This window comes from Pristis pectinata, chromosome 9, assembly GCF_009764475.1.
Source record: "Pristis pectinata isolate sPriPec2 chromosome 9, sPriPec2.1.pri, whole genome shotgun sequence".
Lineage (NCBI taxonomy): Eukaryota > Metazoa > Chordata > Chondrichthyes > Rhinopristiformes > Pristidae > Pristis > Pristis pectinata.
Window position 1 is genome coordinate 57162929 of NC_067413.1, and position 144179 is coordinate 57307107.

General features: G+C 40.8%; 1 protein-coding gene across 2 annotated transcripts; it reads left to right on the top strand.

Annotated features, from left to right (window-relative positions):
• The first annotated feature begins 36590 nt into the window (after positions 1-36590).
• triqk (triple QxxK/R motif containing) lies at positions 36591-115143 on the top strand. 2 transcript variants are annotated; one of them, XM_052023898.1, is made up of 4 exons: positions 36591-36918; positions 60764-60846; positions 95665-95750; positions 113802-115143. In XM_052023898.1, the coding sequence occupies exons 1-4, from the start codon at positions 36692-36694 to the stop codon at positions 113913-113915; spliced, it is 510 nt and encodes a 169-aa protein (XP_051879858.1). In that variant the 5' UTR covers positions 36591-36691; the 3' UTR covers positions 113916-115143. The 2 variants fall into 2 exon arrangements, with proteins under 2 accessions (XP_051879858.1, XP_051879859.1); XM_052023899.1 differs by having other exon boundaries at positions 36840-36914.
• Positions 115144-144179: the final 29036 nt, after the last annotated feature.

Consider the following 144179-nt stretch of genomic DNA (forward strand, 5'->3'; position numbering starts at 1 on the left):
TCAGCAGCAAATGGGCTAGGAGATGGAAATATTTGGTCTTAGTGTAAATGTAGGTGCCTGGTTAGAAGCAGAGCTCAGGATCAAATATTTGTAAACAATCTGGTTCTTGTTTGGACTTTATCTTGCAATAAATAGTCAGTTCTGGTTCAGATGTTCTTTGCCCACTTGGACTAACCCCTCATTTGTTTTGCCTTTAGGCCAGACAGAAACAATCCAAATCTTAAGTAATGTAAATGACACAGGCCTGCAGACAATAAGAAAAGTTGCTGTTTGGTTGTTATCTAAAGCAAGTTCATTTGCTCAAAACAACATTAAGACCTTCCACAGACACAACCCCAACACTTTTCAACAATTTTGTTTTTCTAACTAAATGTCAGCACAATAAACAAAATTGTTGTAGCAACATAGGCCACTACCGAAGAAAGAAAGATAACGGATCATTTTAACAATGTGCTTTCCATTATCCTTGTTAAATCTGTGTCCAAATAAATACTATTTCCAGCTTTCAGGAACATTTTGGCAAAAAGTAACAGAAGTAAATCAAGTGTGATTGCTACCACATGTGTATTCCTATCAGGTGGTTGCTCAGTGCCCTGTTAACAAAATCCAAGAACCATATGTATATCAAAAGAAGATGGAAAGACAAAAATGGTGGACCAGCTCCATAAAGACACTGTGGGCTGCATAGTGACACAGCTAGTAGAGCTGCTTCTTTATAGCTCCAGTAACCCACCTTCACTCAGGAACTCTGATGCTGTCTGTGTGGAGTTTGCACATTCTCCCTGTGACTGCATGGATTTCCTATGGGCGCTCTGATTTCCTCTCACATCTCCCATATCCCAAAGATGTGCAGGTTGGTCGTTTAATTGGCCACTGTAAATTAACTCAATGAGTGAATTGTTGAATATGGGGGTGGTTGATGGAAACGTGCGAAGAATAAAAAGGAGTATGTGTGTAAGTGGGTACTTGATGGTTGGTGTGGAGTTGGTGGGGTGATGTGCCTGGTTCAATGCTGCATGACTCTGTGATAGCTTTTTGGGCTAATATATGCAAAGGAAGACAATTCCCTAGAAGTCTACCCAGTGGAGTATTGACCTTTTGTTCTACTCACCCTTTGAAGTTCTGGAGCTGCATTTCAAAAGCAGAATACAAAGCAATGTCAGTATTCCATAAGCACACTTTGTGCTATTGACTAGGATAAATTACTTTCACTGAAAATGTGTTTGGTGAGCTAAATACATCTTCAATCAAAATTGAGCAAATCACCAAAAGAGTGACATCAAAGGGATATTGACAGGCTGGGTAAATGGAAGAGAAGGTGGCAGATGCAATACCAGATGCATTTAATTACTAATTTAATTAGTTCAGCACAACATCATGGGCTGAAGGGCCTGTTCCTTTTTTTATACTGTTCTATGTACACAGCAGGTCAGGTAGCATCTGTGAAGAAGCAAACAGAGTCAATATTTCAGGTCAACCACAATGAAAATGTTGAAAGGGTCTAGAGCTGCCAACATTAACGCTGTTTTTCTCTGTCGAGAGATCCTGTCATTCTGCTGACTATTTGCAGCACTTTCTGTTTTCTTTTCAGATTTCCAGCATCTGCAGTTTTTTTATTCTTACAACTTCTGTTGGAAATCAGTGGGTTAAGCAGAATCTGTGGAGGCAAAGGGATAGTTGAGGTTTCATATCATGACCCTGCATCAGAATTGTACAGTATCATAGTAGTTTTAATAGCTACGATATCATAATAGTTATAGAAGCATAGTTTTAGCTTCACCTTTCAAAGAGACATGTGCCATGATCTTGTTAGTGCATTGTTAATTCTGCAAATAACAGGCATCCTTCTCTTTTCTATGTATTTCACACCAATTACTTTATTTCTGATTCTTATTTCCTTTTTCATTCTTTTGTGTGGTTCTGAACCTCAAACACTGGGGAACCTATGAGGTAATCCTGAAATGCTGTGAGAACTTTCTTATGGTCCTTCCAAGTGGAGAAATATAGAGGTAGTATCAAGCCCATTTCTTACAATCCACTAAAACCCTGCCGTGTGGAACATCCCCAGAACATGTCTTCAGCATGTTGGTTATGTTGTCATATTGGCAGCAAATTGTTCTCGCATAAGGTTCCACTTCACATTTCTTTCAATGCACACTGGTGTTCTTCACAATGCAGCAGCTGCTGGTCATTAATAACAAAAATCAGAAGCTCCCAAATGTGCTACTGTACTTCATACTTTACAAAACAGCTTAATTCACACTGCAAGAGCCAAGTAGTAAACATGTCTCATCATTTGCAATACATTTTAAGTTTCTATCAATATAAGTAAAATTTGCATAGTTTCTTGAATTATAATGCTTTACAATAGTATAATAGTAGGGTGGCATGGTAGTGTCGTGGTTAGCGTAACACTATCACAGAGCCAGCGATCAGGGTTCAGTTCCTGCTGCAGTCTGTAAGGAGTCTGTACGTTCTCACCGTGACTGCCTTGAGTTTCCTCCAGGTGCTTCAGTTTCCTCCCACATTCCAAAGACGTATGGGTTAGTAGGTTACCATGGGTGTAATTGGGCAGCGCGATCTCATTGGGCCAAAAGGGCCTGTTACCATGCTATATAAATAAAGTTTTTTTAAGTTTTATAACAAAACTAAGTTTCACAGATTATTCATAGCCTAACCACTTTGGTAATCCAGGCTACAAAGCCTGGCAACAAAGCTCTTATTTTTTGGTTGTGATGGGTTGTGGGACAGGAGGTGGGTGTGGTAATGGTTAGAACTGAATCTCATGGGCCTGAAAATTCTTGGATGACTGTTTTAACAAATTAACCACAAATAAAATAGTGCAAATGCTGGAGATCTGCAACAAAACCCCTGGAAATGTTCAGCGGGCCAGCCAGCTGAATTGTGAATAGTGTGCAGACCAAGGTTGCCTGGGTGACACAAGTGCTTTTGGTATCATCACAGAAAAGGATCTATTTGGAAGAATGAAAACAGTTAGAGAAAAAAACAATTATGCTGGAACTGAGATGTAGAACACACATGAAGCTGCTGGAAATCTGAAATAAATAAAGAGTGCTGGAAATACTTAACAGATGAAATAGCATCTATGGAGAGCATAAAAAGTAGTGTTACAGGTGAATAATCTTACATCAGAACTGGCCAGCTTTTCTGTTCCCAGACTTACTGCCTGACCTGCTGAGTATCTCCAGTATTTTCTGTTTTTGCTTCAGATTTCCAACATCTGCACTTTTTTTTGCCTTTCAAGAAATTTTACAATATAGTCCATTAGGCATTTTTGAATTGTAGTCAATGCTGTTATGCGATAAATGCTAGAGCCAATTTGCAAACAGTGAGGTCCTGTAAAAAGCAATTGATTGGTCAAGTTGAGGAGTAGACATTAAGATAGTGCCTTACGTTCACCTGAGATGGCAAAAGAGTATTTTAGCATCTCTTCTGAAAAATGATGGGCTGAATCTCACGGACCAACAGCTGCCATCCCACCATTGAGTCCAGTGGTGGAGCAGTGAGTCCCTGATGAATGGGTCTGGATGCATTTCCATCTGACCCTAAGGTTTATGCGAGGGAAGACTGGTAAAAAGGCAGCAGCCTCGTATGTTTGATCCATTCAATGAGTTGGCCAACTCTGGAAATAGATAAGTCCTTTATTTATTTTACTCTGTTGTAATGTTTTCAAGTATTCATCAATGGATTATAATTAATTAATTCAATTGTTTTACATTTTATTTTTTAATTATCTCACTTCCAAAAATGTTTCTGGCTATCAGAGACAATTAAAACTTGTTAAAAAAAAACCTTTTGCAGCCTTAGAAAGCAATGAACTGCCACGCTCTGTGAGGATACAGCTTTAGGATAGAGGACCTGACATTCTCTACATTGCAGCATCGGCCCAGCACCAGAATGGATGTCAGTGATGGATTTTGTGCTTTGATCTCTGGAATGGGGCTTGATTCCATAAACTCAGGGGTGAAAGCACTGCAAAGCAAAGCCACATCTGACATCTTAGATTAGAACACCAACATAAGTTGTTAAATACAGCACATGATAGACAGAAATTATTTGGAACAATGATTAAAGCTTTGGGCATGGCCTTCGCATCTTCTTGGGAGGAACTCAAGGAGTTGGGAGGAGAACTTGGTGTTGAATGTACAGATTACAATCATGCTGCATACATTGAGGGTTTTAGAATTTTGGATTGTGAGAATGCTCAGCAACGATGGCAGGGAAAATTGTTCATAGGTCAAACATGGAACACTGGAAAAGTATGTAAAAGTTGCATTGTGATTAGTTTCTGGAACTCCTGGGGAGCTTTATAACACTAAAATTTGCAGGTACACTGAATTCCCAGCTTAATATCTGGATCAGTTGTCTGTCTCCTCATGAGGAGAAATGTGCAATGAACACTCAGATCTTTGAATTGACTTGATGCTTAATCTAACGAGTATCCAATCTACGGGCAAAATTGAGCCCACAGAACCGCTGGCCATCAGCCCTTTGTGGCTCAGCTCACCTTGGGTTCCTGAGCTCAGCCAAGTGTGGAAGTCTGAGATAAAGTTGGGATCAGATGCAATTTCACCTAACTTCCCAGTCCACTGAACTCATCAGTGTGTTTAAACGGCATTCTTGACCCTGTGGAGAAAGGTAAGTGTTTGAATTAGTTTATTTGAATACTCTTTGTTAGTGGTACCAAAGGTGCTTCGACATTGGTGTGGCTGCTTTGAGTTAGGCTTGATAAACAGGATGGGGCCAGTTCAAGGAACGAAATGGCAGGTGCACATACTTCTGGAACTACAAAGCACAAGCAAAACACTTCATAGGATTGATTTCACCATCAAAAATGATTTTGTCTGGCACCTTAACCACTCCCTGTGGGGTGAACAATGCCTCAAGAATCTCCAGCTCACTCTAATATGGAACCAGCATGTTATAGTCATCAGGGCATTCACATTGACTCTGGGAGCAGTGGCAGCAATGGGTACAGCTAGCAGAGCTTGAGCTCACAACTCCAGCTCCAGCGTCCAGGGTTTAATCCTGACCTCTGGTGCTGTCGGTGTCGAGTTTGCACATTCTACCAGTTTCCCAGTTTCTTCCCACGTTCCAATATTGTTCAAGTTGTTAAGCTAATTGGTCACTGTAAAGTGCCTCCAATGTGTAGATGAGCAGTAGAATTTGGGTGGAGGGGGGATTTGATGGCAATGTGGTGAGGATAAATGGGTTAGGGTAGGATTAGTGTAAAAATGAGTGCTTGATGATCAGCATGGTTGCTGACTGTTGGCTGAAGAGTCTATTTCCATGCTGTATCTCTCTCGTCGTCGTGGCTATCCCTCGAGGTCGAGGATGATGGACTTGGTTCCGTTGATCTATTTATGGGCTCTCAAGTGGCTTATGAGTCCAATCTTGGCTAGAATTAGCCCACAGAGCGAAGATGCCTGTGCGTGTATTTGTTTAACATGTACTTGATGTTGCACTACAAAAAGCACATGATACTTCACAAATCAACCAACTGATTCCAATGGCATGGAAACCACGACGATTGGAGCTGATGGATTTGTTATCGCCTTCACCCACCTTCACAGCCGTTGAGTTCGAAGTAACTTCGTCCACCTGTTCCACTGTTGAGGTCTTGGTTGGATTGTTCTTTGTCAGGGACCTCATCATCGACCTTACCGCCATGGGCGACCCTACAAGGAGCATAGCTCCAGACGGCCTCACTCTCGGGATCTCAGGACCACACAAGCTTCTCCACCACGACAAGGTGACAAGGTGTATCTCTCTATGACTCTATGGATGAGGTCAAAGAAGATGTCTACTACAACCATGACAACTACAACATCAAGCCTGAGCCCCAAATGGAGTCAAAGGGAATCTCCTTGATTTTTCAATATTAAAGTTAGAAAGTACACAGACCTCTGGAAAGATAAGTATGAAATAAGTAACTCTAATGGAGTTCTTCTTCCTGACAAAATGTTTTGAACATGGCATAGAAACTTTATCAAATCAGGCGCTAGCACTTATTGGGCTACATCATTGTCCAAGAGAGATACCACATGGTTGTCCACATCACCTATGTCATAAATGGAGCTAATATCTGTTAGACAGACCACTACCTAATCTGCATTCTCCTTTAACTTGACCCCAAAACAATGATGGCAACAGCAATGTTGCTGCAAAAAAGTCAATGCGGCAGGACCCAAAAACCCAATTCAATCAACACATCACAGATAACTTGTGGATTCCCATTCAATGAGAGCCACATAGTGTCCCTAATGCCTGGTTTGCCAATAGTCCACTGTAATTACCACCCCTGAAGAGACTCTTGGTTTCTCTCCTAGAAAGCATCAGGACTGAAAATGAACATGAGATCCAGGAACTAATAAATCATAAACACAAGATGTTCTACGGGCTCAATTACAACTCAGAGCGGGGAGGAATACAAGTCAAAATCCTGGTAGTCAAAATCCAACCAAAAATTTTGTGATCTAAAGAATCGATGGTGTGGGAAAAACTGCAAGCGGTCCATTTGATCACCAGTAATTGCAATATGGCTTCTTCAGTACTGTCAAGTCCCCCTATGACACAAAGACCCAAGCACTCACTCACTTGCGACCCAAGACTGGATCAGACCTCATCAAAGATTGTGGGACTGTCTGTGTCTACTAGAAGGAGAAGTTTGAAGAACTCCTCTTTTTGATGTAAGTGTCTTTGGCTCTGTACCACAGCATTCTACGCACTACAATCTCATGCTATTCCATTGCAACTGTTGAAAAACAACTCAGCCCCTTGAGCAGATGAAATCATTGCTGATTAAGACATGGCAGGAAGTCCTTCTGGTGTGGTCATCGCATCATGTGGGGATAGGAAAGTACTTACTGGGTCTCAGAGACACGTTAATCATGAGTGTTTGAAATGTTTAAAGTTTATTTCTAAATTTAACCGAATTATGTGATTGTTAAATGTCAAACAGGCAGTTATAGGTCTTCGGCAGTACACTACCTGATGCTTACTTACATCTCAGAATTGCTTCATCTCGTGGGTCCCTCTTGGGTGCAGGATAAGGGAAAATAAGTGTGGGTAGCATGGGCAGCCAATTCAAGAACTGGACTAGGGTTGATACACAGTCCAGCCCTATGTTAATAAAGCCTGGCTAGAACCAAACATGTACAATTAATCACACAGCAACTTGGGATCCAGTCATATTTTATGTTTATTTTCAAAGAATTCTACTGCATTTTCTCTTCTCTTGTAGAATGATTTATGGTACATTTGCATGGGTTAGGCATTTGTATTATCAACCTCGTTCTAATTCATGTTAATCGCCAAGAAATGAGAGAGGTGTTGGGAAAATATCTGACATTAAGAGGAGCATATCTCTGTAGAGTTTGAAACAATAACAGACAACAAAAGTGTAATGGGTTCCAAGTGACAATGGACAGCTTGACTGAAGGCAAGATTATACATTCAATTAAGTTGATATTGACTGTTCAGCATCACCATTCATATTAAAGATATTCAGATGTACAATGGAAATGGTTAAACAAGAGCATAAGCTTTATTTCCAAGTTCAGCAGCCTTAGGCCAATTTGGCTTTTGCAATTTGTTGAGTTCTGACCAATTTGGACCTTGTCCATCTCTGCCTGAATTTAGCTATTTTGTTAGTTTGGAGCCTACTTCATTTTTCTCCTGAGCTAATGAATTTTACTTAAATTCTTTTATAGTAAACTCATTTCAGTAATGAAACTGCATAAAGCTGTGTTCCAATTTAATGGGGAAATGACATAAAGTCTTGAATTCACTTCTGTGTTAAAACTAAAAACAATTCAACCACAGTCCTCATATTACCTTCGAGCTTTCACTGACCAGAGTGCAAATGACAACAATAATTATAAAAGCCTGTGCCAAAATCAACATTCCAACCATGACAAATCAATGCAAGCCCTCAACTAATAATCCTAGTGCAATTCCTTTGTACCAAAATTACAACTATCTGCATGTCCTAGACCCAGCAACTCAATTGGGTTCATAAACATGGAAGTGTAACTGGCTGTTGCTTCCATGCTGGGAAGCATAAGCCCCAAACTCTGTGCATAGCTGTGTGCAAATCTGAAGTTGGATCATACCATGCTCCTTGACACCACAGATGCCTTCTGCCTACCCATCAGTTTTGTCTGCACATTGCCTCATCAAAGTCCCCACTTACTCCTCCGCAGCAGAATCATGTAAAACCTCAATCTCTGGGATTTTAGCTGCTAGCTAGCCTTCCCCCAGGCTATAAACCACTTATGTCCAATGCCTCATCACATACAGATGCCACCATAAGCTAGTATCTGCAGTATGTTGTGTTTCCATCTGAATAGGCAGCTGTGTCTGATCGAGTGACCATTACCTTCATCATCACTCTCTTGGTGCTGAGATGCCACTGCCTGACTATAGAACATAGATCATAGAAACAGCAAAGCACAGAAACAGGACCATTGTCCCATGATGTCTGTGCAGAGCATGATGCCTATTAAACTAATCCCTACCATTTGCACATGCTCCATATCCCTCTATTCCCTGCACATTCATGCGCCTATCTAATAGCTTCGAGATACTATAGTATCTGCTTGCACTATCACCCCAGGCAGCGCATTCCAGACACCTACTACTCTCTGTGTAAAAGACCCACCACGCACATCCCCTTTGAACTTTCCCCCTCTCACCTTAAAGCTATGCCCTTCAGTTTTCAACATTTCTACCCTGGGTAAAAGACTCTGACTATCTATCCTATCTATGCCTCTCATAATCTTATAAATTTCTATCAGGTCTCCCTCAGCCTCGAATGCTCCAGAGAAAACAACTCATGTTTTTTTTTATCAAAATAAACTTTATTCATAATAAAAGAAACTATATACAATAATAAAACAGTTCAAACCTTTACATTCATGTACAGTTCCATTCTTAGTGTTACCTTTTTATATATAAAAAACACAGCACCGATGCCACATGCGTGGCTCCCTGGCGTGATACCCCAATCCCATATTTACAACATTTGAGGGGCTTCCTCGCCTGACCCCACCCCTCCTTCTCGTGTGGCAGAAGAACCCTAAATTGTTGTCCTTCCCCACCGAGCCCTTGCGCTGGCTGCACCCAGCTTCAGTGCGTCCCTCTGCACGTACCCCTGCAGCCTGGAATGTGCCAGTCAGCAGCATTCCCCTACGGACATCTCGCAGTGCTGGGAGACCAACAATTTTCGGGCAGACCAAGTCTTTCACCGAGTTGATGACCTTCCAGCAGCAGTTGATGTCCCTCTCTGCGTCTGTCACCAGGGACAGCCCGTAGATCAGAGAATCCTCTGATACACAGCTGCCGGCGATGAAACATGACAAGGACCCCTGCATCTTTCGCCACACCCTCCTCGCAAACCCACCGCCCGCAAAGAGGTGGGCAACCATCTCGTCCCCAGCGCAGCCTTCCCGGGGGCAGCGCGTGCTGGGGATGATGCCCCAACTATGAAGGACGGATCTGACTGGGAGGGCCCCTCTCACCACCAGCCAGCCGAGGTCTTGGTGCTTGTTGGTGAGTTCTGGCGATGAGGCATTCTGCCAGATGGTCTGGACAGTCTGCTCAGGGAACCACCCCATGGTGTCCATCGAGTCCTTCTCCTGCAGTGTCTGCAGGATGTTCCGTGCTGACCACTTCCTGATGGACTTATGGTCCAAGGGATTGGTCCGGAAGAACTTTTCCATGAAGGACAGGTAGTGCAGCAAGGTCCAGCTGACTGGGACGCCATGTGGCCACGGGGCCAGGCCCATCTTTCACAACAGCCGTGACAGGTAGAACCTCGGTATGTAGTGACACTTGGTGCCCACGTACTTGGGTTCCACGCACAGCCTGATGCAGCCACAGATGAAGGTGGTCATCAGGATGAGGGCGACAATGGAGACACCTTTACCCTCATTGTCCAGGGACTTGTGCATGGTGACCCGTCGGACCAGCTCCATCTTGGATTCCCAGATGAACCGGAAAACAGCATGGGTGATTTACAAGCCGGAGGAGCGAGGAACAGGCCACATCTGCGCCAAGTACAGCAGCTCTGAGAGCACGTCACACCTGATGACCAGGTTCTTCCCAGTTATCGATAGGGACAACCGTTCCCACAGTCCCAGTTTCTGCTTCACCTTCCCAATCCGCTCCCACCAATTTTTGTTGCATGCCCCAGCCCCTCCGAACCAGATCCCCAGCACCTTCAGATAGTCAGGCCTGACGGTGAAGGGGACGTTGGATTGGTCGGGCCACTTGCCAAAGAGCATGGCCTCGCTCTTCGCGCGGTTGACTCTGGCCCCTGATGCCAACTCAAACTGGTCACAGATGCTGATCAATCTGCGAACTGACCTCGGGTCTGAGCAGAAGACGGCGATGTCGTCCATGTACAGGGAGGTTTTCACCTGGGTGCCCTCACTGCCTGGCAACATCACCCCTCTGATGCTCTTGTCCTTCCTGATGGATTCGGCAAAGGGTTCTATACAGCACACGAACATGACAGGGGAGAGACAGCAGCCCTGCCTGACTCCAGACTTGACGGGGAAGCTGCCTGTTTCCCACCCATTGACTTGGACTGCGCTACAGATGTCTGTGTAGAGCAGTTGGATCCAATTCCTGATACCCTCCCCAAAGCCCATTTTGGAGAGCACGTCCAACATGTACGTGTGTGATTTATCCTTATAGCTAATACCCTCTCATCCAGGCAGCATCCTGTTAAACCTCTTCTGAATCCTCTCCAAAGTCTCAACATCCTTTCTGTAGTGGGGTGACCACAACTGCATATGATGACTGAAGGGAGAAAAACATACAGATAGTGTTATTGTAAGGGTAAAATAAGAGGTGCAGGTTTACAGCATCTATGGATTGTAATCAGAAGGCATTGGAGAATGTAGGGAGAAGACTGATGTTAATGAGAGGATTAAATATGAGCTGTCTGTGACCTTCATTGTTCTTTGCTTCACCACTGGCCATAGAATGGTTTAGACTACAACCCCCACCCTCATATATCTGCACTTGTGAATTTTATGTATAAGAGAGTAACTGGCTTATTGCTTTAAAGTTTCCATAGAAAATAATGGAAGAGTTTGTGCCTTACCAAGCATTGATATTTATTTCAGAAATAAATTTAAGAGACCTTAACTGTTCCTAGTGACTCCCCTAGGGCCTTATGTTCACAGTAATTTTCCATCAATATAGACAAATGGAGGAGGGGCTGACGTTTAGCAATCACAAGCCTTCTTCTGCCCATTGAATGGGCAAGGATTGCTGTCATTTTGATTTTGTGTGATGGTGTAAAGCAAGTAATATTGATTTATCCGCCCTGTAGACAGCTCCCCTGATTTTTATTTTCCTTGACGCTTGACTGAATTGATGTCAGTCATTATATACTGTCACACAAAGTCAAAATTATCTCCAACAAAAATGGAAATTTGGGACTTTTTAAAAAAATATAACTCACTTATTCTAGTTATATCACAACTAGCAGAGTAATACAGAAGGAAAAATATAACATCCAGTAAGCTCCATTTGCTCAGGTACACGTCAAACTGTGATGCAAGAATTCAGTTTGGCTCAATTTTAACCGAGCTTAACTTTTGTATACACCCAGTGATTGATGTGGCAGTCTGAGGTGGGGGGGTGGGGTTAGGTGGAGGGTGTGGGAGCGGGTTGGTTGGGAGGTGAAAAAGTGAAGTGTCAGTGGTATTACCATGTTTGAAAGCCAGAAATTTCTTCACCATTTAGTGGCCAACTGGCATGGTGCTCAGTGGGACCTCGTACTGAGCTTTCCAACTGGATGCCCATTTAAAAGATGATATAAAAGGTGAGTGTAAACTTGGTCCACATAAGGCTTTTCTTAATATTTTGTCCACAACTCTCTGTGTCTAATGATATTTTTTTGACCTTGTCTTCCTTTGGATAATTGTGGAAATGGCTACAGTTCCTTCAGAACATTTCAGAGTTTTGAGTTTACTGAGTTTATTTTCATTGTCATGTGCACAAGTCCAGGAGCAATGAAAAACTTATTTGCAGCAGCATCACAGGCACATAGCATCATATAAGCAGCATCACAAGAAAAGCAAAAATTGAATGTAAATTATGTGCAATTTTACACAATGCTACAATGTTCTCTGGGAAAGAAGCAATGAAGTAGCATGGAACACAAGAACTACAAGCAAGAGTAGGCCCAGCCCATTCTGCCTGCTCTACCATTCAATAAGATCATGGCTGAACTTTTACCTCACTGCCACTTTCCTGCACTTACTCCATATCCCTTGATTCCCTAAATATCTAAAAATCTATTGATGTCGGAAAGATCTTTCAAAGCATTTTATTTATAGTTGCCTGACCTCAGAAAACATGTTTTGGGGTTCAGTTCTAGAATGCTGAACTTGTATGCAAACAAGACTTCCCTTTTCCTTTCCCTTTAGCTTTTACCCTCCATAACTTAATAACTGGCAGCTTTGGTTGATATTCTATTTAAAGCGTTCCAAACATTTTCTGAACATTGGTCCAGCTGTAGTGGGACTTTACTGTCGACACAAGAGACTGCAAATCCTGGCATCTGGAGCAACACACAATCTGCTGGAGGAAGTCAATGGGTCGAGCAACATCTGTGGGGAGAAAGGAATTGTCGATGTTTCAAATCGAAACCCTGCATCAAATCCTGAACACATAAAAACATACTGCTTTTACCTAGGATTTCTACAGCAAGATTTGAGCTTGCTATAGAAGTTGCCCATGTGAAAGTTATTCACACCAGCTTCCACTAGATAATTGAGGATGATTTGCATTTGATTGTTTCATTCAAAACCATTTAGAACTGATTTGAAGATGAAAATCAGCTCCAAATAGTGTGCATTAAACTCAAAATAGTACGTTATTAAAATTGGAAGTACTCAGCTGAATTGTTCAGGCAGATTTATCTCATTCCTAAGCCTAACTATTTTTTGCAGTGAACCCCTATGCTCATGAATCAAAGATCATCAACAATGGAATGTTAGTTTTAAGGTATTAGCATTCAGAACTTTCAAGGCAGATATCGTATGGATCAATTTCATTAAGGGTCCCTCTGCTGTATCCCACATCCATCTTAGCTACCACAAACTCCAAGGAACCTTGCCAAGATATTTCATTTACTATGCCAGTCATTCTTAGAATTTCTGAATTTTGTGAATGGCATTGAAGCTGCCCAAACTGATTTGATTCAAGACTTTTCCATCCAAAACAGAATAGGAAAGCTTTCATCCTGTCTATCAGGATTGGTGGACAGGATTTGAGTATACATTCCAGAAGTGACAGAGATAGAGCATTGGACATATCTTATGGCCTTTGTCTGTAATTGGTATATACAAATTAAAATTAATCCCTATTCCATTTGGAACAAGATCAGTGAAAGAAGCATTCCATAATATGTTGATCATACCCCATACCTTCAAGGTTAGTTGGTATCATAATTATGCCTTTCTATGAAAGGTACAAGAAAATGAGAAGCATATACTCATTAGCATTATGAAAATTAAAATAAAGAAGGTTTTCTGCACTAAAAAAAAGCCAAGAAATTCTGCTACAGATTAAGCAAGAATAACATTGTCAAAGCTGTATTCATGATCACTTTGCACGTTGCAATATTTTACAAAACACTTCATATATAAGTGCTAAATTTGTTAATTTAAATTAGGTTTTTGGCCTTCTGGGACAAGAGTCCTGGTGCACATTCCAGTGGGACTGACTGGAATTTTCATTTCTATATCTGGAAGTATTGTATGATCAATCTCTCCCTTGTGAGAGGAGTCATCCTGACTGTGTACATAAATACAGCTTACATAGATGTAACTAGAGCTCATTTTTTGTGGTATAAAGCTATCTTGCCAACATAAACATAGCACAGATGTGTTTAGTGAATATGAGCTTTTCTCTGAAAATGCCTACACCTGTGTAAACAAAAAAAAATGGATATCCAAGCAATACAATTGCAGCTGCAATGGCTGCCTCACAGAGTGCTGAGGAAAGAAATTCTTAACACTGAGCTTTTAGGAGTCATTGTGCTTCTCTCTTAAACTCTAGCAGACAATGAAAATAAATCACCAAACATAGTCTGAGGCATTCACAGCCTTGCTGATATAAGTGCACGTGGTTTTAAAATTAATAGCCACTGGTAAAGCAGTACATTTGTGAACATTTTATTGACACATTTTCATCTGCACGTCTCGTCACAGGTGTCAGTGCCATTTAGCTGCTGTGCCCGGGAGGCTTCATTGCACAGAATCTTATTAGACTTCAATTAAAGAACACAATTCTGCCAGAGAGATAGGAGAGCATTTATTTCTTGATGACTATTAAGTTATGCCATAGGCCTTACAGCAACAGAATTATTTTCTCAGTTGATTGTTAAGATTCTCCAAACATTTTATGGAATATTAGAAATTTAAAAAATATATAGTTTTCTTATTTGTTCTACGGGCAATTCTATCTGCTTCAAAGAATGTGTTGCAGACAACAAATCTGAACACACGTGTTCTTTGCCCATAAAATATATTAAAGCTGCTGTATTATTGATCAATATGCCAAATGTATCCTCGACTGTAATTATAACAGCTTGAAGGTACGAGGAATGTCCCTGAAGATTATCCTACACGTGCAAACAATAATAATGAACTATCCACTATTCTTTGGTGTAAAGCTTGTTCTCAATTTTAATAAAAAATTCATGTTCTTTTTCTACTATCTTTTTCTCCCTATGGTTTAGAAATTCCTTGACTTTGAGTAGTCTTGTCAAATGCTCCTGTGCAGTAACATGGTGAAACAGAGCTGTGCCTTTGGAAGGGAATGTCAGAACCTCAGTGTCTAAGATCCCGAGATCCCAGAAGAGTTAGTGATATTGAAGGCTGTATGCTGAAGACATATAGGGATCATTCTTTTGTTACATACTATATTCATTGCTATTTTACAGGCAAAGTAGATATCTACATAATAATAACAACTTATTTAACTATATTGAATAAGAATGCAGCATTAGATTTAACATTTTAATCAATCTAAAATGGGATTGCTGGTACTAAACAAGCAGAGTCCATCATTAATATTTGATGACATTTTCTACTGTTCTTTGATCTCCTGCTTTTGTTTTTTTCTGCACCTATGCAGCTTTGAGAAAGCCCCAGGCCCAAACAGTAGCAGAGGACTCACTGCTAGCAGTGGTAGAATATGAGAAGATGGTTGACCAAAGCTCATCACCTGCTGAAGCATGTCATGAGGATACTGTCAATCCCCCGATGTGAGCTGGAAAACAGAAGACTCTGCACTTAAATGTGAAAGAAGCAGGAAAGGCTGGTGAGTGATGGATGTGACCTAACATTAACTCCCTCATTTTTTTTTAGCAGATACTTACTTTGGAAAAAAAGGCACAAGCACTACTGTTCAATCATTGATTTAACATTGATATTTATTTCTCAGTTGGAGCATCTTTAACTTTCAACCAGATTTGCAAAATCATCCAGATTCATAACTAATTGGAAACTTCTCCTGATATTAGTCCTTAAAAGTCAACAATGGAAATATCACAAATGTAGTCAGGAAATATCATAGCAGGATGCTTGAAAATGCAAATCTGTTGTTGCTTTCTTCTTTTTAACTCTTTTGTATAATAGAGAATGCTACCTGTTATTGTTTACTTATTTATTTTGCTTGCGAAATATGGTCAGTATAAAACAATACCAATTTATTCCTAAAGTATGGATTCTGTAGTCTGAATTCCTGAGGATCAGAGACAATCCCTTCCAAAGATGTAGCTCTGTTACACCATATTTCTACAAGGGAAAGTTTGCCCTTCAGGTAGTGCAATACCAGAAGAAGAGAACATCAAATGACTTTAAAACAATTGGGAGTAAAATTTAGCTTTTGACTTCTTCGTAGGAAAGATTTCATAATTTCCAGCAGCTGAGTGTAGACCACCCGATGATAAAGGGACAGTCTACCAGAAAAATAACAAAGGTTCACTTGTAATGAAATGACGCAACCACGTTTTGCTTTTGAAAAGACATTTGACAATCTTGGTCTTCAGTTCAATTATAGTTCATCATATGGGAAATTAACATGTTGTAGACACAGATGAATAATTTCAAAGCACTTGTACAAACAAAGGGAAAACACATTTGACCAGAGTAAAAAGCTGAAATAAAATTTTAACTGCAGCAACAAAATCTTACATAGTATCCTTAACATATAAAAATGTACTAAATGATTTCATGGTAAGGTAATGAGGCAAATTTGACACCAAGCCAAAGAAAGGGACATTAGTGCAGTAGACCAAAATATTTACCTGATCAGCCAAAAATTAAGCAGCATCTTTAAAACAAGATGATGAAATACAAGTAAGTGGAGAGACATGCCAGGTCCAGAGGTTTGCACCTGGACTGCTGAACGCATCACCACCATTGAAGAGGTAAACAAAGTGGGCCTGCAGAAGAGACCACAGACCTTGGAGCCTGGACTTTACTGAAGGCTGGACTATGGAAGGATTTGAAGGCAAGGATGAGAATTTTAAATTTGAGGTGTAATGGTGCAAGGTGCCAGTGCAAATAAGAGAGCAAAGAGGGTAATCAGTGAATGGGATTTGTTGCAGTCTAGAATATAGGCAGCAGAATGTTGGATGAGCTGAAGGTTTTGCAGGGATGCCAGGCAGGACAGGTTTGGAATGGTTGAGGCTGGAAGGAATAAAATCACAAATTAGGGTTTCAGCAGCAGGCAGCCTGAGACAGGACTGGTGATGGGGGTGAAAATAGGCACTCTTCATGATGGAGAGAAAAGAAAAATACATTTGAAGTGCCTGATATGTGCAAAAAATTTCCCTTTCTGGTCCATTCTTCCATCCCCGCAAAGAGTCCCATTACCATGTAGTTTCCCATGCAAACACAACGGACCTTTCACCTCTTCCCTTCCCACCTATCCAGGAATACAAACAGTCTTTCCAGGTGAGGCAATGATTCACTTCTCCTCCTTTACTCTCATGGACAATGTGGTCTCCTCTACACTGGAGAAACCAAAAACAGATTGGGTGATTGATCGCTTCATGGAGCAGGAGACACTTCAGGTTCCTGTTGATTATCACATTAATTCTCTATCCCAGTGCCATTCTGATCTGTCTGTGACATCCATAAAGGTGAGAATGATGCCCAACACAAGCCTGAGGAACAGCACCTCATCCTCCATCTGGGCACATTGCAGACTTCCAACTTAATATGCGCTTTCTCTGTCTCTACCAGAACTGGTCATGTTTCTCTAACTCATCCATCTGTGATATTGGTTTACTTTCCTTTTCCTTCCCCCTCTCTTTTAACAGACCCTGACTAGTGATTTGCAATACATTATATTCCTTTGTCACCCTCTCAATGGCCCATTAACAACTAACTTCCTTCCAAACATTTGCAAAACTCACAGCACCTTGCCATCCCTATTAAAGTAGATAAAGTATTAGTAGATGTCTCCAGTTTCTTATAAGTGTGTAAGCAATACCCCTCAGAGATATTTTCTCATAGTATCTATTTTTCATTCATTTATGGGATGGGAGTGTCACCGGCAAGGTTAGTGTTTATTAACCATTCCTAATTGCCTGTAAGAAAATGGTGGCGAGCCACAGTCTTGAGCCACTGCGGTTCATGTGATTAAGGTACTCCCACAGTGATGAAGGAACTGCATTTCCATCTCAAAAGAGGTTTAACAGTAAAGGTGTCTTCAGTTTGCATTAGTAATTTAAAATAGCAAAGAGCAACCCCTGTCAATAGCTGTCTTTATTTAATAATAAAAATAATCATCATGTGTCTGCCTCTAAGTTATTTGAATGCCTTTTGGACATTCAATGATGAGATCAAGCCCACATTTATAACTGCCCATATAGCCTCAGTTAAATATATTACTTCCTAATAGTTTAAAAGTCTTGCAAAGAATAAATTCATTAAGTGATTTGGAAACTGCAATATATTTCTTGACAGCACAATATCTCATGCTGAATTATAAGTGCCTTGGAATTAGATGACCATTTTAAATTTTATCAATTTATTCCAATTGCTTGTTAATATGACCTAGTGTTTGGGATGCAATTGAATGTAATTTGATTTTGTCTTCTGAATTTACTGACATTAATGTCTGCCTCATTAATCATGGCATTCTCATTGAGCTTTCATAGCCAGCGCAAAGTTCATTTCTACTGAAATGAAATCTGTCAAGAAAAACAATGTACACTTCACAAGTGGAACATCTGGCTCCAACTGGAAATCCCAGACCTGGCTTGGAGTACAAAGTGAAAACTACTGATTGCGTTTATAATTGTCCCATGAGGTCAACGATGTCGCAACTAACATGGAGCAACAGAACCTTCCTAATATGATGTATGTGCTTGCATATATGTATTCTTTATCTTATGATGTTTATCCAATACTAAACATTTCCTGAATTTAGGAAATGTGTCACTTTGGGTCTTTTTAGAAAACCATTGATTGAGACTGTAAATATGTTATACATTATGTGCACTCTGCAAATACTCCAATTGGACAGTCTAATGACTATGTAGTTACAAAGCTGTTCCTTTTGTCACTTTGCTCCTGGTAAGTCCATATCTTAATTTCACTAGCTTTAGCAGTGTATGAGAATTGTCTTGGAATCTGGCAGAATGAGTAAATATGTGTCAAAGAGAGTTTTTGGGTCATGGAATTTTTGAGAATATGTTAACCATAGAAGCCTCACCAATGAGGCCCATTAATAAAAATTCAAATCCACCCTTAATGAGGCCAGCAATAGGAAAAATACTCTTCTAGGGCTCATAAGCAAATTCAGGACCACTGCTGCCTTAAGCTTCATACTCACTCTCGAACACTTTCCTCCCGATGTTGGTGTTATGCTTCCAATCCATCAGATCTTTATTCCTTAACCAGGAAACTGGCACTTTACCTCTAAAACTGATTATCAGCTAACCACTACAATGGTTGATTGGGGTTCCTACTCTCTCTCTCACTTGGAAAACTAATTCAACACCACTTTCTACCATCCCTCAAATAACGTAGCTAAGTTTTTAGGTTCTATGAATGGCAAAATGTGTAAAATGATGAGAATTTACAGGCGTTGATTTTCCACACAGTAGTAGAAATGTGAATTTCTCTGCCTCCAATAATGTGTTTATGCTGGCCGGTTGGAATTCAATAGGTTTTTGTTGGGTTTGATTATCAAAGGGTATGAAGCAAATGTAAGCTTGTGGGGTTTAGGACAAGAAATTATTGAAGCGTAGCAGGCATGAGGAGATAAACAGTTGTCTCCTCTTCCAGAGTGTTTAGTCACTTCACAAGGCTGTGTTTTATTGTGCCAGTATGATTCATATTGGGGCACTTTTCATGTATCCATTCATGCAAAAAATTGTTTGATTGTATGGTGTTCCTTGAGTGTAGATATGGTTTCTTGCAAGGGATCTATTAAAGTAAAAATAAAAATTCTGGTGGCACGTTATCATCATTGCAAAACCAAATCAGGATAGGGTATCTTTCTATTAATGATGCATCAACCCATCAGAAGTAATTTACAGCTTGTTTATATGTTTAAAGCTGAGTAAAAAGCTCAGTATCTATTTTTCAGTGAGCTGGTAGCAATTACATCAATGCGTTATAAGGAGATTACATCTACTAGTTGCTGCTGTGCATTAAAACTAAATCTGCAGAAAATCTACAGGAAGGTTGAAAATCATTTGAAACTTCAATAAGCTTAGATCAGAAGCAACTAACTCTTTATAGTCCATATACTGCCCCAAGGCACCAGTCCAACAGGAAGTGATTACCTAAACTGAATACAATGGACTACTTTCCATTGTTAATCATTTCTAAATTGTCTAAATGCATTTTATTTTATCTCATTTCTTAGCGGTTTAAGCACACAATGTATTTTCCATTAATTCTGATAAATGCATTTTCAAAATAACTGTCTTCCAAATTTATAGAGAGTTCCAAAACTGATACAATCCACAAGCATTTCAAATGTTTTAAAAACGCACTCTTCTCATTAGACAGATATTAAAAAGGTCTGGGAATCTTGAGAGATCTCTTAATCAAAATCACTTCTTCAAGGAACTGCACTCCAACCTGAAGGTCTTGAGAGAGAGAGAGAATAAGAATATTGCCAGGTCATAAACTGATGTTAAAATAACTTATTTTTCCCTTAATGAAATAGCTTATGTTCTTTCTGATATGATTATCAAAAATTCTGACTAGCCAATAAATATATTTGAAACTATTCATAGATTTGTGTTTGTATGAATTCATCAAACCTTGTAATAAATATGGTCACTTCTCCTGCACCTTTTGCTATCAAATATTTACTTTCTTTCCTATTTGAAGAACAAGATTCATATAATTTGCCATAGAAACCAGGAATAAAAATGCACTATGCACAACACAAAGCATTGTACCATTACAATTTAGTAGTGGCTGCCATTGAATACAACAGAATGCCATTTTTCATGGAATTCACTACTTTCTCAACACATCTTGACTAGGGAATTCCTATTGATCAGTAGCGAATCAATTGATATTATAGTGGTTAGACTCTCTATTTATACAGGGCTACTTTCCAAGAAGTATTGGACGCACACACACATACATACAGGCGCAGATACCTTCTTGGATATCCCAAATACTTTACTGACACAAGGATATCCAAAGCGCAGTCACTGTTGTATTCTAATTGAATTAAACATGTTACTAAATTTTTTGATGCATTTTTGTATCTGTCAAGAGGTGGCAGCCAGTGCTCCAATCAAATGCTTTTTGAGGTAAATATGTGGCCACATACAAGGTTCAAGCTCCCTCTGCCTTGCCTTGAACAACAGAAGCGCATTTCTTATTGTTGATAAATTCAGCAGCAAGAAACAGCTTGAGCACAAACATTTTGTTATGATGGCTTTTAATTGGTATAAATACTGAAAGGAAAATAATTAGCTCCAAAGTATTTTGAACTGAAATTTAATTTCAGAGCAATAGCCCAATTGAGACAGTTATTGTTGAATTACATTCATTCCCACTTTAAAATTACTCTTGCAGCTGGCAGAGATGGGAGACTTTTATCCGATCAGTGGTTTAATTTCTGGTCCAGTTGTTGCTAGAATGCACAAGGGCAGCTCCAGTCCTCCAAGCAGTAGACTCTGCTGTCACACCATTATAATAATGTTATCCCTGCATGAATTAGGTGCAGTGCAAGGAATGTACTTGCTGCAGACTGGGTATATCCAAAGAAGGGGTCACAACACTTTTTCACTGATTGGAAATCTTAGTACCAAACACACTGTGAACTTAAAGAGGGCTGAAAGAAATTGTGATGGTCAAGACAGTATGAAGATTGTCTTCTCACCTTTTTAGTAACAGTGCTCTGGAGATGATGCAGATTGGGATGCAGCAAAGACAGAAAAAACAGAAAAAGGTGATGGAGCAATTGATTACAGTTGTCTTTCAAACAGGGTATATACATAAATTTAAAAAAGAGTCATTTTTCACACTCAGAAAATTTATTAAGATAGAGGTACATTTTTTTCAGCTGTAAATGTAATGATATAACATGCCTGCAATTATCTACATATATTCAAATGCATGTTTCTCATCTAAGAATTTTATAACGTTTTCTAAATTACCATAAGTTAAAGTTGATTGATTCATATCAAAACTTCCAGCTACAAAGCAAAACTTTTCATTTATGATACACTTATCAGAAAATTTAGGACTTTACATTGTGACCAAAAAGCAACATATGGCCTTCATGCTCATTGATGAACATACTTTTGGAGGCCAGTCACTCAGTCTCTGAAGTTCACCGTTTTGTTTATGGTTACAAAAATTAGAAAGATACAAAATGAGAAAGAGTTAAACAGTATATCCCGTCCAAAACTCCAAATATGATTAGAATAAATTATTCCTGAAAAATGACATTAGCAATTGTACAGAATCAGATAAGACAGTGCTCTTTAATGCTGTTTACTCAACTTTTTACGAACCTTTCATGCACTTTGATCTCTTACTCCCAAATTTAGCATGAAGTAATAACTGGATTGTTGAAGATACTATTGTTATACTTAATCAAGTTTATTTTTGCAGTAGTTGACCCTGAAAACCAACAGATACGCAAGGCGCAGACTGAGATGTTTTTGATTCTGCATTTGCCTGCATGTTCCTTTTCTTTTGTGCAGGCCTATGTTTTTTTTTATTTATCTGGGGTTTCGGATTATTTAGGGAGGGACAATTGTCTTCCATGTTGGTAACTGGGACAGATGATAATGGGGAGACATGATAATCTCAAAATGAGATGCTGCTTTTTAGCTTGCTCTGCCAGCATCCTGAAGCACTCTTTGTTTTGTCATCATGCTGTCTGTCATGTGGGTGCAGCAAGAGAAAGAAAAGGAGGAGAAGGATGGTGTCAGAGAGGTGACGAAGAGAGGCTCTTCTCAAACATGCAATCAAGGCACACTATGTGGTCCCAAGATTCCCTTTAGAACCCCACTTCCTTAATACGATCTCTGGCGGTGAGAGGAGGTCCATGCCACAATGTCGGAAGACATTTAAACTATTTAGAAATAGAATTGCTGTTAGCAGTCTTCAATTTTGAAAAATTTTCTCCTGAGAGGGAAGCATATTAGTTAAATTCAATGCTTGTGTATGAATTGGCTGCTATGATTGAATAGCTGTAAGTGTATGTAAGATGTGAGATGTGATTAAAAGTGTTGGAGCTCTATTAAGTGTGTGAGTGCAGTAGTGACTAAATTGGAAGATGGGATTTGTGGTGGTCTCCACTGACCTTGATCAACAAGTGAGATTGTTAAACTTATGATATTGCAATAAAGAAGGGGAATTACTCCAGGTGTTGATCTTGCTGGCCACCACTTACCAATGTTAACTCAAGCCATCTTGGAACCTTCTTGGAACCACTAGCATACAGGACCTCAAAATGTGCGTTGTCATTCAACTGTGTAGTAGTTTCCAAACATTTGGAACATTGACTTCCAGCATTTTATCCAAAGATTCATCTGCCCTTAAATAGTTAGAAATATGAAGTTAGCTGATTTAGGGGGATTTGTGATACTCATGAAATGGCATGCATTTAATGCAGGCTCAAGAGAGGAAATGAATGTGAATGAATGTACCTCCAGAGCACATAGATTCCTGCATCAAAGCCTTGCATCAACAGCTCAGGAATAAACTCAAATGGCGGGGTAGGCTCGACGGGCCAGATGGCCTACTTCTGATCCTATTTCTTATGTTCTAAATGTTTCTATGGGTGATATACTTTTTAACCCAATAGCATATAGAACTTAGTGGTTGGGCATCTTACTTACTCTTTGTCGGAGAATTTGAATGGTGATTTCCTACTTAGCTATTCAGGAATAGGCAGCAAGAACAAACATATCCACACTCGATGTTCACATGCACATTAGACTTATTGAATAGGGAACAGAAAAGGAAAAATGCAAATTTTTTCCCTTTCTGGCACACATAACGTAATTAACATAACCTGCTATTTTCACCTGCTACAAATTTGCAAACATTTTTCTTTGTGAGTAAAATACCTTTGCATATATCTTTATCAAGTATAACTTTCTTCTTTACTTGTGTACTATATTTCCATTTCCATGAATATTCCTGGCTTATGTTTAGGATCTTTTTTAAATGTCACACAACTTCTCCTACCTCCTGCTATTGAGTATACATTCTAGGGACCTGATTAGTTCCCTGATCAGTATTTAAGAAACATTATGACATTTGTATTGCAATTGGTTGTTTTAGTTTTACTCCTGCTAATGAAATGAAACTGAATAAAATTCTATGTAACTTTCTGTCTATGAAAAAAAAGAAATCTGGGTTCCTCATAAGATTTGTTTGTCACTGTAAAGTTTGCTGTGTTCCCCTGCATTGCATTGTCTGAACCAACCACAACTACAGAATATGAAAAATGTACTCCAGTTGTTGCTTGTGCTCTTTCAGATTAGCTGCTGTACAATTAAACCATAAACTGAGTAATATAAAATTCTATAAGGAACATTGAGGTGGCACTTATGAACCAATGCACATATGCTATTACAAATAAACAGTTTTAACAGCTGCATAGAAACTGGTTAGGATAAATAATTACTCCTTACGTCAATGAAAATAATTTTTCCCTTTCCTTTCCTCCTTAAACTTTGAACTTTTAGCTAGGGTGCAGCTTCATATAATATAAACAGAAAACGTGGGAAATATTCTATCAAACAGGTCTAGCAGGCTGAAGCATTAATTTCTCTCTCCACAGATTGCTGAGTGACCTGCTGAGTATATGCAGCAAATTTTATTTTTTATTAGAATTTTCCAGCATTTGCAGTATTTTGCTTTGGGAGTACAATCTCAATTAAATTGATTTTTTTTCACAATATTGCATTCAGTACCAATATAAGAACTTTGGCAGTGAGCACTGGAGGCTATTCAATCACAGAGGTCTTCCCAGCCAATCCACATTCTGTCACCATCTAATACTCACACATACATTTTCAGCAAGGGTGAGTGATAGTGAGCAGAAGCAGCAACTCTGCCTGATTACCTTCCCTCTCACCTGCAGTGCAGAGGGCAATTACATTCCCTTTATTGCCATTTCAGCTGGTACTAACCAGCACAACACAGATCGGCAATCAACCTGAGAAATTCTTGGATTATATGGCTTTGTTAATGTGTAAAGTCTCTGACCCACAAGAGGAACTAGCTGCATATTTTAGTAAAATAAATAAGTAAATGTATTTTGTACATTTTGTTGCCATTTTAAGAGTTTTTTCCTTGAAGATATTATAGGAGAAGAAAGTAAATAACCAAGCCCACAATGAAAGTCCTTTATTGCCACAAACTGAAATAGGGTATAATTGCTGGCTTGTTCACAGGAATGGATAAAACTGTTTAATGGATCTGTATATACTTGGGACAATTCAATTAAACACAGGTTTCCATAAGTGATCTGAAATGGAACTATAAATTTTATACAGTATGTCTGAAATGGTGCAGTATAACATAATGCAAGAGATATTAGAAGGTTGCTTATTACAGAGCCCCTGGACGGATGCAGTTCCCGGGTAATAAAAAGCAGAAAAAGTTATTTTCTCATGGAGTAGATTTGGTTGCTGTTTTTAAACCAGTTTATTGCTCTTAATAATTTCTTATTTGAAAGTCAATTAAGAAGATCCCTCTTATGGGTACTTTCCAAAGAAAATCTATATCACATCTCTTAGAAATGTTTCAAAGTGCTTCCTAATGAGTTACTTTAACATATAATTGCTGTCACTATATAGATAAATGGTGGGTAGATGCACTAAGGGAACTGGTACTAAAAGGGGTAGTAAACTGGGGACAGAACAGATTGCAGCAATAGCAAGCAACTGAAGTAATGTCCCAGTTTCCTTTACTAACTTTTCTGACATTATTTCAACACCTGCTGCTCAATAATATCCAGTAAAGAGTTATTGATGACAGTCAATACTAACTAGGGCCATATTCTATTGAGTGCAATAAAATACCTGATGGCACCTGGTCTTCCCAAGTGGGATTGCAGTTATTGTACTTCTGGGACACACCATTATGTTGCAATATCAGCTGTCTTACGCCATTGCAAAAATTTATATCTTTATTAGTCACATGTTAATCGAATCAATAGGAATTTCATATATGCCATTCCTCTGCACTTTAAATGCAGACCATGAAGTAAGTAGTTTCCACGAACAGAAAGGAAGTTCATTGCCAGACTAATGTGGCCCACGATAAGACAGAAGGGAAATGCTGTGAGTGCTCAGTCAGGTCAGGTGGAAAGAGAAAATGAAAAAATACTTATTTATCTCTCACACATTTCTGATAAAGGGTCTTTGACATGAATTATTAATTCTGCCTCTCTTTCTGAGATGCTACCTGACCTGCTGAGTGTTTCCTGCATTTTCTGATTCTATTTCAGATTTCCAGCATCTGCAGTTTTTGTGACTTCCAATGACTGCATTACTGATCTGCATTGTCCTAGGGCGATACTCAGACTGCTCTGTTTCCCCCAAGACTATCTAGGTAACAGCTACAATTTTTTTACATTAATGGTAGCTCTTAAGTCACAAAATATTCAACACGGTGATGATGGGCACGTTGGTGCTCAAAACTGTACAACAAATAATTGCAAAGCTAAAATACTGCAATTGCTGAAAACCTGAAATAGAAACAGGGAAATACACAGCAAGTCAGGCAGTATCTGAGAAACAGCTAACATCTCATCTTTCATCAGAGCAAGTATTTTGAGGTGCTCCCAAACCAAATTTGTTAAGAGCTATATCTACATTCCTGTGGATACCTTTTAATTTCCTAAGGCTCAGAAAGGTAAATCGAACCAACTACCATTCTGTAATTTTATGATGTAAAAAGACAGGAAGTTGTTCCATTTCTATTGATATAAATGCATCAGGGCTGCTATCAATTTGGTAAGAAGAATGAGATGAGCCAATATAAAAATGGTCACAAATCTAAAAGTGGTTCAAGAATTAAGAAATCATTTAACATGACAGGCAAGTTGAGAAAATGCTTTGTATTACATGTACACATATTGATGTTATATATTAATCTGTATTAATTTGAAAACTAATAAAAAGATTGAAAAAGAAAAAGAGAAAATGGTTAAATAAAAACATATGGGATCTTATAAATAGAATATGAGAGTAAGGAAGTCATGATGAATCTTTATAAAAACATTGGTTTGCCACACCTAGAGTATTGTGTTGCTTTCTAAGTGTAATTAAGATGTAAAGTGTTTAGAGTAGGTGTAGAAACAATTTTCTAAAATAATTACAGGGATGAAGGTCTTAATTTATGTGGATAGATTGAAGAAGCTGGGATTGGTCTCTTTGCAACAGATGAGGTTGTGAAGGTATCTGAAAGAGGTATTTAAAATCATGAAGGGCATTAGCCAAGTAGCTAGAGAGAGGATGTTCCTATTGTTAGAAGGGTATAGGAAATGAGGATAATTGGCAAAATAATCAAAATTGTCATGAGGAAAAGCTTTTTTCTGCAGTGAGTGTTTAGGGTCTGGAATGCAGTGAAAGGGGTAATAGTGGAAGTAATCATAAGGGAACTGGACAAGAATCTGCAAGTAAGTAACTTTCAGGTCTTTGGCAAAAGGGCAGGGGAATGGTATTATCTGTATTACTTTTATGTAGAGCTGTTACAGACTTGATGGTCTGGATGGCTCCCTTCTATGCTGTAACCATTCACTCACTCTGTGAGTTGGCAAAGAGCTGGAGAGATTGAAAAATATAAGTAGTAGTGTTTACTGCTGAAAGAGTGGATAGAGGCTAGTGAGGATAGGATAAATCCAGAGGAGGTGAAAATAGAGGAATATGAATTAAATCTGACATGAAGAGAAGGAAAAAATGAGTACTGGAAATATAAGAAATAAGGGGGGAATGGCCAATTATCTGAAAGTGTTGAGTCTGTGAGGTAGTCAATATCATTCTGACAAAGGGTCTTGTAACTGAAATGTTATCTCTTCCTCTTTCTACTGATGTCGATTGACTTGCTGAGAATTTCTAGCATTTTCTGTATTTTATTTAAAGTAGTCAATACTAACTGGTGCTATTCCAACGAAGCTTACACTTAGCTTTGTTGGACAGTGAGGTCTGAGTGGAAGTGGGATGGAGAATTAATGTGCTTCAAATGTGAGAATACCTGGACAATGGAGCTATGTTGCAACAAATTTATAACCTCACAAGATAGGTAAAGGTGAGCTGCAAAATTATTGCAGATGCATACACTGTTATCTAGTCCTTTGGAGATGAGGATAACTTATTTCCACTTCAGTTCTGCAGACTCCAGGTGGCCAATGATGTCTTATAATCAGTGCAACTGGAATTTAATTACTTTGACTTAATTTTGTTGGACCAAAGCTCACTTTGTTCTTTCTTTGAAAATAAGTATAACTATTCTTACAACATATATTGAAGTTTCTGGTTAGCTTTATTGTCTACTCTGATTTATTCTTCCTTATTAAACTCTGAGTTATTCTTCAATTCTCACAGATCATCTTAAATGTCTGACACTGCATGACAATTGACCAATCCCCTAAATTAATCTGCCAGTTTACTTTGGTTTCATAATTGCTATTACTTAAATTAAAAATGGACCTACTCTCTTCTGCAAAATGAATGTGAAATTCAATCTGCTACCTAGTTGTACCTTTGCTACTTAGTGGCACTTTCACAATGAATACATTAATTAATTCCGCTCCTTGAGTTGTTCCAGATCTAGTGTAAGTCTTTTCTCTGATGGCTCTGGAATATGTTGTTCTGAGAAACAATGCTGAAAACACTATGAGGTCCTTAATCAGGCAACCTTTGCCCATTTGATTTTTCCAGTCTTTATGTAGACTAAAATTCCCCGCGATTATCATTGTACCTTTCTGATGAATTCCCTTTGATTTTTTCCTTTGGACTCTATCCTACCCTGTGTTACCACTAGGGAGCACGTACTCTATTCTCTAAGTGACTTTTGGCTGTTATTATTTCTTATCTCCATCCTAATCACTTCTATATTCTGATTTCCTCAACTTAGACCATCTCTCTCTCTATTATGTTAATACCCTTCCTAATTAAGGGAGCCAATCCTCTACCCTTTCCTGACTTCTTGTCCTTCCTAATATCAAGTACCCTTCAATATTAAAGTCCCAATCTACATCACCCTGCAGCTATGCCAATGTAACATTCAGATGATTCTTATTTATTTCCATTTGTGCTCTTGGGTCATGTTGGTGGTAATGACTGACATATGGAGAGGGTCACTGTCTGCACAGATAACTAGGATTTTGCAGACTCCTCAAAGAAAGCATCTCTCTATCATGGATTTCACTGCTGCCCTTGCTGGGTGGGAATACCTCTCTACTGCACTAAACTGGGAGATGAGGCACATATACCACACCCCTCCCCCACTCAGGTCCCTCTGCAACTGCACCCCTTTTAGAACAGTATCATTTATTCTATATTGTCTCTGTACGATATAGAGACAATATCGTACTCCAAAATTGTTAGTGCAACCATGCTTCCCACTCCCATTATACATGGCACTATTCCTATAAACTCAATTTTCAAAGGAAAGATACCTGAAGTAGAAGCCCTCTTCTGACATCACCCTCACTCATAGTACCACACAAGGAAACCTTCATAGACGAATATTAGGTTTATGAATATAACACAATGATGTGTTAAAAGACACTGGTTTCTGCCATGCACCCTCATCAATCTTCTTAAAGAAAAAAACTTGCCTTTGAGAACTTTTCACAGTAACTGTTTTCACAGCCAGTGAATTACTTTTGAAATATACTACAGTTGTGATGCACAGAACATGGCAACCAATTTGTTCAAATGAAAGGTATTTAATAATAAAGACATTACAATTTAAGAATATTGTTAATATGTTGGTTATTTATTTGTTATATTAAATGTTGTAAATATCAAATAATATCATAGTTTAGAAATGCAGATTTTGTACTTCAATTGGAATGTAAAATTTGAAGAACATTCCAGTTTAATTTATTATGTGTTTGTATTTTTTATTAAGTAAGTTACTCTACAGAGATTTACCTGGCATTATTTCATGCATCTTCGCTATCAGGAAACATTATTTTGTTTTGACTGAGTAACTTAGTATAGACTTATTAGACTTAATATCTGTTGTTCCTTTTGCTTTACTTGTGATTTTTTTTTGTTCCCTTCTGGATTTTCTGTTACAAAATGATAGACATTTGTCTATGCTTTGATGTTACTATTAAACTGCCAGTAGAATTTTGATTACTGCTTCTAAATGAGAATTTTTTCTTTAAACTTTGTAAAAAATATTAATTGGATAGTATTTTAGTCAGCCCATATTTATTCTCTCCATGGTTCATTAGGTAAAAGTTACATTTAACTAATATAATTTGCCTCAGAATTAACAATGCAAAGTTCCATGATATAAGTGTTATATTTTACATGGTGACACTAGCTTGCATAGATTAATTAACAAATTCTAGTTTATTTCCATTATGTTTCTTGCTTTGTACAGTGGAAACTCAAGCACTCTAGAGTATAGAAAAGCCTTTGCATAGAAGCAAAAAACTTAAAGGTTTAAATTACTTTAAAAATCATTGAATCTTTTAAAAAATTTTGTTTTTAGTGGTATTTTACTACTTTGGAAGAGAGGAGGGGTTCTTCTAACATAAATTTCCGTTGAAGTTCACAGCATACCAAGGTGATTGTTTGAGGATGATGCTTCATGGTAATATAATGAATTTAGTCTTTTTTTATTTTGGTAAAAATATTTCTATATTCCCTTACCAACCATAAAGAACCAGGCTTGTTCAACATATTCCCTTTTTTTTGTTCTTTAGATTCCCTGCATTGATTCTGTACCAGCTATCCATCAAAACATAGCAGTTGCCTTGTTTACTTCTGTTTTTCACATTTCTGGTTGCATTGGTGAGTATTCTAGCAATTATACATTTTGTCTGGGAACTACAGACTTCCCAGCCCTTTGGAAAACAAAACCTTCAGAATTCACCATTTCTAACAATCATTGTGCATTACTATTTTAATCTGAAGATAAGACAGTATTTAGATTGTTTTCAAGGCAGATTGATTTTTAGCAACTCTTGAAAGATTTTCCCAAGTGGCAAATTCTCACAATTTTATTGACATTCAAATGATTGTTAAAAATATATTAAAATACATAAATAATTTATAAAATCTAAACATGTCAATAATTTCCTTTTTTATACATGAATGTGGTACTCTGTGTTATTTCTGCAATATAAAACGTCTTGTAAAATACTCGAAGTACGTATATTAGAATGTCATCAGTGTCCGCAGAGACTCTTTAATGCACCATTGTGCAGCTGTTAACAATGTTTCAGCTGTAGGCCTAAAATCTAGTAGCACCAGAGGCCCAAGGCCTTGGTTGCAGGAAAGCATATACGTTCAGAGCTGAGGATTATGGGGTAGAGAAGTCTGGATGTTGGGAGAAGGTGGATGAGAGCCAGAAGTGGAGTTAGGAGTTGCCATTGGTGGTGAGGAGGAGCTATGGTCATTGATCAGTAGGTGGGATAGTCATGGCTTTTGGGGGAAGGTTGATAAGTTTGGGAGGACTGGTTGCTGAATCAGATAGTGACCTGTGGATTGGCACCAGTGGAATGGTCCTTACAATGAGGCCCAGATTCCAGTGATGTGAGCCTTGGAGTTGGAAGATCAGGGTCTGAGAATGGACTCATCAGCATCTTCAAATCAAATGCTTCAAATGCTCAGAGACTGGTGGACATGAATTCAGGGTCTGAAGGGATCAAGTGATCTGAACCCAGGGAGACTGGGGCATGGGGTATTGAGAGATTGGTGGATGGGAAGTTGGGGAAAGGTTGAGTTTTTAGGAGTATTGGTGTTGCTATCCTGCTGGAGGGAATGTTGATGGGGGTCTCAGAAGAACAAGGGTAAATAAAATAATCAAATATTAGTTACCTAAATTGTGAGCCTGATGTGTGTCTCAGGAAGACCTCCTTTAAATCAAACAGTGAAATGAAAATCTGGAGCAACAAACAATCTGCTGGAGGAACTCAGCAGTTTGAACAGCAACGGTGGGGGGCGGGGGGAGGAATTATCGAAATTTCGGGTTGAAACCCTGCATCACAATTCCTTTCCCTCCAGAGCTGCTGCCCGCCTGCTGAGTTCCTCTAGCAGATTGTTTGTTTGTTGCTCCAGATTCCATCATCTGCAGTCTCTTGTGCCTACAAAGAAAACCTGGTTGGGCTGAGATTGCCCAACAGCTAGAGCATTGGACCAACTTCTCCCAGCAAAATTCTAAGTTTGTATTGCATGGAGAATGTTTTCTTAACTCAAAAAAGCATCATTCACATGAATGCAATTTATGACGGGAAGTACCTGGTCAATTTCTCAAATAGCATGATTTGACCTAGATTTTTATGTCCTTGCACTGTACTGTTGCCACAAAACAACAAATTTCATGTCATACATCGGTGATAATAATTAGAACATAGAAGAACATAGAATATAGAAAAACTACAGCACAATTCAGGCCCTTTGGCCCACAAAGCTGTGCCGAACATGTCCCTACCCTAGAAATTACTAGGCTTACCCATAGCCCTCTATTTTACTCAGCTCCATGTACCTATCCAACAGTCTCTAAAAGGACCCTATCGTATCTGCCTCCACCACTGTTGCCAGCAACCCATTCCACACACTCACCACTGTCTGAGTAAAAAACTTACCCCTGATGTCTCCTCTATATCTACTCCCCAGCACCTTAAACCTATGTCCTCTTGTGGCCACCAATTCAGCCCTGGGGAGAAGCCTCTGACTATTTACTCTATCAATACCTCTCATCATCTTATGCACCTCTATCAGGTCCCCCCTCATCCTCCGTCTCTCCAAGGAGAAAAGGCTGAGTTCCCTCAACCTGCTTTCATAAGGCATGCTCTGCATTCCAGGCAGCATCCTTGTAAATCTCCTCTGCACCCTCTCTATGGCTTCCACATCTTTCCTGTAGTGAGGCAACCAGAACTGAGCACAATACTCCAAGTGGGGTCTGACCAGGGACCTATATAGCTGCAACAATACCTCATGGCTCCTAAATTCAATTCCCCAATTGATGAAGGACAATGCACCATATGCCTTCTTAACCACAGTCAACCTGCGCAGCTGCTTTGAGTGTCCTATGGACTCGGACACCAAGATCTCTCTGATCTTCCACACTGCCAAGAGTCCTAACATTAATACTATATTCCGCCAACATATTTGACCTTCTAAAATGAACCACTTCACACTTATCTGGGTTGAACTGAATCTGCCACTTCTCAGCCCAACTCTGCATCCTATCTATGTCCCTCTGTAACCTCTGACAGCCCTCCAAACTATCCACAACACCCCCAACCTTCATGTCATCCACAAACCTACTAACCCACCCCTCCACTTCCTCATCCAGGTTGTTTATAAAAATCACAAATAGTAAGGGTCCCAGTACAGATCCCTGAGGTACACCACTGGTCACAGATCTCCACTCAGAATACGACCCTTCAACAACCACTCTTTGCCTTCTGTGGGCCAGCCAGTTCTGGATCCACACTGCAATGTCCCCTTGGATCCCATGTCTCCTCACCTTCTCCATAAGCCTTGCATGGGGTACCTTATCTAATGCCTTGCTGAAATCCATATACACTACATCTACTGCTCTTCCTTCATCGATGTGCTTAGTCATATCCTCAAAAAATTCAATCGGGCTCGTAAGACAGGACCTGCCCTTGACAAAGCCATGCTGACTATTCCTAATCATATTATACCTCTCCAAATATTCATAAATCCTGCCTCTCAGGATCTTCTCCATCAGTTTACCAACCACTGAGGTAAGGTTCCCTGGGCTATCCCTACTCCTTCTTGAATAAGGGAACAACATCTGCAACCCTCCAATCTTCCGGAACCTCTCCCGTCTCCATCGATGACACAAAGATCATCGTCAGAGGCTCCGCAATCTCCTCCCTTGCCTCCCACAGCAACCTGGGGTACATCTCATCCAGTCCCGGCGACTTATCTAACTTGATGCTTTCCAAAAGTTTCAGCACCACCTCTTTTCTAATATCTACATGCTCAAGCTTTTCAGGCCACTGCAAGTCCCCACTACAATCCCCCAGATCTTTTTCCGTGGTGAATACTGACGTAAAGTATTCATTAAGTACCTCCGCTATTTCTTCCGGATCCATACACACTTTCCCACTGCTGCACTTGATAGGCCCTATCCTTTCGCATCTCATCCTCTTACTCTTCACATACTTGTAGAACGCCTTGGGGTTTTCCTTAATCCTGCCTACCAAGGCCTTCTCATGTCCCCTTCTGGCTCTCCTAATCTCTTTCTTAAGTTCCTTCCTTTTAGCCTTGTACTCCTCCAGATCTCTAACATTACCTAGCTCTCTGTACCTTTTGTATGCTTTTCTTTTCCTTTTGACTAGATTTATTATAGTCTTCGTACACCATGGTTCCTGTATCCTATCATGACTCCCCTGTCTCATCAGAACATGTCTATGAAGAGCTCCACACAAATACCCCCTGAATATTTGCCACATATCTTCTGTACTTTTCCCAGAGAACATCTGTTCCCAATTTAATCTTCCAATTTCCTGCCTGAAGGCCTCATAATTCCCTTTACTCCAAGTAAACACCTTTCTAGCCTGTCTGTTCCTATCTCTCTCCAGTGCTAACGTAAAGGAGATAGAATTATGATCACTATCACCAAAATGTTCACCCACTGAGAGATCTGACACCTGACCAGCTTCATTTCCCAATATCAAATCAAGCACAGCCTCTCCTCTTGTAGGTCCATCTACATACTGTGTCAAGAACCTGATTCTGAAAAAATTGTAATCACATTGCACTCTAGAAACAATAATTAAATTTTCTTGTGAGTAGAGCTGAAAAGAAGCAATGCGACAAGATCGAATTTCTGGACATTAGTAGCTTACACAAACATTCAGTTTCCCACTGCTCCCTTGGGATTAAGATCACTAAAATTCATCTCGGGGGTCATCATTTGATTCTGAATTTTATCCACATTATTCTCAAATGGAGAGCTTACATTGTGTAGTGGTGGGCAGAAGGAATGAGGTAATAAGGAGCTTTTGTTTTGAGTTTATCTCCAACTATTCTTACTTCTGATGAAAATCATTGACCTGAAATATAAATGCTGTTTCTCCATCCCACAGATGCTGCTTGGCTTTGCTGTGTTTTCAGCATTTTCTGTTCCTGCCTGAGGAGATTCAAGGAATTGATTCAGACACTGGCTTTGGATCTTTGATATTCAATATCAACAACTACATCTAAAATTACAAAATGCATCCTATTTAGTTGGCTTTTTTTTCCTTTTTAAGAAAAGTGCAATGATCTCTAGGTCATCTGTAAATGATGATAAATCAACTTAATTTCCATTTTGTGTTACTGATGAGTCTACATGAGAAACTCTTAGAAGCAGAGATGATGGTGGTGTTTAAGAGCCTTTTGGATAGATACATGAATGTATAGGAAATGGAGGGATGTGGATCATGCACAGGCAGAAGAGATTTCGTTTAATTTGGCATTGTGTTTGGCACAAACATAGTGGGCCGAAAGGCTTGTTCCTGTGCTGTAGTGTTCTGTTCTACATTCTATCTGTATCTCGATCTCAGCTGTGTGTGTTCTTGATTAATCCATAATACAATAGGACCTTCGAATAGTAAAACAATAGCTTCACAAAGTTTGACTCCTCACACACAAAAAGATAGAAGGCCAATGAGTCAAAGATAACTATTTTAATGAGCATCTTAAAGGAGTGATGAAAATTAGAGAGAGGTTTCGGATGCAATTCCAGAGCACAGAACTTGACACATACAAAGACATTTTCAATTAAATTCAGGTTTGAGCAAGTGGCCAGAATTGGAGGAACCTAGATACTTGGAGTTATAAAGGTGAAGGAGATTGCAGAGATAGGGAGGGATGAAGCCATGGAGCATTACGAAAATGAGGATGATATTGTTTCATAATGAGCTAAGGTTGGTCAGCAAGACTTAAATGACACACTTGTTGTGGAAGGAGGGATCAGGACTTTGCCACAACTTATTTCAGGAATGAAGGACAGACCAAGCTGGCACTGATGTGCAAATGATGTATGGGGGAGAGATTGCAGACCAGCAGATTGACAGGTGAGGAGTAGGTGGATCTCGGGGTTGGGGGAAGGGAACACTGATTTCAGCACTGACCCACTCTCCTGGAGATTAGGTAAATGCAGCGAATATGTTTAAACATGAGGGTGCCAGGAATTATACAAGTACTTCTCTTATCTATGGGTCTCCCAGGTTGGCACTGTACAAGAATGGTCATGGTGTGTCTAAGGTATGCAACAAGGGGCTCAACTGGGATAATGCATTTCAAATTCCTCTGCAATGCTCTGTAAGACCTTGTCACACAAATTGTGTCACTCTCACAAGGATATCTAAAGGAACCCAAAAGACCCAGGGACGGTTATTGTGCTTCACTCATGTAAAATTCAATTTTTAATTACGCATCACTGAACACAACCGAATTTCAAGGCATGCAGCTTCTCTTTTAGGTAAATGTAAAAGATCCCCTCATCTTATTGCAAAGAGTAGGGGAGATAATCCTTTTGCCCTGGTTAATATTCATCTCCCACTCACTATCACTGATTACATGATTACTATGTTGCTGTTAATGAGAGTTGCAATTGGCTGCAACTTTTGCCTCAATAATGACCAAGCTTTAAAAATCCTAAAACACTTAGAAATGACTCAAGGCTGTGAAAGGGATTATATAAAGACATCGTTTCCCCCTTTTCATTTGTAAGAGAAAGGGATGAAGGAAGTGCTGGGAATGTAGCCGATACATATTTTTGGTGTCTCCATACTGACTTGGGAGGAAATTTCTGCATTCCCAGCACTGCTCGACAGGCAAGAAGGGCAGCAACGTTGGCTCAATTTTCCTCTCCACGGAAGTTACCTGACCTACTGAATATTTGCTGCATGTTCCGTTTTAATTCCGGATTTCCGACATTTTGCTTTTGTAGCAACGTTAAACTGCTTATCCATGAGCAGGGATCATATACTGTCTTTAATAGCTGATCGTGCATGTTGTAAAGCAACAGTAAAACATTCAAAGATATCTGCAGCTGTGACATCCCCACCCGCACGGATCTCCCGCGTTTCACGCGCACGGCGCGGAGCGGAAGTGCGAGCGCGCGGAGACGAGGCTGTCTGGGCGAAGGTCCCGGGGCGCCGGGACGGAGGACAGGCGGGCGGCGTCTGCGGCAGTGGGTACTGTTTGACTTCAGTTACTTATTCAGCATGTAATGGGCATACAGATCGCAGGCACTCCACCGCCATCCCGTTCAATACACCCCTCCCGTTCAATAGTTGCTTCTGGGATTTAGTTTAACAAACCCTCGGTCGAAAAGGGGGCGGCCGCTCGGGCCTGCTTGCAGTTGGTTGGACGTTCCCAGCATATGTTCCTTTCCCATTGGATGGCTGTAATGTCAATAGAACTGGTTGATCGGAAGCAACGTTGACAGATTTCTGTTGCAGTTTCTAAACTAGAGAGGTTCACCAAGTTTTATTATTGATTTGCGATGAGAAGCATTTAATTGTTAAGTGTTTTATGGCGGTGTTACAACATCCAAGTATTCTTGAACAAATAATGTGCCTTCAAAAACTTGCTTAGAACTAACACTGCTTATTTCATACCAAGTTTGTCAACATAGAAAGGAAAGGACTTTCATTTAGATAGTATCGTCTTATAACTATCAACAGTTTCAAAGTATTGTGCAGAATACTTTCAGGGCTGGGCACCAGGGTTGGCAAGTCTGGCACAATGTTTTCACGCGGGTTTGATCTGTTTCTGACAAAGTAATTTGACTGCAGATGAAGACATTCCATCATGGAATAAAAAAAGTGTTGGCCAATAATCTGAAACCTGAATATGGGCAACACCTTGAAAATCTGTCAGATAATCAGGGTGGTATATGATAGGAACTGAGATTCTCGTACTCAGGACCCAGCTACAGAGGCAGAAATACTTTTGACACCAGCAATGCACAAGATATCAATTGCCACTCTAGCAAAGTGCCAGCTAGTCCTGAAGGGTCAGAAAACCTTAAATAACTTCCATTTGCATTCATTTTATATCTGACAGCACCCCAAATCCATGATCTCTACCAGAAGGAATGACAAAGAAAACAGGTGTATAGGGACTCCACCACCCAGTGAATCCCCACCAAGTCACATATCATATGTTGCCTTTTCTTCATTCTCAATGGGTCTAAATTTGGGAAGTCCCCACTGTACAGCATTCTGGGAGTACCCTTACCAGAAGGACTGCATCTTTCAAGGAGGTGGCTCACAATCACCTTGTCAAGGACAGTTGGGGACAGGCAATGAATGTTGGCCTTGCCAGCCACACTTGTGTCACAAAAATGAATTTAGTTTATGAAAAATAAGTGATAATCAGATTGAAAGCAAGAAAAGTAGATGACTGGGCCAGAGGCTTAGCTACCCACTGACAGTGCACAAAGCTGATTCCTTACATCATATTGCTATTGCCTGCTCAAATTATTGCCATTCTGTTTACAAAATTTTGAGCTCTGTGCTCCATTTCAGTTCCTATATCACCATTGTAAATTTCGTCATCAATGGATCAGAGTTGTTTCTAAGCGGTGAACAGATGAGAAAAGGCAGCAGAGATTTAGATATTCAAATCCACGAATCACTAAAAATTACTGGACAAAAACAATTGCAAAGCATATTATAATGTTTTTTCTTTAATTCTAGGGGTAGATGCTATGTTACAGCTATATAAACCCCTGTTAAGAGAATAGTGTTCTGGTCTAGGCACTGCACCACAAAGGGCATGTTAACCTTGGATGCGTTGCAGTGCAGAGTCACCAGACTTGTACTGGAACTAAAGGCTAAATTAGGAGGAAAGCTTGCATGTGAGTTGTATATTCCCTACAGCATTGACTTAATTGACTTTATCTAACAGAGGTGTTTAAAATGATAGGAGGACTTGTTGGGGTAGTTAGAAACCACCTCCTCATACAGTGTAAGGGGAGGGGAACATCCTGAACACAGAAGCAAAATCTTAAAACAAAATACTAAAATTAGAATCAAAACATAAGGGGCAATATCAAAAAGGATAGTGGAAATCTGAAACACTGTTCTCTCAAAAATCCATAAATGACAGGTCAATTGAAGATTTAAGAAATTGTGTGGGAAGGTACTCGAAGGTTGTTGACAAAGATCACTACGAAGTCCCATGGAAACCAACAATTGCCTTGTGTCAGAACTGTATATTTTTATATTATAGTATTATGTGAGGATATACATTCCAGCCATGTGACACATGGATTTATTTTATATAGTTGATTATCAGATTCTGCTAAATTTCAGACAACCCAATAAACTTCAATAAATAGAAATCATCCTCTTGAAATGGGACTTGAACAGCTTGAGCAATTAAATGTACTGTTTGGCAAAGAGTATTAATTAAAAAAATATTTTTGGACTTGGATGTGGCCCTAATGGCTGTTCCTATTTAGAAGATAATAGCCTTCTTTTAGAACCACTGGTATCCACGTGGTGAAAGCACTTATGGTATTCCCACAGAGATGTTAAAAAAGCATTTCTTGGATTTAAGTAAGTTGAAAGGTCAGAAATGTATGTCCAAAGCAGACACTGTGCTAACATGCTCAGAAAAGGCTTAATTTGATACCAGAGTGATGGTCAATTAAGTCATTCCCCCACCACCCCCACCCCCCCATCCCTATACATTGTGACTTCTTTTAGATCTCTTGAAATGGTCAGCACTGGTTTTCACGGATGGAATGTGACTGCAAAGACCAATTCTTCCTAGACTAGGGCCAAATAGGTGTGATAATTTTTACCCTAATAGCACATTGAGATTTTCTGCCCAAGGAAAAAGAAGCAATGAGAACCAGCGAGGATAGGGTCAACGTAAAACAAACACAGAGGATCTAAATTCTGGTATGAACTGGTGGGAGAATATAATATGAATTGTGGAGGGTGGAGTGTAAGAGAGTGGAGTCCGATTAAATTGAAAAGGGAGAAGAGTGCTGTGAACTTGGGAGACGTCTTGAAGGCCAACATGGTGAGAGCCAAAGATACTTTAAAAACTTATAGCAATAATTTGTGGCTCAAAAAATGAAAGGAAGATTCAGAATTACAGCATGGAAGAAGTCCATTCAGCTCATCAAGTCCATACTAGCAAATGCTATCCAGCTGGTTCCACCGTCCATGCCTTCTCCACATAGGCTTGCATTTTCTTTTTCCTTTCAAGTATTTATCCAGTTCCCTTTTGAAGGTTGCATTTGAATCTGCCTCCCACTGCTCCCTTAGCAGTGCAATCCAGACTCCAAACATATACTGCAAAGAAAGTTTTTCCTTATTTCAGTTTTGATCTTTTGCTAATTATCTGGTTCTGGAGCATTCTAGAAATGGGAACAGTTTCTCTCTTTTAATTCTGTCTAGATCCTTTGTGGTTTTAATCAGATCTTTGCTCAAGCTCTTCTATTTTAAGGAGAACAACCCCAGCCTCTCCCATCTACCTATCTGACTAAACTGCTTCAAGCCTGGAATCATGCTAGTCAATTGCCACGGCCTTAATAGTTTCGTGAAGTGCAGTGCTCAGAATGGGATACATTATCTCATTTGTGCTGAACCAATGTTTTGTAAAGGTTCATTCTGTCTTTCTGGCATATTCTATGCCACTGTTTGTTTTGTTTGCTTTCCAATCAATTTCTGAACCTGTTTTACCATTTTCAATCATATGTGCCCACGTAACCCTGGATCTCCTGTTTCTTCACTTTTGTTACAATTGTGTCCTCTTTGTTTATGAGCTTCTCCTTGTTTTTCCTACCTAATGTAGGGAGGAAGTATATTTTTTGTGTTAACTTTCATCTACCATATGCCTCCCATCACACAGCCTATCATAATTTAAAAAAAACGAATTCTGGAAATACTCAGCAGGTCAGGCAGCATCTGTGGAGAGAGCAGCAGGGTTAAAATTTCAGATTAATGACCATTCATCAGAATCTGGTTTGTGTGTGCCTTCCTGAGGTTTATTGTTAACTTCAATTCAGTTCACTATGCTTTCAAGTTTTGTGTCCTGTGCAAATTTGAAAATTGTGTCCAATGCATCCATGTCCAGATTGGTAATTTCTGCTGAAACAAGTTGTCACCCCTGATGAAATACCGTTGTATACTTCATCCCATTCTGAAGAATTATTATACACCACCACTGAAAATCAAAAATAAAACTGTAGATGCTGAATATCTTTAAAAAAATCAGAAAATGCTGGAAATATCAGTGGGTTAGGTAGTTGGGGCGGCACAGTAGCGTAGTGGTTAGTGCGACACTATTACGGCACCAGTGATCGGGGTTTGATTCCCGTCGCTGTCTGTAAGGAGTTTGTCTCCCGTGTCTGCGTGGGTTTCCTCCGGGTGCTCCGGTTTCCTCCCACATTGCAAAGACGTATGGGTAGGTTAATTGGGTTTAAAATGGGCGGTGCGGACTCGTTGGGCCAGAAGGGCCTGTTACTACACTGTAAATAAAATTTAAAAATTTAATTTAAGATCCGTGGAAAGAGAAACATTTCGCATCAGAGCATTTGATGCTGCCTGACTTGCTGAGTGTGCCCAGAATTTTTTGTATTCACTACTACTCTCTTTTTCCCATAGTACTTGCCACAAACGTCCACAATATGCATTGAACCTATGCTATTACTGTTACTTCACTTGTGACAAAATCATATTTTGCAGCACTCTTTTGGTGTGACTGCATGCTACAGCTATTTTTCAGGGATATACAGTATTCCTAACATTTCAGCTTTTTTTAAAGGTTGTGTCAGTCTTTTTTGCATGATTGCAAAGCTTCTCCTAGCTTTCTGCGTTGGCAAGTCTGCTGCTCTTCTTAGCTGCCAATACAGCCTAGCACTTCTGTTTCTTATGAGTTGTCACCATGTGCTACAAGTGAAAATTCCTGGCTTGGCAACAAATTGATCGTGGAAGAAAGTAGCAATGTTCAGCGGCAGCTGAAGGAGGTGGTAAGACCAAATGTTTAAGTAGTTCTTTGGGAGGTAATGGTTTGAGTAGTATGTTGAGTAGTATCCAAACAGAAAGTGCTGGAAACAATCAGAAGGTCAGGAAACATTTGTCAGAACTGGGAAAGAGAGAAAACAAATAAGTTTTGGAGGAGGGATGAACAGAACAACGTGAATATCTCTGATAGGGTGAGACCAAATGGGTTACTCTGATAGCAAGAAGCACATTATGCTTTTTCGTCTGTGTTATGTGTTGCTTATCACAGGTCTATGGTATACGCCCACCAGGTCAGGGTATACTAATAGGGAGAGAAGTTGAGAAACAACACCCTATCTTCTGTACAGGCACTTTGCAGCCTTCTGGGTTCCGTATCAAATTCTCAAACTTTAGTAGGCTTGCTCTTTCTTTCTGTCTGTACAGAACTGCCCATTTCTACCTGTCATTCATCTTTGATTTTTGCCTCTGTTTTCCTTTCTTCATGAGTATAGCCTGGTCTTCTGTGCATGCCCTACAGTCCTGCTATTAGTCACACATTACACAAACAAAGATGCTGATGTGCTTTAAACAACCATATTAACCCATTTGGCCTCACCCCATCGGAGATATTTGCTTTGTTCTACCCTCTCCTCCCCCACCTCCTCTGCTACTGAAAGCTAACTAATTTTCTCTTCCTGTTCTGACAAAAGGTCTCAGATCTGAAACATTAACTGTCTCACTTTCCACAGATGTTGCCTGACCTCCTGTTTTAATGTCAGTATCTGCACATTTTTAGCATTTCATGGATAAATTCAAATTTGACTAACTTTATGCCAAAGTTATCAGTTATAGAATTACATGCCATTCCCTTGTGGATCTTTTGGATTTGTGTGCAAAACACAGGCAGAGAATGAACAGCATTCGAAAAGAATTGTATATAATGGTTCTTATAGAGTATAGAGTGATATAATTAGTATATGAACCACATTTCTCACGTTGCAATTTGATAAACCTCCCTGCTCCATTTCAGAAAGATATTACAGGGAAGCCCGCTACTACTGTCTGATATTAATGGAAGGAAGATGAGGAAAGGGTCAGAGGCACAGTTCACCTGGAATTGCCCTCCTACATTCTGGAGACTCATTGTAGGGACACTACAGAGCAGTTATTTTTTTTGTTTTGATAAGTGTGAGGTCTCACCTGGTGACATTTCTGCTAGTGGAAAGAAACATTTGTGCTGCCAGTAGGCACAGGAGCAATGTGACTTCAATCAGCAATCTAGATCCTACCTGCCATCTGCTCAGTCATCTGACTGTCTGGACCTGCTGCTGAACGCTGAGTAAATTTAAATACAAGAACAGCATTGGCATTGAGACCTGGGACAGGTGTTGTTCTTTGAGGGCTGGTATGGAGAGTTATATGGAATGGGTTTTCATCAATAGTATCTCGCAGACTGAAATATATTTTACACTCTCTTAGCCTGGTCTGTGGCCATGTAGGATTTGCTGTTGCACATTTCTTTTTCAGATTGCAAAATTAGAGGATTACTAACATTTGACAGATTGGCAACTATTAAGTGAGATTATATATAAATTGGTTACAATAGATTTAGTGAAGTGAGGAGAAATTCAAGGGCCCTGGTAAAGTTGCACCTGGATTGTTGTGTACAGGTCTGATTACTTCAGGAAGGATATATTTGTGACATGGAGGCAACACGGGTTCACCGGGTTGAATCCTGGGATGCGGGATTATTTTATAAGAGATTAAGCAGGGTGGGTCCATAACTCTAGTAGAGTTTGAAAGAGTAAGAGATAATTTCATTGAAATAAATAAAATTCATACAAGGCTTGACAAGTTAGATGCAGGGTGCCTAGAAAGAAACCATATTCTCAAATATGAGGTCATTTGTTCAGTATTCAGATGAGAAGAAATTTCTTCACTTGGGATAGTGAATCCTTGGAATTCTCAGAGTGTAAGTTTTAAGAGTGCTGCGGAGGCTCAGGACTTAAGTATGTTCAAGACCCACTGATATATTTTTGGATATTAAGGGAATCAAAGTTAGTGGAGGAAGTAGCACAGAGGTAATCAAACTACCATGATCTTATTGGAGCAGACCACAGTGGCCTACTTCTGCTTCAATTTCATATTTTCCAATATTAATCCTTGAGTAAATGATGGAACTCTTGTAACAGAACCAGGAAGGCATGGGTTCAATTACTAATTCAGAGACTGGAATATATAATCTAGGGCAGATGCTTGTGCAGTACAGGAGTGCTGCACTACCTTTCAGATGAGGTGATAAACTGAGAGCTTGCCTTTGCACTCTGAAAGAGATAAAAAAATTTTCCCTGTACTCCACTGGTGATACTGAGGAATCTCAGCAAGACTAGGCTCTGCTGCCAGATTTCAGCGGCAGAGCAAGTGGACAGATATGGTCCTCCATTAGCAAGTTTGGGAATTCTTTGTTTGTCAATGCATACATGGATGGCCAGGATACGTTACTGTTCGAAACCACAAGGTCTATCATTGGCAATGTAAATCTTGCCCTGGTCAGTACTCCGAGACAGGAACAGTACGCCAATTTCAGTGAGGTTTGTTAGTGAAGTGTTGATGTCCCAAAGATCAATTGTCACGCAATTATGGTAGGAGACCTACTCTCTAATCACCTTGGGTGGATTTGGCCTCCAGCTGACATTCTTTCTACCCCTTTCGTCCACACCCCTCCAGTAGCTAATCCTGTTCTATGTGTCATCTGTTCATCCCCCCACCATGCTGTCTTCCAAGAGGAATGCCCGAGTTCAGCCATTTCTGAATTATCACAGAGTGTTTCAAAATCCTGCTATATCACATGCAGAAGATGTCTTAAACTTGAAACAATGGAATATCATTATAAACTTGTAGAAGTATAACAACATCCAGAACAAATTAACTTACAAGATGTGTGTGCTTCTTCCAATTTGATATGTGTTCATCTATCCAAGCTTGAAAAAGACCATCAGCTGGTGCTTTCCATTGACGATTTGTCTGCCTAACATACTAATGGTGTAAGCTAACTTCAACTTTCCCATACCCATTGGCTGTGTTGTCATTGTCATCCAGATAACCATAAATTGAGACAGGAATACTCCTGACAGTTTAGAAGATGTATTTGTTTGCCTGGCTTTGTTTCTTCCTCAATTTATACCTTTAATTCACATCTGACATCTGCAATTGTTATAGCTATGAAGTACATATCCTTTACGCTGTAATTTCCAAGAAATGTTCAGCTAGAATTCCCTATATAATGAAGCTAATTGTACGAGTGTTTGATAAAATACTCTGTTAATTTTTGAATCAATGCTATTAAGTTTGGCTGGGGTTAAATTAGTGTTCAAAAAGCTTTTGCATACCAGCAAGTAATGCAGCAAGGGTTTTTTTCATTTTTTTCATATTAAAGTGACTTTTCTTCCTGAAGTGTTTCAGTAATCATGTGAAAATATCAATGTAGTTAGGCCTTTTGAGGTATAACTAGTCTTTATGAGAGTACAGAAGGTGATGAGTTATAATCCCAAAGGAATGTGTTTTTGATAACAACCTTCATTTCAAATATACCAATATAGATCTATTATTCCCTTTCCACATCTAGTGCAACACATTTTAAATTACACTTGATACTTTATGCAAATGGCTATCTGATTAGACACTGTGGCAACGTCTGCTGATGTCTCCCAGGATTTCTGTAGAGTTTTGTTTACGAACCATCAAAGCAGCACCGGAGAATGAAGATTACTGTGTTGCTTTGAAGGACGATAGCTAGCTTACCATATTTTACATTTTATAATTAGAAAAGTACAGTAGATCTCAATGCAGTTTTATCTCCGTGTGCTGTGACTTAACTACTGTAAAATACCAAACAATGGGCTAGGATTCGTACAATGTGGAAAGATGTGCAGTTGAAAATGGGTTTAACAGAGCAAAATTGCGACTATTTACAAACCTTTTAATGCCGTCTGGAAAATTCAATGCCAAACTTGCTGCTGGATTTTTGATAGCGTTAGAAATGTGAGCCTGGAAAATAGACTTATTTACACGTGTTCTTAAGCATCTATAATTTTTGTTTTGCATTTTTTGATGTACTAGCAACCATTTCCTGTTGTAATCTTACCCTTGCAAAATTAGCACCAGTTATATTTAGAGAGGCTGATTTTTTTTTCCCTTAGCAGTGGACAGATGCATATTGAAAGTACCTAAAAGTACCTATTGCCCCTCGCCCTCCCCCCACCGATCCCCAGCCCACTTGTATTTCTGACACTTGAGTTGCAATCCCTTGTATTGCTGCTGAGGCAGCCATGGAGAGAGTTCTTTAAGGTTAAGATCTGCTCTCTTTGAGTTCCTAATAGCAAGGATATGGCAGCTGCAGTGGCTGTTGCCATTGTCAACTGTGTAGAGGTCATGAAAATCATCGTAATGATTTGTTAAAGGTAAACTTTCCTACTTTTGCAGTGTTTTGGGGGTCACCCAATTAGGTCTTATTGGTAAATACATCAGTAAATTTGTGCATCAAATAAGGGTGAATTCCAATTTCTGGGTGATGGTTCTGGCAGAAAACTCTGAATTAGAATGAGGTTTATTATCATTGACATATGTCATGAAATTTGTTGTTTTGTGGCAGCAGTACAGTGCAAGACATAAAGACATGAAAATTACTATAAGTTACAAAAATAAATAAGTAGTCCAAAAGAGGAATAACGAGGCAGTGTTCATGGGTTCATGGGCTGTTCAGAAATCTGATGGCAGGGGGGAAGGAAGCTGTTCCTGAGATGTTGAAAATGGCTCTTCAGGCTCCTGTACCTCCTCCCTGATGGTAGAAACAAGAAGAGGGCATGTCTCGGATGAAGAGGGGCCTTAGAGGTGGATGGCGCCTTCTTGAGGTACCACCTTTTGAAGATGTCCTCGATGCAGGGAGAGTTATGCCTGTGATGGAGCTGGCTAAGTCTACAACCCTCTTCAGCCTCTTTCGATCTTGCATATTGAAGCCTCCATACCAGGAGGTGATGCAACCAGTCAGAATGGTCCCCACCGTACTTCTGTAGAAATTTGCAAGTCTTTGGTGACATATCAAATCTCCTCAAACTCCTAACAAAGTAGAGCTGCTGGCATGACTTCTTTGTGATTGTATCAATGTGCCGGGCCCAGGATAGATGCTCCGAGATGTTGATGCCCAGGAGCTTGAAGCTGCTCACCCTTTCCACCGCTGACCCCTCAATGAAGATTGGTGTGTCTTCTCCCAACTTCCCCTTCCTGAAGTCCACAATCAATTCCTTGGTCTTGCTGACGTTGAGTGCAAGGTTGTTGTTCAACACCATTCAACCAGCTGATCTATTTCACTCCTGTACGTCTCTTCATTGCCTTCTGAGATTCTACCAACAACAGTGGTGTCATCGGTGAATTCATAGATGGTGTTTGAGCTGTGCCTAGTCACACAGTCATGAGTGTTGAGAGAGTAGAGCAATGGACTAAGCACACATCCTTGAGGTGTGCCTGTGTTGATTGACAGCAAGGAGGAGATGTTGCTACCGACCTGCACTGACTGTGATCTCCTGATAAGGAAGTTGAGGATCCACTTGCAGAGGGAGGTACAGAGGCCCAGGTTTTGAAGCTTGTTAATTAGTACTGAGGGAATGATGACGTTGAGTGCCGAGCAGTAATGATAAACAGCAGCCTGACAGAGGGTCTCTCCTAAATAATGTCAACAATGGTTTTGTTCCAGCATGAGTTTCAACTTCGCAGGTCTGAAAACTGAGTTCTTGTTTGCTTGTAGACAGTTAGCTTTTCCTAAATCTGTTCTCACTGAAATGATAACATTTCAAGGGGGAGCATTCAAACTGCATTTTATAGCTCAAGAATCTGCAGCCTTACTTTACACACCACTCACACTTGGGACTGAGCCTCATTTGTGTCTTTCTATACTCCATAATGATATGCTCTTGGTGGATGGCATAGAGATAGACCAGAGGCACTTGGAGACATCACAGGCAGCCAGCTGCACTTTGTAGTCATAGGAGGGGTGTCAGCCAAGATTTTATCCACCTTTATAAGGACCGAAACGTAATGTGAGACTTTTGTGAGAAGCAATGTCTATGAAAGCTCAGCTTCACCAAGGTCAAATACAGACAGATTGCTTGATGATGAAGGTCAAGGACGTACTCACTCTCAGCTTCGTAGCCTCAGTATTATTCCAGGATACTGTAGCTGATCTATGCCAAGTTTTACATTTCTGCATTTGGGCAGTCATCCTAACTTCAGACACAAAGAGAGAAGTCACTGTCTACTTTTCGGTGAATCAGGAGGAGAAGGAGGTAGAGTTGGCATGGGAATTTGCTGTTAAAAAAGGGTTCCCTCAAAGTGCAGGCATTCATTAACTGCACCTTTAGTATTCTTCCTTGACAACCTTCTGCGAGGAGTTAAAATCAAAAACTGCAGATGTTGGAAGTTTGAAATTAAATAAAAACTTAAATGCTGGCAGCATCTGTGGAAAGGGAGACGGAATTAATGTTTTGGGTCAATGTCCCTTTGTCAGAACTTGGAAAGAGAGAAAACAAGTTGGTTTCAAGTTGCAGAGAAGATGGAGGAATGATAGGACAAAGGGAATCCCTACCTCCCTCATGCTCTCTGCAATTTAAAACTAACTTGTTCTGACAGAGGGTCTCAGACTTGAAATGTTAACTCTGTTTCTCTTTTCACAGAAGCTGCCCAACCTGCTGACTGTTCCCAACATTTTCTCATTTCATTTGTGCTCTGAGTGCCTGGCTTAGACCTGGTGGATCCCTTGCATAAAGAACATGCCTTCCCTGAGTAACGTTCTCCAGCAGCCAGTCCAGGGCACTCTCTGAGATCCTGAGGGCACTCTCCCTTTCCTGCCCCATCACTGCAGCACAATTGTTGATGCAATGGCACCCTCCAGTAGAGGCCATAAGTTTGGGAGCTAGCCTTTCAGAAGGGGTACAAACATGCAAAACAAGAAGGTGCCAGCAGCTGTGAGATCGTCTGATGGATAAAATCAAAAACATGCAATGAGACTGATAGAACGTTATTGTATAGGGAAACTGGACAATACTGGTCTGGGAAAATTCTGATCTTTATCAGACATTTCTAATCAGTGTTGCTGTACTATATAACACTTCTTCATGCCAGTAAATAGTAGGAAAGCAATTTCTAGGCTTGTAGGTTTTGTATTTATAATGAAACAGATCATGCTTGATCCAGGCTGCTCCCCACCCTTTTCCCACTGCTCTGTGATCAAACTGAGCACTCCATGAATGGCAACCAGGCCTTAGGCTTCACAGACAACCAGATGGCTTTTCAACAGCTCAAGTTTGCAACTTGATTTATTCAAGACTCTGATGAAGAAAGTGCCAGTGTTACAAATCGCAACCCATTTCAGCAATAAACTTTAAGAGCCTTCGACTTGAAGAAATGTTCAGTCTATTATGTGTAGTGAAAACATTTGGAAGTACACCGTGCATTCCACACAAAATTTTTATTTCTTCAATGTACATAACTAGTATGCATTCAGTACTTATTCATGTGCTTATTCATGTTCTCATTTTTTATATTCTTTACATTGCAGGCACAATTTTATAATGACTATCACTATGATCAGGCAATGTTGTCGGTATGTTATACCAGAATAGAGTTCAGGCAGCGCTGCCTCCAGTAACCATCTACTATCACTACTCTCTGTGTGTTTCATGAGCTTAAAGTGCAGCATCAGAGGTAGAAAGCATCTTTAATGTTAGTCAAGCAGACTTCTACAAAGGTAGAAGCACATGTGATCCATTACTTGCACTAACCACGTTCATCAAAAACCATTTCCAAAAATATCTGAAAACAGGTGTTTTGACCTCTGCAGCAGATGATATAGTATGGTACAGAAGCCTACTTGTTAAAATATCCAGGAGCTTACCTCCATAGCTTACTGATATCATCAAGCTGCTACTGTGTGGCAGATGGCTCAGGGTACAAGTGGGTGGGAGCATAAGTGCTTGGAGAAATCAGAACAGCAGGTTACCTCAGGATCTGTATTCACATACAGACGAACAAGAAGATAAGCAATAGCAGCAGATATGGCCTTTTTGAGTCATGGTTGATATTGCACCTCAAGACAATTTTGTAGCCTGATCCTTACATCCCCTGATCCTCTCAATGTCCAAACAGCAATCTCAGTCTTGAATATAGACCCTCAGACCCTAAGGTGCGGAATTCCAAAGAATTATAGCCATCAACATAAAAAGAAATTCTCCTCATCTCAGCACTAAACGGCTGATCCCTTATCCAGTACCTCAGGGTCATTTGAGATAAATTAAAGAGCTTCTCGGCATCCATGTTGTCAATTCCTGTCAGAATCCTCCATGTCTTAATGAGATCACCTCTTCTTCATCTAAACACCAGTGAGAGTGCAGTCTGTTCAATTGCTCTTCAAAGGACAAACCTCCTTATGCACTGAAGACTTGCAGCAATCCAATCCCAAAAGTTCATCTGTGCAGATGACATCTGCTGCCCTCCAGGCAACAGCCTTTTCTGAGATGGAGAAGATTCAGAGTATAACTTTGCAAGTTGAGCAATGACTGTAAGATGTGACAACCCAGCCCAACATTAGCAAGTCTGTGTCTCTGTCTCCACCTGCTTTGGGGCTGGCTGATGCACTGTTGGAGGGATCTAAGCACCATCATATTATAATGAGCAGATGGATACTAAAGCATGATGCATGCTCAGTTTATCTTGACTTTATCTTTGACTGAACTCTGGCATAAAAAGGTCTCCTGGGTAAGGTAGCCAGAAAGTTCAAGACGTAATAATTTTCTCTTAAAATGTCCTTTGCTCCTCATAGGAAATAGATGCTGCATCCCTTAGAACTTACTATCTCATGCTCTGTAGCAGAGTTCTGTGTACCAGCATGGAGTCATTTAGCACACAACCAATGTAGCTTAACTCAACAATGTTGTTTCTGGATTGGGTAAGGCCTCTTGATTCAGCAGTGTTAGAGTCTTTTGGAGTCTAAGCCTGCAGTTATGGTGCATAGTCACAAACAATGGCATTACGTGCGACACATAGTGGAAAGTGCTCTTTGGCCAAATTCGCTCTTAATGAGCTGCACCTGGTCACTAACAATGTATTGCTTGGTTTGGAATACATGAAAATACTGAATAAATTAGAGACTTATCTACCTCTCAGAGGATAGGAGCACATAGTCAAAAAAGAATGAATTTTGGAATGAATGTAGAATGCACTGATGCGACTTTTTAGCATATTTATTGCTATCATCTGGGAATAAATGTATAGGCACATGCTTCTTAATTTTTATGATGCAAGGTAATGGAACAAATATGATAAAAACATAATTCATCAAAGTAAGATGACAATTGTACACAAAAATACACCAGTAATTAAATATTTTAATGAATAGAGGATTCAGAATATTATTTTTTTCCATTTTCATTCCAACCCTTTGTGGTTGTTTCATTGTTCACCCGAGTGCAGAGAGGGGAGATTTAGGAATGACTACATATAGGCAAAGAAAATGAAGGGACCTATACCTAGATTTTAGTTTGGACCCAGTAAGGTGTGCTTAAAAAGTCATAGCCTGGTGCTAGCATTCATTGTAGTACTGTTCCTGAACAGTTGCAAAATTGGTTGCAAGGGCATCAAGATGATGCTAGTGTTCCCATATTGAAAGAAGCACAAGTCCTGAGATACACATGAACATACGGAAGCTGCAGACGATCATAGCAACTTGTGTGTCTTGCGCAAGGAAGGTTGTCAAACCTTAAAGGACCCATCCCCATGGTAGCAACAGACCAGTTGCATTAAAGGCTGCTGTGGAGGTGAGGGAGGGTGTGGTTGTTTGGTGGTGGTGGGGTGACAGGTCTGTTTACAGTATGTGTGACCATCTCCACTGTGACTCAGTGCCCTGATGGAAAGCTGAGCCATAAGTGGCCTCTTGCCACTGCAAGGTGCAAGATAATCAGTGAGGCAGGGATCACATCATGATGCACTTGAGGTGCATAAAATAAAAAGGCTGCAATCAATGACAGAGCAAGGGAAAATGATTCTAACCATTGGAATATGATTCTAGCAGATTTTGTGAAGAAACATTGAAGTCAGAATGGAGATCCTTTAATTCACACTAGATTGCGGATGTAAGCACTCACGTTCTTTTCTGACTGTCATACGAAGGAGGTCAAAGTCTGCTACCAATGATAGAACGTCAGTGCATGTGTGCCTGACACTGTGTAAAGGCCAGACTTGTTTGTATGGTTCCTGGCTGGATGTGTCCAGTTCAAGGTTGCGATTTCATCCAGCAATGATCACTAATCTGATTAACTGAAGATAAAATCGATTTTAGATCACACAGCACTGAAGAAATGTGCACTGACCTATATCTATAAATTAATCCTTTACAGTAGTTATTACCCTATCACAGTGACATGCTCTTCTGTTAGCCTGCCAGCAACAGACACACATCTGACATTAAATGTGAGTAGGTGATGTGGGTCAGCCAAACACTTGTCACTTTTCCTTGGGTTGAGGCCAAATTGCAAAATAAAATTTTAAATTTCCCATGACTGTCAGGCAAATTCTTTCAAATATCATATGATCAACCTGACTCAGCCCCTCCTTATTTACATCTGAAACACCAAATTAAAAACATTGTACTCTAAAAATATCGTACTCTTTATTTTTGCATACAACTATTTTTACATCGTTTTTCCAGCTTGTGAGAAGGAACAGCACCCTCCACAGAAGTTAAAATTTACCATACAGTCAAAGGTACACTTGAAGACTGCAGTTTTTCAGTGAGGTTGATATAAAACTTGCAGTATTCCTAAGATCCACAGGTGCACTTTCAGAATATGTAATGCTGTTGGTTTTAACATTTATGCTTGCATCCTGTTCACTTGTATGAACCTTGTACCCGAAAAAATAATGTTTACGGTTTATCATGGAAACTACAAGTTTTATTAAGTAGACTACAATAATTTCTCCTGATTTATATGCCTTTTCTCTGTCTCCACAATGCCTCTGCTAATGCATCTCTTTGAGAAATTAAAATGTCCACTTCATTAGGTTGTTCCTTAAATGTTTTTTTTAAATTTTATTTACAGCATGGTAACAGGCCCTTCTGGCCCAACGAGTCCGTGCTGCCCATTTTAAACCCAAATTAACCTACCCATATGTCTTTGCAACGTGGGAGGAAACCGGAGCACCCGGAGGAAACCCACGCAGACACAGGAAAATGTACAAACTCCTTACAGACAGCGACGGGAATCGAACCCCGATCGCTGGTGCTGTAATAGCGTCGCGCTAACTGCTACGCTACTGTGCTGCCCAATGTGCTCAGCAAGTCAATATCAGAGGCAGTCTTCTCTCTGTTTTCACCATCATTTCCAAATTCTGCTTTCCTTTTGAATCATGACAATTGATGGCAGGAATAGACCAGCTAATCTATTGAAATACAAAAGACTCCAAATACCAGAAATCTGAAATAAAACCTGAAAATGCTGGAAGTTCTTAGAAGGTCAGGCAGCACCTGTGAAGAGAGAGGCATTCTATGTTTCAAGTCAATGACCTTTTAGGGAAAGTTAGAAATTGAACATAATTTAAGTTTCAGAAAAGAGGGAGGAGTGGAGAGAAAAAAAGGGCAGAAAACAAGAAACACTCAATGAAGTAAAAGGTAGTGGTGCTGGCTGACTGAGGTGGTGAAGGCTCTTAGTCACAGTTGTTCTGTTGGAGCAAATCTCGAGGAGAGAGAGGAAAAGAACAATGCTAGAACTGTGGAATACAAATCACTGCACTTGTTGACAATCTGAAATTAAAAGAGAAAACTGGAAATACTTGGCAGGGGCACAATGAAAAATTGAGTTGATATTAAAGGCTGATGACATTTCTTCAGAATTAGAAATTCTGGTTATCTGAAATTGTCGAATTCATTATTGAGTTCCTGAGGCTTCTGACGTGCACAGTTGGAAGATAAAGTGAAGTTTATTGAAGCAGTGTAAGAGGCCCAAGACTGAGGTCTGCGTGGAAGTAGGTGGGGGGATTAGCGACAGTTCGCTGGAAGATTGGGGTCACACACGCCTTTAACAGAGGTGTCTTCAAGTCTTCCAGACATGTTTCACCACCAGTCCATGCAGATACCTTCCTCTCCCAACTCATCTCTTGGGCAGAGATTTAACGAAAGAGAAATATTATACGATGTTCTAGATGCTGATTGACTTGCAAACTATCTGACTTTACCAAGCTTCTGGAGATATGAACTGAACTGATTTGATATTATCACCCAGCAGCCAGTTTACCTTGCAATGAAAATAGAAAATGCTGGAAATGATCAGAAGCTCAGCTTCTAGCCTCATGATCATTCCAGACTGCTACTGTTTGTTATCACTCTTGCATTGTTGAGGAAGGTAGAAGAGGGTGGGGATCTTAGGCACTTAACTCCATATTCAGAGTCACCCTGTTTCTTCAACCTGTAGGAGCTAGAGTGGGCCCAGGAATTTGTCTATAATCCAGGATGATCCAGACTACAGGCATTCATAGACTGCTGTCATGTCTTTGGAGAGACCTCCCTGGCTAGAATCACCTACATGTAGCCTTGGTTCAACTCTGTAACCTCCTTGTGCTGTTCTTCACAACTTGTCCAACTTCCTCTGACCCTTTTCATTCTCCTATTCCCATTCCATCTTTGCAGCAACCATAGATCAACAGTGATCTTCATAGATCTTCAGCATGGCATTATATGAGGAAACCCAACTATCCTGGTCTGTGAACCTCAGAAATGAAATTCTCACTTTTTATGCAACTTTCACTAGTACCAATAGGGTGCTCTATGCACTATTTTAATGCCAAAAAGATTGTACAAAGAAATTTATTTCAACTCTGCTCTTGGCAAGTTCAATTCCTGTACTATTGTTCTATCCAATATTTACAGCAGCTTATAATTATCCATATTTTCCATCACTTACCTAGTCCAGTTGCATTACCTATCATGCTTCCTGCTGAAGAACTTGCTGAATTGTCAAGCTTTCTGCTTTCCCTTCTTCTTAAACTTGAACATTTTACTTTCTGACAAAGTTCAAGTCAGGACATAAAGGACTATTTTGTTGTAGGTCTATCCATATGGGATTCAGTGCAGATTGCAATTCCTATCTAGTTTTGTAAAGCTACTTAATAGATGCATATCTGGGGAACAAAGCTTTTCATTGTCTGAATAAGTGTGTTTAGATAAAGGGACAATATCAAAATCAAGCTCAAAATTAATGGACTTTTCATTTAGTCAAATTTCAGATTCAAAAAAGCAATCTATAAGAAAATGTCAAATTTACGCCGAGTTTTGTTTTCTTAACATCAGAAATAATTTGGGATCTAGTACTACATCTATTGACATATATCAAAATCAGTGAGATGCTTTGCGTGGATCTTGAGGATATTTGATGACAAATTGTATTCTGTGCTAAAGGAGTATAAAAGCTATTAAGGAGGAAAGTTAAATCTTGGAAGTTTGGTAACTTGGATGATTAAGTTAAAGGATTGATAATGCAGAGACTTTGTCTAATAATCCAGAGTTACAAATTTATATCACACTGTGGTAGTTGGGGGATTCACATTTATCTCATAAAGGAAATATGGTATTTTTAAAAAGAAGCTAGTGTCAGTAATGGTGATCACATAACTAATGACTTCATAAAAACCTGTCTGGTTTATTCATGTCCTTTAGGGAAGGAAATCTCGATATGGACTGCATGTGACTCCAGACCCACGTTGACTTTTAACTGCCCTCTGAAATGGTCTTAGAAATCTTTTGTTTTGAAAGGGCAAAACTGGCGACCTTGCTGGGAACAACCACTTTCTGTCGATAAGTAGAAAACTAAATAGATAAATAGGCTCTCACTAGCGTCAGCCTCCACGAAAGTGGCCACTTTGAGAAACAACCTGCTGAAAGCTGGGAAGGCAAAAACTCAATCATAGAGTTATACAGCAGGGAAACAGGCCCTTTGGTCCAACTGGTCCATGCTGACCAAGATGCCCCATCCAAGCTAGTCCCATTTGCCAGCGTTTGGTCCATAACCTTCTAAACCTTTCTAATCCATGTACCTGTCTAACTGTCTTTTAAAAGTTGTTATTGCACCTGCCTCAATCACTTCCTCTGGCAGCTCATTCCACATACATACCACCCTTTGTGTGGGGGGAAAAAGTTGACCCTCGTTCCCATTAAATCTTTCCTCTCTCACCTTAAACCTATGCACTCTAGTTCTTGATTTCCCAACCCTGGGAAAAAGATTGAGTGCATTCACCCTATCTATGTCCCTCATGATTTTATACACCTCTATTAGATCATCTCTCAGTCTGCTCACCAATGTCTATATAACCGCACTATGACCTCCCAACTTTTATACTCAGTGCCCTGACTTATGAAGGCCACTGTGCCAAAAGCCTCCTTCACCACTCTGTCTACCTGTGACTGCACTTTCAGTGAACCATGTACTTGTACTCCAAGGTCCCTCTGTTCTATAACCCTCCCCAGGCCCTTACCATTCGCTGTGAGAGTCCTACCTTGACTGGACTTTCCAAAATGCAATACCTCACACTTGTACGAATTAAGCTCCATTTGCTGTTCCTCAGCCCACTTACTCAGCTCATCAAGATCCCCCTTGAATTTTTGATAAGCTTCTTCATTGTCCATGATGCCACCTATTTTAGTGTCATCTGCAAGGTTACTAACCATGCCTTGTACATTCTTATCCAAATCGTTAATATGGACAACAAACAACAATGGGCCCAGCACTGACCCATGAGGCACACACTCATCATGGGCCTCCAGTCTGAGAAGCAACCTTCCACTATCACCCTCTGCTCTCTATCACCAAGCCAATTGTGTATCCAATTAGCCAGCTCTCCCTGAATTCCATGCGATCTAACCTTCCAGAGCAGCCTACCATGTGGAATCTGATTAAAAGCCTTACTGAAATCCATATAAACCATGTCTACCATCCTGCCCCCTTCAACTTTCTTGGTCACATTATCAAAAACCTCAATCAAGTTCGTAAGACATGATCTCCCATTCACAAAGCCATGCTGACTACCTCTTATCAACCTGTCTTTCCAGATGTGTATATTATCTTATCCCTCAGAATCCTCTCCAGTAACTTGCCTACCGCAGATGTTAGATTTACTTGTCTGTAGTTCCCAGGTCTTTCTTTGCTGCCCTTCTTAAATAAAGGCACAAAATTTGCTACCTTCCAGTGTACCGGCACCTCACCCGTGGTTAACGATGATACAAATATCTCAGCCAGGGCTTCTGCAATTTCTTCTCCAGCCTCCCACAGTGTTCTTGGATAAACCTGGTCAGGCCCTGGAAACTTGTCTACCTTCATATCTTTTAAGATGTCCAGCACTTCCTCTACTGTCAAGCAGACTATCCCCAAGACCTCCCCATTTACTTTGCCTAGTTCTGAAGTCTTCATGTCTTTCTCCACAGTAAAAACTGAAGACAAACCACAAAAAGTAAAGACTGCAGATGTTGGAAATGTGAAATAAAAATAGGTAACGCTAAGAGTACTTTGTATGTCAGACAGTATGTGTGGAAAGAGGCAAACAGAAGTTAATATTTTGACCAAATGATATTTCACCTAAAATGGAAGGTTAAAGATGACAGATGACAGGTGCAAGTACAGAGGCAGGATAAGGGAGGAGGGAGGAAAAGTATAAAGAAAATGTATGGATAAAATAATTATTGTGACTAATTGAATTTCAATTATTGCAGTGTAAATTTGCAGCAGAACTCAGTGTGGGGCCATTAATTTAGATAAACTCAAATGAAAGGTCACCCAGGAGAACGTTAGAATAGTTAGCTAAAAATAATAAAGGCATGGATGAGGATCTCAGCAGAAGATTTACTGAGGTAGTGGGGACAGCACTATGCATGTTGAAATTGGAGATGATCTTTGTAAGAAAATCTGCCTTTGAGAACTTATCTGGTCTGCTTTAGCTTCAGACAGTGGTCACAGAGAGCGATGCTGTTGGTGGCTAAGGAAAATGTTTGTGAAGGGGACTAAGGACAACTCCTTTGGTTCCACCCTGCATCAGTTGATCTGATCCAAAACTATGCTGTCATTTCCTAACCCACACCGTCCCATGCACCTTCCACCCCTATGCTCACAGACTTACAGTGGCTCCCAAATCTAACAACACCTCAGTTTCAAAATTTCCATCCATATTTTCAAATCCCTTTGTGGTTTTGTCCCTTTTCATGTCCAAGCTTCTCCAGCCCCACAAAGACTATTGAATGATCTTTTGCTTCTCAGAATCAGAATCAGATTTATTGACACTGACTTGTATGATGTGAAATATGTTGTTTTGTGGCAGCAGTATAGTGCAAAGATGTAAAATTACTATAAATTACAAAAATAAATAAATAGAGCAAAAAAAAGGAATAACAAGATAGTATTCATGGACCATTCAGAAATCTGATAGCAGAGGGGAAGAATCATTGAGTATGGGTCTTCAGGCTCCTGTATCTCCTACCCGATGGTAGTAATGAGAAGAAGGCATGTCCCGGATGGTGAGGGACATCTTGAAGATGTCCTTGATGGTGGGGAAGGTTGTGCCTGTGATGGAGCTGGCTGAGTCTACAACCCTCTGCAGCTTCTTGCAATCCTGTGCATTGGAGCCTCCATACCAGGCTGTGATGTAACCATCAGAATGCTCTCCACCATACATCTATAGAAATTTGTAAGAGTCCTTGGTTGGCTGGTTGAGCACTGTCGCAACCACAACCTCGCAGTCAATATCAGCAAGACCAAGGAATTGATTGTGGTCCTTGGTGACATACCAAATTTCCTCAAACTCCGAACGAAGTAGAGCCGCTGGCGTGCCTTCTTTGTGATTGCATCAATGTGTTGGGCCTAGGATAGATCCTCTGAGATACTGACATTTAGGAGCTTGAAGCTGCTCACCCTTTCCACCATTAACCCTTTAATGATGACTTGTGTGTGTTCTCCCGACTTCTCCTTCCTGAAGTCCACAATCAATTCATGACATTCACCAGCATTCTCATCAATGAGTTCCCCTACTCTCAACTTCTTGGTATCATCAATACCCAGAAACATGACTGGTCTGGCTCCATAAATAAAGTGGCTACAAAAACATAGCAGAGATTGTGTATTCTGTGATGAGCAACTCACCTTTAGAATGTCTTCTCCCCTACCCCAACTCACCAAAGCTTTACCATGACCAAAGTTTATGAGGAGTATGATGGAATCCTTTTCCTCAGCACCCAGAAAAATGAGAACAGCAGGTGTATTGTATAGGCACCATCTGAACTCACACACCACCCTGACTTAAAAACGTATCATTGTTCAACATGATTGGGCCAAAATCTGAAATACCCTGCCCAACTGTACTGTGCGAGTTTCTTCCATAATATGACTGTGATGGTTCAAGAAGTATCTCACCACTCCTTCTTAGGAGCTGTTAGAGATAGGCATTAACTTCTGGCCTTGCCAGTGACATTCGTATCCCATAATTAAATGCATAAAATGCTGGGTGTCAGCTGAGATTATTGATAGAAAATAGTCTAGAGAAATGAGAATCTTGCATGTCATTAATCATTAATGATGTCAGGAGGCAACAAGTTAAATATACTCATTTTTCAAATATTTAATATTCAAATATTTAAAAATCTTGACGATACGCTTCCTACCCAGTCACTTGCAATGACGCCATCCCCTTCTCCCAGTTTCTCCATCTCCACTGCATCTGTTCTCATGATGAGGCTTTCCACTCCAGAATATCCGAGATGTCCTCCTTTTGCAGTAAACAGGGCTTCCCTTCCACCACTGTCAATGCAGCCCTCACCTGCATCTCCTCCATTTCCTACATGTCTGCCTTCACCCCATTCCCTCCCCCAACAAAACATGGATAGGGTTCCCCTTGCCCTCACCTACCACCCCATGAGCCTCCACATCCAACACATCATTCTCCGTAACTTCCGCCACCTCCAACACCACCAGAAACATCTTTCCCTTCCCTCCTCCTCCACTTTCTGTAGGGATCGCTCTCTCCGTGACTCCCTTGTCCACTTGTCCCTCCTCATTGTTGACCCTTCCAGCACTTATCCTTGCAACCGTGCAACTTGCTACACCTGTCCCTACACCTCCTCCCTCACCACCATTCAGGGCCCCAGGCAGTCCTTCCAGATGAGGCAACGCTTCACCTGTGAATCCGGGGGTACCATTTATTGCATCCAGTGCTCCCGGTGCGGCCTCCTCTACATCAGTGAGACCCGACGCAGATTGGGTGACTGCTTCATCGAGCACTTTTGCTCTGTCTGCCACAAAAGCAAGGATCTCCTGGTAGCCAGCCACTTCAATTCCACATCCCACTCCCATACTGATATGTCTATCCATGGCCTCCTCTACTGCCACGTTGAGGCCAGACGCAGGTTGGAGCAACAATACTTCATATTCCGCCTTGGTAGTCTCCAACCTGACGGACTCAACGTTGATTTCTCTAACTTTCGGTAACCCATCCCCTCTTCTCTCCCCTTTTTTCTCCCTCCTTTCCCCACCTCCTTTGTCTTCCCTCATTCCTGTGGCCCCCTCCCCTCTTCTCTTTCCCCTTCCACTCATGGGCAGGTTATCTATACCCCTCTTCCTTCCCTTTATTCCATGGTCCACTGCCCTATCCTACCGGATTCCTCCTCCTTCAGCGCTTTGCCTCTTCTACCTATAACCTCTCAGCTTCTTGTATCTCCCCCCTCCCCCACCCACCTACCTTCCCCCTCTCACCTGAACTCACCCATCACCTGCCTGCATGTGCTCATGCTCCTCCCCCTCCCCCCACCTTATTTTGGCTTCTGCCCTCTTCCTTTCCAGTCCTAATGAAGGGTATCAACCCGAAACGTCAACTGTTTATTTCTCTCCATAGATGCTGCCTGATCTGCTGAGTGCCTCCAGCACTTTTTGTGTGTGTTATTTCAAATATTTAAGGTATGTTAAAAAAAATCTTTTGATTGAAATACTTTTTAAATTTATAGATGGTCTGCTGCAATACCAATAATGGGAAGGAAAGATGCTAGTGCCTCTAAAATTCCAATCGATCACTACCGGAAACAAATTGGTAGGTACAGATATTATTGATCCTTTCTTAAAGTTTCCACTTCTTTGATGATTTCTGCTATGTCAAAGGTGCCATTTATACAAGTGAAAGTTGCTGTTGTAAAAGGAATGGGCACATGAAGCACAGATTTCCATCCTTGTTTATGGCAAAGAAGGAGGTCATTCATTCCATTGAGTCTTTACCAGTTTAGAGAGCGATCCCATTCCCTCGCTAATTTCTCCTTTTAATCTTTCTTCCCACCTTGTACCAATTCCCCTCGCCCAGATTCTACCACTCACTAGAGGCACTTTAGAGTGGCCGATTAACTGTGGGAAACCGAAGCAGCCTGAGGAAACCCATGCAGTTACAGGTAGAACATGCAAACTCCACACAGGCAGCGCCAGAAGTCACGATTGAGCCTGGGTCACTGGTTCTGTAAGGCAGCAGCTCTGCTAGCTGCACCTCTGTGCCACCTTATTCAGGTGCCATGCTCTCTTAAGGCAATATGTGTGCCAATATACTTCAATATCCTGATTCAGCTTGAATACTCTTTCTCCCTTCTAAAATGTATCCTATTCATCCTCATTTAGAACATAGAACATCTTGAATTAATAAATATAATATTGCTTCTAAATAAAACCTAACAGTTCTGCTCTATACTGGTTGTGTGCATTTAAGTGGCATTCCTTGCCTCCATTCCACAAACTTTAGTTTCCCACTTAATGTAAATTTTTTTTGCATAGGAGGAAAAGTAATTTTAAAATGAAGATTTTTTCTGTCAGATTAGGTATTGTACTTCAATATCTAAGAACATGAATCCATCATCGAAAGCATTCAAAGCACTTATGCAACCACAAATACACATAGCTGATGTTAGCCAGCCTCACTTGTCCTCAGCTGTTGATATACACCAGACAGAAGGGATTTTGGCTCAATAGCTCCTTCTCTAAAGAATACAAATTCCAATTTAGTTTCTGTAAAGCTGCAGTAATTAGATTTACTTACCTCTGCAATTTAATAATTGTTCTTTATTTGCAAAAATGGCACAAGTATAAATATAAACACAGAAGCATGATTGGACATTCAATCCCATTCTCACCCCACACACCCCTAATTTTCTCTCTTCCACCTCTGCAGGTGGTGACTCATGCCATTATATGGTTCCATTAGCATCGGCAGCTTTCTGGTACTGATCCAAGCATATGTGAATTTAGACAGCGAGTGCCAACAAGCAATTCCGTAGGAAGCATCATATCAGAGCCTGATCCTCTGCTTGTTCAACATCCAAACATGCACTGTGCAGCAGGTGTCACAGAGCAGCAGTCTGAAATTAGAAACCTGGATGGTTTTCCCCAGAGGCAAGGGAGTCAGAAACTAATTATGCCACACCATTGCTGCCCTGATTTTATGAGATAATTTGAAACAGTATCATTTAATATCAGCTGTATGAGTAAAACTGAAGCATCAGCTATTCAGAAGGCTAGTTTGTTCAGTGAATAAGAACTAGAATCTGTTATCGGGTTAGCTGGTTCTCAATTATGATCATACTGCTTGATTTTAGTAATTTTTATTGTTATGATTTTGTTAGTTAAAATGAGGTTAGTCAGATGCAGTTTGTGCTTCATCCCTGTTGATAAACATCTGGATTTTGATAAAGTGGTTACATAGTAGGAATCTACTGCTCTGTATGCAGCTAGTGGGAATGAATTTATTGTGTATGTTCTAGTAGCATCACTTGTTTACTAATTTTTATGTTCATTAAAATATAAATTGCAACCGCAATCTTCTCATATTTTTCACCTTTAATGTAAAATAATTTAAGCACTGCTGAGGAATGTTTTCAGTCAAAAAAATTGACGAGTAACTACGTAAGGAGATAATAGAGTAGATGACCAAAATTATGGCCAAAAAAGGTTGTAAGAATTGTCTTAATGAAAGAAAGAGCGGGAGGATAAAGAGAGGTTTTGGGAAGGAATTCCAGACCTTAAGGCCCTGATGACAAAAGAACTGGCCGGTAAAAGTGGAATGATTAAATTTGTGAAGGTTCTGGAAGTCAGAGTTAGATTTAAATAGAGTACTTGGAAAGTTGGGGGAGCTAATAGAAGAAGGGTGTATTGACACCATGAGGCAATTTGTAAACAATGTTAAAATTATGATGTCATTCAACTGAGAACCAATGTAGCTCAGCAAATAGAAGAATGATGTGCGAGTGGGACTTCTTGTAAGTCAAGGCAAGGACAACAAACTTTTGGACTACTTCAAATTTATAAGGAGTAGACTAATGAGGCCAGCAAGGAGATTATTGGGCTGGTCAAGTCAAGAAATAACGAACGCGTAGGTATTTCAGCAACAGGTAAGTTGAGACAGCAGTGGGACCTTGAAATATTACAGAGATGGAAGGAGTCAGAATCAGTTTTGACATGCTCCAAAGATCAGCTTGGACTCAGATGTGAGTTACATCAAGGATGGAAACAGTATGGTTGAGTTTGAGATGTTTTTTCCGGGGAGGTGGATGGAGTTGGTAGATAGGGTGCTGAGTAATTAACATTCCACACACTCATAATTCTTAATATGTTTAAGGGCATTTTGTTTTCTGTGTGAAAAGTTTAAGAAACATTCACCATATTCTCACTGAATGAGGACAGTTTTATTAAAACACAATAGGGAACAAAAACAATTATAGCACTTGAAGAGCCAAACTATTTTATTTCACTTGTCAAGCTAACACTGGCATAGAATTGACAATACTTTCAATGGCAAGCTGCAAAACTGCAATAAACCACAAAACTGTGAATACCATTTTATATTCTGTTTAATATGCAAATGTGATTTTTTTCCCTCAGGATTTGTAATTGCCATGCTTCTGTCCAAAGCAAACAGAGATTATGACCTTGTATTTTTCCACTTGAGTTGTTGCATTGTGCTAAAATATTGTTTAATCTCTTGAAAAGACATGTAGTATCTCAGAAATAAAAGAGAGAGTATGCTGAGTAAGTTCAATTGCTATTATTTGAATGTGTAATATTTGAAGTTATTTATGTACAACAGTCACAAATTAAAATGAAATTTTATTTTATCCTTTAGGAAAGTAATTTGCAAACTCATTAAAACTGTAAGGCTGACTTTAGCCACTTTCTTCTTGGCTTTCATTAAAAGAAAAGAAAAAAAAGTATTTTTAATAAATATGGATCAATGAGAATTTTATTTCTTAAGCTTACTTACAGAAGGGAACAGGCTACAAATTCATTGGTGCAGCACATATCTTTTTATGTGTTACACAGTTTATTGTAACATAAAATTGATTGCTAAATATGATCAGGAACTTGTGCCTGAACACCACAGGATGCAACTTCTGATTGTCTGACTTTTGTGTACGTGATGTCTCCATGTGGAAGGCACATGGAGCATCCAGTGGTGGTATCATCCATGCATAACATCCAACTGATGGCATCCCTGTGTATAGGGATTTGAAACAGTATCATTTGTTGTGGAGCCATTGAAGTCAGGATTACAAAATTTAGGACCAACCAAGATTAAGGAATATCCTGAATATTGTGGAGATAAAAGCATGTATTTAGTGCCTTAAAAATGAGACCAAAAATAGTAGGTGAAGTTTCAAAGGCAAGAGTTTCTATGTATGGCCAAAAGAGGAGTGGCAGAAGATAAGGGCCCAACTCCCAGTAGTGTCTTGTTGGAGCCACATTCTGACTTCCAGCTGTTTGAGGAACAGTGGACATGGTCATTGTTTTTCATCTTAATGGTAATTGAATCAAGGGTGCTGAGGTCGAGAGGGTTGAAAGCTTCAAGTTTCCAGGAGTAAACATCACCAATAGCCTGTCCTGGTCCAACCACTTAGATGCCATAGCCAAGAAAGCTCACCAGCGCCTCAACTTCCTCAGGAGGCCAAAGAAATTTGGCATGTCCCCTTTGACTCTCACCAATTTTTATTGATGCACCATAGAAAGCATCTGATCTGGATGCATCACAGCTTGGTTTGGCAACTGCTCTGCCCATGACTACAAGAAACTGCAGAGAGTTGTGGACACAGCTCAACACATCACAGAAACCAGCCTCCCCTCCATGGACACTGTCTACACTTCTCACTGCCTCGGTAAAGCAGCCAACATAATCAAAGACCCCACCCACCCCAGACATTCCCTCTTCTCCCTCCTCCCATCGGCAGAAGATACAGAAGTCTGAAAGCACATACCACCGGCCTGAAGGACAGCTTCTATCCAGCTGTTATAAGACTATTGAATGGATCCCTAGTACAATAAGATGGACTTTTCACCTTACAATTTTCCTCGTTATGGTCTTACACCTTATTGTCTACCTGAGTTGCACTTTCTCTGCACTATAACACTTTATTCTACATTCTGTCATTACTGTTGTAATGAATTGATTGTATGGATGATATGAAAAACACTGTACCTCGGTACATGTAACAATAATAAACCAATACAATTCAATTTAATGTCTCATCTTCTGCTGGCAAGGCCAGCTTTTCCTTGTGGAGTTTCTGGGTCATTCTTGGTGTTGGTGGCTGACATGTCCTATTTATCACAATTTGCAGTTCACCTCTGCAAACAGGGGATCATGGATGCTCTCATCAAGGAGTGAGGAATTCATATCCTTCTCCTTAAGTAGACAGCTGTAGATATTGAAAACACACAGAATTGCCTGGATTGTGGGCATCTCAAAAGTTCCGGGAGTGATAAACCTGTATGCATATGGCACTCCAGCTGCACATTAGTACTTGGAGCTCTACATGAACCATAAAGGCCTCCACTGAACATGCAGCGTACATGAAATCATTAAAAAAACTCATACGAAAACTTTTTTGTGGAAGCATGCATCTTTCATTCATCCTGAAGCAGCCTTTTGTGCCTGCCGTATTTCAACCATTGCCCTAGATATGTGTTCAGGTACAAAGGTTCACTATTTAACTTCAGCATTCAATAGTATTATCATTGTCAACTCTTCCAAAATCTTCCAATGGTGTTCACCATTGATCAAATAATTTGGATTCAGCACGTACTTACTGTGCTGGAAACACTCAACAGACCAGACAGCAACTGTGGAAAGAGAAACAGTTAACATTTCTGGTTGAAGATTGTTTTTCAGAATAGACACTTACTCTAGTTCCAAGGACACGTCAGTGGCTGTGTATGCTACAGTGATATTGAGCTGACGAACCAACTCGGTTTTTCTCTCTTCAATGATGCTGCCTGACCTAGTGAGTACTCATAGTATTTTCTGTTTTCATCTCAGATTTCCAGGATGTGCAGGTCTGTTGCACACTGCTTAAGAAAGAGAAGAGTACAGTTTAATTACCTCGGAATGTTGCTCCAGACAATGAGCAGAATGTTTGTCCTTAACTCTGCGATGGCATTCTGAAGATACAAAAGAATGTGCCATCTATTTCAGCATGACATTGCCATGCCTATGCACCACCCTGACTATTCACTGCAGTCCATCATTTATGGAACTGCTGGAGTGCGTGCAATTTTTGACCTGGTTAAAACCAACACGAACTACGGGAGGTCCTTTCTTTCTTTTTCAATCTTTTTATTGAATTTCAAATTAATTCAAATTAATATACATAACATTATATGATGCGAAGAGATCGGGATAACAATAATAACAGGTTGTGGCGACTCACCGTCTAGTCGGGCAAACCGGCTCGGCAGTCGGGTCGCGCGGCGTTGGAGCGACAAGGCCCAAGATGGCGGCGGGCCTCGTCTTTCCGAGCGACGGGGAGAACCCGCGCGCGGGAAAGTCCTGATGACGTAGGACTTACGTCATTACCAGTTGTTTTGGGCGGGAACATTCTCCCTTAAAGGGCCCGCGCAAGGCAGGAAAATAAACCAGTTCTGTTTGGCAATCCTCCGAGTAGAGTCTTGTTTTATTCCGCGGTAGCAACCGCTACATTGGTGACCCCGACGGTCCAAACGGCTTTTGGACCCATGAAATGAACGACAGCGCAGCAGCCAACGCAGTGGCCCTCAAGCTGCCCACCTTTTGGACACTTCGGCCCAGTGTCTGGTTTACACAGGCCGAAGCGCAATTCCACCTTCGGCAGATCACCTCTGACTCCACGAAGTACTACCATGTGGTTAGCTCTCTGGACCAGGAGACAGCCGCCCAGGTTGGAGACTTCATCCAGTCGCCTCCGGAGGAAGATAAGTACCCGGCTTTCAAAGACCTTTTGATCCGGACCTTCGGCCTCTCCCGTCGTGAGCGCGCCGCCCGCCTGCTTCATCTGGATGGCCTGGGGGACAGATCCCCATCCGCCCTAATGAATGAGATGCTGGCATTGGCTGAGGGTCACAAGCCATGCCTGATGTTCGAACAGGCCTTCCTCGAACAGCTCCCCGATGACATCCACTTGTTGTTAGCTGACGCCGACTTCAGCAATCCCCGTGAGGTGGCCGCCCGGGCAGATGTTCTGTGGAGGGCCAAGCGCGAGAGCGGTTCGTCCGTCAGTCAAATCACCAGGCCACGAGCCCAACGCCCGCCTCGCCCGGCCCCAGCAACTGAGCAACCACGCCCCAGGAATGCAGATGACGACACTGGTGACCAGCTGTGCTTCTACCATCAGAGGTGGGGTGCAGAGGCCCGTCGATGCCGCCCACCCTGCAAGTTTCAGGGAAACGCCAGGGCCAGCCGCCGCTGATGGCTACGGCGGCTGGCCGCCGACAGAACCTCCTATTCGTTCAGGACAAGAAATCTGGACGGCGTTTCCTCGTTGATACTGGAGTGGAGGTCAGTATTTTGCCCCCGACAGGCCGCAACACTCGTGACAGGCCACCAGGTCCTCTACTCAATGCCGCCAACGGTACAACGATACGGTCTTTCGGCACCCGTATGCTTCAATTACACTTTGGCGGCAGCCATTTTACCTGGACCTTTACCCTTGCCACCGTCGCCCGACCACTCCTAGGAGCCGATTTCCTTCGGGCCCACAACCTGTTAGTCGACCTGCGAAGGAAGCGGTTAGTCCACTCTAGCACTCTTCGGACCTATCCCCTGGGAGAAATCAGCCCACCAGCCCCGCGCCTGGACTCCATTTCCCTTTCTGGCAACGATTTCCCCAAGCTCCTAGCCGAATTCCCATCGATTTTGGCACCTTCGTTTACAAACTCTAGGCCCACACACGGGGTACGACACCACATCATTACCACAGGGCCACCCCTTCATGCCCGAGCACGACGATTACCTCCAGACAAGCTCCGCCTGGCAAAGGAAGAGTTCCGTCACATGGAGGAGCTGGGGATTGTTCGCAGGTCAGACAGCCCCTGGGCCTCCCCCCTGCACATGGTCCCCAAAGCCACCGGAGGGTGGAGGCCCTGCGGCGACCACCGCAGGCTGAATGACGCCACCACCCCGGATCGCTATCCCATCCCTCACATCCAGGACTTCGCAGCGAACTTACACGGGGCCCGCATCTTTTCCAAAGTGGACCTTGTTAGGGGATACCACCAAATCCCAGTCCATCCAGATGACGTCCCCAAAACTGCGATTATCACCCCATTCGGCCTGTTCGAATTCCTTCGGATGCCGTTCGGCCTTAAGAACGCCGCGCAGACCTTCCAGCGGCTGATGGATGCGGTAGGCCGAGACCTGGACTTGGTGTTCATTTACTTGGACGACATACTGATCGCCAGCCGTAACCGCCAGGAACACCTTTCCCACCTCCGCCAGCTGTATTCCCGCCTCCGCGATTTCGGCCTCACGATCAACCCGTCCAAGTGCCAATTCGGACTTGACTCTATCGATTTCCTCGGCCACAAAATCACCAGCGACGGGGCAACACCCCTACCCGCCAAGGTGGATGCTATCCGCCATTTTGCCCGCCCCGACACAGTCAAAGGCCTACAGGAATTCCTTGGGATGGTCAACTTTTACCATTGTTTCATCCCTGCAGCAGCCCGTATCATGCGCCCTCTGTTCTCGCTGCTGGCTGGTAAGGGCAAGGACATCACCTGGACTGACGAGGCTGCGGCTGCTTTCGTTAAGGCCAAAGATGCCCTGGCAGACGCCACGATGCTGGTACACCCCAGGACTGACGTCCCGACTGCCCTCACGGTAGACGCGTCCAACGCGGTGGGTGGGGTACTGGAACAGCTACTCGAAGGCCGCTGGCAACCCTTGGCATTTTTCAGCAAGCACCTTAGACCGCCCGAACTGAAGTACAGCGCTTTTGATCGGGAACTTCTAGCACTGTATTTGGCGGTCCGGCATTTCCGATACTTTCTAGAAGGCAGGCCTTTCACCGCTTTCACCGATCATAAGCCTCTGTTCTTTGCCTTCTCCAAAGTCTCCGATCCCTGGTCAGCTCGTCAGCAGAGACATTTATCCTACATTTCCGAGTTCACAACTGACATCCAACATGTCTCCGGAAAGGATAATGTCATTGCTGATGCACTTTCCAGACCAACCATCCACAACCTATCCTTGGGTGTCGACTACACGGCCCTAGCTGACGCACAGCAAGCCGACGACGAACTGCCCAGCTACAGAACCGCAGTCTCGGGTCTGCAGCTCTGAGATTTCTTGGTTGGTCCAGGTCAGCGGACCCTACAATGCGATGTTGCGACTGGTCAGCCCCGCCCTATAGTCCCTGCAGCCTGGCGGAGACGCGTTTTTGACTCGGTACATGGGTTGGCGCACCCGTCCATCAGATCTACTGTCCGCTTGGTCGCCAGCAAGTTTGTCTGGCACGGCTTGCGCAAACAGGTCAGTGAGTGGGCCAGGACTTGTCCGCACTGCCAGACGTCAAAAATCCAGCGACACACCAAGGTCCCACCACAGCAGTTCGAGCCTACCCGTAGGAGGTTCGACCACATACACGTCGACCTCGTGGGCCCTCTGCCGGTTTCAAGAGGAGCCCGGTACCTCCTTACCATCGTGGACCGGTTCACGAGGTGGCCTGAGGCAACCCCCCTGACTGACATCACCACTGATTCCTGCGCCCGGGCGCTGCTCACAACTTGGGTCTCCCGTTTTGGCGTTCCGGCCCACATCACTTCAGACAGAGGCACCCAATTCACTTCCAGTCTCTGGGCTGCATTAGCGAACCTGCGAGGGACGCAGCTGCACACCACCACGGCCTACCATCCTCAATCAAACGGGTTGGTGGAACGTTTTCACCGCCATCTGAAATCGGCCTTGATGGCCCGCCTGAAGGGTCCTAACTGGGTTGACGAGCTGCCTTGGGTCCTGCTCAGCATACGCACTGCCCCCAAAGAAGACCTCCGCACTTCGTCAGCTGAGCTTGTATACGGGGCGCCACTAGTTGTCGCCGGGGATTTCATACCTGCCCTTCGGGACCAAGGGGAACAACCCCCAGCAGTCCTACAAAGACTGCGCGAGAAGCTTGGCGACTTGGCCCCGATTCCCACCTCACGGCACGGTCAAGCCCCATCCTGCCAGCCCAAGGAACTACGGGACTGTAAGTTTGTTTTCGTTCGCAGGGGCACACCTCGGGTGCCATTGCAACGACCATATGAGGGACCGTTCCGAGTCATACGGAATAACGGATCCACTTTTATTTTGGACATTGGAGGCAGGGAACAGGTTTTCATGGCGGACCGCCTCAAACCGGCCCATTTGGATCTGCAACAGCCTGTCGAGGTTGCCACGCCGCGACGCAGAGGCTGGCCCCCTAAGCGGCAGCTGGCACAGCCCATGGACCTTGGGGACTGTATCGCCGGTTCTGGGGGGGGTTGTGTGGCGACTCACCGTCTAGTCGGGCGAACCGGCTCGGCAGTCGGGTCGCGCGGCGTCGGAGCGACGAGGCCCAAGATGGCGGCGGGCCTTGTCTTTCCGAGCGACGGGGAGAACCCGCGCGCGGGAAAGTCCTGATGACGTAGGACTTACGTCATTACCGGTTGTTTTGGGCGGGAACATTCTCCCTTAAAGGGCCCGCGCAAGGCGGGAAAATAAACCAGTTCTGTTTGGCAATCCTCCGAGTAGAGTCTTGTTTTATTCCACGGTAGCAACCGCTACAAGGTAATATTTATACTCACAAGGAGTAAACTATGGAATCGAGACCTCCCGCTCTCTTGCTAAGTGTACATAATGCAAAGAAAAAGAAATTGAAAAGAAATTTGACTATATGAAAAGAAAAAAACCCAAATCAAAAAATATATAATAATAAACAAATGCAAACCAAAAACTTCAAAGAAAGAAAACTGGACTGATATTTCTTAGATTAAAAAAAAGATTATTATGTCATCAGCTCTGTTCCTCTATATTCAAAGGTTATTGAAAGGGATTCGAAAAAGGTCTGCTTATATCATATGGAAATATTGAATAAATGGACTCCAAACTTCTTCAAATTTAAGCGAAGGATCAACAGTACCACTCCTATTTTTTTCTAAGTTTAAACATGTTATAGTTTGAGAAAACCATTGAAATGTAGTAGGGGGTATAGGGTCCTTCCATTTAAATAGAATGGATCTCTTGGCCATGAATGTAACAAAAGCAATCATACGACAAGCAGAAGCGGATAAATGGCCAGAATCCATCAATGGTAACCCAAAAATTGCAGTAATAGGATGGGGTTGTAGATCAATATTCAATACAGTTGAAATAATATTAAAAATGTCTTTCCAATATTTTTCCAAAAGAGGACAGGACCAAAACATATGTGTAAGGGAAGCCACCTCCGAATTACATCTGTCACATATAGGATTTATATGGTGATAAAAATGGGCTAACTTGTCCTTCAACATATGGGTCCTATGAACCACCTTAAACTGTATCAAAGAGTGTCTAGCAAACATTGAAGATGTATTAACTAACTGGAGAATTTTCTTCCATGTCTCTGTAGGTAAAAGTATCTGGAGTTCTCTTTCCCATTCATTCTTAATTCTAGCAAGTGTCTCTAGACGTATTTTCGTAATCAGATCATAAATTATTGCTATCAAGCCCTTCTGATAAGGATTAAAACCTAAGGTTTTTCCTGTAATTTCAGTTTTATATAGTATCGAAAAAGAAGGTGAAGTAACTTTTAAAAAGTTTCTAATCTGTAAATATCAAAAAAAATGTGATCTCGGCAAATTGTAATTATTAGACAACTGTTGAAAAGACATAAAACAGTTATCAATGAATAGATCACGAAAGCATGTTATTCCCTTCATTTTCCATAAGGAGAAAGCTAAGTCAATTCCAGATGGTTGATTGAAAAAATTAGATTGGATAAGACTTGATAAAATGAATTTATTCCATCCAAAAAATTGATGAAATTGAAACCATATTCGTATTGTATGTTTAATTATTGGGTTAATCATTTGTTTACTCAATTTAGTAAGTGCGAAAGGGAGTGAGGCTCCTAAAATAGAAGCTAATGAAAATCCTTGATTCATACTCAAGATACACCTATTGAGGACATTGAATTACATTTAACTCTTGTGTCCAAAAAATTAAGTATCTAATATTAATTGCCCAATAGTAAAATCTATAGTTAGGTAAAGCCATACCACCATCCTTTTTTAATTTTTGTAAATATTTTTTACTTAACCTTGGATTTTTATTCTGCCATATATATGAAAGAATTTTAGAATCAATAGATTCGAAAAAGGATTTCGAGGTGAAAGTTGGAACTGCCTGAAATACAAAAACTTTAGTAAAATATTCATCTTAACCGTGTTAATTCGGCTAATCAATGATAGAGACAATGGGGACCATTTAGTAAACAATTGTTTAACATGATCAGTTAAAAGTAAAAAGTTAACTTTGAATAAGTCCTTATGCTTCTTGGTAATTTTAACACCCAGATACATAAAATAATCAGTCACTAATCTAAATGGTAATTGTCTATAAATTGGGACTTGCATATTTAATGGGAAAAGTTCACTCTTATTAAGATTTAATCTATAACCAGAGAAAACACTAAACTGAGCAAGCAATAATAATGCTGCAGGGATAGATTTCTCCGGGTTAGAGATATAGAGTAACAGCTCATCTGCATATAGTGATATCTTATGGGTGCCCTTTCCACGAGTGATACCAAATATGTCAGAAGAGTCCCGAAAGGCAATTGCCAAGGGTTCCAAGGCAATATCAAATAATAAAGGACTTAAAGGGCAGCCCTGCCTAGTACCTCGAAAAAGCCTGAAAAAGGGGGATCTCTGATTATTACTAAGTATTGAAGCCATAGGTATATGGTAAATCAATTTAATTGCTGATATAAAATTTGGGCTAAAATTAAATTTCTCAAGCGTGTTGAATAAATATTCCCATTCAACTCTATCAAATGCCTTCTCGGTGTCTAGCGAGATAACACATTCTGGGATTATAGATCAGGGGGTATATACAATATTCATTAACCTCCTAATATTAAAATGCAAATAACGATTCTTAATAAATCCTGTCTGGTCATCAGAAATAATTTGTGGAAGTACCTCTTCCAGTCTAGAGGCCAATATTTTGGAAAAAATTTTGTAATCCACATTCAATAAAGAAATAGGTCTGTAAGATGCACATTTAGTAGGATATTTATCCTTTTTCAGAATTAAAGAGATAGTTGCTTCATAAAAGGATTGTGGTAATTTACCCACTGACAGGGCATCTTTAAAAATTTTACCTAACCAGGGAGAGAGAAGATCAGAAAAGGATTTAAAAAATTCAACTGTATACCCATCGGGACCCAGTGTTTTACCCGAATTCATTGAAGAAATTCTTTATTTCTTCCTCCGAAATGGGTGTATCTAATATTGAACGTTCATTAAGTGATAGTTTCGGAGTCTTCAAATTCCTTAAAAATTCATGCATTGATGTAGGATCCTCAGGAAATTCTGATTGATATAAAGATGTACAAAATTCTTGAAAAGATTTATTAATTTGATCATGGTCCACCACGTAATTACCATCTCGTTTACAAACTTTAATAATCTGACATTCAGTTGAAGCAGCTTTCAGTTGGTTGGCCAACAATTTACCAGATTTATCACCATGTATATAAAACTGACTCCTAGTTTTGAGTAATTGATTTTCAATTGGAGATGTTAAAAATAAACTGTGTTGTAATTGAAGTTCAGTTCTCTTTTTATAGAGCTCCAAATTAGGAGCATCAGAGTATTTTTTAATCAATTTCTTTGATCTTATCAGCCAATATACGTAGTTCATTATTAGTTTGTTTTTTTCAATCCAGCAGAGTATGAAATAGTTTGACCACGGATATAAGCTTTAAAGATATTCCATAATATCCCACTGGAAATTTCTTCCGTAAAATTAGTTGAGAAGAAAAAGGAAATCTGTTCTTTAATAAAATAGACAAAGTCTAAATTGTGCAATAGAGAAGAATTGAGTCACTATTGTCTGACACCAGAGGGTACGTCCACTAATTGCATCATACTTACAGTCAATAACAGATGGAGCTAATCGCGAGTCAATAAAAAAGTAATCAATCCTAGAGTAGTTGTGCTAAACATGAGAAAAGAATGAAAACTCTTTATCATATGGGTGTAGAAATCTCCAAACTCCTAAAATTCCAGAAACAACTAAGAAGGAATTAATAAAGACAGCGGATTTATTTGGAAGTACGTGATTCGACACAGATCTATCCATTGAAGGGTTTAAGCAGCAATTGAAATCTCCACCCATATTCAACGTATATTCATTTAAATTAGGAAAAGATGCAAATAAATGTTTAATGAACTCGAGATGATCAACATTAGGTGCATAAACATTAACCATAACCACTTTTTTATTATGAAGTAAGCCAGTAATTAATAGAAATCTACCATTCGAGTCTGAAATTGTTTCATGATGAACAAATGAAATTGAGGGGTCTCTAAAAATAGAGATTCCTTTGCACCTTTTTTATCGATTTTGCTTGTGAATTGAGGGGTCTCTAAAAATAGAGACTCCTTTCACCTTTGCTTGTGAATTAGAATGAAACTGTTGACCCCTCCAAAATCTAAAAAAGTGCTGATTATCCTCTCTCCTAATATGAGTCTCCTGCGCAAAAATAATCTGAGCGTTCAGTCTATGAAAAACTTTAAAGATCTTCTTGCGCTTAATTGGATTATTTAAACCATTCGTATTCCATGAAACAAAATTAATCATCTCATCCATTTTAACAGACTAAAAACATATGGTATGTAAAGGGTTAACCTTATTGCACAGGAGACTCCTAAACAGGAAGAGGAAAAAAAATTCAAAGAGGAGCTGGATATGACGACAATTCAGGCATATTTGTAGTTTTTCAGTCCAGAGGAAAAATACAACTAACCTAAAAACAGCCCCACCCCCACCCACAAAAGCCCAAAAACTGGCCAAAAGACAGCCAGAATGCTACCCACTAAGTTACTTAACCCCACCCCTTTTGGTGGCAAATCTCCAAGTTAAGAGGAATGCAAAGCACCATCGTTAGTCAAAACATGAATAATCAAAACAAGTACCCAAAACAAGAATTTTGAAATGTATACAGACTTGCTAATAGAGTTCTACACAAACAAGACTACTGACAGTCAACATCTAAAGAATACAATCTTACTATTACTTCAAAAGGAAAAAAATCGATCAGTCACTCAATCAGATTCTTAATTATTACCATTAAAAATATTAAAGTAAAATAATGAAAAAAAAAGAAATGTTAAGTGGAGATATGGTAAGTATCCATGTTCCAGAACCAAGCACGAAAGTGTTAACAGAGGGCAGGAAAAATATCTCCGAACTTAAAAAGCGCTCAAATCTGTAAGTTAATTATTACCTAATAGACCAAATAGATATAAAAATCAAAGAATAGCACGTTTCTTAACCATCTGAAGTCAAAAGTTAATCTTGAAGGAATTCTTTGGCTTCCTTGACGGAATTAAACCATCGGCGTGCAGGGAACACTAATGCAGGTTGGTAGTTCCCTTGATAGAGTCGCGACATAATCGGTTTATAACGCAGTCTCTCTTTCATAACTTCTGGGCTGTAATCTTCAACCAGACGAAACTTCCAATCTTTATATTGGATCATTCCTCGACGATGAGCGATTTGAATCAAATGCTCTTTGGTACTCACATAGTGAAATCTCAGTATTACTGGCCGTGGTTTTTGCTCTGCCGGGGGTTTTGGTCTTAATGCTCGATGAGCACGATCAAGTATGGGACGTTCAGAAAAAACTTCAAAGCCAAACACATCCATCAAAAGTTTAGAAAAGAATTCAGTAGGATTACCAGCTTCAGTGTCTTCGGGAAAGCCAATGACCCTCAAATTATTTCTCCGACTGCGGTTTTCTATATCAGTAATCCTCTGTCTTTGCTGATCCAGTCTCTGGATGGTCGCAATTAAATCTTTTTCCAGTAAGCTCAGTCTGCAATCCCTCTCTTTGCCAGCTTCATCCAGTTGAGCAATGAATTGCTGTTGTCGAGCATTCTCCAGTATAAGTGTAGTTTGTCTGTCTTCAATCTCCTTTAACGTTTCCAAAGTAGCAAATCTCTGGTCAAGCTTTTTATCCAGTTTAGGAATAGCTTCCAAAGTAAGTTGAGGGTCTCCATTACCCTTGCTATCAGCTGCAGCTTTAGCTCTGGTGTTCATTTCTGGCAATTAAAAATCAAATTCAGTCTTGTAAAAGTGTTATAAAAGTCATATTAAGGGGTGGTGTACAAGAAGTTAAAAGGCGAGTGGAGCAGAGCCAAGATACGACCTACTCCATCTAGCACCACCAAAAGAGTCCCCAGGAGGTCCTGAGAAGGTTGACAACAAGTACCTCCAAATGTATATGATCAGCTTCAGGCTGCATTGTTTTGTCATGACAGTAGCAGTTTGGGCTGGTTGGCTGATGGGCAACCACCATGCCACATGAAATTTCCAGTCGTAGGATCATGAATAATGTCATTATGAGTGAGGACTGACTACTTGTACTCCATGGATCCACTACCATTTCCCAGGAAAGGGCATAAGCTGGTCAAATGATAGACTGAGGAGAGATCATTGAGTGTCATTATTCAGTTCAAGCCCATGCTGACAGTGGAATCCAGAGCCACAATGGCAGAAATGAGAGCTTCATGTGGCATTCCTATGCAGAATGGCTTCTGTCTGTGCTGCACTGGAAGCTACATTTCCTGCCATAAATTACTGCACTATTGTTGGATCTGCAAGTGTTGACATAGATCTGGCAACTGCTTTCATAGGTTCCAGGTTTCGTGCAAAGCTGTAAGTAATGATGAATCTGGACTTCTGCTGCATTGAATTCAGGATTCAAGGTAGGCTGGATCATGCAGACATTTCAATGTACGTGCTTATCAGCTTTTACATATATGTTGCCTCTTTGTACACTTCAGGTGACTTTTATAGATCAGAACTGATGTGTGAATTTGTCTTGTGGGTACATGAGTTGTCTTTCCCCATGGTTAAGCATCAGTCCATCCATGCCTGTTGACTCAGCAAGTGCAATTCCTGCCCATAAATTGTGAAATAAATCTCCATCATGGCATAGCTCTCATATCGTTAAGACTCTGGTCATGTTAATCTCATGCACCATTTTTACTCATGATTTGCCATGATTGGATGCAAGTATCATACTCTGTGACACTGTCTTCTTATTCTTTCTCTGACTGTTGTGGTTCTGCTGGAGGAGCCTGATTGAGTGATATATCTTGGGTGTTTGAAAAGGATGTTAACAGAGCAGATAGGTAAAAGGTTTCCATTTGGACTACCTGGTTGAGGCAGAAGACATTCTGGGATGAGGAAAATATTTAAAAAACTGTAAACATTCCCACACAATATGAAACTACCCACCTGTGTGAATCTGGTTTCTCACTTTTGATATTCTTGAACAAAAACTAGAATCATCTGAGGCTAGGATATGATCTCACACTGGTCTTATCAAAGATGTAACCAAGAATACACATGCTAGGATCAAATATCAAAGGGCCTCACTGCTCTCACAAAGACTTATTTTTAGTCTTCAAGTTCATTTGATTTACATTTTTTAATTAATTTAGTATATTTTTATTCAACATTTTAATTTTCATGATTCAGGGCTTTGCAGTCCTCTTCCTTTCGCTCATGTCTGTAGGATTCCATGCAGATGGTTTTCACATACTAAACAGAATTATCTCAAACAGTTAAAGTGCTGAAAGCACGTAAAATGTCCAATAATCAATCACATTATTAGTGTAATTAATGATAAGCAAGTCTTTGAGACTTTGAAATACAACCAGTTGACAACATAGGTTGCTGGGGTCAGAACTGGGAAACCCTGTCAAAGTCAAACATAAGATAGCTTCTGAGTTGGTAGTAAGCCATTGTTTTTGGGTCCTAACATTGAAAAGTTAAAGAACACTTATATTACAGCTGCACTTAACCACTATTTCAGCACTCACACACACTCACACCTTAAATGTAGTCCAACTCTGCCATTGCTATCATATGCATACACTAACATTCTTTCTTCACATGCAAGACAAGGTTGCTTCAAACCACAATTTGCAGCAGCAGACTGGAAGTGAGCCCTATCATGTTTGGGATGCCCTGTGATCATGGGCTTGGCTACCAGAAAGCAAGTGGCCAATGGGAGCTTGGAAATCACTGAGGATAATGATGTGGTGCTTTCTAATTCTCAGTCTCACGGCACGGTAGCGTAGCAGTTAGCACGACGCTATTACAGCGCCAGCGATCGGGGTTCGATTCCCGTTGCTGTCTGTAAGGAGTTTGTGCGTTCTCCCGTGTCTGCGTGGGTTTCATCTGGGTGCTCCAGTTTCCTCCCACATTCTAAAAAGACATACGGGTAGGTTAATCTGGGGGTTTAAAATGGGCGGCGCGGACTCGTTGGGCCGGAAGGGCCTGTTACCACACTGTAAATAAAATTTTTTAAAATGTTGAACATAAGAAAAAAGGTTTTACTTGTTCATGTTTTCTCCACTACCTGTACAGATCTTACAAAGTCCATTCCATTTGCAGGTCATTCAGGTTAGAATTCTATATTCCAAAATTGTTGTCCCTTTTGATGGTCTTGTCCAAGTAGACATAGAAAAGAAATTCCTCTTGATCATTACCAAGGTTCACAAATGGCAGCCTTAGTACATCTGTAGGTTTGCTCAAATTAAGACGATTTTTGTGGTGTTGCAATTTCTCAACAGCAGTTCTCTGAATTTCATGAACCATGTCTTGAATCCTTTTGATGGCTGTATCATTTGAGAGGGAGGCAGAATCTACTTTTCTGGCCATTTCTTCATGTTTATTTTATGTGAGGGTCTATAAGATCAGAGCATGGTATTTTTCTTCTTTGTAATGAACAAGCTAACTTGGGAAGATGATTTTAAGCCTGCTGTCTCTTTGGATTGCTTAAAGTAATGGGTTGATTAATTAATTGTTAAATACAAAATATAATAAAAAACACTATTTTGGCTTAATAAAAAAATGGCCTACATCATTGTTTGAGCAGGTGGTCAAAATCTTGCTCTACAGCATTGTATAAAACCAGTAAGATTTTTGAATACCAACACACACTTTAAAAAAAATGAAATCTCTTTTGCACTCTTTTACTTTTGAAGCACTACCTACCAGAATTTTTGAGAAAATCAAGATATTTTTCTTCATGTTGTAAGTGCTTTGTTGCCAGATGTAATCTCAGCTTGATTGCCTTTCACAGATTCTGACACTGTTCTGAATTACGAATTGCGTTTATGAACCCTAAATTCAAGAGACTTTCACTGTTTGCTCCAATTTCACTAAACTCAGTATGGGGGATAATATTATATTTGACCCATTTAAAATATTTATACCTGATGGATGGACTTAGACATTCAGAGGAAGCAGAGCAATTGCTGTGACTGGCTATGGTTTCAATTTCAAATGGCCTACTAGCTTCAGAGTAACAGATAACAAGGTTGGTGGGCGTGGGGGGGAGCAGCAGAAGAAATATTTCTTGACAATCCTGAATGTTCAACAATTTCATTTTAAAAACTAATCCAATATTTAGATTAATCAAATCTAATGGAATGAAGAAATTGGAGGAGTAACTCAGAGGGAGAGAAGCTGTTCCTGGGAATCGAGCTGCAGTTGGAGTTGTTCTCGCAGCCTGCACAGATAGGTTGGACCAAATTACACTTGACTTTTCTGTTAAGGAAGACATTCTGTATCTAAATTTTAGAATAAGAAACTCTCATGTCTTATTGACAATGCACATATTTTGATCTGGTAGTTATGCTATAATGTGTACCTCCATAGAACCATAGAACAATACAGCACAATACAGGCCCTTCGGCCCACCATGTTGTGCCGCCCTTCAAACCACACCTAAGACTGTCTAACCCCTTCCTCCCACATATCCCTCTAACTTAAATTCCTCCATATGCTTATCTAACAATCTCTTGAACTTGTCCGATGTATCCGCCTCCACCACCACCCCAGGCAGCGCATTCCATGCACCAACCACTCTCTGGGTGAAAAACCTCCCTCTGACATCTCCCTTGAATATTCCACCCAATACCTTATAGCCATGTCCTCTTGTTTTGAGCATTGGCGCCCTGGGAAAGAGGCACTGGCTGTCCACTCTATTTATTCCTCTCAATATCTTGTAACCTCTATCATGTCTCCCCTCATCCTCCTTCTTTCCAATGAGAACAGCCCTAGCTCCTTTAATCTCTCCTCATAATGCATACTCTCTACTCCAGTCAGCATCCTGGTAAGTCTCATCTGCACCCTTTACAACACCTCCACATCCTTCTTATAATGAGGCGACCAGAACTGGACACAGTACTCTAAGTGTGGCCTAACCAGAGTTTTGTAAAGCTGCATCATCACTTTGCGGCTCTTAAACTCGATCCCCCGACTTATGAAAGCTAGCATCCCATAAGCTTTCTTAACTACCCTATCCACCTGCGAGGCAACTTTCAGTGATCTGTGGACATGAACCCCCAGATCCCTCTGCTCCTCTACACTGCCCAGAATCCTGCCATTTACCTTGTACTCTGCCTTGGAGTTTGTCCTTCCAAAGTGTACTACCTCACACTTCTCTGGATTGAACTCCATCTGCCACTTGTCAGCCCAGGTCTGCATCCTATCAATATCCCTCTGCAAGCTTCGACAGCCCTCCACACTATCCACAACACCACCAATCTTTGTGTTATCACCAATCTTTGTGTTATCTGCAAACTTGCTAACCCAGCCTTCCACCCCCTCATCTAAGTCGTTAATAAATATCACAAAAAGTAGAGGTCCCAGAACCGATCCCTGCGGGACACCACTAGTCACAGCCCTCCAATCCGAATGCACTCCCTCCACCACAACCCTCTGCTTTCTACAGGCAAGCCAATTTTGAATCCACATGGCCAAGCTTCCCCGGATCCCTTGGCCTCTGACCTTCTGAAGAAGCCTACCATGCGGAACCTTGTCAAATGCCTTACTAAAATCCATGTAGACCACATCCACTACACTACCCTCATCAATCTTCCTGGCCACCTCCACAAAGAACCCTATCAGTCTTGTGAGGCAAGATCTTCCCTTCACAAAGCCATGCTGGCTGTCCCTAATCAGTCTTTGTTTCTCCAAATGCTCATAGATCCTATCTCTTAGAATCCTTTCCAACAGCTTACCCACCACAGACATAAGGCTCACCAGTCTGTAATTCCCTGGACTATCCCTACTACCTTTTTTGAATAAGGGGACAACATTCACCACCCTCCAATCCTCCAGTACTATCCCCGTTGACAACGAGGACTCAAAGATCCTAACCAATGGTTCAGCAATCTCCTCCCTTGCCTCACGAAGCAGTCTGGGGAATATTCCATCAGGCCCCGGGGAGTTATCTGTCCTAATATTTTCTAACAACTTCAACACATCCTCTCTCTTAATATCTACATACTCTGGAACATTACCCTCACCTACACTGTTTCTCAGCATCATCAAGACCCCTCTCCTTGGTGAATACTGAAGAGGAGTATTCATTGAGAACCTCACCCACTTCGACAGCTTCCAGGCACATCCTCCCACCTTTGTCTTTAATCGGACCTACCTTTACCCTAGCTATCCTTCTGCTCTTCACGTACGAGAAAAAAGCCTTGGGATTCTCCTTAACCCTATTCGCCAAAGCCTTTTCATGTCCCCTTCTCGCTCTCCTCAGCCCTTTCTTAAGTTCCTTCCTTGCTACTCTATATTCCTCACGAGCCCTGTCCGATTCTTGCTGCTTACATCTTATGTATGCTGCCCTCTTCTTCCTAACTAGTTGTTCCACCTCTCTCGTCAGCCACTGTTCCTTCACCCTACCATTCCTTCTCTGCCTCACTGGGACAAATTTATCCTTAACATCCTGCAAAAGATTCCTGAATGTCAACCACATCTCCATAGTACATTTTCCTTCAAAAATGTCGTCCCAATCTACACTCCCAAGTTCTCACCTTATAGCCTCATAATTCGCCTTTCGCCAATTAAATATCTTCCCATCCTCTTTGCTCCTAACCCTGTCCATGACAATTCTAAAGGTTATGGAGCAGTGGTCACTGTCTCCCAAATGCTCACCCACCGATAGATCTGTCACCTGACCCGGTTCATTACCTAAAACTAGATCTAATATGGCATTCCCTCTAGTCGGCCTGTCAACATATTGTGTCAGGAATCCGTCCTGGACACACTTAACAAACTGCGCCCCATCTAAACCTTTGGCACTAAGTAGGTGCCAATCAATATTTGGATAGTTGAAGTCTCCCATTATAATAACCCTGCTATTTTTGCATCTCTCCAAAAACTGCTTCCCAATCTGCTCCTCAGTATCCCTACTGCTAGTGGGGGGCCTATAGAATACTCCCAGGAGGGTAACTGCCCCTTTCTTGTTGCTAACTTCCACCCATATTGACTCTAGAGAGGATCCTTCTGCATTATCTACCCTTTCTGCAGCTGTAACCATGTCCCTGACCAATATCGCCACCCCTCCTCCTCTTCTCCCCCTCCTCCTCTTCTCCCCCTCCTCCCTATCCCTTTTAAAGCACTGAAAACCAGGAATATTCAATATCCATTCCTGCCCTGATGTCAGCCATGTCTCTGTAATAGCCTCAATATCATAGTCCCATGTACTTATCCAAGCTCTCAGTTCGTCTCCCTTATTCCTGATGCTTCCCGCATTCAAGTAAATGCACTTTAGCCCCATCGACCTTATTACTTTTGTCGCCTGTACACTGCTTCTCCTCCCTCAAAGCCTGTCTACCTGTCAGATCTGCCTTTTCCCCATCCCCTTCTTCCTCTGACCTACTCCTCCGGTTCCCTTCCCCCTCACAATCTAGTTTAAACCATCCTGAACCTTCCTAGCAAACCAGGCCGCAAGGATATTGGCCCTTATATTATTATTTCCATAATGTGAATTGGTTATAATGCAATTGATGGATCTGGGAACACTATTCGCATTACATGGGCCGCATTAGGTATATTACAATCAGGGAAAACCTGTTTAAATCTCTGCTTCGATGACAATTACAGCTTATTCTGCTTTAATGGGACTTCCTATAATGCGAGGTTTCTTACGAATGCAACTATTGAGTTTTGGCAGAACTACCTGTATTTGGGAAATGTCTTATTACAACCTATTTTACACTAATTACCATCCCACTCCATTTCTGATACTCCTCCCAGATCACTTCTCTCTCTGTGAGGTGGTTGGTGGCTATTAGAAGAGCCTTTGATCTGGGCTTGGTAGAAAGGGTTCAGCTACTGAATCCATTTGCTACTGGCTGTCTTATTATTGCATTCATTTTCCACCCAGTGCCCTGCCAGAAAGGTATTGGGTCAAGACCCATTGTTTAAGGAGGACCACGTTAATGTGTCACATTTATGGAGCATGCTGCAAATTATGAGTTAACTTATGTGTAATATAACATTGGCTATTGACGGAAAATGTGAACCCTCTGGTCACATGCTCAATTGGCCGCAATGCCTTTTTGTCCTTTGCCAAAATGTCACAGTTTCACTCAGCATAATATTGCAATTGTCTTCACTGACAAAGCAAATGAGAAGAAATAACCAGCCAGCTTATCACTATTTTTAAAATGTGAATTAAACATTATAACTTATTCCCAAGATCTAATGGCTTTTCAGTGCTCTCAGAATTCGTCAATTTATCAATGACTTGCTGAATTCTATTTGCATTTTCTACTTAATGATGACAGTGCTATAGGATACAATAAATTATGCTCATTTTGTATTGGATCAAGTAATGCTTTTTTGTACTAAATTCTTTTATGGCAATCTATCATAAAAGTCTTATGTATCACCTTTATTAAATGATTAATGATGATGCAGAAGAAGCTACCTGGAAATAGTATGGATGTGTGGACTTCATTAAATTTTCCTGCATAGATACACCCAAATGCTACCAGTGCTTCAAGCATTGGCACATGAGACTAATTTCCATAAACCTTCCATAAACCTTGAGTTTAGATGGGTGATCTGATCAAGATGTTACAGATCAGCCTTGATGTAATTGTTTACCAGAATTGGCCTGTAGAGGTGAATGGCCTTTGCTTGTTGTGTATTCACGGGAGAGGAATTGGCACTCGGTCACAAGGCATTAATTCAGTTCATTGGGTGAAATGAGAGTTGTGCTCCAACAGTTTTCAGATGTGTGAACCACAAGTTTTAATTATAATGTTGATCTCACAACCAGCTATTTGTTCTCTAATATGCACAATCCAACATCTGACTTTTAAATAACAATTTTTTTTCATCTTAATTCCATGTGCACATTGACTATTAATGCACGTGGAACAGAATGCTGCCTGGAATGTGGAGCATGCCTTATGAAAGTAGGTTGAGGGAAGTCGGCCTTTTCTCCTTGGAGTGACCGGGGATGAGGGGGGACCTGATAGAGGTATATAAGATGATGAGAGGTATTGATCGGGTAGATAGTCAGAGGCTTTTCCCCAGGGCTAAAATGGTGGCCACAAGAGGACATAGGTTTAAGGTGCTGGGGAGTAGGTATAGAGGAGATGTCAGGGGTAAGTTTTTTACTCAGAGAGTGGTGAGTGCGTGGAATGGGCTGCCGGCAACGGTGGTGGAGGTGGATACGATAGGGTCTTTCAAGAGACTGTTGGATAGGTACATGGAGCTGAGATAAATAGAGGGCTATGGGTAAGCCTAGTAATTTCTAGGGTAGGGACATGTTCGGCACAGCTTTGTGGGCCAACGGGCCTGAATTGTGCTGTAGTTTTTCTATGTTTCTATTAGAAGCAGAATGAAATGTAGAAAAGAAGATGAAGATATCTATACCACAGTGTCATCTGAGATGAGTAGACAGCTCATAATTTTTGTCGATGTCTTGCATGTGGTTGTTTTTATCATGATTGAGCCATTGGTAGGGCTCTGCATGTCACAGGGCATCAGAACCACAGAAATTTGCAAACCTCAAACTCTTAGTATTGCTTATTTTAAACGTGATTCTAACTGGTTTTGCACCTAGAAGTTGAAACCAAATGTAGTCTTCATGTGGAGTATGTTCAATGACAGTGGCAATTAGATCTGGACCCATAGATATTGTTCCCCAGTATAAGAGCACATATTCTAAATAGTAAATTGATTTAATACGTATAGTCATAACAACAAGTTAGAAAGCAGAATTGTTTGGATCCCATTGAGATTTTCTGCACTATAGGTTAAGGTACTGAGCTGTTGAAACACGACAACCATACTAGTTACCTCCATTTTAAATGGAAAGAAAGGAGTGCTCCAGCACAAGTCATTGTACGGGTCCTCCTCCACCAACTCATACAACTGGCCAAAGACCTTCTCCCCAAGTCACAATCTGGAAGCAGCCTATCAACAAGCACAATAGGATATGATCTTTTCTCCGTTAGTAATCCAAGAAAAGTGTGCGGAGTAGCATCAACCCCTATACATGGCCTCCTTTGACCTCACATAAGCCTCTGATTCCATCAAATGAGAGGAATTACAAAGGCAAGTGATTTCCAGCACAGAGAAACACATCAAGATGCCTTCTTGCCAAGTAGTATAGCATCCTCACTGACTCGTGGAAATCCCTGCCTAAGACAGTTGAAGCTGCTGAAGAAGCATTTGGAAGCCTCTGGATACTTTGGGTCATTCCGTGGGGAGGACTTGAAGACCAAGCAAAAGCAGCAGAACAATGATGGAAGTAAATCATCCTTGATCCCGATGGGCTGCCTAAAAAGAAAGTGGGGAAATACTAGTATTTGGTGTGGGGAAAAATTGCAAGATCTATGTTTTGTGAAATAATTTAAAATTTTTGTGTAAATATATTATGGTTTAGAAAACAAAGTTCTCAGCTGAATTGATGAAAGAGCTCAGCAGACAAAGTTAACATTCTGGTGGAGAGACAAGACTGCAGATGCTGGAAGAGAAGGCGAACTGCTGGAGGAACTCAGCAGGTCGAACAGCATCTGTGGGGGTAAGGAAATTGTCAACATTTCAGCTCAGGACCCTGAATCAGGACTGATTAACAATCCAGTGGTTACCACAGGGAACACAAGAAACACTGTATTGAGTAAGCTGACTTCCAGATCTGATTTTTCAATCTGCATTTGGCGTCTGAGTGTTTAAAAATATATTTCAGAAGGTTTTGTTGTAGTTTTTTTTTACAGCCTATCTCTTTTTCTCTGCTAAAGATATTGGCTCATAATTGGTCATTCTCTCATATCTCATTCAGATACCAGATTTGTATCTGTGAGCCTTATGCATGTGAATACATGCAGCTAAAATACAGGCAACACTACAGCTGAGTTTGATTCTTTTTTATCTAACACCTTGCATGTGAATAATAGCAGTCTGCCAATTATCTGGCACCACTCCTTTCTAAGTTGTCTGTGCTTTTACCTGTTCTTTAGTTGTGGCAGTGGTAGAAAGACCACGAGGGATGAAGTCTGGCTTTCTCTTGATGTGGTTCAACTACTCACTGAGCCATCTGAGGAACTAGAAATTAAAATTATAACATCTCATTGCAAAGATCAAAAGATTGTTCGTATTCAGTTATTATTTTGCCTGTTATTATATGATCTATTCTAGAATATATTTGCAAGATTAAAGCTTTGATTTTTTTATCCACTCATAGGCAATTAAGTATTTGCAGATAAAAATTAAAACAAAGGTAGAACTAAACACAGCTGGGAGTCCATTTGCGGGTGAAAGGATACTCCTTTGATGCTGTACCAGCTGTGTGTTTGTTGAGAGAGCAGTTTACTGAGCTTCTATGCAACTGTCCGCGGATGGTATAATGTAGTCAAGAACAGGTTCAATGGTATTCAGAAATAGCAATGCATTAATTTTTCATGCACAAAATGCATATGAGGTATCGCACTGCTGCAGGATGGTAATGAAGCCAGGATTTTAAAATCTGCAGGGAATAAGTCTCTGAGCCACTAAGATATAAGAGTTCATCAAATAATTTAGAGACATTCATATGTTAATGAACCTGGTCAAAACTGCATGTTTAGATTTTTTCATGTTTACTTTTAGCAATTTTTATCTATGTCAGATTTAACCTGTATCATTTCCAGTTCTGACGCTTTGGGGGAAAAAAAAGGAAAGTTGGTGTAAATTTAGGTGAAAGTGCAGATGTTGAGCATCAGTCTCGTACAGAATAGCCTGGGGGAATTAATATTTAAGAAAAGGCCAGAGAGCAGAGTAATGAGAGCTTGAATGGTATCTCTCTGCTTATCCTTTATTCTACTGAAATTATCATCATTTCACCTATACTTTGTGCCAGGATTAAACAAACACCAATTTCAATGTGTCTTGTTCAGATTTGGAAGGATTGTTATTGCTATAACTTGACAATCAGAAGCTTTAGAAATGGTAATGTGACTACTGCTAATAAATCTTACAAATGGATAATAACATATGTCGAGCATTGTAAAAATGCATGAGGAAACCAGAAATGAACAAACAATGAATCTCTTCTATATTGCCTACAGCCCATGAAGGAAAATGAAAAGCCAACTGGATTAGTCACCACAAAGCAAACAATTAACATTACTTTTTTGTATACACATGGGAGAGGCATCCGAGAACTTGCCTGTAATTACTGCATCACGTGAAAATTCCAGGGCACTACAGGTGTGCTAGGTGACCTTGTAGGCAGGATGTACTTCCTGCTGCTCAGTTCTCTGAATTTGGCTGAAATCACCGCAAGGCATGGGAGAGACTGAAAACCTAGTATGTACATTCTAGAGGTAGTCACTCCACAATCTCAGTGACCTCAGCACAACAAATAAGTGAGTATCTGATGGAGCAAGAAGAGACTTGCAGTGTAGGATTCTTCTGGGTCTGTGACACTCTCAAACCGTTTTTTATTGAAGGGGATGGCATCTTGAAGGGATGCACTCCAGAACATGTTACCGTGAGCCAGAGTGTTGGGACAGAACAAAATTTGGGATTGCAGTGATTTTAGGGGATTCATTGATCAAGATGGCAGGTACCTAACTCAAAACAGAATTCAAGCTCCCATTCTTCTGTTTATTGTCTGGAGTTCTTCCTCGTTGCTTATTCGTTCTGCAAATGCCAGAAATTGTGGTCCTTGTGGGAATGAATAATATTGGGAGTAAAAAGACTGAGCTCCTTCAATTAGAGTTATGGAAGTAAAGAAGGAAAATAAAAAGCAAGATCTAAAATTAGTGTTCTCTGGATTGTTTCAGGTATTAGTAAGTACAGGAATAGTAAGATGAAACAGATTTATGACATGGTGCAGGAAGGAGATATTTTGAATCCTCAGAGCTCTGGGACCAGCTTTGAGGTGGTGAGGGGGAAAGAGATTTAAATTTGCAGACAAATTACAAAAAGATGCAGCAACCACAGAATTCAATTATTATTATGCAGACTAGGAAAATAAAAGTAAAGGGAGAAAAGGGATACAAATTCTTGGGATGTATTCAAGTCTGTTGCCAATTTCCAGCCTTCTCTCATTTTCACACGGTTCGTCTCTGATCTTTCTTGACTTCTCTATCTGCATCTCAGGAGAATATCTCTGCACAGCTTGTGTACAAATAGATTGTGTGTTTTTTACATCATACCAGTGGTGAATAAGCTTTAAAAGTACTTCATTGAATGTAAACTCTTTCAGACGTCCTGAGGCCATAAAAGCATGGAAACACAGCATCTTCATCACATCCCAGTATCTTACTGCTTCATGAAGGTCTTCTCACACAGGGGTGTTCAATCCTGCCAACTCCATCATCACTTACTTCAAGATTGCCAGACCTCTACTCCTAGATTCTGGAAGTCTATATTAGTGCTCACAAACTCTTCATTACTTTCCCAATTATCCTGATCCTAGAAAGACCCCAAGCATCATGACACATGGATTCCTTCCCTGTAGTACCACGTATTGGTATTGGTATTGGTTTATTATTGTCACTTGTACCGAGGTACAGTGAAAAACTTGTCTTACATACTGATCGTACAGGTCAATTCATTACACAGTGCAGTTACATTGAGTTAGTTCAGAGTGTATTGATGTAGAACAGGTAAAAACAATAACAGTACAGAGGAAAGTGTCACAGCTACAGAGAAAGTGCAGTGCAATAAGGTGCAAGATCACAAGGTAGATCGTGAGGTCATAGTCCATCTCATTGTATGAGGGAACCGTTCAATAGTCTTATCACAGTGTGGTAGAAGCTGTCCTTAAGTCTGGTGGTATGTGCCCTCAGGCTCCTGTATCTTCTACCTGATGGAAGAGGAGAGAAGAGAGAATGACCCAGGTGGGTGGGGTCTTTGATTATGCTGGCTGCTTCACCAAGACAATGAGAGGTAAGGACAGAGTCCAAGGAGGGGAGGCTGGCGACCGTGATGCACAGGGCTGTGTCCACAACTCTCTGCAGTTTCTTGCGGTCCTGGGCAGAGCAGTTGCCATACCATGCCGTGATATATCCAGATAGGATGCTTTCTATGGTGCTTCGGTAAAAGTTGGTGAGAGTCACAGGGGACAAACCAAATTTCTTTAGCCTCTCGAGGAAGAAGAGGCGCTGGTGAGCTTTCTTGGCCATGGCATCTACATGATTTGGCCAGGACAGGCTGTTGGTGATGTTCACTCCCAGGAACTTGGAAGCTCTCAACCCTCTCGACCTCAGAACCATTGATGTAGGTAGGTGCATGTACACCGCCCCCTTTCCTGAAGTCAATGACCAGCTCTTTTGTTGACATTGAGGGAAAGGTCGTTGTCATGACTCCGACTCATTGCTGTTTGAGATATGACCTACAACGGTGGTATCATCTGCAAATTTGTAGATGGAGTTAGGGCAGAATCTGGCCACACAGCCATGAGTGTATAGGGAGTAGAGTAGAGGGCTGAGGACGCAGCCTTGAGGTGCACCAGTGTTGAGAATAATCGTGCCGGAGGTATTGCTGCTTATCTTCACTGATTGTGGTCTGTTTGTTAGAAAGTCAAGGATCCCATGAACTGTTTAACTGCACATACAAAACTGATATTCCTGCAATTTTGGATTATACCACAAACTGCTCCTGGGTCAAGACCCTTAAAACATGGATAGACTTTGAAACACTATTCCAGTGAAGTAGGCTATCATATTCTCTTCCAGAATTTCTGCTTGCCACCTGCACTGATCACTTGCCCTAAGCCCTCGTTCTTCTGTAACTTCAGAGTCTCCAAAAAAATTCCAATGGATGTTCTTGCAGTAATATATTAAAATTTAATAGTGTGCAGTTCCTCTAAATATAACATTTAATTTCTTTTACACTTTCTCATTTATAATTTTACTATTTTAGCTTTTTTCTACTTATCTCAGCTTATTGTTCTTGCCCACCCACAGTTTAATAGTTTGTAAATTTATGCTAAATAATTTGCAAAGTTAATCAATTTGTCAGAGTTGAGAGTAATACAAAAATTTATGCCACCAAGAAATTTCTTGTAGCTGATTGGATAACATGCATTATTCATTGGGATTCACTCATATATTTGAATTTATTAGGACACAATGTTAGCTATGGAAACCAATTGAATCACTCAGAAATTAGCAAATCTTTTTCCTCAACATTTTTTCTCAATAAAATATTTGAGACACAAAAGTAAGACTTTATGTGTAATAAAATAAGATATTTGATTATAAAAGATTAATTTTGTGTCATGGCTTCATTAAAATTTCTAATTCAAAGCAATGCTTGTTTTAAAAGCCCGATGTGAGACTTTTTTCTCCCCAAAGAGTTGAGAGAAATTAACAATTTCTTTACTTGTGCAGTTTGCAGGGTAGCACTGGATGTGTCAGTAACAGTCTCTGAACTGAATGTCTTCTGCCCTTCTTCCTTAATCATAAAGGCATAACTGTTTATGCCATGGGAGTAGGTCCATCATGTTTTTTGGCTCTAGGCTACATTGTTCAAAACTAATTCATCTGCCTTTTTCTCCATCGTCCTGTGCCTTCCTCTGCTTCAAATATTTATTTACTTTTCACTCAACAGATGCAATTGTCTCTTCCATAACTGCTCTATGGCAAGGCATTCTATGCTCAAACAGCCCTTTGTATATAGGTTGTTCAAAGATCTTGCTGACTACTTTAAATTGATGACCTTTACCTCACAACACTTTGTCATTGACTGCCCCTCCAGAGCAAATACTTTTCCAATTAAGCCAATCAAAGTTTTTCCATTATTTTAATTGTGTCTTCTCCTAAGTTTCAATGAATCAATGGAAAATACTCCTGGTATTTCAAGCTTATTTTGATAAATGGTCATCCTTGGTATTATTCCAGTGGACCTGCACTACCCTATCTCTTTTAACGATAAAATCCTTTTACCTATCCCTTTACTTGGACCTAATTTGGTTGAATTAACAGAAATGTTGAAAGTTGTTAAATAGGGGAAGATTGGGAATTGTTGACGTCCTTCTGGAACAGTCACTGAAGGCAAACATGTAGGTGAAAATGACAATTAAATGGTCAAATTGAATGTTGATCTTTATTACAAGAGGATTTGTCTATAGAAGTAAAAATGTCTTACTGTAATTATATTGGAGAAATAAAGGACTACAGATGCTGAAATCTAGATGAAAAACACTATGGTGCTGGAGGAACTCAGCAGGCCAGGACCCATCCGTGGAGAAAAGCAGGTGGTCAACATTACAGGTCAATATTGGCTCTTGGTGCATCACATCTGGAGTATTAGTGAAAATAAAAAAAAATGCAAGTTGGAAACTTGAAACACCAATAGAAAATTCTGGAAACACTCACTGGGTCAGAACTGAAGAAGGGTCTTCAACCCTAAACATTTCTCCTGTTTCTCTTTTTACAGATGCTGAGCGTTTCCAGCATCTTCTGTTTCTGTTCTGGAACATTGGTGTGCAGTTTTGATCTCCTTACTTAAAAAAAGGATGTACTTATTAATGATGCAAAGATTCACCTGGGATGGCAAGTCTGAGCTCTCGAGTTTGGAGGAATGAGAGGTGGCTTCGTTGAAACACACAAAATTCTAAGAAGGCTCAACTGGGGTTGTTTGCTCTGGCTAGTGTGTCTAAAACTGAGGATCACAGGGATAGGCCATTTAAGACCGAAATGAGGAGAACCGTCTTCATCAGAATGTAGTTAATCTCTGGAATTTTCTACCCCAAAGATTTATTGTGTTTCAGTTATTGATTGCATTCCAAACAGATGGGGTTAGGGCTGAAAAATGGTGTTTGAAGTAGACAGTAATGCATGATCTTGTTGAATGCTGGAGCGGATGATGGGCCAATTGGCTAATCCTGCTCCTATTTCTAATATTCTTATGTTCATTTAATTGGTTGCATAACACTATGCATAGTACTTCACTCAGGCAGCAGTTCATCATAAGTTCTTGATCCTTATCCATATTTAAAAAAATAATATTTTATGTACCTGGTTTTGCACATATCAGGAGTTTTGCCTTCAAATCCGTTGAATTGTAGATTTATGGCTTTTACAGAACAGAAGGAGGCAATTCAGCTTCTCAGGGCTTTTCCGGCTCTGAAAGAGCCGTGGGCTTAGTCTCATTCCCCTACCCTTCGCCATGGATTTTTATGTATTGAGCTATTTCAGGTATTTGCTCATTTCACTTTTTGAAACTGATTATGGATTTACAGCTCTGGGACAGGATTCTATCAAAAAAATATACAGTGCTGAATAAAGGCATCACTGTATGGGTAACCACTAGAAATTGAGGTCAGTTGTGCGTCACTTGCAGGGGAACGTCACACTGACTTCAGAACAGTCAGTTTTAATTCTGGACTCCAAGTTGTATTGCCTCTAATTCTGCAAAGCCCAAACTATAGGCCAAATGTGGCACTTAGTTTATGTATTCTTTCAGACATAAAATTTTATTAAAAATTTCATGAGCTGCAGGCAATGTTCACAGTATTATTGTCTCGAGAGTAGATAAATCCTGAATCAAAATACAAAATTCATTCAGTGTTGGTAGTTTGAGATCTATCTGAGTATGATAAGGCCAATCAAGCAAAGTTGATTCAAAAGTGTTCTGGCTCTGAATAAATTGGGGTCTGAGAGTGAAGTAAGTGAAGTGGGTTTTACTAGCTTCCACAAGACTATGAATGAGCCCTGCCAGAGGGCCTGAAGAGAATTTCATTTTTTGCGCAGTGCCCCAGCTCTGAATATTACAATGGGACCAATGGGATTAAGTGGGGTTGAAGGGAGGTTTGTAAAAAAAAGATCCTGTTTCAATTACCAGAGTGGCAAGTGAGTACTATGATTACTGACAATTGTGGACCTATTTAACTTTAACACCGTGGGATCATACATGGCTGGAGGAATTTGGCTCAAAGATGAAAAAAAATCATACTGGATGAAGGAGAAGAAGATACAATTTTCACCTGTTTTATCAGTATTCATTTTCGGCCAAAAAATAGAACATATTTTCAAATCAATTTCTGAATGGTTAATTTGAGAACTGATGAAATTTGATAAGATGATCTAAATCCCAGAGCTTTGAAAGAGGTAGCTTTAGTGATGGTGATGTTCGAGTTTTCATCTTCCAAAGTTACTTAACATGCTTCAAATGTTCCTCTGGATGATTAGCAAATGTGAACCCACTTGGTAGAAAGAAAGGAGAGACATTAAAGAGAACGACTGACCTGTTAGCCAAACATCAGCAGTAGGGAAAATGCTGGAATCTATAATGAAGGCAGTAATAACAGAATGCTTTGAACAGAATAATATACAGGGTCAGAAAGCAAAGAGTGGGAAGGAAACTCATTGTTCTCAAGTTGCAACAGGTGAGGTTCCACAAGAGTCAAAGATTGGGCCCCAGCTATTGGCAAACCAGCTACTGGGTAGAAGGACCTAATGTCATAGATATCATCGAGTCTTACAGCACGGAAACAGGCCCTTTGGCCCACCCAAGTTTGTGCTGACCATCAATCACCCATTTATATTAATCCTACATTTTAATTTTATTTTCATTTTTTAAATTTCTGTCTGATGGTACTCAACTAGATGGATTATGAATAAGGGGGAGAATGCAAAAAGGCTTCAAGCAGATATGGAAGGGCTGAATGAGAGGGTGAGAGCATGATAAATGGAATATGTGGTAAAGTGTGGGATGATCCAATTTAGTGCATTAAAGCAGGGTACTTGTTAAAAGGTGAGAGAACGGGTAGTGGTGTTGACATTCAGAGATCTTGATGTGTTTGTACACAGGTCAAAGAAAGTCAACATGCAGATATAGCAAGAAATTCATATGATTAGTAATGAGCAAGTAATTTAGAAATTAGTATTAGTATCCCTACCAAGGATAGTAGGCTTGCTATTTGGGGAGAGGTTGAGTGGACTGTGTTCTCTGGAATTTAGATAAATGAGAGGAGATCTCATTGAAACATACAAAGTTTTCTTTAAAGGGCTGGATGCAGGGAGGATGTTTCCCTGATTGAGGTTCAGGCCCGGGGGCACACTTTCAGAATAAGGGGTAGGTTGTTCACTATCGAGATAAGTAGAAATTTCTTCACTCGGAGGTGGTGAACCTCTGTAATTCTCTACCCTGGAGTGTTGCCAAGTCTCAATTGTTGTATCCATTAATACAGAAATTGAAATTTTCTGACCATTTAGGGAATCAATAGTTAGGGGATAGTGCTGCAAAATGGTGCTGAGGCAGAAGGTCAGCCATGATCTTGGTGAATGGTGGAGAAGGTTTAAAGATGACTTGCCCCTTCTCCTATTCCTTATGTGCTATGGGGATCTTACTCCACTGATAACTTGGAAATAAAATAACATTTAAAATTCACATCCTCATTTTCAAATCCCTCTGCATTCTAGTCCTTTTCTTCCTCAACAATCTCTTCAAGACCTATCCTTTACGGTATCTGAGATCCTCCATTTCTACTCCAAGACAGCCAGTTGCATTTTGTATACTAAGATCCAGAGCTCTGGACTCTTCTCCCAAGTCTATCCACTACTCAATGTCTCTGCCTTCTTATCTGTCTTGCTCCACAAGACCTACTCTTTGACTCAGCTTTTGGCCATCTTCTCTAATAATTTGTTATGTGACTCAGTATTACATTTTGTTTGATAATGCTCCTGTGAAGTTTCTTGAGATGCTTTACTTCTTTAAAGGAGCTATATAAATACAAGCTATTGGTAAGCAAATTGAACATTGTTAACATTTAGTATTGAAATGCATTAGTGGTATGTCATTGTGTGGAATTTTAATACAGATAGCAAAAAATTCTTCCTAAGTGCTAAATGTGCAATATATTCATGGTCTAATTCAATAAAAAAGAATTTTGGAAACTGAGTACATAGGTAGCAACAAATATGTTATCATTTTAGCCTAATTCTCCCCTGGAATGTCAATTTTAATTTGATAATCATGTATCCCAATTTGCTAATAGTGTTCAAAAGCTGTTTAAGAAAGTCATTTTCATGTGGAGATAATGTATGTAGATAACTAATAATTTTCTTTTGCCTTTAGGTAAACAAGATTATAAGAAAACCAAATCAGTTTTAAAAGCAACAAGATTGAAAGCAGAAGCAAAGAAAACAGCACCAGGAATAAGGGTGTGTGTGGTTGTTTGATAACCTTCATTAAATTTAAATGTGTGTCAGATACTTTTTTCCCAAAGATAACTGACCAAAATACTGATTACTTCTCCAAAATATTGTTTGTAATATTTAAGAATCTATGTGGATATAACCAGATAAATATTTCTGCAGTACTGCACTTAAAACAATTTATGCTTTTGTTGATACGTGCAGGTAAGGCAAAATTATAAGCAGAATAGAATAACCGTCCACAGAAGGAGGCCATCCACCAACATGCTTCTCCTGGGTGTTTGGATAGCTATTGGATTTATCTGACTGCGTTGCACTTTTCGCAGGGGGTCACAGAGTCATAGAGCATGGATACAGGCCCTTCAGCCCAACGAGTACATGCCAACCATAGTGCCCAGTCATTTAGTCCCAATTTCTTGGGTTCAGCCCCACCTCTCCATGTACCTATGCAAGTGCTTCTTAAATGATACTATTGTACCTGCCTCAACCACTTCCTCTGGTAGCTCGTTCCATATACTCACCATCCTCTGCATGGAAAAAGTTGCCCCTCAGGTCCCTTTTAAATCTTTCCCCACTCACCCTAAATCTATGCCCCTAGTTTTGGACTCCCTTACCCTGGGGAAAATACTGTTACCATCCACCTTAACCACGCCTCATTATTTTAAACATTTCTATAAGGTTGTCCCTCATTCTCCTACGTTCCAAGGAATAAAGACCTAGCCTGGCCAACCTCTTCCTGTAACTCAGGCCCTCTAGTCCTGGTAACCTAATGTATGCTTTCTTCTTTTTCTTCACCAGAGCCTCAATATCTCTGGTCATCCAACATTCCCTAAACTTTCCAGGTTTACCCTTCACCCTAACAGGAACATGCTGCTCCTGGTCTCTTGATATCGCACTCTTATAAAGCCTCCCACTTGCTCTTCTATCCCTTCAAACAGGCTCACCCAATCAACCTCTGCTAGATCCTGCCTAATACCCCCAAAATTAGCCCTGCTCCAATTTCGGACCCTAACCTGTGGACCTGTCCTATCCTTTTCCATCACTATCTTAAAACTAATAGAATTATGGTTGCTAGAGCCAAAGTGCCCCCGACAGCCACTTCAGTTACTTGCCCCGCCTCATTTACTAAGAGGAGGTCCAGTATTGCACCCTCCTGAGTAGGGCCCTCTATGTCTTGACTCAGGAAACTTTCTTGGACACATTTCGTAAATTCCACCCAGTCCAGGCCCTTAACACTCTGGGTCGTCCAGTCAATATCAGAGAAATTAAAATATAACACTAATACAGCCCTATTATTCTTACAACTATGAGCAATTTCTCTGCACACTTGCTCCTCAAGTTCCCGCTGACTATTGGGGGGTCTATAATACAGCCCCACCAGAGAGACCCATATGGCCTCACTAGACGATCCCCCAAGAATGTCATCTCTAAGTACTGCTGTTACGTCCTCCCTTATCAATAAGGGAACACCCCCTCCTCCCTTACCTGTACCTCTGTCACACCTGTAGCATCTGTATCCTGGAACATTGAGCTGCCAGTACTGCCCTTCTCTCAGCCATGTTTTCGTTATGGCTATAACATCCCAATCATCAGAGCCAATCCACATTCTGAGTTTGTCCGCTTCACCTGTTAAACATTGTGCATTGAAATAAATGCAGTTGAACTGGGTATTCCTTTCCCTGCCTTTACTGTGCGCCTGTCTATCCTGATTACTAAAACTTGCTCTCGCTGGCTACTGCTTTATCCCATGACTTGCTCCTGCTCAGAGTCCCACCCCCCTGCCAATCTAATTTAAACCCTCCCATGTAGCATTGGCAAATTTCCCTGCAAAGATATTGGACTCTCTCTGATTCAAGTGCAACCCGTCCCTCTTGTACAGGTTGCCTCTACCCCAGAAGAGATCCCAATGGTCCAAGAAGCTGAATCCCTGCCCCCTGCACCAGCTCCTCAGCCACACATTCATCTGGCCTATCTTTCTATTTCAGACCTCACTAGCACATGGCACTGGGAGTAATCCTGAGATCACTACCCTCGAGGTCCTGCTTCTTAGCTTCTTTCCTAACTCCCTATGCTCATTCTGCAGGACATTATCCCTTGTTCTACCTATGTTGTGTGTACAAACCTCTGGCTGTTCACCCTCCCCCTCGAGTATTTTCTGCAGCAACTCAGAGACCTTCTTGACCCCGGCACCTCAGAGACAATATACCATACTGGCATCTCTTCTGTGGCCACATAATTTCCTGTCTGCCTCCCTCACTATTGAGTTTCTTATCGCTATGGCTCTGTCTGATTGCACCCTCTGAGCTCAGAGCTGGTCATTTGTTTTTCTTCTTTTTCTCAAGTCTTATCCATTTCTTTTTTTGAATGTTATTTTATAACCACCTTCCCAAGGCCAGGTCACAGGTATTTGCTGCATACAAAATTGTTGTGTTGCTTTTGTTTCTTTACCTAAGGATCTTGAAAGTGCTTCCCTGAGTACACACCCTTGTGCCACTGAAAACTGTTTCTCTTTATTTATTCCATTGAAACCTTTACAATATTTTTATTAAATCCATGAAAAAAATACAGAGTACATGCATCAAGAAAGAGAGTAAAAATACGACTGAATACATTGTATTAAATTGTACTTAGGATTACAATACTCTAAGTTAATAATCACATATAGTAGTTAGTTAATAAAGGAAGAAAACAATTGAAATATTTTATTACAAAAAAAATCTACCCCCACTACCAAAACCCGAAGCTGTTAGATAGAAGAAACAGCAAGAAAAAACCTTAAAAAACGTAACAGTGTCAGCCAATATCTGCGTTTTAATCCCCATATCAGAGATTTTGAAAATAGTTCAAAAAGGGTCCCCACAGGGTTTGAAAGTCTAGGTTAGATTCAAAAACTGAACAGTGAATCTTCTCTAGATTCAAGTATGACATAACATCCCGTAACCATTGAGCATGCGTAGGTGGAGTAGCTTCCTACCAGTTAAGCAATACAGCTCTCCTGGCTATAAGAGAAATAAAAGCCAGAATATGTAAATCAGAAGCCTTCAAAGTTATATCTTTTTCTCCAACAATCCCAAATAGTGCAGTCAAAGGATTAAGTTTAAAATTTATTTTAAAAAGTACAGAAAAAGTATGAAAGACCTCTGTCCAATATTTTTTAAGACTCTGACACGTCCAAAACATGTGAATTAAGGAAGCCACTCCGTTATTGCATTTATCACAGTAAGGAGATGTATCAGAATAAAAACAGGATAGTTTATCTTTAGACAAGTGAGCTCTATGGACCATTTTAAATTGAAGAAGAGGATGACGAGCACATAATGACGAAGTATTAACCAACTTGAAAATTTCATTCCAAGTTTCCTCGGAAATTGACATCTGCAAATCTTGTTCCCAAGCATTTTTAATTCTATCCAGTGGCACCTTACTCATTCCTAATAATCTGTCATAAATATTAGATATTGAGCCATCCTGAAAGGGTTCCAAATTAAAAATTACATCTGATAAATTCTTATCAGGACACAAAGGAAAAGAATGTAATTGAGATCGAAGAAAATCTCTAATTTGTAAATATCTAAAAAATGAGTTTTCGGTACATTATACTTGGTAGACAATTGTTCAAACGAAGAAAGGTTTCCTCCAACAAACAGATCTTGAAAACAAATGATACCTAATTTGTCCCACTCTTTGAAAACTACATCAGTCATAGAAGGTTTAAAAAAGTGATTAGAGAAAATGGGACTGGACAAAGAAAAACTCAATAAACCAAAATATTGTCTAAATTGTACCCAAATCCTCAAGGCATGTTTAACTACTAAATTATCTACTAGTTTATTTAATAATATTGGAAGTGAAGAACCAAGCAAAGAGATAATAAAAAATTTTTTAACAGAGTTAATTTCCGAAGAGACCCATACTGGACAAGCCGCTTGATTAATATAATGTAACCAAAACGTAAGATTTCGTATATTGACTGCCCAGTAATAAAATCTAAAATTCTTTTTAACCTTCTGAAGGTGAACTTTATTTAATCTAAGATGTTCATTATTCCATATGTAAGAAGATATAATTGACTCAAGAGAATCAAAGAAGGATTTAGGAATTAAAAACAGGTAAAGCCTGAAATAGATATATACATTTAGGTAAAATAGTCATTTTAATAACATTAATTCGGCCAATCAATGATATAGAAAGGGGAGACCAACTTGATAAAACCCTTTTCGCATAGTGTAGCAAGGTGAAAAAAATTTCTTTAAATAAATGCTTATATTTTTTAGTAATTGACACCCCCAGATAGGTAAAATGATTTCTTACAATTTTAAAGGGAATGTTAATATCAAATGGTACCAAGTTATTCAGAGGAAAAAGTTCACTCTTGTATAAGTTCAATTTGTAGCCTGAAAAATGACTAAAGCAAGAAAGTAAAGAAAGCATAGGAGGTAAGGAGGCTTCAACATTAGATATAAAAAGTAATCCTGTGTTATAAAAAGTTCAATCCTCTGACTATAAAGAGATTGCTCTTTCAGATCATGCTCCTGTGCTTCTCTCTTTAAATTTCCCAGGGTTCCCTCAGACAAATAGATTTTGGTGTTTTAACCTAGCCTTGTTATCTGATAAAATTTTTTCCCAATTTATGGAGAAACAAATTACTCTTTTTTTTTAAAGAGAATTCATCGGAAGAGATTTCTAGTCTTATCGTTTGGGATACTTTCAAAGCCTTTATTAGAGGTCAAATTATTTCTTATACGGCAAGCATTTGGAAAAAAGCTGACAGAGAAAGAGCTGATCTAGTTGATCAATTGAAACTATTAGATCAAGAATATGCTTTGGATCCAGATCCGATTTTATATAAAAGGCGAGTTGAAATTAAAACTAAATATGATCTTCTTTTAACTTATCCAATTGAAAGTCAACTTTTAAAAGATAAAAGTCAATTTTATATTCATGGAGATAAAACAGGTAAATTACTGGCTAACCAATTAAAAATTTCCAGAGCTAGACGGCAAATTAAAGAAATTTCGAAAGCCAATGGCAAGAGGACAACTGATCTTTTAGAAATAAATGATACTTTTAGAGAATTCTATTCTAAACTTTACAGTTCTAATTTTCCCAAAGATAATACTGTAATGGATAATTTCTTTGACCAATTAAATGTTCCTACACTTTCCACTGAAAATCGAAAACAGTTGAGGAAATCGCCGAGGCTGTGTGATCTTTACATTCTGGAAAGACTCCAGGTCCGGATGGATTCCCCGGAGAATTCTATAAGGCCTTTTCTTCTTTGCTTATACCTCATTTATGTGCTGTCTTTTTGGATTCTTTTAAATTGGGTAGACTACCACAATCTCTTTATGAAGCTTCTATTTCACTTATTCTTAAGAAAAATAAGAACCCAACAGAATGTGCTTCGTACAGACCAATTTCGCTACTTAATGTGGATGTTAAAATTTTATCTAAAGTTCTAGCTCGTAGATTGGAAAATATCTTACCTTCAATTATATCCGATGATCAGATGGTTTTATTAAAAATCGATATTCTCATTTTAATATTATTTATTCTCCCTCTAAGGAAATATCGGAATGTGTGATAGCTTTAGATGCTGAGAAGGCCTTTGATCGGATTGAATGGAATTACTTATTTAAAACACTAGAGAAATTTAATTTTGGGCCTGATTTTATCCAATGGATTAAATTACTTTATTTATCCCCTTCTGCTCGAGTTCTTACAAATTTTCAAAATTCTAAACCTTTTAAACTTCAATGTGGAACCAGACAGGGATGTCCTTTGAGCCCTTTGCTCTTTGATCTGGCCTTAGAACCTTTAGCTATTTCTCTCCGAGAATCTAGAGATATCTTTGGTATCTCCAGAAGAGGTATTAACCATAAGGTTTCTGTATATGCTGATGATTTATTCCGTTGAAACCCTTCTTGATTTTAAACACCTGTGTCAAATTTCTTTCTAATAATGCTTTTGGAAAAATTACAGCTTCATTTTTCCTGCATAACTGGTTCCTTCATCCCTGATACCATTGTAATAACCTTCTCCCATACCCAATCCACAGCATTTTTAGTTTGGTGCCCATTACAGAACATGTTACTTCATCTGAGGCTTGACTGATGGTTTTTAAAGGATTAGAAGGAGTTATGTAAAAGATACAGCATAACAGCAAGTCCTTCAGCATAATCAACTTCAGGTTCATTTATCCCCCACAGTCGCAGCTCTTCCATTTAAATGAACCCACTTGGTTTCACTATCTTTTGTTGCCCTTTTCCTTCATTAACTATCAATCAGGTTCTTAACTGCTGCAATGGTTTCTGTATCATTCATTCACTCTACAAGTGTTTTCAGTATGAGTAAGTTTCTGTGCTAGATCTCTTGCATTTCATGATGGGATGGTAAAGAAGGCATATGGCATGCTTACCTTTATTAGTCGAGACACTGAGTTCAGTGTCTTAAGCCAAATCTAGAGTATTGCATTCAATTCTATTCATCCCATTATATAAAGGATGCAGAGACTTTGGAGAGGGTGCAGCAGAGGTTTACCAGGATACTGCCTGGATTAGAGATAAGATGCTGTAAGGAGAGGTTAGATAAATTAGGTTGTTTTCTCTGGAATGGCAGAGGCTAAGGGGAGACCTGACTGAAGTTTATAAAATTCTGAAAGGCATAGATAGACAACAGGTATCTTTTTCCCCAGGGTTGAAATGTCTAATACTAGAAAGCATGCATTTAAGATGAAAACGTTGAAAGAGATGTGTTGGTCAATTTTTTTACACAGAGGGTAGTGGGTACCTGGAATGCACTGCTGGGGCGGTGGTGGAGGCAGATGTGATAGAGGCGTTTAAGAGGCTTTTAGATAGGGACATGAATGTGCAGAGAATGGAGGGATATGGACCATGTGTAGACGGATGGGATTAGTTTAATTGATTATTACCTTAATTAGGTTGGCACAACATTGTGGGCTGAAGAGCCTTTTCCTGTGCTGTACTGTTCTGTGTTCTTTGTTCCACGTTCTATTATATCTGTATAACTTTGTTCAAAATGCATCTAGTAGTGGAAAGAGTCTTTGACCTGAAGTGGTTGGCTATTGATAATAGTTATCCTTAATCAACCAATTTAAAATGAAGTAGATAATCTTGTTTTTCTTCAATGTTTTGAAGTGCTTTGAATTCCACTGTAGAAACTGAGGGTTATCTGTCTAAAGTTAAAACATTATCCTTTCATCTTCAGGATTGAGGTTTGATCTGGACTAAAAAGATGCAGAGTTGGAGAATCTCAAATTAACTTCTTTTAGGTATGGTTGTGCATCGTAAAACTGCTCTTAAAATAGCATTAGTGCTAACCACACCAACTACATTGTGATTTGTAATAAGCATATAACATTATTCTTGTGTGTTTTGTGTGCTTTTATATAATTCTTAGCATGTGACAAAATTCAATTATTTTTATAAAAGATTGCTTCTCCTAAATGAGTGTTACTGAAGGAGTAAGTATTATGCCATTCACTTTTTAATAATGTTACATTTCAAAATATTCCTATTAATGTTTTATCTTTTCTTGACATAATGAGATATAGCAATCATATTTTCCTCATTCTTTTGCTTCTCTAGATGAACAAGATCATCTTTTTCAGTTTCATGTACATTTGATTTCTTATGCAACTTGCTCACTGCTAGTGCAGGCTGTGTGATTTCATTCTGTGATTTAAAAGTAAAGACCTCTGGTAGGTTATAAAACTATTCAAGTAGTCTTTGCACTTGACAAAACTCTTCCATGTTACCCTTATCCAGAATCAAGATAGTGATAGCTGGGCCCTCCTGGGACTCGAGCTCAAACTTCGAGATTTGGCCACTTTCATCGAGATTTATTTTCCTTCCTTAGTTTTTTTTTGCTGCCTGAGCAAAGCAAAGTTCTTCAAGGTGGGAGGGTCCATAATATAGGTATTGCTGTCAGGATAGTTTCTTCATTGCTTGAACTTCCCAGTTTTCTTCTGAGATGCTTTGTGCATAGACTTGTCATGTTTCTTCTGCTATTTATTCGTTCTTTGGCCTTGAGTGATATTAAATAGAAAATTTATTCGGGAAAGCCTCATCCGACATGTGCACATAATGACTGGCCCAGTGCAACTGGCATTTGATAATCCCAGTTTAGATACTGGTAGCATTGGGTTTGATTAGTTCACTGGTGCTTATGCAGTTATCTTTCCATCTGAGTCTGAGAATTCATCAAAGGCGGCACTGATCATACTGCTCCAAGGTCTTTTGATGTTTTGATACAAAAACCCTGGTTTCATAGCCATAAAGAAGGTTTGGTATGACCACGCCACTGCACATGAATAGCTTGGTTGAGGTCTGGAGATTATGATTGTGGAAAATTAGCTTCTCATAGACATAACTTATTCTATACTGGCTACTTTGTCAATATTTTCTTCCTGGGAAAGAAAACCACTTAGGCAAGTAAAGTCCTCCCTATTTTCCTGTTCCTGTGCGTCTTGATTCAGGCTGGTGAAATGGTATGTCCAGCGACCGATCGATGTAACACTTCTGTTTTCGTATTATTGACAATGTCTCCCAGAATCAGTATATTACCAAAAAGAGAGACACAAGAGCCTGCAGATGCTGGAATCTGAAGCTAAAAACAAACTGCTGGAGAAACTCAGCAGGTCAAGCAGTATCAATGGAGGAATTGTTGAAAGGAATTGTCAGTGTTTTGGGTTGAAACCCTGCATCAAAACTGAGAGTGAAGAGGGAAGCTGGCTGCTATAGAGAGTGGGAAGGGTGAAACAGGGGCCAGTAGGTGATAGGTGGACCAAGGAAGGCTGAGGGAACCAGATGGGGGAGAGGATCCGGTTAGTGAAGTGTGTGGGTAGTAGGCAGATGGAACCATGAGGGGGAGGGTGACAAAACTGGGTGATGGGGGGGCTGGAGGAGGGGTACGGGAAAGGGGACAAAAATGGGAGAACCGGAGATAGGTCAGAAAGAGAGAGAGAGAGAGAGAGAGAGAGAGAGAGAGACAAAAACACAGAAGGTAAGGGTTACCTGAAACTGGAAAATTCTATATTCATACCATTGAGTTGTAAACTACCCAGGCAGTTGAGCCTCATGCTGGCTGTGGAGAAGGCAGAGGACAGACAAGTCGGTGTGGGAAGGGGAGTTGAAGTGGCATGCAGTCAAAAGCTCAGAATGACCATTGTGGACAGAGCACAGGTGCTCTGCAAATGGATCATCTTGTCTGTGCTTGGTCTCGCCGATGCAGAAGAGGCCACATTAGGAGTACTGAGTCCAATAGACGAGGTTGGAGGAAGTACTTATGATTTTTTTTCTTCTTTTTTTTTCTTTTCTGCTTATACTGATCACCAACCTCTATTTGTGTCTCCAATCTCCACGCCTACTGCTCCCCAACCAGGTTCCATCTGTCTATCTTCCCTCATCCCTCCTCGGTCCACCGATCACCAACCACTCCTGTCTTACCCCAGCCCTTCTCCTCTTTATACCAGCTGTCTTCCCTCTTCAATCTCAGTCCTGATGCAAGGTCTCAGCCCAAAACGTCGACAATTCCTCTCCCCCCCCCCCCCCCCCCCCCCCCCACAAATGCTGCTCGACCCACTGAGTTCCTCCAGCAGTTTGTTTTTTTTACTCTGTCTGAAAAGAGTTTAGAATGACCTTCATATCATCCCCATGTGACCTTTAATGTTGGTTATTGAAGTACTCAAGATTAGTGTTCTCTTAGTTTTGCATGGACAAGATTGAAAGCCTTTGTGAAGCTTTGGAATTCTGTACTCCAGGCTTCTAAGTATGCTTAGTCATCAAATACAGTATATTTTAAGAGTGAGAATGATAATTTTTGGGCACTAGGGTTGTGTGATAGGGTAAGACAGTAGAGTTAATACAGAAGGTCAGTAAGGCACAGCTTTGTGGGCCAAAGGGCCTGAATTGTGCTGTAGGTTTTTCTATGTTTTTCTATGTTAAGATCTTATTCAAAAACCAAGCAAAATCAAAGGAATACATTGCCTAACCCATATTGCCTAATCCTGTATTTTCTATTTTAATAATAGTGTGATAGTATCATAGATCATAGAACAGTACAGCACAATACAGGCCCTTCAGCCCACAATGTTGTACTGACCTTTAAACCTTGCCTAAGACTATCAAACCCCTTCCTCCCACATATCCCCCTATTTTAAATTCCTCCATATATATCTAGTAATCTCTTGAGTTTGACCAATGTACCTGCCTCCCAGGCAGCGCATTCCATGCCCCAACCACTAGGGTATAAAACCTCCCTCTGATATCTCCCTTGAACTTCCCACCCATTACTTTAAAGCCATTCCCTCTTGTATTGAGCATTGGTGCCCTGGGAAAGAGGCGCTGGCAGTCTACTCTATCTATTCCTCTTAATATTTTGTACACCTCTATCATGTCTCCTCTCATCCTCCTTTTCTCCAATGAGTAAAGCCCTAGCTCCCTTAGTCTCTCCTCATAATGCATGCTCTCTAAACCAGGCAGTCTCCTGGTAAATCTCCTTTGCACCCTTTCCAACGCTTCCACATCCTTCCTATAGTGAGGCGACCAGAACTGGACACAGTATTCCAAGTGTGGTCTAACCAGAGTTTTGTAGAGCTGCATCATTACCTCGCGGCTCTTAAACTCGATCCCATGACTTATGAATGCTAACATCCCATAAGCTTTCTTAACTACCCCATCCACCTGTGAGGCAACTGGCAGGGATCTGTGGATATGAACCCCCAGATCCCTCTGCTCCTCCACACTTCCCAGAATCCTGCCATTAACCTTGGAGTTTGTCCTTCCAAAGCCTTGGAGTTTGTCCTTCCAAATAGTATGTTTTCATTGGTAATAGTTTGCCATTTGGGTTGCCTGAAGAGCATTGATTTACTTATTGAAAGAATTTTACTGCTTCTTAAAAAAACCATACATTTATTGATACCTGGTTAATACCCCCTACAAGCAATTTTTATTTTCTCCAGACTGAAGACTAACTTTATAGTGGCATTGTTTTCCTCCAAGTTATCACTCCACTGTCTGGCTTGTCCTTCTCATGCTATGATATGTGTACTCATTGCTCTGACGTGTACTTCATGGATTTGCTGTTTTGCTTTTTGCTTTCTCTTGTGTCTGAATTTTTCTGGTCATATCTGCACCTATCTACACATATTTTAACCCAAATGCAACAATACAATAAAAGGAAAACAGCACATTTGAATCTCCTTGTCTCCAACTTGATTTGAACATTTTTGTAGCTAGCAAGAGAAGTTTAAACTAGCTGCTGGCTCACTTTTACAAAGCTATACAATATATGGTGCAAATAAAGTAAAATAAATTAATTTAATGGTAGTGGAGGGGGAAATAAATGCTTTTTGACACTGAACTATGTTTCTAGTTTAGGCTTGCAGTCTTGAGATACAATGTAATTGAATTGAATTTCATTTTGTAATCATATCTAAAATGTTCCGTCAAGCAGATGTGAACTTTGTCAGATTTGTTACAGTATCTCACTGGCACAAGATTGTTAATTTTTTCTTAGGGAGGGAAAATGAGACATGAAAAGATCATTGCAGTCAAATCGTGCACACCATTCAGCAATTGTCACCATTACTGAAATCAACACACCGCAAGTTCTATCAGAGAAAAGTGATGGTGCAAAATTAAATATGTATAAATATAATAAAATAACATCTGAAATTTAATTGAGATAACTCTAAAATGTTGCTTATTGAAAGAAAAATGGAAAGTAAAGAACTTCATTAATGACAATACTAAAGTAAAATGTTTGGGGTTCTGGCAATCTGAAATTCGGACAGAAAATACTGGAAATAGAAGGTCATGAATAAAGAGTTGACCTTTCATCAAAAATATAAGAAGTTAGAGATTTAGTAAATTTTAAGATAGAGAGAAAGGAGGGATGAAGGAACAAAATGGAATGTCTTGCAGTCAAATGCAAAAGAGAATAAATGACTAAAGGTCTTTACTTCAAGAGGTTTAATATCAGTTTAATTCTTCATCCCCCTCCCACTCAGACCCCACTGCCTACACTATTCCAACAAAGGATAGCATAAGCTTGAGTAGCAACACACCACTGTCCAACTTGGTACATTACAACCTTCCGAATTCAAAATTGAATTCAGTAATTTTAATCAGCCATTCCAACTTTGGTTCTCTCATTTCCACCATTAAGTTTCATTTCTTTTCCTCATTTCACTTCAGTTTTCATTTGTTTCCTCATCTTTGTTACTCCGCAGACACATTAAAACTGGCACCATCTCTTCTGTTCTCCACTCTATCACAGACCTTGCCTTTTGTTCTCTCTGCCCATGTTTCTTTTCTCTTCAATTTAAAATCCATTGTATTTCTAACCTTTCCAGTTCTGATGAAAGACATCAACCTGAGACATTAATTCTGTTTCTCTCTCCACAGATGCTGTTAACCTGTTGAGTATTTTCAGCATTTTCTGTTTTTATATTTGAGTTTTGGATCTACAATGCTTTACCTTTGGACTTTATAGATTTTGGGGGGTCTTGAGTTTGGGAAATGTTGTCAACAAAACCTTGGTGACTTGCTGTATTATTCAATTATTATATTTTACAGCCATGATATGATGGTAGCAAAGGAACAGAGTAGTTTTCTTTACTGATTTGTATTTAAATCCTAGGTATCTTTTGCAAATCACAGTTATGGAATTTGCTGTATATATGTAAGCTGCATAGACAATTTGTGCTATATCTATTCTTTAGACTTAATTAGGATTTGATATGGGAATGGTAAACCAATTTCTCATGACAAATATAATTTTCTATTCCTGACTGAGTGTGTTTTTAGATTTTAAACATCTTGTAGACATTAAGTTGGAAAGGTATCAGCTGCCCATTTACAGAAATCACCTATGGCATATTGAGCATTTGCTGTGAATATAGTTCTAAAAGATTTTTTTGACACTTGTTTAACAAATAGGGCACCTTTGAGGCAAAACTTTTAATTCCAGATCTAAATGAGGAAATTATGTGGCTAGATCCTGGAGTCACATGTTACAGCATGGAATTCTTCAAATTACCAAAGTCCATCATTATGAGGGAAAGATTGTCACTTGTGTTTGAATCTAAAATTTCTTCTATAGTTAGGGTAACTTAGAGCAGAAACTATCACAGATCAAAGAATTCCTGCAGAAACATTGCAACAGGAAGATACAGATTCCTGCTCTGCGGTCCAAATTCTATTTAAGTCTTTGGCTGCAGAATAACTGTTACTTTTTGGGGTTAGTAATTCAGCAAGTTTAAATGGTAGTGAATATCAACTTCAACATAGCTTAAAGTCTATGAGAAAAATCGAGCAGTGTCTTAACATTCCCTGAGGCATACTTTACCCACGTAATTTTGTATTTTTATGAATATTCTTTATCTCGATAAAAGCAGTGACCAAGCAATATTGTACCATTATACATGGTAATGCTTGTACAGGAATGTATTATTTTCTACATGATACAGATTCTTTCATCATGCTACCTAGAAATAAAGTTAATCAATTTATTAAAATTGACACTCAGCAGAAATCTTAGAAAGCCTTCCCACATGGAATAAACAAGAATGTTGGAAATGGCCATGCCAATGCATCTACGAATAGCAATGGTTATTTCAAACACTCCTGCTGTCCACTGGGCTCAGCAGATGGAGCTTGCAGTTGTGTGTCACTTGTTTATTACATCCTGTAAAGATTAGTAGCTATGTGGCCAGATGGGTCTGTGAGCACAGCTGTGGATACAGGAAAATAAATGGAAGCTCTCTTGCACAGTCTTAGCCTCTTGAGATGTACGAATGTAGCGATTAGAACAAAAAAAACCTAAGCAGTCTGTGGATGTTTTTCTTACAGATAAACTGTCCATAAATGGATATAAACATTCTAGTAGTTAAACATTATATCAAGTTTGTGTGAATTAGTTTAACTAATTCAATATATTTTTGATATTACAGCCTTTTGATCATGTTATTATTTCTTATTTTCTACACCCTATACTCTACCATAACTGCAGCTTGTTAGGTTTTACTATAGTCTCGTCCAGTTCACATTCATTTTGACAGCCATCTGTGCCAATACACAATCGGTCAGGATAGGATGGTCCTCACACTTCTTATTTTAAAGCTAGGCCCTTGCCTCTTTCCAAGTTTGTTAGCCTGCTGCCCTGCAATGTTCCAGCTAGTAGTGCAACTGAAAATAGACAAAACTCGCTAGAGATGGCAGGCTTGTTAAAAACAGATGTGATTCAAATTCTTTATGGGGGAAATTTGTCTTTATAGCTATCTGTTAAACACATTTTAGATCATGAAATTTCAGTTGAACTCGCCTCTACACCTTCGGTTCTATTGAAGTTGGACACCTTTTAATGACCTGTAAAGACTTCATTAAAAATTAAGTAAGTTTATGCTTTGTATTCTGCTCATTAGTACCTAAATTTTTTGGGTACAGTCTGATAACTGACACTGAACAATGATTACACATTTAAGCAACCTCCACCCAGAAATAAATGGGTGAGGTGCACATACATCTAAATGTCTGCTAATAGACTACACCACAGGAAACTTATGGTTTTATAAATCCCTTTCTCCAGTCCTACTTCACTTCACCACCTTGCTTCTCATCTGTCCTAATCCAGTTTAGAAATAGACCAACCTAATCTTCACAACAGGAGACCTCCATTTAATTAGGAGCTAAAGCAACATGTATTCATTTAGTTGGGTTCCTGCACACAAAAAATTACATCCTTTATGACCCCATTTTCAAGTTTAGTTCAAGATACAGTTTTTAAAAGAAATTATTGACAGGATGTAGGCATCGTAGGCTAGCCTTTATTGTCGATTCTAGTTGAGCTGGGAAACCTACACTGTGCTGTTATTTTAAGCATGTTCTTTTTAGTGCTTTAATGCAACAAAAAGTTTGTTAGAGTAGCCGCTCATGTTGACGTGGTTTTGGAGTCACATTTTCACTCTTGGCAAGTTCTGGTGAAGGGTCTTCGACCTGAAGCATTAACTCTTTTTCTCTCTCTACAGAGGCTGCCTAGCATGCTGAGTACTTCCAGCACTTTCTGTTTTTATTTTAGATTAAGTAGGATTGTACTAATACATTATTATGGAAATGACAGGGACCAGCAAGATGAAAGTACAAATAAATGGTCAAACAGTGGAAATGTAATTAGATACAGCAGCGGGTTGTTTTATCATGCCTATTGCAGGAAATTTAGCATTTGCTTTTGACAGAAAGTACGTTTAGTCTCAAGAGGTACTCTAGTGAATTATTGAAGATACAAGGTCAAATAAAATGCAACATATTTTATGGTGACAATCAATTAGAATTGTCAATGGTCGTAGCTGACTACATGGAGTGGCTGACAATCCTAGGTGAGAATTGGTTAAGAAAATTGGAGATCTATTGGGCAGATGTGTTTACTGTTCAGACAGATGCTTTATCCAGGCTACCACATGAAGATTCTGACACAGGTAGGGAGAACACAATACTTATAGCTAGTGAGTGATGACTTTCCAGTCATGGCTTCAGAAAATCCTGAGGCAAGGCAGCAAGATATTCTTCTGATGTGCGTCAATGAACATCCTCTCAGTGATTGAACCAGTTCAGGTAAATGTCCAAACATGGATATACACCCATTTTACAATAAAATATTCAAGTTATCTACTGATCAAGGATGCCTGAAATGGGGATGTAAAATAATCACTCCCAATATCTTAAGAAATGACTTAGACAAATTACTCTAAGAACATAATGACATTGTAAATGTGAAGGCTATTACTAGAAGCTTTATTTATTGGCCAAGTATTAAAATAGATCTGGAAAATTTTAGAATCTGTTAAGAGTGCAGAACAAAATCATCAAAGACAACCCTGCAGACATGGAGATGGCCAATGCAACCATTTCCATGTTAATTTTGTCAGAGTCAACTTTCTGGTCCTTATCGATGGTTATTCAAAACAGATTGGATTTCAATACATGGGATTGTGCACATTGATAGAATGTATAATTGAGAAGTTTGAGATTGATTGGTTTAACTCATGCTATACGTCACGATTTAGTGCCAGACAAAGGACTTTGAATGTTTGAATGTTTCATTTGGTGTAACAATATCAAGCAATTATTAATTCCCTCACAAAATCCAGCTACTAAAGGTGGAACTGAAAGGAAGGCTTTGAAGAGACAAATTTGTTCAAGGTTGTTCAAGTTTAACATGAATCATTGTTTAGCTAACTTCTTACTTAAGTATTCATACAACATCACATTCCACAACAGAGTTCAAACCAACAGAGCATTTGATGCATAGATTTTGAACATGCCTGAGGATCTTACATCCTCACTTGAAGGATAGAGTGGAGCAATAGCAGTTAAAACAAAAGCAAAATCATGATTCGCATCCGAACACTTCATTGGGTAGGTGCCAAGAGAAACAGCTCAGACAATATGAGAAAGTGAGTGTTAAAACTGATGAACAAGTATGACGCACCAAAGTGGAGTATTGATGAGATAATACAGATTAGAAGTACTAAATGATATCTTGTGTGACTGGGGGCTGTGGGGGGGGGAGGAATCAGCATGCAACATAGCAGAACATATTAAAGAAATAAGTGATGATAAATTTATTCCAGAAATGGGTGTAGAACCAGCTACAGAAAAGAGTCAGTGTAGAGTGTTGACAGCAATTTACATTTTGGTCAGATCAGGTAGTGAATACAAAGTCAACAGTGACAAAGCAAGTTAACAGACTGAATCTGCAATAGATATTTACATGTAAAACCCTCTTTCAGAGAGAGAAAACAGTGCTATATATTTGTTTGCAAATACAGAAGTGGTTCACATGTGCTTGAGATGTTATCATACATGACGGTTATTGCTCGTCTGCAGTAAAATATATACACCTGTTTCAAAGCTATTAGAATCTCCGAGAGATTATTATAGATAGTAATTAATAGTTCTACAAGGCTGACTCATAGTCTACACCCAAATAAATCACACTTGTGGCTGGTCATATTTGGAAAATATTGTTAATTTTACAGAAGGGGTGGCATTGGGTCTCTCTAATCATTGAGCATGTTAAGCACATGCATGGATATAGTGTTCTTTTAAAGGCAGAAATATTTAAATTCCTGCATATGCCCCTATGAATAAATATATAAAATCCATTAAATCGCGTCTTGATACTATTAGTGTCCCAGCCACGCCAAATCAGAATGATACCATTCTGATCTGTTCAATTTTATTTTACAATTTAGATTCTGATAATTGTCAGAATTATTAGTTTTGTTAAATTATCCAGTTCTATTAGAGAAATGTTTAATATTACATAATGACAGCATTTTACCAATAGCTTCATATCATGGAGAGCACTGAGTATTCAAGTATTTCCTTATAGTATAATCACAGCATTTGGATGTGAGCAGCATGTTCCCATTTTTTCCCTTGTTAGTGAAAATGACTTTCTTTTTAAAGTAAATTGCTTTAACAATTATATAAATTTGGAAAGCATGTTTGACATTAAACTCTGTGTTACATAAAATCTAGTTACATTCTGAACTGACAGATCAAAATAGATATAATCTAAATGAATATCTGAATGCATATTACTAATGGAAATCCTGATGTATCGGTATATTTCATTCAAAATATGAGGCTTCCCATTGTACCATGGGCAGTCATTCCTGTTTTCTTCACATGGAAGTGTAGGTTTCTTGAATGGCAGATTCATATTCTTGAAGCTAAAATCATTCTAACAGTTGTTGTCAGAATAAACATCTGGAAATATGCATGTTTGTTTCAGTGGTTGTTTCTTTGAATAAGTAATCTGTCACAGCCTCATACAGAGAGCTAAGTAATATAAACAATTTAATTCTTAACATTCTGAAATAAAATGCATCCTTTTTCTGTCTGTTTCTCAAAAGTTTCCACTTGGATTATACAGGTTTTATTTTAACATATAATGGATTGACATCAGTAACAATTACACATTTCCTGATGTTTGTTCAATATTAACATTTATCCTTTCTTTTTTTTGTAGGATGTGACCCTCATCATTGCAGCTATAGTGATTTTACTTGTGGCTATCTACGGTTTCTTTTATCTGAAACTCACCACAGAAGTTGATCTTGATCCAGACCTGGATGAAAATTAGCAATGCAATGGCTCTTTCAAGCAGACGTAATCCTCTGTGAAACATAAATAAACATCTGGGATTTGCAGATGAATTTTGGACTACAAAGGAAAGCATATATGACTTTTTGGGTTTCATTTACCAAGAATTACTTTTAACGAATTCAGCAAATTTATCAGCCAAATCATGTGCTCACAGGCCTGCATTTTAAAGTACTCATTAACTTTTGAAAATTCAGTTTGTTGCTTTGAGAAGCTGAGCAGTATATGGCAGGAATGCCCCTGATTCAGTCAGAGACCTGTACTGACATATTTTACAGTTGTCTGCAGTTGCTTTGCTGCAACGTACCTCGTCACTTCTAAGTTAGGGACAAAGAAATATTACTTCTTGCTGCTCAATGTGCATTTGTGGACATTTAAGTAAGGATGTGATCAGGGTTGGTTACAATATCCCATACTGACTTTTAGCTTAAAAAGGAGCCAATGTTTGTAGAACAGGTACAAAAATTAGCAGGGAAGGAAGGGAAAATTTCTCTTTGAAAAATAATAAATTTCAGTACTAAGACCAAGTTTGTAAATAAGACACTTCTGTCTTAAGATGCTCCAAACGATATACAAAGCTATTATACAGAATCAGCCCATGTGCAACAGCACCTTTAGCATTTTTGAAATGGAGATGGGCAAGTGAAAGTAATTATGGCTAACAATGAAATCAATAAATATGGTGCTAGCAACTCAGTAATTTTGTAAGTTAGGTTTTAAATGGGGAAGCAATTAATGATTATGGGAATTACCTACTTCAAATTTATAGACATGAAGTTATAGTGGTAGAATGACTAACATAGTTGTCTCACATAGCATTAATTCTAATAGGAACATCAGCACTAAGATCACTTGTAATTGTACATAGGTTCAGGACATGTTGAAAGAGCAGCACTACAACAGATTTGCTAATGGTAGCTTATGTGAAGCATTGTGTTTATCTTAAAAATAATCTTGTCTAATTTTTTTTTCTTCATGACTCAATCCTCTAATAAGTAAATGTATTTTTTAAATTTTTCAAACCTGCTGTCTGATGGTTGATGAAGATAATATGATATTGATATTGGAGAATGTATTTCTTTTTATGCTTTGGAATATTTACCATCTTTAACCATACTGTTAATTCAAAGGCACTCTCTTATTTGTCGATTAAGATATGTGCATTTGGTATATTAAGGTTTATAAAGCTTAATGTGCTTTGCCAAGCACACTTGTTTGTCATGTAATTAGTACGGTACATTACACAATTATCCTTCACATACAAAACAGCATTAACAAACACATCACATCCATGAAAACCTACAGAGGCCAAATGGAAAATTACCCATTTGTTACTGTCTTATTTTACTTTCCCTTAATTATCTTAAAGTCCATGGTTTACTTTTTCTGTCCTTATACTTTTGAATAGGCATAGCTAGTTGTTTTTTTCTTCTGGAGGAGAGAAATGAAATCTCAAATCACTAGAAGAGGAAAAGGAAAAAAAATCCTGAATGTTGGAAATATGATATACGGCCAGGATAACTGATTACCTGAAATTGTTGAATTCAATGCTGAGTCTGGAAGACTGTGATGTGTCTAGTCAGATGTGGTGCTGTTCCTTGCCCTTCTGTTGATTTTTACTAGAACAGTATCGGAAGGCACAGAGAGAGTGGAAAAGGAAGAAAGTTAAAATTAAAGCTCAGGATCACTCTTGTGGATTCTGCAAACAGTCACCCAATCTTTATTTACTTTCCTCCATGTAGCAACTACATATTGAGCACTGAATGCAGTATACTAGCAGTATATAAGTAAAAGTAAATTGCTGCTTCACCTGGAATATTCACAGATATGTACAGCCTTGTTTTTATCTAAGCAATAACAATCTTCAAGTTTTATCAGCTGTCATTTGGCAGATGAGAAAACATTGACCTGCAATTCTGCTTATAAACATTTGCATTAATTCCTCCAGTAACTGAACATAATTTATTCCTATATTGTGACTTCAAAAGTACACGATATTTCCAATCAATATTTGGAATAAGATTCTTGAACAAGCTTTACTGCACATTATTCATCTCACATCTCAACAAAATGACCTGGCAGTTGTTTAAGACGTTTACTAATTAATCTTTTTGCTATTAATTTCTGAGTCTGTGGCTTGATCTGATGCTAGAGGTACACACTCTGCCCAGGTCACCATTACCAGGTGTAAATATCTTTTACCACAGTGACAGACACATCTATTGTAAACTGGATACATTTCATGCCTTCTGATGGATTCTCCTCTATCTAGTACTGTTACTATAATAAAAATAGCCCATATTCAAATCTGGACAGGAGTAAGGATCATTATCTAGAAATTTAAGATAACTATCCAACAAGACCTAGGCAACAGTCAGACATAGTGATAAGAAGCAAGTATTATTCATGCCACAAAATGGCAGGCAATAACCATCTCTGAGAATAAAGTGTAGAACCAAGTGCCCTTGATATTCTGTGGCATTACCATGGCCAAGTCCCCCACCATTAACATCCTGTAGGCCACCATTGACAAACTCAATGGTACCAGCTACATTGATACTGTGGCTGTTACAGCAAGACAGAGGCTGGGTATCCTTGCATATCATATATCAAGGGGAGCCCATTCAGACCATCAGATCCATGTCAAATCGTGGCAGGACAACCCCTTTTCCCTGCAAACATACTACTTGCCCTCTCACAAATAACCAACAACTGCTCTTTGGTTCTTTTGCTGCTTACCTGCAGTAAGGGATAATTTACAGTACCTGAATAATCCCCCACCATATATTCAGGATTTGAGAGGAAACTGGAGCACCTGTTAGAAACCCCATATGATCATGGGGTGAATGAGCAAACGCCACACAGCACCAGAGGTCAGTATTGAACCCAGGTCCCTGGAGCTGTGAAACAGCAGCACTACATTTCAGGATAAAATGTTGGCACAATATTGTGGGCCAAAGAGCCTGTACTGTGCTGTAATGTTCTGTGTTCTACCTGGTACACAACCATGCAATGAATGGCTCACCTTCTGACACTTCAAAACCTTTTCACCATCTATGAAGTACAAATCAGAAGCTTGTTCGAATATTCTCCACTTGCCTGAATGAGTGCAGCTCTAACAATGCTCTGAAAGCTTGACACCATCCACAACAAAGCTTGATTGATAAACCATCCACCAGTAAACATTAATTTATTCCATCACCAGCACAAAGCGGCTGCAGTAAGTACTATCTGTGCAGTGGATTGCAGTAACTCATCTCGACTACAACAACAGCTACTAAATCCACAACCTCTTATCACTCAATGGCAGTGGGTGCACATGAACATCACTGCCCCCCCTCCCTGAGGCACATCTTCTTGACTTGAAAATATATCACCATTCCTTCATCATCACTAGGTTTAAATCCTGGACTTCCCTACCCAAAGGGGGTACCTGGTACTTTCCCCAGAAAGACTGCAGTGGTTCAAGAAGGTAGCTCAACACCACGTTCTCAAATGCTGGCTTTGTCACTGATGGCAAGACCCCAAAAACTGAATAAATAAAAATCTGCATGCAAGTTTGAAGAGTTGGTTTTAAGCAATTATTTCATAATCAATTATAAATAATAATAACAATATGAATAAAATAAAATCATTGAGTATCATGGAAAACATCTAGTTATTTGGCTCATCTATAGGAGTTGTTTTATTCTCAGTGTGAGCCACCTTGCATTAGTTTTTTTTATTTTTTCAGAACCTAAATAATAGACCTCTATAATGATTAACCATTTTTTAAAATTAATTCTTCTGCAAGAATGATTTGTGATATAAAGCATACTTTATAACTACTCTCTACACGAAGGATCTTCCATTCTCCATTGAAATGGTTATATTTATTCACAAATATGGTCTTTAGGAAGAGAATACAGAGCAGCAGGTAAAGTAATTGAAGGCTCTGTGACTAGGTGGGGGACTGAAGTAGGGTTTGGGCAGTCAGGTTTTGGTTGAGTTCAGCTTGTCTAAGGAAGAATTCAGTAAAATGATGAATGGAACTTTGTCGGTGTCACGCTTAATGGTGACAAAGGTTTGGATGAGATTTACAGCACCAATGGGAACAAGGCAGGTTGTGTTTCAAGCTAGAAACAAGCAACATAGGTGATGGATTAGATGGAAAATTTGAAGCTGAACTCAAGGCCAAAACATACATTAGAATTCACCTGGGTGAGTTAGCTGCAGAATATTGTAGCTCACCCATGACATGATATCAGACAGTCCAGCAACACTCATGAAATCCAGAATAATGCACAGAGGTAAAGATGTGTACCATTAGTCCAATAATATTTACAGATATTTTCACCAAATGACAGTATGTGGTTTTGAATAGCAGGAGACCAAGACAAACCTTTCAGCTCACCAAAAGTCAATAGTGTTACCCCATGAGATGTGGTAGTAACTTTGAGATAAGAAGGGATGGGAAATAAATGTAAAAGCCTTGGAGAAGTTCAGAGAGGTTGACCTTAGAAAAGACCAGAAAAGTTCAGATAATAATAAAAAAAATACTGTGTTTAGAATCACAGGCTGTCAATCATGTGTTTTTACCAATGTGGTTTTAAAGCCATAAGCAGGATTTTCCATATAGATCATGGAGGGGAAGCATTGTGTCAGCTATTGTGTGACTTTGACTTAGAAGAAGTGGGTTCAAACACAAAAATCTAGCTGCCATTCCACTGCACTACGGTTCAAGTAGTGCATTGATGGAAGTGCAGGCTTCCTGAAGAGACGTTAATTACAGACCTCTGCTTCCATGTCAGGTCAACAAGAAAAGAGTTAACTCCGTGTTCTGCTTAATATTTATTCCTCAATCAACTTCATAAAAACTGATTATCTGGTCACTATCATACTGCTGTTTGTGGGAGCTTACTGTGCATACTTCAGTTGTCACATTTAGTCCAAGACTAACAACACATTAAATTAAATTTAAATTAAATTGGTTTATTATTGTCACATATACTGAGGTACAGTGAAAAACTTGTTTTGCATACCACCTATACATAGCACTTCGTTCCAACAGTGCATTGAGGTAGTACAAGGTAAATCAATAACAGAATGCAGAATAAAGTGTTACAGTTACAGAGAAAGTGCAGTGCAGCCAGACAATAAGGAGCAAGGCCATAAGTAGGTCAATTGCGAGGTCAAGAGTCCATCTTATCGTACCAGGAGACCTTCAATATTCTTATAACAGCAGGATAGAAGCTGTCCTTGAGCCTGGTGGTACGTGATTTCAGGCTTTTGTGTCTTCTGCCCAATGGGAAGGGGGATAAGAGAGAATATCTGGGGTGAGTGGGGTCTTTGATTATGTTGGCAACTTTACCAAGGCAGCAAGAAGTGTAGACTATGGAGGGGAAGCTGGTTTCTGTTACGTACTGAGCTGAGTCCACAACTCTCTTTAGTCTCTTGCGGTAACGGGCAGAGCAGTTGCCATACCAAGCCATGATGCATCTAAATAGGATGTTTTCTATGGGGCACTGATAAAAATTGGTGAGTGTCGAAGGGGATATGCCAAATTTCTTTCGCCTCCTGAGGAAGTAGAGGCACTGGTGAGCTTTCTTGGCCGTAGTGTCCATGTGATTGAACCAGGACAGGCTATTGGTGATGTTCACTCCTAAAAACTTGAAGTCCTCAACCCTATCAACCTCAGCACCATTGATATAAACTGGAGCGTGTGCACCGCCTCCCTTCCTGAAGTCAATGACCAGCTCTTTTGTTTAGCCGACATTGAGGAAAAGGTTGTTGTCATGACACCATGTCACTAGGCTCTCTATCTCCTTCCTGTAGTCCAACATCATTATTTGAGATATACAGTAGCTCATTACAGTGGTATCATCTGCAAACTTGTAGATGGAGTTAGAGCAGATTCTGGCCATGCAATCGTGAGTGTATAGGGAGTAGAGTTAGGGGGCTGAGGATGTAGTTTTGTGGAGCACCAAATTTGAGGATAATTGTGATGGGTGTTGCTGCCAATCCTTACATTGCAGTTTGTTGGTCAGGAAGTCAAGGATCTCCAATCACCTCCGGTTACAAAGGGAGGTGTTGTTTCCCAGGTTTAGGGATTTGGAGATGAGTTTGCTTGGAATTATAGTATTGAAGGCGGAGCTGTAGTCAATAAACAATAGCCTAACATTGGTGTCTTTACTGTCCAGATGCTCCAGAGATGACTGTAGGACCAGGGAGATGGTGTCCGCCGTAGACATGTTTTGGCGGTAGACAAATTGCAATGGGTCGAGGTTGTCTGGGAGGCTCAAGTTAATGTCTGTCATGACCAGCCTCTCGAAGCACTTCATGATGGTGGATGTCAGAGCCACCGCGCAGTAGTCATTAAGGCATGTTACCTTGTTTTGCTGAGGTACCGGGATGATAGTGGACTTTGTAAAGCAGGTGGGAACCTCAAACTGAAGCAGGTTATAAAATACTTTGAGACTTTCTGAGGCTATGAAAGATGGTACATAAATGCAGGTATTTCTCTGCTAGAAAGTGATTTAGCAAAATCAGACTCTGGTACATTAGGCCAGTATTTGATATACATTCTCATCTATAGTACCCAGACTTAAGGATCAAAAAATAAATCTGCTCAGGGGAATTCAAAATAAGTGCTCATAAAGACTGTGCTGTATAGTCCATGGGTCCATTGGAAAGCGAAGCGTCTCTGTGTGGATAATACAAACTTTGGATATTTTTTACTGAAAAATGCTGAATTATCCTTTTGTTGCATTGCTTTTTGGTGGTCTAAAAAAATCAGCAGATGTTTTAAGAAGGGAAATATGCATGTGGACTCTTTCCTGAGATGCAACAACATTCATTTTCAACAAGAGGGTTGCCTAGATGGAGGTTCAAATGCCTAGAAATTCATGCCTGGCAATGTTGAACACACTGCATACTCTTTTGGGCATGGTGTGTTCTGCTTTGAAATTCATTTCATTGAAGTTAATGGAATGAAATTTAGAGCAAGATGGCATGCACTGAAGTGACTAACCTGTCTTTTCCTTCTTCTTAGGCAGTCCCTTGGGGTTCAGGATGACTTACATTCACTCCAGTCCTGCAAGTTTTGTGATAATTGATGAACCCCATGTGAGATCTGCAGAATTCGCCACATGTGGGTAGTGATGTTATAGCGGCAGATGGTTGGGTTATTTGGAATGTTGTGCAGTTCTTCCACTGAGCTTGGCTTCTGCATGCTCCTTGGTAGAGACGGGATGTTCTCTGCCTTGCCATATGATTCTTCTCCATTTTGAATTATTCCGTCAAAGATTCCCTTGAGCCAATCACAAGATCACAAGACAAGGGAGCAGAAGCAGGCCATTCGGCCCATCGAGTCTGCTCCAAGGAAAGGGAAATAGAAATGAGAAATGGGGAATGGGGGAAGAAGAAGAAAAAAGAAACTATTCTAATCCCAATTACCAGCCTTATCCCCATATCCCTTGATATCCTGACTATTTAGATATCTATCTATCTCCTCCTTGAACGCCCACACTGATCTGGCTTCCACTGCTGTACGTGGCAAGGAGTTCCACAAATTCACCACCCTCTGGCTAAAGAAATTTTTCCTCATTTCTGTTTTGAAACTGTACCCTCTAATTCTAAGAATGTGCCCTCTGGTCCTGGACTCACCCACCAAGGGAAACAGCCTAGCCACATTTACTCTGTCCTTTCCTATCAATATTTTAAATGTCGCTATGAGGTCCCCTCTCATTCTTCTGTACTCCAGCGAGTACAGTCCAAGAGCTGACAAACACTCCTCATACCTAAGCCCTCTCATTCCTGAAATCATCCTCGTAAATCTCCTCTGAACCCTCTCCAACGTCAACACATCCTTCCTAAGATGTGGGGCCCAAAATGGCGCACAATATTCCAAATGAGGCCTCACTAGTGCCCCGTAGAGCCTCATTAACATTTCCTTACTTTTATACACTATACCTCTCGAAATGAATGCCAACATAGCATTCGCTTTCTTTACCACCGATCCGACCTGGTGGTTAACCTTTAAGGTATCCTGCACGAGTACTCCCAAGTCCCTTTGTACTTCCGTGCTTTGGATTTTCTCTCCTCCTAGATAATAATCTGCCCGCTTATTTCTGCTTCCAAAGTGTACAACTGCACATTTCCCTACATTGAATCTCATCTGCCATTTCCTTGCCCATTCTCCTAAACTGTCTAGGTCCCTCTGCAACCTTCCTATCTCTTCAATACTCCCTACTCCTCCCCCTATCTTGGTGTCATCCGCAAACTTAGCCACAAAACCATTTATTCCATCATCCAAATCGTTAATGTACAAGGTAAAAAGGAGCGGTCCCAACACCGACCCCTGCGGCACACCACTAGTAACCAGTAACCAACCAGAACGAGATCCTTTTATTTCCACTCTTTGCTTCCTGTCAACCAGCCAATGCTCCACCCATTCTGTCAGCCTACCCGTAATTCCATGACCTCTCATCTTATTAATCAGTCTCTTGTGAGGCACCTTATGAAAGGCCTTTTGAAAGTCTAAATACACAACATCTACCGCCTCTCCCTTATCCACCTTGCCTGTGATTTCTTCAAAAAACTCCAATAGGTTGGTCAGGCAGGATCTTCCCTTCACACCAATGAAAATTTTAAAAAAACCTGCAGATGCTGGAAATCTGAAATCAAAACAGAACATGCTGTACACATGCAGCAAGTCAGGCAGCACCTGTGGAAAGAGAAAGTTAACTTTTCAGACTGTAGACCCTTCCTCAGAACCAGAAAAAAGATAAAGCAAAAGATAAACTGCTGGAAGAACTCAGTCGGTTAAGCAGCATTTGTAGAGGCTATGGGATAGTTGGTGTAAAGGGTCTGATAGCTGATTTCCAGCATCTGCAGTCTCTTGTGTCTCCAAAAGAAAAATAAAATTGTTTTAACTTGTAGAAAAGGTAGGATGGGGGAGGGGGTAGATAAGATAAAGGGATGTATCTGATAGGGTGAGGTCAAGGTTGCCAAGGGGATAGGGGATAAGTTGTTGGTGAATTAATATGCATGATGGGTTAATGATGGAGGTTGAGAGAAATAATAATCAAAGATACTTAAAAGCTGTGCAATGAGGGTAGTTCAAGAAAACATAAATAAGGTAATATAGAAGTTCTGTAGAGAATTTTAAGCAGGTCATGCTATGCTAACGGAGAGTAAAATTGAGATGGATGACCTTAAGCAGAATTGGCCAGTTCTGATACAACCAGAGAGAGTGAGTTATCTGACATTGTTGAATTCAGTACTGAGGGTATTGAAAAGACATTGCTGATAGAACTTCTCCAGTGGCAGTTGCAGGTTGTCCCTTTTTCTGAAGCATACAGGAAGTTGAGAATCACTGCTTCTTGATAGACTATGATGTTGGTGCCAAGCATGAGGTCTTGATCTTCAAACATACTTCTCCTCATTCTGCTAAAGGCCGTAATGATTCACTGAAGGGAATGGTGAATTTTGCCATTGAAATCTGCCTTCACTGTGAGGTAACTCATGAGATGTGGTAAGTGAACAATGTTTTCCAGGACCTCTTCATTCATTTCAATTGTCAGGGACTGTTATTATATGTTGAGGACAGATTGGTGAAGAACTTTTGCTTATGTAAACTCAGCCTCCAACTGTGCAAATGTGTCATTTCTCCATACTGTAAATTGATTATTGCAAGTGGGGTTTCTTAGTTCAAAGGTGGAGATGATGAAGGAACAGTTTCTGGTGGAGTAAGGTGTCACGTTGCCATAAAGAAATTGAAAAATATGACTGAACCTTGCGTGGCCCCAGTCTGTACTTGGATATGGTCAGTACAGACCTGTTGGTGGACCTCAGGTAGCACATAGAGAAAGGTAACAAATTTTTGAGGACAGCTAAATTGGAGAAGGATTCTTCATAATTCCACTTGGTTGATGGAGTTCCAGGGTTCAGTGAGGTTAAGGAAAACAAGATACAGTGATTGATGCTGCTCCTGATATTTTCCTCATAACTGTTAAAAAGTGAAGATCATGTTCATTCTATTCCTTTTTAGTCCAAATCTACTTTGTGAATCTAGAAGTAGCTCAGGCTACTGGGAGGTATCCATTAAGCTGGCCATTATCTGCCCATTGTGTCTCACTCAGGGCTGCAATATCAATGTTGAGCTATGATAGTGATGCAACATTCAGGCTGTTGCAGTTGTCCACAACTGCACATTCCACAACATTCCAGCTCCTAAACTTCATCAGATTTATGCCTAAAAGATTAATGGATGCTTGACAGTTAATGGTTGGTGCAGACTAATTTGGTCGAAGGCCTATTTCTGTGCTGTATCTCTATAAAAGATACTGAAATACTTGCAAGGATAGAAATTACAGTTGTTGAAGAGCTCAGGAATTTTTTTTCCAACTGTGACAGTAAACTGAAGTCCCGTTTCTTTACTTGGGAGGGCTTAAAAATAATCTCATAGCACTATTCAAGACAATCAGACAGTTTTTCACCCAGAATCCCAGTTTGCTGATAATTAAACTCTCTGTAAGGAAATCACTCAGAATGAGTTAAAAGTTACAACTAACGCATTTGTAAAAAAGTACAAGCAACTCAAGTTGCCAATATTGATACACCATGCAATAGAGGCAATAATTGAATGACAAAGCAGTTTTGGCCCAGATACTTGGCAGATGCATTTGTTATATGTTTCTAGAGTATAAAGGTAAGAAGATTCTCCTTCACACAAATACTGCTTCTTGGTGTAAGACTGGTGCATACGATTTAAAGATGCATTCTCCCTTTGGGGATAGAGAATAAGGAAAAGATTTTTGGATTATCTCACCACCGTCATGTGTACTAGAGCTGCAGACCACATTTGAAATGTGTTACCTTAACATCCTTCAATTATTACTCGCAGTTTCTGTTTCAATTCTGTACCGCCATCATATGGACTTGGTTATCCACTTTACAAAGTGATGGCCCAGAAATGAGGCTGCTTGCAGTACAGATTAAAGGGAATTTAATATTCACTGTATCCCACTTGCAGGCCAAGATCACATTAACAACCATAAGAGTGTTACAATAGATAAAGACCTATCAATACTTTCAAACACTGAAGGGTTTATCATGTTTGGATTTGTTATAGACGAAATTTTGTAGTAATTGACTGCAATGATTAGCCAACAAGTCTATTATCATTGTATCATGTGGCTATCAGTATAATAGAAAGTAAATTGATTTCCATCTTCTTTTGTTCAGCAATTCTTTTATTTTTATGTACCAAGCTCACGGTGAAACCATAAGCAAACTACAATAAAACTACAGATACTGGATATCATAAATAAAAATAGAAAATACCTGAGATATTCATCAGAAATGATGAAGGGTCATTGATCTGAAACATTTGCTCTATTTCTATCTCCACTGATGCTGCCTGACCTGCTGAGTATCTCCAGCATTTCCCTTTATATTTTAGAGTTGTATCACGGTTCCTTGCACATGAAATGCATATTTCATGTTTAGATTAGTACTGCTATTTGGTATAGTAAATCAAAGAACAAGAGTGCAAAGAGTCAGTACAAGGACTGAATAAATGCCAGCATAATAATGACCACATCTCGTAAATGCTGCCAGCAAAACCAATCCAGATTGCAAATGGATCCAAATAACAATAAAATACTGAGAAAAAAAAATCTCTCAAACTTATGATGTTTTGCATGGACCTGAAATCTTTCAATAAAATTTTGGGGCGAAGCAACCTGGCTGTGGGCAGCAGCCATTCCCAACATTCCCAACATGCATAGATCCACTGTGTGGCTGCTTCAGCTATCGCCGTGTTCCACTGTTGGAATCCATGTGGAGTCCAGTGGTGGATCCCAGCCTTGCAATGATTTACCACTTCTCTAATTCTGTGCCAGATTAGAATTGGCATGAGATCAAAGACCCCATTTATTTCATTGCAAATTCTCAGTCTGTGAATGGGAAATGTGATGTAAAAAAATATATATTTTACTTCAGTTTAATGTTTTAATTTTAGAATTGTAATGTGTTTCAATGAATATTTTTAAACAAAATTAAATAATTTATTATCGTTTCATTACTTACATCAACTTAGAACCTTTAAGTGTCAGAGTTTTGCCTTCAGTTAAAGCCTGTCAGGGTGTCCGGAAACAGAACCCACTGTCATGCTGCCTGAGGCCTACTTGCTGTTTAGACCTCACCATCTGATCCTTGGGTGCAGAGGCCGAGAGAAACTGACCCTCTGCATTTGACGCAGGTAAATGTAGGCAAATGGGACTGCAGGAGTCTGCAGCCAAGTCTGCAAATTGTTTGCCTATTAGGTAAGTCTTCATTCTGTTATATATAAAATCCGGTGTGCATGTTCATGAACAAAATCCTCAAACAATGGACTTTAAATGAAGACATCCTGCTTTCTTGCTGCAGTAACACGTTCCATTTTTACAAAATGAAGCAGTGATGCACTGATACTGCAATATGAGGCAATCCATACTTAAGTGCAGAATATTTTGGTGTAATTAATGTTCCAAATAGATTGATCTCATTAGCATTTGGGGATTCAAATTTTTATGCTAGAAAAATGAGAAGTATGAATTTACTTTAACACACCCCAATAATATGCCAATGGTAATAACTAGTGAATTGTAAGCTTGAAAAATTGAATCTAGGCTGATTAGGGACAGTCAGCATGGCTTTGTGAGGGGCAGGTCGTGCCTCACGAGCCTGATTGAATTCTTTGAGGATGTGACAAAGCACATTCTCGGGGAAGGGTTAGATAAATCTTAGAGCAGGATAAAATGTCGGCACAACATTGTGGGCCAAAGGGCCTGTACTGTGCTATAATGCTCTATGTTCTAACACTACTGAAGCAAATCATACCCTATCATGCCAGCATAGTTATTTGGAAGTCATATTTTCTTCATTGATAGTATATTTTAATGTCAGATGACATTTGACCTGAAGGGTGGCTTTCTCTGAGCCTGTTGCCTTTAAATTTCCAGGTGGGCAGACCACATGTCTGGAAGGTGCTGTTGAAGAAGTCTTCATGAATTGCAACTATTAGTCCTTAACATGGAGCATGTTAGGCAGAGGTATGCAAATAGACCTTTGCAGATCACTGCAAAGAGTTCAAAATCTATATTATTTTGTTTTGCAGAGCTAAGAACAAGAAGATTATAACCAAAACAAAACATTCTACTCTCAGTTGTCAGTAAAGTGATGGAAGCTATCATCGACAATGCTACAAGTGACATTTGTTCACCAATAAGTTATTCACCAATATCCAGTTCAGGTTTTGTCAGGATCATCTGGCACCAAATCTAAGCCCAGGTTGGTCCAAATGTGGACCATAGAACTGAATTCCAAAGGTGTGGTGAGATGAGAGTGACTACCATTAACATTAAGACAACATTTGACTGAGTACAGTATCAGGGTACCTCAGTAAAACTGAAGGCAAGGGGCATCAAAGGGAAAACATTCCAGCAGTTGGAGTCATACCTCACATACAGGAAGGTCGTCGTAGTTGTTGGAGATCAATTATCCCTGTGCAGGATTTCCTCCAGGCAGTGTCCAAGACCCAATCATCCTCATTTACTTTATCATCCTTTCATCATAAGGTCAAAACTGCAGATTGCACTGATAATTGCACAATGTTCAATTCCATTTGCAACTCCTCAACATATGAAGCAGTCCACACCTGCATGCAGCAAGGCCTGGACAACATTCAGACATGGACTGCAAAGTGACAAGCAGCACAACAAAAGCGCAACATCACTACTAAAGTGTTAAGCAATGATCATCTCTGAAAAAAGAGTCTACCCTTGACATTAAAATATTTAATTCTTAAAAGTTGATACGAAGATATGTGAATCAAAATCACACAAAGATTTTATGGAGAGGTAGTATATGCAATACTAAATAATTTCAATAAGCAGTAGATATATGGACAAATTAACTGATTCTGCACTCTTTGACATTCACAAACATTCAAAATGTTAAAATATTAAACCAATTAAAACTATTTAAACAAATAAAAGACAAAAAGCTACTTATCTTTCCCCCGGCAGCTGAATTCTGTCTTTGATTTCAATGTCCTTCTGTATTTCCTAGTTCAGCAGGTAAGTTTTCCAGCCTGAGAACCAGGAAGTCTGCAGGAATCCAATCGGGCAGCAGAGATATCCCACAGCTAGTACTTAGCTGAGTGAAAGTCTGTGCTACATCCTTTGTTTGAGAATTACCCTGTTAGGGACATACCTGCCAACAGATGTGCTGTGGATCTCAGTGAAAGATTTTCCCCATTATCTCAAGGTTGTTTCCGGAGCCTTGGTTTGTTCAAATTTCTTACATTACAACACTGACTACACTTTAAAAGAACTGTATTGGATGGAAGATACCTTGGGATTTACTGTGAAAGAAACTATTAAAATTAAAATTCTTCCTTTTAAGGTGACATTGAACTGTTGGTTCAGATGATCTTAAAGAATTGTCATATCAAAGAAGTTGTACAAGTTTAAAATGTTTGATTTAAAAGCACTGAAGAAAATTTGGAAGTTATGATTCTAATCGAAATCCATGCATTGATCAAAGATCTGATGAAAAATCCTGATGGCAACTATCAAATATCATGATTCATCATATTGGGCCTTTGTTTTCTGGAGGAAAATCTAGTGCTTCTTTTTGCTTGAATTACTTAGGTGTGTGTAATTATTCCTAAAAGAAGAAAAAATAAAGCATATCTTAAATTGTTAGATCCACAGGCAATTAAAGATTTAGCCTTTCTAGCAGACATATTGCACCTTGAAAAATTAAATATGGAATTGCAAGATAAGATAAATGTGTTACCTGATTTTTTTGTAAATTTGTTTGTGTTCATGATAAATTTCTAACTTAATGCTACACTGACCTGACTATAATAATACAGGGCATTCCCGGGTAACGAATGGGTTCTTTTTTTACAGGCGCCCATTCATTGCTTTTTTTCTGTAAATTGGAAAGTACAGAAAAATCACTGATATGGTAACCATTCTTCCACAATTTGTGATTAATGGCATCGAAAGCACATAAGCCTGATAAGAAAGAACAATTACTAAAAATGGAGGGGGGGTGGGAAACTAGTTCTGCCATTTGTAGAAACAAATGTATGTATATACATCAGTATTTTGAAATTAATGATATTACGGAAACTCATTTGTATGTAGTGGTGTCCAAAAGTTGGGCATTCGTAACCTGAGGGTGACCTGTATTCTGAATGTAGGGTAGGTTTGCAGATCTGCATTGATTAGTTTATCCTTCACTATGTTTTCACGAGATTTTATCATTGATTTAAAAATATGGGGTTTGACTGTTAAATTTCTGATTAACACACAAAATGCTGGAGGAACCCAGTGGGTCAGGCAGCATCTATGGAGGAAAATGGGCAGTCGACGTTTCGGGTCGAGACCCTTCATCGGGACTGGAAAGAAAGAGCAGAGATAGCTGGTATAAAAAGGTGGGGGGAAGGGGTGGAGCAAGAGCTGGCAGGTGATAGGTGGATCCAGGTGAGGGGGGATAGGCAGGTGAGGGAGGGGGAGAGTGGGAAAGATGTAAGAAACTGGGAGGTGATCGGTGGAAGTGACAAAGGCTGAAGAAGATGGAATCTGGTAGGAGAGGGCAGTGGACCATGGAATAAAGGGAAGGAGGGGGAGGGGAACCGGAGGGAGGAATGAGTGGGTGATGGGCAGATTGAGAGGGTGGGGGAGGGGAAAGAGAAGGGGTGATAGGACCGGTGGGACAAGGAAAAAAAAGGTGGGGGAGAACAGAGGGGAGGGTTTACTAGAAGTTAGAAAAATTGATGCTCATGCTGCCAGGTTGGAGACTACCTATCACCCGCCAGTTTTTGCTCCACCCCTTCCCCCCTCCCTTTTATACTGGGTGTCTCCCCTCTTTCTTTCCAGTCCTGATGAAGGGTCTTGACCCAAAACGTTGTCTGTCCATTTCCCTCCATAGATATTGCCTGACCTGCTGAGTTCCTCCAGCATTTTGTGTGTTGTTCCAGATTTCCAGCAACTGCAGTCTGTCTTGTGTCTCCAGATTTCTGATTCGGTCAGTTAAGGATGGGTGAATTCTTGACTGAAAATAATTGAACAACAGGAAGGTGACACATTAAAATAAATATCAAAAAGCATGAATATTTTAATTTTGGGTGACTATTTACTCTGACATACTCACACTGAAGAATCTTTTTATATCCAAGGACAACTATGATCAAATCCAATTATACAACAGTGAAAAGCATGGAAAAAGGCTGAATGTCATTTTAATTCCTCATTTTAACTTCATTTTTCCACTTGTTTTTGTTCAGTTGTTTGATCAATACAACTAACCGTTATTTCCTTAACTGTCAGAACAAATAATGAATTTTGATTCTTATTGTAAGCCCTCCTACTCACGACTTCAGTTTTACAATTTTGGAAAATAATAACTTTCCATTCCAAATGTTTTATGGCTTATTTTCTTTTGCTGTCATAACTCTGATCAGTGTGAAATTTGTGTCATGGGTTACTCGGAACATATTCATTGTAGTGTCTAGTAATATTTAATAGGAAGCACTTTTACTGTAATGAAGTGGCATGGGCTGAAGATGCACGATTCTCCTTCTATCAGTGGCACCACTCAACATAAGAAACACATCTGTAAGCTCATTGCAATTAAAGACACAGCTTTAACTTTCCTCTTCTAGAAGTTGTGTTGTAAATAGGTCTGAACTGAGCAACTGTTTGCAAGATGTAAACCTTCATTCCTTGATCCTTTGCTTCTGAAGAGCAGTCAATGCAAACAATGTTTACACAAGCATATTTTGAAAAATTGCTGGAAGACTACCGCAAATTACAATACCTGTGAATTCCCAAGATATGCTCCCTGCTAGTGCCATTCTGCACTGGAAGACCAGGATTGTAGAACAAAATTCAGATTTTTTAAACTGTTAAATTCTTTGGGAATCATAGTTTCTGAAGTGGAAAAATTTAGTCTTGAAGGGAGTTAAACAACAGTATAAAGATTTATGATATATTGTGTGGAATGAGCCAGTCTAGAAAATTATTTCCAACTGAACATCAACTCCAGAAGAGGTCGTAGTGTAAAAGTCATGTTCATGTCAAGTGTAGTTAGCATATTTTCATGCAACAATTCTTGATTATCTGGAATAATATTCTGACAGTTGGTGGGTGCTGTATTTGCACAGCAGTAGATGACTTAACTTTGGCTCAGTTGATAGCATTTTGAGTCAGAAGGTTGTGAGTTCATGTCTCACTCCAGAGACCTGAAAGAGAGTCCATACTGACACACAGGCATGGCATTCAGTGACTGCTGGAGGTACTGTCTTTCAGATTATATTTTGAGCTGTGGCCCTTTGTGACTTCTTGGTAGTCATAAATAACTTCGTGGCATTATTTCAAGGAAGGGAAATTCATCCCATCTAGAATTTATTTCTCAACTGATATCACAGGTACAGACTTGCTCAGAAATTGGATTACGTAGAGCCACATTTTTGTGCAGGTCACAACTCAATATTTATGAAAAATATGTTATTGAAGAGTGGAACTTTATTACGTGGATTGCAAAGTCTGCAATTTTCATTCTGGGTCCCCTGCTTTTATGACTTGCTAACGTACAGAAGACTTTGATGTGTGCGGCACTATCAAGCAACATGGAATGTATGCCAATAATTTTCAGTCACTCAGACTTTTCTCAACAGACATCAGACTGGCACTGGTAAGCCAGCTCAAGAAGGCCCCTATGTAATTTACTTAGCTGGCTTAACGTTGAGCCCCTATAACCTTCAAGCTATAACAACTCCCCACGTGTTGCCAGACCACCTCTAGTCTACTGACCCGCCATTCAACCTAACGCAACTGTCCATGTGTAATATCCCCCAGACTGGTTACACCCTCAATTCGATGATCCAACTCCTGACTACTGGATGCTCCCACCCAAACCACCTCCCCCCCCTGACTTGACTACCCAACTCTGAAGACTGATCACACTGCTCAATTCAACTACTCTCCCACCCCAACTGACTACCACCCCAGTTTCTAAAGTACCTGAATACAAGTGCAGGCTGCAATTGCTTGGACTGATTATTATTATTGCAAACAACATTTTCAAATTGTGAGTTTGTGTCGTGTCACTTGGCTGTTGGCTGTAAATTTGAGTAGTACACTCTGTTTGTGATCATCTTAACAGTTCATACTTTGAATGTGAAGAGCCTTGGTTATATTTGTGTGATTGGTGTTCCCTTTAAGTGCGTATTGTGTTACCACTACTTGCTCTGGTTTTGGGTATAACTACAAACAGTGCTGTCTCTGGCTGTGAATTTGTATTGTGAGAGTGTAAAGTATTGCCTTTGTTTCTGTACTGTAATTATGAGCAGGGGTCTCTGGTTAACAATCAAGATCCATTACAAGCCAATAGAACGCCACAGCTATATTGAGTACACCTTCCTTCACCCTGTTTCCTATACAGCTTCCATTCTGTTCTCCCAGTTACTCTGTCTCATTGTTTCCGTTCTACTAATGACACTTTGCACACCAGTCCTTCCAGATGTCTTCCTTTTTTAACCATGACACATCCTTGCCTCCTCTCCACTTTCAGTATTTCAAGGTTACCAGGCATACCAAGACAAAGATGCAAACAAAGGACTGCAAGGCACCCACTAACTACAATGTTAACTCATATTTTCTCTCTCCATGGATGCTACCTGACCTGCTGGGTATTTACAGCATTCTCATTCTAGAATAAAATCAACCACAGTGATTTGTTTTTCAGAATTCCAGTATTTTTAATTATCTCCGATAACATCTCCAGGTAGATTAGCTGTTATTAACAAGCTTTCCCCAAAGTTGCTTTGCCAGTGTAAACAGGTTTCATTCATGCTTTTCTCTTTGTCCTCCCCTCCCTCCCTCCCCCCAACCTCACTCCCTCCCCTCCATTCCCCAAACCCCTCCCTCTTCCTTCCCCATGGCCCTCCCTCCCCTATCCTCTCTCCCTCCCCCTTCCCCATCCCACTTCCTCCCTCTCCCTTCCCCATCCCTCTCCTCCCCTCCTCCTCTCCCTCCCTCTGTCCCTCCCTTCCCCCTCCGTCCGTCTTTCCCTCCCTCCGTCCTTTCCCCACTTCCCATCCCTTCCCCCACCCCCCTCCGTCCCTTTTCCCCCTCCCGGTCCCTTCCCCCCATGGTCCCTTCACCCGCCCACCCCTCCCCACCACCTCCTCCCCTCCCTTCCCCACCATCCCCTTCTCCCCCTCCTCCTCTCCCTTCCCCTTCCTCCTTCCCCACTTCCCACCTCCCCTTCCTCCTCCTCCCATTCCCCTCTCCTTCCTCTTCCACTCCCCTTCCTGGCCCTCTCCCTTCCACCTCCTCGTCCTTTCCCCACCTCTCCCACTCCCTCTCTTTCCTCTCCTCCTCCTCCCCCTCCCTTTCTTTCCTCTCCCCACCTCCTCTCCCCCCTTCCTCACCTCCTCTCCCCCTCCCCTTCTCCCTCGCTCCTCCTCCTCCCTCCTTTCCCCTCTCCTTCTTCCTCCCTCTTCCCCTTCCCCTCTCTTTTCCCCTCCAACCCCTTCCCCTCTCTTTTCCCCCTCCTCCTCTCCTTTACCCCTCTCCCTCCTTTCCCCTCCCCTTCCCCACGTCCCCTTCCTTCCCCACCCCTCCCTCCTCCTCACCCTTCCTTCCCCACCCCTCCTCCCATCCCCCTTCACCCCTCCTCCTCTCCTTAACCCCTCCCACCCTCCTCCTCTCCTTTACCCCTCCCGATATTGGTATTGGATTATTATTATCACTTGAACCGAGGTACAGTGAATAGCTTGTCTTATAAACCGATCGTACAGGTCAATTCATTACACAGTGCAGGAGGAGGGGGAGGGGAAGAGAGGAGGGGAGGGTGGGATGGGTAACAGAGGAGGGGGTGGAAGGGGGAGGAGTAGGAGCAGGGAAGGGGAGGGTGAGGGGGAAGAGGGGGGGAAGAGGAGGGGGAGGAAGGGGAGGGGGAAGTACTTGAGATAGTACAGAGTGCAGTGATGTAGTACAGGTAAAGACAATTAACAGTACAGAGTAAAGTGTCACAGCTACAGAGGAAGTGCAGTGCAATAAGGTGCAAGGTCACAACAAGGTAGATTGTGAGGTCATAGTCCATTCATTGTATAAGGGAACCATTCAATAGTCCTATCACAATGGGGTAGAAGCTGTCCTTAAGTCTGGTGGTTCGTGCCCTCAGGCTCCTGTATCTTCTACCTGATGGAAGAGGAGAGAAGAGAGAATGTCCCGGGTGGGTGGGGTCTCTGATTATGCTGGCTGCTTCACCAAGACAATGAGAGGTAAAGACAGAGTCCAAGGAGGGACTCCCACTTCCTCTTCCCCCTTCTCTCCCCCTCCCTTCCCCACCCCTCCCCTTCTCTCCACCTTCTCCACTCCTTCCCACCGCCCTCATCTTCCGCCTCCCCTTCCTCCCTCACCCTCCCCGCTCCTACTCCTCCCCCTTCCACCCCCTCCTCTGTTAGCCATCCCACCCTCCCCTTCCTCTTCCCCTCCCTTTCCCCTCCTCCTTATACCCTCCCCCATCCCTGCTCCTCCTCCGTTTTCCTTCCCTCCTTCTCCCGCCCTCCCCCTTCCACCCCACCCCTCCTCCTCCCCCTCCCCCCCTTCCACCCCTCCTCCTCCCCCTCTCCCCCTTCCACCCCTGCCCCCTCCTCCTCCTCCCCCTCTCCCCCTTCCACCACTCCCCCCTCCTCCTCTCCCCCTTCACCCCTCCCCCTCCTCACCCCTCCCCCTTCACCCCTCCCCTCCTCCTCCTCCCCCTCTCCCCCTTCACCCCTCCCCCTCCTCCTCCTCCCCCTCCCTCCCCTTCCCCTCCCTCTCTCCTCCTCCCCATCTCCTCCCCTCTCCCCCACTCTTCCCCTCCCTCCTCCTCGTCTCCTCCCCCCTCCCTTCCTCCCCTTCCCTCCCCCCTCACTCCCCTCCTTCCTCCCCTTCCCTCCCCCTCCCTCCCCCTCTCTCCTCCCCCTCCCTCCCCCCTCCCTCCCCCTCCCTCCCCCTCTCTCCTCCCCTTCCCTCCCCCTCTCTCCTCCCCTTCCCTCCCCCCTCCCTCCCCCCTCACCCCCCCCCTTCCCCTCTCTCCTCCCCTTCCCCGACACCTCACTCCCCCCCGTCCCCTCCCTCTCTCCTCCCCTTCCCCTCCCTCTCTCCTCCCCTTCCCCTCCCCCTCTCTCCTCCCCTTCCCCTCCCTCTCTCCTCCCCTTCCCTCCCTCCTCCCCTTCCCCTCCCCCCTTCCCCTCCCTCCCTCTCTCCTTCCCCTCCCCTTCCTCCCCCTCCCCCCTCCCCTTCCCCCTCTCCTCCCCTTCCCCTCCCTCCCTCCTCCCCTTCCCCTCCCTCCCTCCTCCCCTTCCCCTCCCCTCCCCCCTCCCCCTTCCCCTCCCCTCCCTCCTCCCCTTCCCCTCCCTCCCTCCTCCCCTTCCCCTCCCTCCTCCCCTCCCTCCTCCCCCTTCCCCTCCCTCCTCCCCTTCCCCTCCCTCCTCCCCTTCCCCTCCCTCCCTCTCTCCTCCCCTTCCCCTCCCTCCTCCCCCTCCCCTTCCCCTCCCTCCTCCCCCTCCCTCCCCCCTTCCCCCCCTCCTCCCTCCCCCCTCCCCTCCTCCTCCCCTTCCCCTCCCTCCCCCTCCCCCCTCCCCTTCCCCTCCCTCCCCCTCCCCTTCCCCTCCCTCCCCCCTTCCCCCCCTTCCCCCTCCCTCCCCCTCCCCCCCTCCCCCCTCCTCTTCCTCCCCCTCCCCTTCCTCCCTCTCCCTCCTCCCCTTCCCCTCCCCTCCCCCTCCCCCTCCCTCCTCCCCTTCCCCTCCCTCTCTCCTCCCCCTCCCCTCCCTCCTCCCTTCCCCCTCCCCCCTCCTCTCTCCCCCCTCCCCCCTCCCCTTCCTCCCCCCTCCCCTTCCTCCCCCCTCCCCTCCCCCCTTCCTCCCCTCCCCCCCTCCCCTCTCCCCCTCCCCTTCCTCCCCCCTCCCCTCCCCCCTTCCTCCCCTCCCCCCTCCCCTCTCCCCCTCCACTTCCTCCCCTTCCTCCCCCCTCCCCTTCCTCCCCTCTCCCCTTCCTCCCCTCTCCCCCCATCCCCTTCCTCCCCTCCCCCCCTCCCCTTCCTCCCCTCTCCCCCCATCCCCTTCCTCCCCTCTCCCCCTCCCCTTCCTCCCCCCTCCCCTCTCCTCCCCCCCTCCCCTTCCTCCCCTCTCCCCCCCATCCCCTTCCTCCCCTCTCCCCCCCATCCCCTTCCTCCCCTCTCCCCCCCCATCCCCCTCCTCCCCTCTCCCCCTCCTCCCCTCTCCCCCTCCTCCCCTCTCCCCCTCCCCTTCCTCCCCCCCTCCCCCTCCCCTTCCTCCCCCCCTCCCCCTCCCCTTCCTCCCCTCTCCCCTTCCTCCCCCCCCTCCCCCCTCCCCCTCCCCTTCCTCCCCCCCTCCCCTCCCCCCCCTCCCCCCTCCCCTCCCTCCCCTCTCCCCTCCCTCCCTCCCCTCTCCCCTTCCTCCCCCCTCCCCCCATCCCCCCTCTCCCCATCCCCTCCCTCCCCTCTCCCCCATCCCCTCCCTCCCCTCCCTCCCCTCTCCCCTCCCCCCCCTCCCCTCCCCCCCCTCCCTCTCCCCCCCCTCCCTCTCCCCTCCCCCATCCCCTCCCTCCCCTCCCCCATCCCCTCCCCCCCCTCCCTCTCCCCTCCCCCCTCCCCCCCCTCCCTCTCCCCTCCCCCCTCCCCCCCCTCCCTCTCCCCTCCCCCCTCCCCCCCTCCCTCTCCCCTCCCCCCCCCTCCCCCCCTCTCCCCCCTCCCCCCCTCCCTCCCCCCCCTCTCCCCCCTCCCCCCCCTCCCTCCCCCCTCCCTCCCCTCTCCCCCCCCCCTCTCCCCCCCCCCTCCCTCCCCTCTCCCCCCCCCTCCCTCCCCTCTCCCCCCCCCTCTCCCCCCCCCCTCCCTCCCCCTCTCCCCCCCCCTCCCTCCCCTCTCCCTCCCCCCTCCCTCCCCTCTCCCCCCCATCGCTTTGTGTACTCCTCTGCAGTTGTGCATATTGCGACTGTAAATAACACTTCGTCTCACTCTCTAAGTTTGCGTGGGCACCATGTCCGGCCTTGCAGGATATGCAGCACTGCATCTGGTCGCTTGGAAATGCAACGTTGTTGTCTGCTCCCAGGTGGGGCCCGCAGGCGCAGTGAGTTGTGGCAGGGAGCCGGGCCGAGTTGCGCCGCCTGCCCGCGGTTGGTTCCAGGTGCGCAGCGGCGGCGGCGCGCCCAGGGCTCCAGCTGGCTCGGTGGGGCGCGCTCGGGAAGGAGGAGCGCCTGGGGGAGTCAGTCAAGGTCCGCGGGGAGCGGTGTTTTTGTTTATTAGTTGGCAGATGAAACAAACAAAATACTATGGTGAGAAACCAGTCGTGAGAAACCTCTCAATGTTGTGCATTTGCGCATCTTATTTATAGTTTTTTTACGCATTTGAAGAAGAGATTAAAATTTATTTAAAATGGGGAGCAACTGTGTAGGTAATCTCGTTTGCAGGAAGTAACAAAAAATCCAATTAGTTACCAATTGTAGAAAATACAACCTGGATAATGCACTATTTTTATTGAAATAGCGACATATGTTTTCTGATTAATGTGCAGGGTAATACACACATATATATATATATCTTTCTATTTACGTGCCATCGTGAGAGAGGTGCAAGTGTTTGTATATTTGAAATTGGGGGTGGGGTAACATTTATACAACATCCAGCTGCTTGAAGTGCAGGTGTTCAACAGGTGCATCCTGACAATACAGTTCCCAGTTTGTTTCCAGCTCCTTTACTGCTATTCTGCGTTCTCGTATTTTTATTTAGGAGTCGCTCTGCAAGCGCACCTGTGATGTCTGCTTTGAAAAACAAATGATCCTATTGCCTGATATTGTTACATCACATTAAAAATAGAATACACCCTCTCTGGTTCACACAGTTCATAGCAAATGTTAGATTAAAATTAATGATGTTTATAAAATAGCACAATGCTGCTTCAACCCTAGTTCAATTTGTTTCAACAGGTAGCCTGTAATATGTAATTATTTTTGGCAGGTAACCAAGAAATGTATGGGTTATCAAAAAAGACTTTTAATGTTAGTGTTTTTGGCCAAAGAAATTTTATGGATAAATTATTATTTCAATTTTAAAAAAGTCATGATCCTGCTAATTGCAGTAATTTTTGGATTAAATGCCTATAGTATTACAATTGAAAATTGCCAGGGAAAGTCAAAATATTAAACAATATTTTAATTGTTACTGTGTAAGATATTTAATTAATGGCTTTTGCAGTAGCATTATAGGTAAATGAAGGTACGCATATTCTTAAATGATTGTTATTGAAGGTAGAATTTGCATTCAAACAACGGATCGTAAATAATTTTTGAGAAAAAATGCTATGACAGAAAAGAAGAACTACATTACTGTTACCATTGTCCTATGATAAATGTGAAGGGTGTGTTGTAGCACTTAATTTCATTTTTATCTTTGGGTTTATTGGGTGAACTTCCCTGGCAAGCTACAGGTTACATTGAAAATGGTGCTTTTCAAGTTATTGAACAGAATAATTCTTCTTCTTACAGTTATGGCAAGGGGGTGGGTATAGAAAAGATAGTTAGGCTTTCCACAGTGGCTGTGGGCAGTGTTTTAATGGATATTGTCAGTAATTCTTTTAGCCTTTTGTATTTGGTTGTGGAAAGTCCTAGAATGTTTTCTGACGTTATATGACACTGTTTGTGGCTGACAGAACATCAACAGACATTTATATCTCCTCTGAGTTCTATTTTCATTGAGGTTATTGGTTATTTAATATTGTGGCTTTGCTAAAACAACCTGCTCATTTTACTTATAGTGTCTAATTTTTTAAAAAAATACATTGTAGATAGATTAGAAGGTGACGTGAGGGGCAAGTTTTTTCTGCGGAGAGTGGTAGGTGCCTGGAATGGGTTACCAGGGGTAGTAGTGGTATCAGGCAGTTTGGTGAGACTTTTAGATGGACATATGAATATGGAGGGATATGGATGATACACAGGAGGAGGACATTTAGTATAAAGCAGCATCAAGATTGGCACATCATGGTCCAAATGGTCTGTCCAGTGCTGTACTGTTCTATGTTCTATTGCTTCCTAACTTTGCTAATTCTGCATTTTTGAAACTGAGGGAGGGAATTTGTCTGGAGATTCCTATGTAACTTTTACACAGGATCCATGGAAAGCATGGAATGAAGTCAAAACTCCTGTGTTTTCAAGGCTCTTTCTTCAAAGTTATAACACATATGAAGGAGGACGTGTTGGCGATCTTGAGGCGCATAAAGGTGAATAAATTCCCAGACCAAGAGTATCCTTGGATATTGTGGGAAGCAAGGGAAGAAATTGCTTGGGCCCTGGCAGAGATTTTTGTGTCTTTGCAGGTGAGGACCGGAAGACTGGAGGGTGGCTAATGTGCCTTTATTTAAGAAGGTCTGCAAGGACAAGCCAGGGAACTACAGCCTGGTGAGCTCAGCATCAGTGGTGGGAAGGTTACTGGAGGGGATTCTAAGAGACAAGATCTATCTGCATTTGGAAAGGCAAGAACTGATTACAGGTTGTCAGCATGGCTTTGTGTGTGGAAAGTTGCGTCCCATAAATGTTATTGATTTTTTTGAAGAGGTGACCAAGAGGATTGATGAGGTAGTTATCTACATGGACTTCAGCAATGCCTTTGACAAGGTCCCGCACGGTAGGCTTGTCTAGAAGATTAGACAAGGTGAGCAAGTCAATTGGATACAAAATTGGTTGGTGGAAAGAATCCGAGGATGGTAGTGGAGGGTTGTTTTTCCGATTGGAGGCCTGGCTGCAGAGATTGGTGCGGGATCCTGTGTTGTTTGTCATTTATATTAATGATTTGGTTGAGAATGTAGATAGCATGATTAGTAAGTCCACCAAGATTGGTGGTATACTGGACAGTGAAGAAGATTGTCTAATGTAACAACCGTTTCTTGATCGACTGGGAAAATGAGCCAAGGAATGGCAGATGGAATTTAACTCAGACAAGTGGGAGGTGTTGCACTTCGGCCTGGACAAACACAGTGAACGGCAGACCCCAGGGGAATGTTGTAGAACAGGGAGACCTAAGGGTACAAGTTCATAGTTCCCTGAAAGTGCCAACACAGTTAAACAGCATGACGATGAAGGCCTTCATCGGTCAGGGCACTGAGTATGAGAGTTGGGACATCATTTTACAGCTGAACAAGACTTTGGTGAGACTGTACTTGGGGGAATTGTGTGCATTTCTGGTCACCATACTATAGGAAGGATGTGATCATGAGAGGGAGGGTGGAGAAAAGATTCACAAAGAGGTTGCTGGGACTGGAGGGCTTGAGTTATAAGGAGAGATTGAAAAAAAACAACAAGATGCTGGAGGAACTCAGCAAGCCAGGCAACATCCATGGAGTAAAACAGAACTTCTTAAAAACTTCTTCAGAAGGGTCCTGACCCAAAACGTTGACCGTCTGTTTTTCTCCACGGATGCTGCCTGGCCTGCTGTGTTCCTCCAGCATCATGTTTTTTTCATCAAGATTCCAACATCTGCAGTCCTTTGTTTCTCTCGTTACAAGGAGAGACTGGACAGACTGGGACTGTTTTCCCTAGAGTGAAGGAGGCTGAGGAATGACCTTGTGGAAGTTTTATAAAACCATGAAGGAAATAGATAAGGGAAAGTCTACAACTAGAGGGCATAGCTTTAAGATGAGGGGGTTAAGATTTAAAGGGGGCCTGAGGGGCAAGTTTTTCACATGGATGGCGGTGGGTATGTGGAATGAGCTACCAGAGGAAGTGGTGAAGGCGGGTACTATTACAACATTTAAAGGACATTTAAACAGGTACATGGATTGGAAAGGTTCAAAGTGATATGGGTTTAATGTAGCCCAGGTAGGCATCTTGGTTGGCATGAACTATTTGGGCCAAAGTGCTTGTTTCCATGCTATATAACTCTGTGACTCCATGACTGTAACCAATAATGAGACAGCTGCTGAAGAACATCATAAAAGAACCTGACTCCTCAGTTTTAGTTACTGCCACACTACAGTATCCTGATTCTGTTTTAAAAATCACTTTTACTAAATTTACTAGAAAACTCTTGAGGTAATCCTCCCAGAAACATTTTCAAGTTAAAACCTTTAACTTTTTTAAATGGCCTTTCCCAATACGACAATTTTCATCATATAATTTTTATTGAAAATAATCACTTTATAAAACATAATCTTTTTCTTTCCCTTGAGTCATGTTTCGGTTGTCAGCCCAGTTTACAGTCTGAAATTTATTGTGTTTGAGCTGGCAATTTCTGACAAAATACAGAAATTCATATTTTTACGTGGAGTAAACTTAATGGTTCAGATCTTGCATTAGGAATAATCTTGCATTGCAATAGGGGTAATTCCTCTTGCCATTATTATCATATAAATCATAAAATAACTTCAGGTATACGCATATGCACAGTTAAACTTGCAATCTACATATTGAAATCTGAGTAATTCTGCTCCTTCATGGACTGCTCCATAATAATACTTGTCAATAGATCCGACATTAGTGTCGACGCAAGGCTGCTAATTTGTGTTGTTTGCCCTCTTGTTAACCAATAATCTTACCAGAAAAGTTAGGCCTTCATTTGGAAGTCTTTTTCTCTTAATCCTACCTTCCTTTCCCAGTTTTTCTTTAATTTTCTTTAAGTGATTGAAAACTAATTTGCTTCCTGGTTTATGTAAGTTTATGAATTTAGAAATTCAGGCACTGCAGTGAAGTTGTCTGTTCCTTAATCTTTGGGAAGCTCACAGTCCGAGAAAATCCATGCTTGCATGATGGCCACTTGTCCCTAATGGAATATTAGATGATTCTCCTTTCTTTGGATGTCCTATTATGTCCTATTTGCAGTAATGAGCTGTAAACTGTGACATAATATACAAGTCATCTGTTGCCTTCTGGAAAGCTCCAGACACTAATAAGTAAGGGGTGACAGAGTCAGCTTTATGGACAGAGTCGTCCAGACAAGAGTGCATGACTTGGTGCTCTGTCTGTTGAAGATCATTAGTCACCAGTGCCTTAGAAAAGTTTAACGTCCTGATGCAGTACTTCACAGACACCCAGAAGACCCTTGGAGGATAGGTTCTCCGCTCTTCTCCTTTGACCTCCTCCACACGTCTTTAGCCCTTCTCTTCTTGCTCCTGGTCCTACAAGAGACCCTGGGGTCCACAACAATAAGCTGCAATTAGAGTCATCACAACCTCAGAGTTCACCCAGACTTGCAATGTAACTTCATCCTGAAGTCTTCAGTCCTATAGAATGAAATGAGCTCTTGTCCAAACCATCAACAAATTGCTGCTCACTTTAAAATAGTGCAAGAGCAAGGTATGACTGCTGCAAAGATCTGCCCTCCTGTGTATGGCTCATACCAGTTCTTTCTTAGATATTTGTGAATGGTTTTCACAGGGGAGTCACTGGTTGTTACACATAGATTGATGTGTCCCATGTTGAAGGGGGCCATCACCAATATGCACACTGCAGCATGATCTCACTATGCACTATATGCTGGCAATTGTATTTCAGGACTGAGTGTACACTAGAAATCGATCACTTTGTACATTAAATAAATGTGCTTTTGTGTCTCACTTTGGATTCCTCAGTTTGACTGGTCCTCACTGATGATCCTTACTGTTTCTTGTTCATAGATCCCTTGTACAGGATGCTGGATCAGATGCCCAATGAGGGTATTCTGAGCTTGAAAACTTGCAAAAACTGGGGCCAGCTGTTGGCAGACTGATTGGCAGCTGTTTCTTCCCTAACAGCCACACAATCCATTCATTGAAAAAAAAACCACAGTAATTAGCTCGTGTATATACTGTCATTTCAAAATTAGGCTTTTCCTTGATATATTCTTTGGTCATGATCACCAATTTTTGCAGGTATTATGGAATCGTACAGCACAGAAACAGGCTCTTTGGCCCATGGAGTGTGTACCAGCTATCAATCACTGATACTAGAATAATCCCATTTTTTTATTATTTGCCCCAAATTCTCCTCAACCCCTCCTCCCACCCCCAATATTCCACCGCTTACCTACACACTAGGGGAAATAGTTTCACAATGGCCTATTAACCTGCATGTCTTTGGTAAATGGGAGGGAAGGAGCACTCAGAGAAAACCCACACAGTCACAGGAAGAATGTGCAAACTCCACACAGACAGCACCGAAAGTCTGGATTGAACCAGGGTCTCTGGCACTGTGAGGCAGTAACTCCAGTAACTGAGCCAGTCATGACACCACTATGTAGCCCATATCTCGTATATTCCAAAATTGTAATCATATATATCAAATGAGTCATAGAGTAATGCAGCGCAGAAACAGGCCCTTCAGCCCAACTCATCCATGCCAACCTAGATGCCCATCTGAGCTAGTCCCATTTGCTCTCATTTGGCTGTGACGTTCCAAGGTGCGGGACTATGTGCTAAGGGAAAGGCCATAGACTTCTCGCCTATGGAATGTTCGTGAAAGAACAGTTGATGTCAAGTAAATCCTGTGAGCAAGTACAGTGTGAATGGTGACATAGGAGTGTACTGTATTATATATTTACAATCTTTATGTATAAAATATTTTTTGAAAAAATGGTCTGATCCCATGTCTTGCTTTAGATACTGTAATATCAAATTCCAAAAAGAGTCAAACATTTGATTTTCATATACTGTAAATGTACAGTTTCTTCAGTTTGAATATTTATTAATGTTGCAAAAAAGTGGATGGTATTTTGAGAGGAAAAAAATTTCCTGCCCCAGACTTCTGTTTAACTGTAACTAATATCTCATAAAAAAAGGATTTTGTTGCCATTTTCACAAAATATTACAGAGTTCCTGGCATAAGAAAATTAATGCTAAGGGAAGCATTGCATTATTAGCAGGAGTGGAAAGTAACTAATGATGTTCAGATATTGAGTAGCTTGTTCCCTGTTGGGAAAGTTCCCACATTGATCATATGGCTTATAGCCTGAAGGATGGTTTCCTTTTCTTTCAGTGACTCATTATGGGTGCCATGGCCGTTTGTGTTTTATTCTGTTGGTCAGAAAGGTCTAAATAGGTCAAATCTGCTGTGATCTTTGCTCTACTCTCTGGAGGATTTGATAGTGTGTTTGAGAACAGTGAAGCTCTATATTTAAAGAATACTTGAAATCAAAAGTTTGTGCTCTCCAGTGCAGTAAAGTATACATAGCA

Coding starts and splice junctions, on each gene's coding strand:
- triqk (XM_052023898.1), top strand. CDS start 36,692: ATGAGCAGGGATCATATACTGTCTTTAATAGCTGATCGTGCATGTTGT. Junction 36,919..60,763: donor GGCGGCGTCTGCGGCAGTGG/GTACTGTTTGAC, acceptor TTAAATTTATAG/ATGGTCTGCTGCAATACCAA. Junction 60,847..95,664: donor TCACTACCGGAAACAAATTG/GTAGGTACAGAT, acceptor TTTTGCCTTTAG/GTAAACAAGATTATAAGAAA.